The sequence below is a fragment of the Stegostoma tigrinum genome, chromosome 20 (assembly GCF_030684315.1).
Source record: "Stegostoma tigrinum isolate sSteTig4 chromosome 20, sSteTig4.hap1, whole genome shotgun sequence".
Classification (NCBI taxonomy): domain Eukaryota; kingdom Metazoa; phylum Chordata; class Chondrichthyes; order Orectolobiformes; family Stegostomatidae; genus Stegostoma; species Stegostoma tigrinum.
In genome coordinates, this window is record NC_081373.1 from 13,953,019 (window position 1) to 14,097,197 (window position 144,179).

The following is a 144,179-nucleotide window of genomic DNA, read 5'->3' on the forward strand; positions in this document are numbered from 1 at the left end:
TTGATGAGGGTTGTTTTTAGATGGCAATGAGATTGGGCTAAGTTTGTGTTTTGCCTGTTCTGATGGGGATGTGAGGTGGCTGTTGGAGGTGGAGGAATGAGAGGACCGGCATGCACAGTGTATTGGTCTGAGGAGTGCTGTGCAGGAAGGTGTTGTGGGAGGTCAGAGTCTGGGGCTTGGCAGCTGACGGTAACTTTCCCTTCCTTATGCATTAATTGAACTTCTCTGACAGTGAATCCAGTTGTGAAGGGCCACATTCCTGCTGCTGACTGCACCTGCTACTTCCAGCTAGGCATGTTTGGGCTGAGAGTCTGGCTTCTTGCTCTTTTCACTGGGAAACAATACTTGTTTGGAGCCTCACAGAAGCCAAAGCATGGGAGGTGTCAAAGTGACAGGTGGGATAGGTATCCCGCATCATGCTTTTGTTTTGGTGCTTTCTGAAGCCTCTGGTGTAGTATAATTAGATAATACCGACCATGGTAATCAGTTTATTTGATTTGTTTGATTTATTGTTGTTACATATACTGAGATACAGTAAAAAGTATTGTTTCACATGCTGTACAGCAGATCGTACCATACTGAAATAACTGTGCAGAGGCTGGTACCCATCATCAAGTCACCTTTTATTTACATGTGCACAGGCATGACCAGCCAGCTCAAAGTCAGCCCCTAATGATTGAAAAAGCTGCAGGCCCTCAAGCAGTCAGAAGGATTACTCGTTGTTTTTCATCTGCCTCAATGTCATTTGCCTGGAAAAAAATATTGTATTCTTTCCACATACCAAGCCCAGTCTTCGACGGCAGGATCAAACAAGTCAAGCTTCCCAAATAAAGGCATGATGCCAAGAATGCTTACCCTAACTCAAAGACAACTGTTGTGAACTAATGTAATAAAATGTGAGGCTGGATGAACACAGCAGGCCAAGCAGCATCTCAGGAGCACAAAAGCTGACGTTTCGGGCCTAGACCCTTCATCAGAGAGCTCTCTGATGAAGGGTCTAGGCCCGAAACGTCAGCTTTTGTGCTCCTGAGATGCTGCTTGGCCTGCTGTGTTCATCCAGCCTCACATTTTATTATCTTGGAATCTCCAGCATCTGCAGTTCCCATTATCTCTGTTGTGAACTAATGTTCTTCACATACAAAATGCATCAGGGTAGCACAACAGAGTACAGAATGCAGCGTTACAACAACAGAGGTGTTAAGGTGCAGAAAGAGAGATCAGAATTAACATCTGAAAGGTCCATTCAAAAGTTTGATAGCAACAGGAAAGAAGCTGTTCTGGAATCTGTTTGTACGTGTATTCAAATTTTTACATCTTCTGCCCAATGGACGAGGAGTGGAAAAATGTAAACTGGGGTGGGAGGGTCTTTGATTATGCTGGTTGCTTTCCCAAGGCAGCAGAAAGTATAGATGGAGTCAATGGATGGAAGACTCGGTTGCATGATGGATTGGACTGTGTTCACGACTCTCTGTTATTTCTTGTGGTCTTGGGAAGAGCATGTGTCATACTGCACTGTGATCTATAAAAACAGTGGACTGCCACTAGGCATGATGATGTGAGACCAGATGGAAACAGAACTAAACTAATGGGGTTTCAGATATGTCCTTTCCTATCTTCTGTTGTGTCTTGTGTTATATTCAATAAACATTGTCGATGGTCACTTACCTGACCGTGGACTATCATCTTGTCAATAACCCTGACCCAATCTTACGTCATCAGGATCCAATCCAGAATGTGTTTATTCTGACTCCAGCCAGGATTCCTCCAGATAGGAATCCTTCTATCTTCAGGTTTGGGCTTTTAAGACACCACACACCATTACTGATCAGGCAAAACACGTAATTCTGCCCCTTGTGCCTCCCTCTTTGGCACTGATACTTACTAGGGGTGCGCTTTGATGGGCTCTGTCCAATCTGTCATTTCAGTGGCCATTCTTGATGATCAAGGCAGTGCCAGCAAGCTATTTGACTAAGCAAGGCATCACCGTCAAAGTATTCTCACTGGCATCCTGTTTCCAGGCATCTCTCAGCTAGAGCAATGCCACATTGTTGTGGAGAGGAAAATATGAGATGAATTTTCTCTGTCCTCACCCACAGTTTCTGCGGCCAATTACAAGTCAACCTCACTATTACTATACCACTTGTGATTGGTGAATTCAGTGACATCCCAAGGCGGGATTGACGTTATGAAGACAGAGAGAACGAGGGGCCTTTCCTGGAGACATTTGCGTCAGGAAATTTGTTTGCTCACTGAAACTGATTAATTCTAGACAGGTCATACAACATGACTGGTACTACCTCAGAAAATAACCCTATTATATAAATACTGGGAAAGAATTTGTAAAACACATTACCATGGCAATACCAATGCTTCGGTAAAAATAAAAGAAACAATCATGTTTTCAACTTAAATAAAATAGATATTTAGAAAAATTTAGATACATTTTTATTTTGTGTCATTGGTTTCAGATATTTTATTACATGAACTAAAATAACAAACAGTTTGTACTTACGTCACATATTTAGCAGAACAAAACATCCCAAACAGCTTCACAGAACCCCATTATCAAAAAAATTGGCAGCAACATTAGGACAGAAGGCCAAAAGCTTGATTAATTTTCAAAAGATCTTAAAGAGAGGGAGGAGAGGAGAGAGTGGTGAGAGAGATTTAAGAAGGGAATTGTCGCACTTGGCGGCTGAAATCACAGCCTCTGGATCAGAATAATTAAAATGAAGAGAAAACAGAGTCAACATTTGCAGCCCAGTGACGCTTCTTCAGAACAGATTGTAGGAAAGAAATGTTGATATTTATGCTGATGAAAGAGGGTTTGGGTGGGGCAGTGGGTGTTGGCGGTGGCAGGGATAAGGAGTGAGCGGATATGTGGAGACAGAGCTCAGAGAATGAAAGAGAAAAAAGGGTAGACAGACAAAGAGATTATTGATAGTAAACCAGGGAAAAAGAGAAACTAGATAGATATCAATGGGAGCTATGAGTAGTTGAAAATGGGTTGGCTGTACTGAAAGTGACGCATTTCATACAGGTCCTGGGATTATAGAGGTAGACACTAGACAAAGAAGAGATGTTCCTGCTCTAAAATTTTTAAATTTAAAGTTGAATCCTGAAGGTTGTAAGGTCCCCAAGCAGAAGATGATATGTTGTTCTTCCAGCTTGTGTTGAGTCTCGCTGGAGCACTGCAGCAGACCTGAGACTGAAATGTTGGCATGGCACACAGTAGTGTGTTGAAGTGGCATGTAACTGGAAGCAGAGAAACTGGGAGAATGATCTGGAATTCTTACACGAAGCAGGAGATGAGGACGTGTAGTCAAGGGGATGCAGAGGCATTTTTTCAGTTTCTCTGTCTCGGTCGCATATGTTCTGGTGATGTCACCTACTATGGGGGAGTGGGAAGGGGCCTCAGAAACTTCTTACCTCGACCAAGGATTCCTCACTACCGTGGTTGACAAGGCCCTAAGCCATGTCTGACCCAACTCCCACATTTCTGCCCTCATTCTTTCTCTCCCCTCCGCTAGCCACAATAGGGATTCCTGCTCCTCACATTCCACTCGATGATAAGCTGCCATTTCTGCCACCAGACACATATTCCCTCCCTTCCCTTGTCAGCATTCCACAGGAATATTTCTCTCTGTGACACCCTGGTCCACTCCTCCCGGAATCCAAAACTTCCCAATTCGCCGTGCCACTTTCCCAATCATAGAAGGTGCATCACATACCCATCTACCTCCTCCCGGCTCACTATCCAAAGTACCAGGCACTCCTTTTAGTTGAAGTATCGATTTACCTGTACTTCACTCGATACAGTTGATTACATTCACTGCTCACACTGTGGTCTCCTTTACATTGGGGAGACGAAACACAGACTGGATAACTGCTTTGCAGAACACCTATGTTCTGACAGCAAGAGTGAACCCAAGTTTCCAGTTGCCTGCCACTGAGGTAGTGCTAAGTGTTATCAGCATGCATGTGGGAGCTAATATTGTATTTTTGGATTATGTTGCTGGGGGCAACATAAAAGGAGGATAGATCCTTCACGGAGTGAAGTGCTACTGTTGTAGTAGATTATTTTAAGAAGTAATCTCTGGTGCCTCAAGATCAATGATCATTTCTTGAGTCAAAATTTGGGGGAGCTCAGGAACTTTGTTTTTGTTCCTGATTCACTGCATCAGCAATTCTTTCCGTTTTTATTGGGAGAGTCCAGCCCAGAAAAGATCAACCAGGGTTCATCAGATATCTGTGCATTGAATCACATAGACAATACATCACTCGAATTTCAAAGTGGTATGTTTTAGACCAACACCTTGTTTTTCACACATTTCAAAAATTGGCAGGTATCACCATACAATGGCACCTGGGAAGATAGGGGATCTTCTTTTCTGAAGCCTGCTCTTTGTTCCTTGACTAAACTCAATTCCTTCATCTATCTCGATGTGGTACGGTCTCACCCTCACATTCCATTCCAAATAAGGTGCTGGTTCAGCCACATTGCATGTTCAAAGAAACTTTGTCTGCTGTTTATGTAGTTTAACTAATTTTATTGACTCAAATAAATGAAAATCAATCTTAGATGCTTTGTATTATTATTGCTTATGAAGTTAACTAAAACATTATCTCATTCTAATTCTAGCTGCGACTTTATGTCAATTTACAGATTAATTCATGTCACACCCAAATTTCCCCTTAACATTGTTCTAGCAGGAAGAGATTGCAACTGCTTAGATCAGAACGGGGCCAAATGAGTGCAGTGCCATTCACTTGAGATGTTATAGCAGGATGACATGGTCAACTACATCAAGACCCGCAGAAGGATAAGGAGTGAAAAGTTATCTTTGTTGAATCACATAGGAACATTGTAATGTTGATAAGAGCTGCTTACGTACTACAGTGCAAGGGAACTCCAACTGGAAAAATTCAGACTTGTAGTTTCAGAAAGTGATATTTAGGGAACAAAGCACGGTCAAAACCTGTATTGTACATTTCTATAAAACTGCATTCAAACCACTTATGTTGGAATTTCAATTAAGTAGACATTGGCAATATTGAATTTCGTAGGGGCTCCACTAGTATCGTTCGTTGATCCATATTTTCCCACACATTGGATGGTCAGCAACAGCCGTAATCTTTAGTGTCTCAATAAAATCTCAAAGTCTGATTTCAGAAAGGCTGAATTATTTATGCAGTGGCCCCCTAAATCAGAAACAGAGATAATGTTACTTATTTATCTTCCTCTTTTTTTCAACCTTCCTGCCCAGAGGTTGTAACTTTTTTTCATTTAACGGATATCAGTATCCGTCCCAGGTAAAACACTTAGCAAGAAGCATATTCAAATCACTTCATGGTATGAGTAAAGTGATTATGAAGCTGTTAGATGGCGAGAAAACACATTCCATTGGTACATCTAGGGGTGGAGAGTGAAGAGATCAATTCTAATGGACAGCTGCTGGACCAACTAGAACCTGATTCCAGCTAAGAGAAAGAACTATCAGTATGGGAGTCTGCAAGCTAAGGTGGAACCGACAGAATTCCTCCCAATGGTGACCTCCTGAGAGCTTTGTCTCTTTCTCTTCCTTCAGAAGCAAACAGAAGTAGGCAGAGGATCTAGTTAAACGAACCAGCCTCCTATCTCCCGCCCCTTCCACCCCGACTCACCATAAAAGGGTTAAACTGATCAAAAATAGGGACTGAGCATAATCCTAAAATTAGAACTAGAACATCAGGAGTGAAATCAGATACAATCTTTCACAAAAATTGGGGTAGAAATCCGGGAACAGGGTGGGAATGGTCTTTTTTTATTCATTCACAATATGAGGACATCACTGGCTAGGCCAGCATTTATTGCTTATCCCTAATTGCCCAGAGGGCAGTTGAGAGCCAATTACATTGCTGTATGTCTGGAGTCACATGAAGGCCAAATGAGGTAAGGATGGCAGATCTCCTTCCCTAAAAGGACATTAGTAAACCAGATGGGTTTTTCTGATATTTGGCAATGGATTTATGGTCATCATTAGACTCTTAATTCAGAGTTTTATTCAAATTCCACCATCTGCCCTGGTGGGATTTAGTCCCCTATCCCAGGAACATTACCTGGGTCTTTGGATTAATGATACAGTGATAATACCACTAGGCCATTACCTCACCCTATGCTAAGAGTTTTGAAGACTAAGATTAATTGAAAAAAAACCAAAAGAACTGCGGAAGCTGCAAATCAGGAACAAAAACAAAGTTGCTGGAAAAGCCCAACAGGTCTGGCAGCATCGGTGGAGGAGATGTTCCACAGATGCTGCCAGACCTGCTATGATTAATTGATGTTCTTTCAGGGAAAAGGTATCACTGGGGCATGAAGCAAACCTGAGCAAATAGAATTCAATAAACCAGTTGAATGGCAGAACAGGATCAAAAGGGCTGAATAACCTTATCCATTCCTCCGTTCTGTCAAATTTTAGCCCCACCAGGTACAATAAAGTTGATAATGCTCAAGAATGTTCAAGGGCAGTCACAGCCTAGTATTCAATCAATGATCTGTTTTACTTACATTTCCATGTGACAGTCACCATTCCTGAAAGAACAGGGAAAATAAAAAAGTGAGTAGAGTACATGGCACACAGAACAATCAGATTCAATTCCCAGCCTGCCTGAGGTAAACTTGCATCCTGCCTCCTCACCTGGGGTTCTTTGATCTGACAGTACTGAGGGAATGTGGCCCTGTCAGCGGTGTCACCTGATAGCCACCCATATGACCACTGAAAGGCTACCTCCAGGACCCATTGGGCTATCTGATGTCAGGTATATCCTGGTGGAGTAGTACATGTTCCTCACAACTAATCAATATGGTGTTAGGGGATCTCCACCAGTAGGTGATGAGACGGTGAGGGAGAGCAACTGGAACAGCTGAATATACATTACCCAGGGGGAAATAAAAGGTCTCTTTGTTGGATGGAGGACTTATGGGAAAGGGGAGCAAATTAGCCAAGCAATTCTTAGCGCATTGTAATCCAGTGGCATTGTTCCATGTGCATACTGTAAATAGTTTCTTGTACAAACTTAACTTCTCTTCCTGTTTGTAATGATCTAATATGAGAACAGAGACACCCTGCTTCATGATCTTTGGACCTTCCATGTGTTCAAATCACATTTGCATTTCTGGCATAGTCGGCAGAAGTAAACAGCACAGGCATCAAGTCAGGGTGAATGAAACTGGAAAGCATCTGGCTGAAATGATTCAGATGGTGGAAGAATTCAAACTGAGTGGGTGACCATCTCCATTATTTAACCTCATCTGACCAGACACGCTGATATGGACCCACATTGACCTACCAGCCTAAAACACAAAGTTTGCTAGTGGTCTTGCTTTCACACCCAGGTCTTCAGAATTGAGAATTCTGTGACTGCAATAACAAGAAACTTTTTCACTCAGAGGTTGGAATTCTCCCAGAGAGTTGTGAATGATCAGGTATTAAATATATTTAAGACATGCTCAATAGATCGCTCTGACAGAATGAAGGAGTTTGAGACTAGAGATGGAAGGTAGAGTTGAGGTAGAAGATAAGCCATGTGCTTTCTGTATTGTGATGTAGGCTTGAGATGGTGAATGGCCTACTCCTGCTCTTACATTCTTATTATATCAGTGAGCATACTATGGAGAATCTTACTGAACCACCTCCTGCAAGAATACGTAATGGGCTATAGAGAGATTTAGGACACAGGGAAAGGTTTTGTATTAATGCAAGTTCTTTCTTTCTACCTACTGGAACATTTTTACTTACTCGAACACATCTGAAGTTGTCATGCGACGATAGAATTTGGCCAGCTTGACTGCAAAAATGATGCTTGGAACCAGGAATATGGTGCTCCAGCCCACACAAAACCAGAAAGCGTTCTATGAAAGACAGTTAGATATCGTTAGTCCTCAACTCCATATCAATTCTATTATTTACAGAAAATCTGTGAATTTTCTTTTGTTCCTCCTGAACTCAGCTGCAGAGCCGCTACTCGCATGTCAAATTCTCAACTGAACTCCCCGGCTTCAAAATCTGCACCACCATTTTCCACACCCAACACTCCCAGAATGAGTACAGTACAAGATTACATACAGAGTAAAGCTCCCTATACACTCCCCATCAAACACTCCCAAGGTGGGTACAGCATGGGTTAGGTATAGAGTAAAGCTCCCCATATATTGTCTCCATCAAACACTCTCAGGGCAAGGTCAACATAGGGCTACATAAGAGTAAAGTTCCATATACACAGCCCCATCAACAATTCCAAGATGTGTACAGCCTGGAGCTAGATAGAGCGAAGGTCCCTCTACACTCTCCCCATCAATCACTCCCAGGATAGGTACAGCACAGGGTTAGATACAAGATAAAATTCACTACACACTGTCCCCATCAAACATTCCCAGTACAAGTGGAGCACAATGATAGATACAGGGAAAGTGAGCATGGTATAATATGTCAAGACTGGTTCCAAATAAAGGCTTTTTGAATCTGTAACAAAAATAGAAATAGCTGGTCTGTACAGCATCTGTGGAGAGAAATCAGAGTTAACATTTTGGATGCAGTGACACTCACTGGGCCAGAAATTGTTGATTCTGCTTTCTCTCCTCAGATGCTGCCAGACCCGCTGAATTTCTACAGCAATTTTTGTTTTTCTTTTAGATTTCCAACATCCACAGTTCTTTGTTATATGTTTGGGTTTCTGTCTCTGTGCCTGAGATTTAAGATCATGTTGCTTCCAGGGAAACTGAGATCAATTCAGGCCTCAACTTTATCTTGCCCAATCCCCTTATCATGCCCCTTCCTTCTTTTTTCACTATTATATTACCAATGAATCCAAAAGGTATGAACATGCAATTATTGCTGCAGAATCCAGGACATCTGCTAGAGGTCTGCACTGAGCCATATTCTGTGTAATCTGTTAAAAAGAAATCCTCTGTGAAAGCAAGAATTTTTCAGAGTCTGTATCATTCTCAGTAACCAATCCTCTACAAGTAAAATTAACAGTGTAATGAATTTCACATAATTTCTAGGCAATTCTCTCCCAAACATCAATCACGCCATGTAACGTACTTCCAGACATTTATCTCACAGTGTCACCCACTCCCAGGCACACGTCATTTGGTATAGTTCACTCCCACACACCCATCACACTGTGTAACCCACCTTCAGGCATACATCACTAGGTGTAACTTACTCCCAGACACGCATTACTTGGTGTAATTCACTCCCAGACACCATCATTTAACATAACTCACACCCAAACACCCATCAAAACTGAAAGAATTGTGGATGCTGTAAATCAGAAACAAAAACAGAATTTGCTGAAAAATCTCAACAGATCTTCCAGCATCTGTGAAGAGAAATCAGAGTTAAAGTTCCGGGTCTGAGGAAGAGTCACTGGAGCCGAAATGTTAACTCTGTTTTCTCTTCAAAGATGCTGCCTTTCCAGCAACTTCTGTTTTTGTCCCAAACACCCAACACTAGGTGAAATTCATCTCAGTTTAATTCACAAGCATCCACATTCTTTCTTTCTCCCAGATTTCTACTGCCTCTTATCAGAGTACAGTTAGCTACGCAGTTCCAGTATGGTGTGCATTTCTGACATCAAAGATTTGTTTGATGATAGCTCGGGCCTTACCATTATCTTGGTCCAATTCACATAGTAGCTGAAATATTCAAGCTGACAATCCAGAAACATCTTGGATTCCTGTCATGATGAAAAGTATGGCAGCTGTGTATTGATTTTTGTTGATAAAAAAGAATATTTTAGCTTCTACTTGAAAAGAGATTAATTCATCAACCACTTCAGCCCAGGAGATGGTTAGTTGGAGACAGGAACTTGATTTGTCTTAAAATGTCCTGTTGTACTAAGGAAGTCACAATCTCGAGGTCATAGGATTAATAACTGCAGTAGTGCAGGTTTTAGAAGTCAGTGTATGGCTTGGGGGATCACTCCATCGCAATGCGTGACCATAAGATATGGGAGCAAAAGTACACTATTTGGCCCATCAAGTCTGCTCTGCCATTCAGTGAAGTCATAACTGATATGATAATCTCAACTCTGCTTTCTTGCCTTTACCTCATAATACTTGATTATTTTATTTATCTCAGCCTTAAACATATTTAACAATTCAACTTCAACAACCATCTACGCACAAGAAAAATCCATAGATCCACAATGCAGTTGTTTGCAGTTTTTCTCTATCTAGATAATGTTCAGCTCCTCTAAGTTTCCTGCCAAAGTGCATAATTTCACATTTTCCCACATCATATTCTATCTGACAGGTTTTGCTCAAATGTTTAACTTGTCTATATCCCTCTGCTGATAACTGTGTCTTCCTTGCCACTTAGCTTCCCATCTATTTAAGGTCATGCACAAACTTGGACTGTAGTACATTCGCTTTTCTCGTAAAAAGTTATTAAAATACATTTTAAACAATTGTGGCCGCAATACTGCTCTTTGTGGCACTCGGCCAGTTATAAGTTGCTATCCTGAAAATGCCCTCTTATCTGAATTCTGTCTTCTTTTACTCAGCCAATCATCTATCTATCTCTGCTAATATTATATCTGACACCATGGACCCTTGTTTTATTACACAGTCAAATGTATGCTACCTTTTCAAATATGTTCTAGAATTCCCAATATGTTACATTTACTATTTCTTGGTCATTTGTTGTTGATTTTTACAATTTTCCCAATTCCCTGGCTTACCACTAATCTTTGCCACATTGTATGTTTTAATTTCAATTTGGTGCTGTCATTAACATTCCTGGTTAATGATGGTCAGTTTATCCCCTTACAGAATGTTTCTTTCTCATTAGGATAGATCTTTGTTGTGCTGAGCATGTCAGGTAGAGCTGCAAATTCTCTACTTCAATGATTAAACATCCTTGAGCCAGGCTGTCCAGAAATCCTCCTGCTTTCCATGCTAAATTAACTCTACCAAGGCAGAACCCTAGTTCGCCTCACAATCTCCTGCCCAGGGAAGGCCAGAGTGGCCAAATCAGAATCTCAGGCTTGTACTAAAAGGTAGATTTTGGCCTTTATCACTCTACTCCCCGATGCCAGAGCTACATTTCGGGATATGTGTGCATAGGTGTTCAGTGAGTGTGATGTACTTCATTGAGACAATGACCTTAATGGGCTCACTTCCTAACTATCCAAAGCCATTCCACCAGCTACAAGTTGTGATAAATATCAATGTATCTAACCATGTCCCCCTTGACATTTAGCAACATTACCATCCCTAAATCTCCTATTATCAACATCCTGGCAGGTCACCATTGACCAACACCCCAATATTGTAATTAAACAGCAGGTCTGAAACTGGGAATTCTGCACTGAGTAACTCATCTCCTGACTCCCCAAAGCCTGTCCATCATCTTCAAGACATTTGAAAATATGTAGCAGTAAAGAAACAAGTCTTAATTAACATAGGGATGAAAATGTGCAGCAGGACGTTCTTCTGCTCTGGAGGCCAAAAGCTTCTATTTTGCTGCGCACGTATAATGCATTAGAACCAATCTGAATATCCCTTAAACAACAGGTCAGATTATCATTCCTGTAATCTGTCATTCGTTTACTGCCTTGTGCAGATGCACTGTTGTGAAATCTGGACTCGGGAAACTTAGGTATCTAGCATGTGTTAAAGATCCAGACAATTTTAAAAAAACTCCCAATGTGACGGTTGCTTCCCATTATTCAGACTCTTCTCTATGGAGCAGCAGGTTTGACAATGTTCAGTGTCCTCTGATAAACACGCTCAAACATTGAGATTAATGGTGCTCTGTCTCAACACTACCTCTTCACCTCTTGGCTCGAAGTGCAAACCAAAGAAACAAAGAACCTTCTCTCTGTAATGGAGGGATGCTGGATGGTGCAGTGAATCACAATATTTTCACACGTAAGTGTCAATCCAGCCACAAAGACAAACTCAAGAATTCCTGTTTACTTAAGAGCTTGTGTGGGAAGATCTTGTGTGAAGCCACTCTGTTTGACTATGCAATGGCCACATCATCCATTCACAAATATTTCAAATTAATTCAAACCTAATTTGCAGCATTTCATTGACACATATAATTGAACACATTTGTTCTGGAATCCTATACAAATCATTTTGTGATACTCACATTTTTAACAATGTCTGAGGCTTTTGTGCGAATCATAGTCTGTGCAGAATCTATCTTCAATAAGGTGATATTTACAATTACCTGAATTAACATGTCAAATTATAGTCAGTAAATGGAAAATAGTCACAGCATATAACACAATCAGTGCACAGGTATCTAACAAGAAATGCACACAAATCAATGCAGTTACATACAATAATTACTGTATAGGATAGTCATAATGCAGTCTACAAACAATATAGTAGATATTGTAGACCTTAAGTATGAATAAATAATGAAGTTTGTATACAAAACATTATGTACTTCCGCACACATGGACAATATATTATCAGAAAGTCAATGTATATACAATATACAATAACTTACATTTGTCACCTGTTTCAATTTGATAAAACTTTCAAGACACTTCACAGAGCATAATCAGATAATAATGGGCATAGGAACAATTAAGAGTTTAGTCCTGATCGCCTTCAATTCAAAATGCACAGTCCCAGTGTCCCTCTCAGGCTCTATGAATCTCTCCGGACAGAACACAATGGAAAATCAAAGTGATGTGAAGGAAGGACTATCCTAGCGCTAGTGAAAGTGTACTATGAAAGCCCGCTGTTAAAGCTTCAAGACCCTGCAGTATTTGTTATAATTATCTGAAAATAGGGTTTTGGTTGTTAAAAAGGAATGGAAAATTTACATTTATATATAACCTTTCATGACCAGTGGCCAACTCAAACAGTTTTAAAGCCAATGAAGTAATTATGAAATATAGTCACTACTGTAATATCCCAACAGTAATCGAGTAATCTCAAATGACTCAGAATTCTGCCATTTCTGACAATAAGGAAATGAATTTAATTATTCAATGCTCTAGTCAGATGATTACTTGCATGCTGTGTCCAGTTCAGATGGTTTGCCAGGGATTCCAACATTGGAGGCAGCGCAGAGAAGTGCTATGAGAAGTGATCCCTTGTCAAGCTCTGTGTTATGAGGACATACTGCAGAAAATTGAATTTTTCAGTCTTGAGTAATGTAGCCTGTCAGAGTATATATGTATATCATGCAAAAGATAAATTTGGGAAATTACTGCACACTGTCATATGGGAATGAGGAAAAAGAGGAAAACTTTGAAATTTTAATGAGGACATTTCTCATGATGTAAATATTGATCAATGCACAGAAGGATTTAGGATGCAAAAACCCTGGAGTCATTTAACAAGCCTATTAAAATGCCAGGAAATGTGGACTGTCTGGATTGGTGAATTAAGATGGGTTGAGATTTCCTTAAACGTTTTGTGATCAATGAACTTAACAATTTTGTCAGATTTAATGTATTCAGAAATGAAGCCTTGATTACCCATTTGATGATGCAGCTTCATGACTCAGCTGGCCATTTCTCTTTAATAGTTCAGGGGATGTAGATGTTGCTTGCCAAGTGAGCATGAATTGCCCATCCCTAATTACCTTTAAAAAAGGTCTTCAGATAATAGCTGAGCATCACAAAGAAACTTCAAGCAATACATTAACCCAACTTAGACAATTTGGCTAGTGGAGGGTGGGAAAGGCAGCAGCACTAAAGATAAAGAGTAAGGGAGAGTAGGAGCTCGATCAAAAACAAAACAGCTACAAAATATGGTTTACCTCAACATGTGAAGTGTTTCTCTGAAGATGTTCAATGTTTTCTTTCAACGTTTCCTATTAAACCAGACACCAAACACAGTCAACAAAACCCATCACATCATCATTCATTTTCTAACATACCAGACCAAATTTTTACCCTTTTTTTTAAACTGAGTTTTCCATCATCCAAAGCACTGACTCAATATTGGAGTTGTTTCATATTCTCTTCAATATCTCCTCCTTATGTCTGCTCTTCAGGTGTAAATCTAGACAGTGAAAGGGTATGAGGTTGCGGAAAGTCCAATATCCATAAACATGTTCAATTTAGCAGGGGTTACTTGATAATGATCCACAGGAATTTGATCTTTGACTGACCTCCCACTCCCTAAACCATAGGAACACAGGAATTACTGCATGAAAGAAAGTCTAAGGCTTATCTGGTTCACAGTCCATCATTCCAACAGACAGTAATGGAATTATTCAAAACAAGCGAGCAACCTATAACAAACCCAGACTGAGGTGAGGAAAAACCCCAAGTCGCTAAGAGATTTGGGAGCTAGAGATCCAATATTAAGTATTCCTCCAAATTTTGTTACACCCACCACACATCATATCTCAAAGTCTTTGGATTCTGAAAATCTAACATGCAATTTTATGAAAGCAATCTAATTTACATCTGAATCAATTAATTTTATCTGCTTACATTGCCTCAGTCAAGAGCCAGATCTGTAGACTTTTTAAAATTCATTCATGGAAAGGTGGGCATTGTTGGCACAGGAACATAAGATAGGAACAGGATTAGGCCATTCAGTCCATCAATCTCCCATGCCACTGAATACGATCATGCTTGATGAAACATTCAATACCTTTAGTTATCAAAAATCTATCAATTTCTACCTTAAAACATATTCAGAGATTGAGCTTCCAAAGTCCTCTGTGCAGAGAATTCCGATGGCTCACAACCCTCTGAGTAAAAGTATTTCTCCTCATTTCAGACCTAAGTGCCATCTCCCTTATCTTTAAATTGTGCCACCTGGTTCTAGACTCCGCCGCGAGGGAAGCGTCTTACCCCTGTCTATCCCTATAAGTACTTTCTAAGTTTCAACGAGATCAGCTCTCAGTCTTAAAAATTCTGGAGAATATAAGGACCAGTATGCCCAACCTCTCCTCATAAGACAGTCCTGCCATACCAGGAACAAATCTGCTCAACCTTTGTTACACTCCCAGTTTGGCAATACTATTTTTCCCCGAGATGAGTAGACCAAAGTTCTACACAGTACTCCAGGTGCAATCTAACCAAGCTTCTAAACAATTGAAGCAAGACTTCACTATTCCTGTTCTCAAACCCTTTGCAATAAAGTATTACATTCAATTAGCATTCCTAATAGCTCGCTACAAGTACGTGCTAGCTTTCAGTGGAGGGCCAGTAAGGTTCCACCCAATCTTTAGATTAGTTCTGAGTTCACCCCTGTTTGACATGCAGACTGTCACTCTGGATCTAATATTCTGGACAAGCCAAAACAATTGGTCTTGCTTTACACAATCTTGTCCATTTGGAATTCGACAAAACCTTCAATTTGATGCCAAGAACATGCTCCAGGGACTCTGCAATTTCCATCTAATTTGAGGTAATAGGTTCAAATGGCAAATGTAGCCCTTTTATAAATAGAATCTGACATAATGCAAGCACTAAAAATCAGAAACAAAAACAAAATGTGTTGAAATACTCAGCAGGGAATTAATCACCTGTAAGGAGACTAGAGGAGTTAATGGTTTGGGTGTACTGAAAGATTGATGGTGATGTGTTACAGTTCACTCAGGGAGCCTGACTTAGTTTGGTAACATACATGTTTATCAGTATGCTGTAGTCTGGTGCTATGGATAGTGATGGCAGAGGTTCCAACATCTTTCCCCTCACATGACTGATCAGGAATCTCTCCCACTACTACCATTTGCAATTAATGTGAGTTGGATGGATTGTCTCCTCGGTTTTCCGCAAATCCTAATTGACTTGCTGAACATTTCCAGTAACCTCTGTTTCTGTTTAAAGTGCAACGATTTGCTCACATGAGAGGCTTTCCTCTTTTCACTTTGGCTACTGTTGTTCGAGGCTCAGTTGAGATGAGATATCGGAAGCTATCTTCTTGCGATCCTTGGTGACCCAATGGCACTTCACAGGGTCAAAGGGGTACTTAATTAGGTCTTTTACAATACAGTGAAATAAAGTGAAAACAGCGACTTTAGCCCTTTTATGACAACAATCTGCTTTTACATAGCACCTTTAGCAAAGAAAGTTACCCCAAGGTGCTTTACAGGAATAACACCAGTTAAAAGCTGACACTGAATCAAACAAGAAGACATAAATCAAATGGCCAAAATCTCAGTCCAAGCAGTGGATTTTAAGAAATGAGTTAAAAGTAAAGCGAGAAGTAAACAAACTGTGAGGTTTATGGATTTACAGAACTTAGTCCTCAACAATTGAAGACACGGCTTCCTGTAATGGAGACAATAAAACAAGGGGCCAGAATTGGCATTTTGTGGAGCAGGAGTAGGTGACACAGATAGAGAGTAGTGAGGTTATGGAAGATTTGTAGGTAAGGATGAGAATTTTAAAGGCTAGACATTGTATGTTGGTAGCCAACATTAAGTCAATGAGCACAAGGATAAAGGGTAAACATAGCCAGCAGAGTTTTGGATGAACTCAAGTTCAGGTAGTACAGAAAATGGGAGTCTGGCCAGGTCAGCATTGGAATAGTCAGGCCTACACTGTGAAACTGGCTTCACAGTTTCCAGAAAGAGAGGCTAAAAATACGGTGAGGAAGTCAGTACAGTGGGTTCAGCGTCAATGGATTAGTTTCTTGAACTTAATTGGGTTTGTATTCCTTCTCCTAGACATTTCAGGCCTTTACAAGTTCCACACCTTTATTGCTCAACTGTTGAACTATCATTATGATGCTGTGATTATAATGAACTATGTGAACATATCCAAGTTAAAACTTACAATGTTTGGCACCATGTTGGTCTGGATCCAGCTGTTCAAGTCATTCAGGCTTGCTGCCTCTTTGTTCAGTTTGGTCTTGACTGGGTCCACCTATAATATAATAAATTGCCATGTGTTAATATGCAGATCTTTGGGATGACAGCAGTCTCCCAGTCAGAGGTAGAGGTCCACTCAGGTTGGTGTGTTTCTGCCCTTGTGTATTCATGTCATGTGCACTGAGTAGCTGTTGACAGTTGTATCATTAAGTAACGATGCTTGAGCTCATTAAGGTGTGCACACATTAGCATTGAGCAATGATGAGTCTTCCTATTTCAGAGACCCAGATTCGATTGGATAAAGCATATCTTCTTGGTCAAACACTGCAAGGTCTGGTAGAGCACAGGCTTGATACCAAGTAAATATCCCTTATGCTGTCCAGTCTAAGGCTGCTGATTTTTGGTGACACATTCTCAGGGGTGGACTTTGCTGACTAACCCTGTGAAGGTGGTGATGGCCCTTCTTCTAAAAGCATTGGTAATTATTTGGTACAATTGAGTGTCTCTCTAGGTCATTTGACAGGGCAATTAAGAGGCACAATATGTAAGCCTAGAATTGATAAGATGACAACATTTTCTTTTAGCAAGGACAGTAATGTATATTTGAGCTATTAGAACAGTATGACTTCACTTTTGCTAATACCAGTTTCTTTATTTAAATATAATTCAATTCTCAAAATACAATGATCAAATTTGAACTCGTGTTCTCTAGAGTCCAAGATTTTGAAGTCCTAGCCCACTAACACAATCACTGCACTACCGTACTCAAGCATTTTCTGTTTGAATGTATTCCAAGTAGCTTCATTACATGACCCCCACCAACTCTAATTGTTCCACCACCCTCCAACATTCCCACTTTGGCTACACAATATCTGAGGCAGGAATGGGCAAATGAATGGATGACCTACCTTATCGTTGTTGGTTCTTGAAGGAAGAGCCTCAAAGATTCTAACAGCTTGAATTGGATCCTGCAATGCCCTCATCCTGCCCTTTAATTTGTCACTGGTAGAATCCTGGGATAATGACTAACTTTACAGCTTCTTTTATGCACTTTACTGACATCTCCCACTGCGAGTTGCCTTTTTCAATGTCTATAATGACAGAAATATTGCAGTCTGCATTATTCCTTCTGTTAAAGAAGGAGGACTATGGTATGACTGCAATTTAAATTGAACTGACTAGTTTTGGGGAAAACAATTATTTGGGACATTTTTTGTGAATTTAAATATTGAGTAAAGAGAAGAAAGGATTCCTTCATACAGCACCTTTCACAGTCACATGATATCACAAACTGTTTCAGACAATTACATAATTTTTAAAGTGTAGCAGCTGGATGTAGTAAACTTATCAGTCAGTTTGTGCACAGCAGGATCCCACAACAGAATACCATGATGACTAGACAATCTGTTTGTGATTTTGTTAGAAGGATTAATATTGGCCAAAATATTATGGATCATCCTTTGCCTTCTTCATAGTGTCACTGGGTGTTTTACATAAAACTGAAGAAGGCAGACAGAGTTAACAAGGTGTAGAGCTTGATGAACACAGCAGGCCAGACAGCATCATAGGCGCAGGAAAGCTGATGTTTCAGACCTAGACCCTTCTTCTGAAGAAGGGTCTAGGCCCGAAACATCAGCTTTCCTGCTCCTATGTTGTTGCTTGGCCTGCCATGTTTATCCAGTTCTATACCTTGTTATCTCAGATTCTCCAGCGCTCGCAGTTCCTACTATCTCTAAGGCAGACAGAGTGTTGAATTAACACGGTATTTCCTACAGATCAACACTCCTTGAATAATGCACTGCGAAAGTTAGCCTGGACTTTGTACTCCATTCTCTGGCATGTGACTCAGGCTAATATAGACGTATTCTGTAGAGATATTCCATGGATTTCTATACCATGGTGATAGTCAGTATCAAACCAGCCCTATCAGTTTCACCTCAATTAAAATGAAACTTGACAAAACACAATACAGTTAAAAAGAGATCTGAAACGTGTGCCACTTCTGCTTTCTGGCACAAGTCGATTACAACTGAACTTACCGTGCTCTTTGAGAAATTTTGTAATTTCCCGACAGTGATGTGCAGTTCCTGCTGAAATAATGGCATCTCCAGCTGAAAAACAACAAATGAAAAAATATATATATACCATCTAGAATCTAACACAATATTATTACATAACTCTAATTGTTCTACCCCAACCACGTTCCCACTTTTGCTACTTGGTATTTCTCCAGCGTGTCTTCCACAAAGCTAACTCTAGCAGAAGTTGTTGGATGGTTGTTGGGCTGCTGGGGTCCAGCGCCAGTGGCCAGTGCCTTGCAAGGCCAGCCAGGCCATGTTTGGAAGCCCCTGCGCTGAGCTACTGCAATAAACTGTTTATCTATAATCGGTTTTTCTGAGTGTAATGTGTGTCCTTTCAACTGTGTCTTATTTCTAACTAATATGATGAATCAGTGTCAGGTAATGTGACTACTTGTTTATTTGTGTTTTTGTGTATAAGATTTGTACCTAGGTAATTTGTATCTAAGATGGCGCCATGAGAGATGACATTGTAAACTTTTCACTGTATTCCTGTACTTCTGTATGCGTGATAACAAAACCTAATTCTAATTATAACTGTAAAAGCATATTTGCCAGGTGAATATATACCCAGGTTAAAGTGACGAGTGAGACAGACAACTCTAAAGGCGCTCTTGGTAGTAGTTGTCCCCTGATAATAATTCTACTCAAATAAGGTGGAATCAGTGGATACAAATTCAGTAGATTGTAGGTGGGCACTTCACTATAGAAGTGACCAGTATAACTTTGAGAAAACACGCAAATGTTCGTGGCTAAATATTGGGGAAAAAAATAAAAACTTGCATTTCCATAGCACCTTTCATAATCTCGGAGTGTGTCAAATGTTTTATAACTGGTGAGGTCTTTTTTGAGGTGTAGTCTCTGTTGTAATGGAAGAAACAGCTTTTGCACAGCAAGATCCCACAAACAGAAATAAGCCGCATGATCAGGGAATGTAGGCCTCACTGGGGCTGGGGCAGCATTTACTAACAATTCCTTGTTGCCCTTAGAATGAGTTAAACCAGTGTTGTCCTTCATGGTTTGATTCAACTACCCACAAGACCACTTCTGAGGACAGTTAAAAGTCAACCACGTTCACTTATACACAGGCCGAGATAAAGTAAGGATGGAGGTTTCCTCTCCTAAGAGAGAAATTCGTCAGTTGGGATTTCTCTGACAATCTAACAGCTTCATTATCACTTTTTTATTATTTTCTATTTCAATAGCTTGTTTAATTCAATACAAAATTTCAAACTGCCCGTGTTGATGGAGTTTGAATTAATAAACTATGTACTGTTATCCAGTTCTTTGAATGACTAACTCAGTAACAGTACCACTTCACATGTCAGTGCATGCAGAAACAGGTTTACCTGCTCAGAGATGCTAGTAAAATTTAGATCATCAATTCCGGTGTTGAAGAAATCTTTCAGAGTCGTCCTGCCGTTCTGATCCAGCAGTGTAATTCCTGATAAATTGACATTCAGTTTATCAAATGTACTTGATATGTCCCCTGTATACTGAGAAAAATAAGATATTGATAATTTATACAGGATAAAAGGAGTATGATTTGGGTGACTTTTTTTATAGAATCCCTACAGTGTGGAAACAGGCCCTTCAGCCCAACAAGCCCACGTCGACCCTCAGAACACCCCACCCACATACATTCCCCTAATCTACACATCTCTGAACACTATGGACAATTCAGCATGGCCAATCCACCTACCCTGCACATCTTTGGACTGTGGAGGAAACCGGAGTACCCAGAGGAAACCCACGCAGGCATGGGGAGAATGTCCATACAGACAGTCAACCAAGGGTGGAAGTGAACCCAGGTCCCCGTTACTGTGAGGCAGCAGTGCTGACTTCTTGGGCTACAATAAAATTTAAACCATCATGGAACAAAATAATCTGGTCTCTTGGGTCAACTACTCCCAAAGCCCATGTATACTCTCTCCATCGGGGAATCTCTGACCCAGTTACCTTCTCCCCACCAGTCCAAGTGCAGTACCATTTTGTTTTTGGTCGATAAACAGGAGAGAATAGCAGAGAGAACCCTGCACCATGTGAAGATGTGAAAAACAGTCTGACCTTCTGGAAATCAGGCATCTATTGATTTTGGATATTGGATCCCAGTGGAAGAAGTCCCAGCTGTCAAGAGCTGCGAGCTGATCAGGACTCGCTGTTGGTTGTGCACTTCCAGGACTCCCAGTGAAAGGGTGACCACAGGATAGGAGAGAGTTAATGGGTATGGGTATGGGTAAATTTGTGGGGTGGAGGCTGCAGGGAGACATGGGCCTTGGGGTTTGAAAGCACAGGCAGGAGGGAGGCTCTTGGCAGCCACCTCACTGACCTATGCCAGACCCTCTCTTGTTCATGAACTAGGGTTTCTCATCTCACCTGGGGCTGAAGTAATTGCAGTCCAGGCAGGAATAGGCTTTTGGGTGATAACAACTTAACCAGTTAAGGACCTCAATTAGCGATGGGGCAGGAAGGCCAAGCTTGGAGCTCAGGCCCGGCTAGGAAGTAAGCAGGTCTCTGGGATGCCACTATCCAGACTAATTAAGTTCCCTCTGAAATATAGACTCACTACCTCTGGGACCAGAACATTGTGCACAAGGCTATGTCTATGTCCTCTTGAACCTGCCTCCACCACAGTTCCAGGCAATGCATTCCAGGCCCAAACTATTCACTGTGTGAGAAAGTTGTTTTCTCATCTCACATTTGCTTCTTTTGCAAATCATTTTAAATCTGTCCCCTCAGGTTTTCTTGTCCTCTTACAAGTGGGAACCATTTGTCCCTATCCAATCTGGACCTTTCCAATTTTGTAAAGATCACCTCTTAGCCTATTCCTTGTCAAAGAAAACAGTCCAAACTTCTCCAATCTATATTCCTAAATGAGGCTTCTCATTCTTGGAACCATTCTCCTAAACTTCCTCTGCGTTTTGTCCAATGCATTCACATCCTTCCTAAAGTGTGACATCCAGAACTGCACACAATGTTGATGATCCTGTCTACTCAATGTGTCCCTTGTATTATCACTACTTCTTCTGCTTCCCTATCATCTATAACACCTCAGTGAAGTGAAACATGGACATTCACTGGAACCAACTATTGTAAAGAGATTAACTTGATCCTTGGTGCCTCACTGGTGTGTTATGAAACCAATGTATTAAATGAAGAATTTGCAATTCCATTGAGTCTTTCATGACCTTGGGGTGATCCAAAGTACCTTAAATCCAACTAAATACTTCTGAATTGTATTTATTATCACATGTAGGAACAGCAGCAGCAGATTTACACATGGCAATGCTCCAACAGTGAGAATGACCTGATATCTGCACTTCTGTGTCTTCAAAGGCAAGACAGTGGCCCAGTAAACTGGAGAAAACTACGGTGTTTTTCTTCAGATTATTGCCATGAGAGGCTTAACTCCCCTATGGCATGACCTCAGTTTAAAATTTCAGGCAAAAGACAGCATCAGTTCTAAAATGCAGTTCTTCCTCAGCCTAATTTGCATTGTCAAGTGCCCAGTATGAGGCTGAAACCTTCAAATCTTTGGGATAGAGGCAGGCATACTGCCAACTAAGTAATAGTTCACAGTTGATAATGGGAACTGCAGATGCTGGAGAATCCAAAATAACAAAGTGTGAAGCTGGATGAACACAGCAGCCCAGGCAGCATCTCAGGAGCACAAAAGCTGACGTTTCCGGCCTAGACCCTTCATCAGATAGTTCACAGTTCACTGGTCTTTGGACGCAGCACCACGCAACCCACGTACAGCCTTCGTACTGCAAATATTTCTGCTTCATGTATGTCAGGACTTTACAGTATTGCTTGGATAAAAGAAGCAGGGAACCAAAAGAAATATAAAAATAGTCCATGCACCCCTGCTTCCAATGCTGTCACAACTCCTTTAGAATTCTATGGCGACAGCTCCTCTCCCTCAGTTTTTAAACAGGTTTACCATTGGCATATGAGATGGATTTGAGTTCCTGATCTCCCTCACGGTGAGTTCCCTATCTCAATTGTACTTTCTGGCCTTGAAAATTGTGAAACAGGAGGCAGAGAATCCCAAAGGAAAATAGTTTGTCAGGTTGCCACTGAGACATGTGGACCTTCTGGCACACAAGGAGAAAGCAGATTCAGTATCTCCCAGTGTATTAGTCTCTGACTGTGAGAACACTACTTCAGCAGCAAAAAAAAATACATTCTGCTTCTCCCTCCTGAACAAGTAATTTCTCAATGCTCTTTACCTTGTTGCATGCCAGGCCTTTATATCTAACAGAACTTTTTCGGTGTTTTATAAATCCATTCACAAGATATGGTGTCACTGTCCAGGCCAGTATTTGCCCAGAGGGCAATTAAGAGTCAGCCACGTTGCTCTGGATCCACAGTCACAAATAGGTCAGACCAGGTAAGGACAGTAGTTGCCTTCCCCAAAGGGTATTAGTGAATCAGATGGCTTTTTAACAACAATGGTTTCATGGTCACAATTAGACTATTAACTCCATACTTTTAAAAAATGTATTAATTCAATTTCACGACGTGGTAGGGTTTGAACCGAGGTACCCAGAACATGACCTTGCTCTTTAGATTAATCGTCTAACCACTAGGGTATCACTTCCAGTCCACAGTTGCCCTGTGATTTCTGGGATGGGTCTGTTCCCATAGTGTTTCCTTTATTTGAGAGTAAGAAATAAGTGGGACGACGGGGAACACTATTTTAAAAAATGAGAGTTCAACCAGTTGCGCTGGAGATGAGGAAGTAATCTATATAAACACAAAAACAATAAGAGGAAATGTCCAATGTTTTCTCTAGGTGATGCACTATTGAAAGGACCAGTTACTGCTACAAACAGGCACTACATGGACAGTCAAGAAAAACCAGAGGGTACTGAAATCCAGAGTTTTTGATCCAGGCTTTTCTGATGAAGGGTCTAGGCCCGAAACATCAGCTTTTGTGCTCCTAAAATGCTGCTTGGCCTGCTGTGTTCATCCAGCTCCACACTTTGTTACCACATAGTATCCCCTGGTTTATTCCATATCCCAGATAGTCACACTGATCTACTGGTGACAGGTTGGAATAGTGTAAATTTGTGAGCTTTTGCTGCCTCAGACAATTGTGGATGCTCCATCATTAAATATAGTTAAGGCTATGATGCACAGATTTTTGTTCTCTCAGGGAATTCAGGGCTATGGGAAATAAGCAGGAAAACAGAGTTGAAGCAGTCGATTGTTATTGATTGCCTTGACAGGTGGAGGTGCCCCAAGGGCCTGTATGAGCTTCCTGTCCTATTTCTCACATTTTTATGTGCAAAGCCTATCAGAAAACTGACCGTCCGAAGACAAATTCCAAACTCATACAGTCATACAGTTTGCAATAATTGAGCCAAGTTTATATTTAGCATTAGCCCAAAATTATCAAAACAACTGAACTTGGCTAACATCCAACTGGTTGCTGACTTACCTTACTCAGGTTCAAATATTCATCCAGGTTGAAGTTCTTCCCTAGTTGCAAGGCCTTCCATGCAGATTTGTTGTTTTGGCAGTCACTGTATACAAAAAAAAAGGAGCTCAGTGTGCAAGTGGTCACCAAGATAGCATACAGAGTCCTGAGTTTTATACACAGAGGCATTGCATACAAAAACCAGGAGGTTATGTTCAATTATTTGAGAAAAAACAGTAATTTGGCAGAGTGAGTATGCTGTTTTCTTTTCTGGATATGACACTTTATGAAAAACACGAAGGACAAGAGTTTTCCCCACGGAAGGGAAGCATGTCTATGCCTTCTTTACCACCTTGTCAACCTCTGAAGCAACTTTCTTCAAGGAATTATGTACCTGAACCTATTTGTCATTTATTACTGTTAATAATTAACCAATTATAGCCTAGCTCTCTCTGTTCTACCACACTCCCCAAGACCCTACCATTAGCTGTACAAGTTCTGCCCTTGTTTGTCTGATGTGTGATAACAACTCTGAACAAGTCTATAAACAAAAACAAGCCTATGATGCTGTGATTGGTTGGATGGTCTCCAATTCTTATTAACCCCAGAAACTCTGGTAAAACACCAAGTTTGCGGTAAATAGGGGGATAATTCAGATGCAACTCCAGTTCTAATTTTAAAGGAATGCTCTCACTCACTTGTAGGTTTTGTGGATGCTCAGGGAGGTATTCTTCAATCCAAGTATCTCTGCCAGGTTAAATTCAGCCATCAGCCCTGAGCTTTCAATTACCTGCACCAGAAGAGAGGAATATTCAGGTATCAGTTTCAGAACATTTTTTTCCCCAGTCTGTGCTTGTCTCAGAATAATCTCCTGAACACAGCACTGTACACAACAAGGTGAAAGAATTGATTGGCTTCTTTCTGCAGACGCTGTCCTATCATTCTGATGATCAACAGTCCATTACACTCTCCTCCACCAAACACCCTCCCCCTCCATAAACCTCTTTCATCCAACTCTTTCAAATTTATTCGGCTGCTCTTTATTCTGCTCTGTGTACAACGTCACTTTTTGTGAGAATAAATACCATAACTGAGTCAAAAGAGAGAAGACAATATCACACTTAGTGACTGTGTGAAATACATAATCTCAGAGAATCCTGAAATGAAATTCAGGTAAAGTGTAGCCCCCAGCAAAATGTTGAGTTCAGTTGATGTTTCTTCAGAAATGGTCTGGTCTGTTTACTTGACTCCCAATAAATCTCACCAGTTTTATATCATTATCAAGTTAATGTTACTCAATGAGGTGTTCAAAATTAAAAAGGCTGCATTTGATCAATTCCCAACTGCAGAGGGTTCACTTCCTCATGTGGCCGTTAAGAAATCTGTATTTGCTATTTAATGGCATCTTCTACAAAGATTATTTGTCATTTATTCCTGTTAATAATTAGCCAAATATAGCATCAGATTACCACTTGAAGTCTTTAAATTTACTTTCAAACATGCTGATTAAAGACAATGATATTTATGCAAAGGCGAGAATGGGAGGGGAACCGAGTTAAACAGACAGCTCAGCCACAAGTATTAGAATACTTTGGGTCCTAACAGACTGACACCCTCTCAATAATACCTCAGCGTATTCACAGTACAGTGCTTGGCACAGACATCACATAGAACCCTATGGGAGAACTGCACAGACAGGAAGAAGAAAAAGGCATCTTCATGTTGGCACAGGAATTATAGTGGAATGAAAAAGTTTCACACCATGGTCAAGATCTACTTAATAGGAGAGAAGCCTGAAGGGAGATTTGAAAGAGATGTTTGGGTTTTAATTGAGTTTTAATAGAATGAATAGGAGAACCTGCTTCCACTAGCAGGAAGGTGGTAACCATTGAACACAGATTGCAGGAGAGTGGCAATAGGAGAAATGTGAAAACTTTTTCTGCACAGAATTGTTGTGATCTGGAACATGCTGCCTGAAAGGGTGATGGTAAAGTTTCAATGAAAACTCTAAAAACGAAATTGGATAAATACTTAACAGAGAGAAATTTACAAGACCATGGACAAAAAACAGAGAAATGATACTATTTGGATAACACTTTCAAAAAGATGATACAAGAACAATGAATCGTTTCGTTCCATTATTCTTTGGTACCCCTCCACAAAATAGAATAGAATAGAATCCCTACAGTGTGGAAACAGGCCCTTCGGTCCAACAAGTCCACACTGACCTTCAGACCGTCCTACCAGACCCATCCCCCTATAACCCATCTAATCTGCACAGCATCCCCCTATAACCCACCTAGCCTACACAATTTCTTACCATATCTCTGAGAAACATCACATTGCACTTGATCAAAGTGGGAGTCTTGTACTCAATAGGTAATGCACTGTTATTGAGCCAGAAGCTCAGGTTTATGGTTCATTGCAGTGAAAAGACCTGGTTGAAAATTAGCCTCCTAACACTTTGTTACTATTCCCGAAAGGGAGAAAAAGATTGCGTAAAACTATGAAATAAGCATGAACTTTTCTAAGAATTCATTCTTAGTGTCATTGGCTAGGCCAGCATATATTGTTCCTCACTAATTGCCCTTGAGAAGGTGTGGTAAGCTGCCTTCTTGAACGATTGAGGTCTGTGTCCTATTGGCACATCCACAGTGCTGTGAGGGAGGGAATTCCAGGATTTTGGCCCAGTGAGAACGAAAGCATGGTGATACATTTGCAAATCAGGAACATTTATGATTAACGGGGGGGGGCAGTTGGAGGTGGTGGAGGCTGCAGAATCTGAAACTTTGGCAATAAAGGGATGAAAACACAGACAACAGCTGGAGATGAGGAACAGAGACAATGAAAGATTGAACCTGAGTCTTCAAGAAGACAGCAGTCAGAACCAGCAGAGAAAGGTCAATTATTTCATGTTGCCTTCTGCTGTTAGCTGCGGATGTTTAGTAAGAACCTAATCAACACAGAAAGGCACACATTTATTACCTGAAAAATTTCATTGTCATACCAGGGTTTGCAAACCAGCGAATAGACATTTCCACCCACAATAAACATGATAAGGACAAGCAGCATCAAGAGCCACGAGAAGATGAAACTGAAGCCGACTCCCCTGTTGGAGCAGAGCAAAGTGTTCGATGAGTAAAACTCTGTACTGTTTATATTCAAAAAACAGCCTTCACAGGTTGGGGGTGGTGCTATGTTAACATAGGGATGCCTGAGGCTTGAGGAAACACGGGAACACATGATGCATGCAATAATTAAAGGCTAATTGTCGATGGCTGTACAAATATGAGGAGCTGGTAATCAATAGAATGAGAGTTTCATGGAGTGTGATAAACTGGTACAGAGTTCTCACTAAAAGTGTGGACATAGTCTCTGTTCAAATGTATATAGTTTTAAATATATAATGGGGGTGTCTCCCTTCTTTTCCAACTACCAAACTTAACTAATGAAAAGTGTCCATTTTACTGTCCCAACATGACAATTTCATTTGCCACAGCAAAATCCGTATGGTCCCCTAGACCCAAACCAATATGTCACACTGAAAGCAAAAAACTCCAGATGTTGGAGGAACAAAAATGAAAACAGAAATGCTACAGAAACCCATCAGGTCAGGCAGCAACTGGGGACAGAAAAATAAAATAAATGTTTCCAGTTTAATAACTCTTCTATTTTGTGCTCAGCATTGTCCAGTTTTATAATGGCTGAGATAAAATGGATCAAACTTATTTCAATTAGGTGGCCCATACGCAGTATATTGGCCCAGATTCTGTGGTGGGAATGATAATGAAAGTGTCAGTGTTCACCAATGTCCCAGCCTGGAAGTGTTGGGATAAATTCTGAAGAGGAATTGTAGAATCCCAATGATGTGGAAAAAGGCCATTTGACCAATCAGGTCTGCACCAACCCTCCGAAGAGCATCCCACTTCAACCAAGCACGCTACCTTATCCCTGTAATCTGGCATTTACCATAGCTAGCCCACATAGTCTATATATCCCTGGACGCTATGGGCAATTTAGTATGGCCAATCCACCTAACCTGCACATCTTTGGATTGTGGGAGGAAACTGGAGCACCCGGAGGAAACCCATGCTGATCTGAGGAGAACGTGCAAACTCCGCACAGATAGTTGCCCGAAGCTGGAATCGAACATTGGTCCCTGATGCTGTGAAGCAGCAGTGCTAGCCACTGAGCCACCGTGCCTTCTTTCAAGGACTTGAAGCAGACCAAGTTTTTTTTTAAACTTGGGTGTATAATAGCTCCAGAAATAAGCTATCAGAAGTTGCAGCCGAGGTGTTAAAGTCACAATTACCTTAAACTTATCAAGGTATTAAAGAAAACCTGTTGTATTAAGAGCAGGAATAAGATTACTGCTTTAGAAGTCCTGCTTTTCGGTCTCTTACTCCCTAAATTTTAATTTCAGCAACTTCTCCTTCTTTCTACTGATGCTATTGATGCCAATATGGATCACAGCCTCAGCTTCTCCCTGCAGCGGGTCTATGAAACCCTTAGTCCTGGCACCAGGGAGGCAACATACCATCCTGGAGTCACAGAAATGTCTTGCCTATTCTCCCAGCAAGTCTATTAAATCATCTACCACTACTGCTGTTACACTCTTCTTCCCCACCACCTGAGCGGCTGGCCCACCTGTGGCTCTCTCTACATTGTCCTGATGAATCATCGTGTACACCAGCTTCCAGAGTGAGAAACTAGTTAGTGAGTGAGATAGACTCAGGCAACTCATGCACTAACTGCCTGGTCTTTCCAGATTGCCTAATGGTCTCTTGTGCCCACTGTGCTTGCCTGCTCCTAATCTAGCATAACCACTTTGCTAAAGAGGCTTTTCAGGTAATTCCCACTTTCACAGACGCACAACTGTGATGTCAGCTGTCACTTGAGTTCCAAAATTCTGAAGTGAAGCTGAAGACATTTCCCACACATGTGATCATCTATGCTACACGAGATGTCCACAATACCCCATTTGGCACAGGATAGGCTAGCTACTTTCCATGCTCTCAAAACTATTTACTTTAAAATGGGGTGAAAACACACATTCCTCTCAGTGCTACCTCGCTGTCTGTCTCAGGTTTCTTCTCTCACTGCTCCTCTTTCAAACTTTATTTCGTTTTTCCGCACATGGTTTCTGAGAGCTGTCCATAAAGATTATAAGCAAGTTAGCATGGGGGGGCTAATGGCAAAGGGTGATTTGGGCATTGTTGGCATCAAATAGCACCATTGGCATCAGGGCTATTGGGGGCCATGGAAATGGGTAAAAGGGCATTGTTAGCAAGATAGGTAGAACGATTATACTTTAGAAGAGGGGCTAAAAGAGGCCATTTTGGTGGCTAGAGGTTGACACTAATTGGCATGTATGGGGCAAAGGGAATTAGTGGAAATGTGAGGGGCTATGATGGGTATGGGGCTTAATTTATTTTATTACTACAGAGATGAATACCGACAAAACCAAAGTGAAACTTTAAAACAGCCCATCACAGCACCCAGCTGCCTTTTTGGCTACTTCCACACTTTTAGAGGGTCCATTGGTCCAACTATAGCCTGCAATCCCACGATGAAAACTACACTCAGAGTCATACAGCATGGGAACAGACCCTTTGGTCTAATCAGTCCATGCCGACCATAAACACAAACTAGGCTAGTTCCACCTGCCTGCATTTGGCTCATATACCTCAAAACCTTTTCTATTCATGCACTTATCCAGATGCATTTTTAATGCTGTAACTGCAACCACATCCACCATTTCCTTTGGATGTTCATTCCACACACAACCACTCTCTGTGTAAAACAAATTGCCCCTCATGTTTTTTTATTAAATCTTTCCCCTCATAGCTTAAAAGTACGCCCTCTCGCCTTGAAATCCCCCATGCTAAGGAAAAAACCCTTGTCATTCACCTTATCTATACCCTCCATTATCTTATAAACCTTTACAAGGTCACCTCTCAATCTCCTCTGCTCCAGTGAAGGAAGTCCCAGCTTATCCAGCCTCTCCTTCCAACTCAATCCCTCCCCTCCTGGAGTGATGTTTTCCTGAAAGGAGCACCGGCATTTTCTTAAGACCCGTTACCCACCCAAGGATGAAAACACAGCCCAACGTTTCAGATCAAAATGACCGTGCTTCTGACGCAGGGTTGTCTCAATATTAAACATTAACTGTTTCGCCGTACCGATGGTGTTGATTTTTTAAATGTATTTTTGTTTCAAAATGAATTTTATAAAGTTTGTTTAACAATATTTTATCTTCTTTCTTAAGTTATAGTCAGTTACTTCACTGAGATTTTAAATTTTAAAAGTGAAGGAACATCGGTAATTTTTTGTTTTGCTGTCAATGTGAAGACTTCAATTTGATTGGCTGCTTGCGGACACCACTGCTGCCAAACACCTGGAGATATCCTTTTACAAGCAGGAATAAGAGTAAGAATGACAGGGAATGGATCGGAAGTGATTTACAAAAGGAGCAAGTGTGATGTGAGAAAGTAATCTTTTCATACAGGAGTAACTAGGGTATGGATTGCACTGCCCACAAGTGTCATGGAGATAGGTTCAACTGAGACACTGAAGAGACCATTACTCGGTTCATTACATTTAAATTATGTTCAAGGATATGGGAGACAAGCTGGAGATTGGCACTACATAATGATATTCATTTGAAGAGCTGGTCGAGATACGATGGACCAAATGGCCTCCTTCTCAGCTGTAACATTTCTTTGGTTACGTGACGTAGAGTAAGATTCAAACTGACAACAGAGAAGGGGATATTCAAACCATAAACGTTGCAAGATCTTTGTTGGCTGCATGTTTATGGTCAGTGACAGTTGCTATTGCTTCAGCACTTGGCCGATATGTATATCTCAACCAAACGTCTGTTTAAAAAGTACGTTACATAGCAATATATCACAGAGCTGCCTGTTGAACTTTACTGTGCGCAGCTTGGTTTCTGGATTTGTATACATTGCTTAGACATGGCAGTGAAGCACTTTGGAGGTGCCCGAGTATGAAAAATGCTGCAAATTCAAGAACAACTTTACAATCTCAAATTAAAACATAAATAGAAAAAATGCCTTTTTCTTACGCCATGAGGAAATTCCCCCCACAGTTGGACAATACGCTCCGTTCGGTGGGATTCACATTAGGTTTGAGGTATGCTGTTCCCAGTAGAAGCCCCAGATAATTACACACAACAACCAGGAGAATGATACAGGATAGCGCAATCCCGACAATCCACCTGAAATACAGGAATACCAGAGTCATCCAACAAACTCAGGAAACCTATGTATTTTAATATGATCAGCTATATAAATCTCGGATATGGAATTCAGAGAATGTTACACTGCATGGCAGGGGTGTGGGGGTGTATCGCAGCGTGACAGTGAGGGGTGTGGGGGTGTATCGCAGCATGACAGTGAGGGATGTGGGGGTGTATCGCAGCGTGACAGTGAGGGGTGTGGGGGTGTATCGAAGCGTGACAGTGAGGGGTGTGGGGGTGTATCGCAGCATGACAGTGAGGGGTGTGGGGGGTATCGCAGCGTGGCAGGGGTGTGGGGGGGTATCGCAGCGTGACAATGAGGGATGTGGGGGTGTATAGCAGCGTGACAGTGATGGGTGAGGGTGTATCGCAGCGTGACAGTGAGGGATGTGGGGGTGTATTGCAGCGTGACAGTGAGGGGTGTGGCATATATCAGTGTGTGATCGTGACGGGTGTGGAATATATGAGTGCATTAGGGAGAGGGGCATAGAGGATAGTACAGTGTGATGGCAAGAGGTATTGCGTATATCAAAGTGTTATAGCGAGGAATGTCGGGTATATCAGAGTGTAACAGTGAGGTGTGAGGGGTATAACTGTGTTATTGAGAGAGATGTGGGATACAGAGTGTTACAGTGAGAGATGTGGGATATGTCAGAGTGTAATAGCAAGGGGTGTGGGATATATCAGAGTATTACAGTGAGTGCATGGGATATATCAGAGTGTTACAGTGAGTGCATGGGATATATCAGTGTTACAGTGAGAGATGTGGGATATGTCAGAGTGTAATAGCAAGGGGTGTGGGATATATCAGAGTATTACAGTGAGTGCATGGGATTTATCAGAGTATTACAGTGAGTGCATGGGATATATCAGCGTGTTAGTGAGAGATGTGGGTATACCATGGCCTAGTTCAGGAATGTGAGCTAAGCTAGAACATTACATTGATAGTTTTGAGTTTCATCAAGTAATACAGTGCTGCCCCCATTCCCCATCTTGCCTGTATTCATTGCCTTGTTGGATCTTCGGGCGGTATTCACTTATCTTGCTATCAACGAGATCTAGCGTGCTGTTTATTGATTTTAGTGAGGTTAATAATGGAAATGTCTGTGTGATATTTTGTATCAGGTGTTCAATATTCTTCAAGTATTTCTTTATTTCTGTGTAAATGGAAAAATATGATAAATTTTTTTATGAAAGCTGTTTTTAAAATTATTTAATGTAAGCATACAAAATCAGTCAGAACAACAATTGGAATGTTGGCCATTCATATAGCAGGTTACATTTTGTTTGGGTGATGATAGCCCTAGCAGCGAGCAGAAAAGCCGGGGCAATTCCATCCCAATAGTTTCAAAAAGCCTTCGTCAGATTCTGTGGCTTTCACACAGCTAACAAACTCCGGTGGGACCCTTGGTGAGAGATGACATAACAACTACAGGACAATTAGAGTAACAGCAATTCTTTGGTCCCATCAGCACAGTAGGGAGCAGTGGTCACAGCTGGGACTGCAATCATCCCGAAGAAATGGCTCTGATGCTACTCTCAAGACACATGGGATTTGGGTTCTTTTATGCCAATGCAATGTTCCTGCAGTGGCAGCATTGCCACTGGGGGCCTCGGCCTGAAGCCCATTCATTTTGAGCCCACAGGAAGGTCGCCAAGCAAAGAGGTAAGAAAGAGGCATCAAAATGTTGCTTCTCTGACCAATCAATTGACCTCTGAATTGAAATGCCGTCCTCTACTATTCCCAACCCCACACTGGATAAACTCCATGGTGGTGGGAAAACAACACTATTCCATACCCCTTTATTCCACTTACCACTTTATGGTGGCCCCCAAATCTCCACCTCACAACCCACTCCTGAGGGCCCATTAAACTCTGCCCAGTGTATGGGCAGAGTTTAATGGGCCTTTATAGCCTTTAACGTAGCCCCCAAGCAATTTAAAACAAACCATGTAAGGTGATGTAAGGTGGCCAAACAGTATGCATTAAGGGTGTTTTAATTGAGTGATGTAGAGGGGTTTAGAAATATAATTCTGGTGCTTAGCATCTCAGTTGATCACAGTGGCACAGTAAATAATTCTCCAAAGTTTAAGACCAATGTTAAGAAGCCTTTATCATCAGCATTTTTGTACTGTCTGGTTTTGCAGCTTTTGAAAAAATATTAAAACAGTAGACTATATTCCTTTTTGTCATTTCAAAATCATGAGCTCCCATCAGGATGATTTCAGATCAACATCACTCTACTGATGCAGCCATTTCCTGGCCTAAAATTAATGTTACTGGTAATTTATGGTTTAACTTGCAAAATAATTTGGACAGTGCTCAACAGCATCACTGTTGTAATCAAGTAATAACCTATGATCAGCTAAGGCAGTGGCCACAAAAGATACTGCAACTCATAACTAACTAAAATCTAAGAGTTGGAATAAACTTGTATAGCTATAAAAAAAATCCGAGATAACAATAAAACTCCAGCAAAACAAAAAATTACCAGAATAATTAACAATATTCAAATGTAAGGCAACAGCTGATAGTAATACTGTTTCAACGGTGATTAATTTCTGAACACATTCATGCAATAACAACACTCCTGGTTTTATGTCCAGTGTCTACAAGTACTTGTTTCTTTACAGAGATATAAATCCTTCTTAAATTCAATGAAGTCCTATCCTCATAGGGGCCCATTTGTTATGATGCCAGTTGATGATAATACTGCACAGTTCAGGTCACAAAATGAAACATAGTTTTGTGTTAATAAGATCAATGTTTGCGGTTGACTACAATGGTATTGGTCACTGAACATATTCACACAAGTCTAGCATTGTTTTTAACACAGGAACAAAAGTAAATATGTGAAAGAAAAAGACAAATAAAGCTAAAAACCAAAACATTTCAAAATATCTTAAAACAAATAGCAAAGAAATTTCAACCCTTTCCCTAGTAATGTCCATTACAGATACTCAATCCCAGAGAATTTCACTCCTATCTCAACTCTTGAATAGTTCAGTTAACTAATTCTTTCCAGTTCTCCTTCTTAGACTGCCAAGTAAGTTTTATGACTCCTTTCCAGTTTTGCTGGCTTGAATCTCTTTATAGTCTAAACCTCTTTTCAATACTGATGTGTTGAAAAATTCTGTACAAACTATCACAGCTTGGAGATTTCAAAATGTAAAGCCTTTTTGCTGGAAAGAGACTGATCACCTGAATTGAAGGCCTGATTCCTTTGAACTGAAGGCAAAACCAAAACTATTGGCACGTGATCTGTTTTTTGCAAACTTCACAGTGTTTAAAAAAATGTAGAAGCATAGAAAATATGAACAAGACCAGGCCATTCAACCCTTTGAGTCTGTTTCACCATTCAATGTGATCATTCTACTCAGTCCACTGTTCCTGCTTTTGCCCCATATCCTTTGATCCCTTTAGCACTGAGAACTGTCAATGTCTTTCTTGAAAACATTCAATGTTTTAGCCTCAATTGCACAGTATTTCACAGGCTCAACACTCCCTTGATGAAGAGGTTTCTCTTCATCTCAGTGCTAAGTAGCTTACCCTATATCCTTAGGCTGTGGCCCCTGATTCTGAACTCCCTGGGCATCAGCTTCCTGCATTTCATCCTCTAGCAGCCCAGAAGTACCTAGAAGGCTATAACTGAATCACATGCTTTCAAGGAAATTATGTATTTAGGCTATTGTAACAAATGGCATTCCGACTTCTTAAAAATGTTATAGTGGCAGAACTGAAACCAAAATCCATCTACCTGTATTTCAACAATCCAAATTCCCCAATTATAATAATATATTACCCTTGAATAGTAAAGCGTAGGAAATTAGAGGAAGTAGAACTTGAATGTTACTGACACAATATCACTCTATTTTGTACACAACAACACTAATCTGCAATACCAAGACTTTTAGGATGAACAGATTTGATCCAAGGACTGCACTCACCTGACACTGAGCTAATTGACTGGTTGACGAGCAAGGCTGGTGTATCATTGAACTCCTTATAACCCTTTGCACAAAGGAACAAACACATATTAGGGAAGAGATAAAGTGTAACATTTATACAGCAGATTACAAGAGTTTGAGTAATTATAGATATTGACTGAATACTGCTTCATTATGTCCTGGGAAACTAGGAGTGAATCATAGAGATTTGGTAAGTACCTGAAAGCTGTCGAGTTTTATAGCCCAAATGTTCAGGTGTAGAGAATAATGGATTCTTAACATTATGAGAGAGAATAATACACGAGTCAATGTTACTCAAAGTAATTGTCACCTGAACAATTATAATAGCGTGCAACAGAGAAATGCATTCCTTGTACATTGGATCAAGGTATAATTTATATTCTAATGAATACCATAAAAGGACACATTGAAAGAAATGCAACAAAGAACAGGTTCTAATATTCCTTTGTCAGCTATAATTATTCTTTGTTCCCATTTATATTGCCAATGTGTTTCCCTAGGATTCATATTTTGGGTTATCATTGTCAAGGTGAACTAATTTACAGAGTTGGATTTTAAATTCTTTTCTTTTTTACTTTCTCTCTTTGAACTCGGTGGTGCAGCAATATAGAATTCTTTCCTGAAATCAGACTTTACGAATGCTTGAACTTATAGAAAAGCTTTTAGCTGAATGTGAAACAGCTTTTGCCTTTTTTTCTGCCCCATCACAAACAACAGACTAAGGAAAGCAATCAACATCTGTACAATTAAAGATGATTCAAACAAACCAACAGTGTCAGTCACATAAACAGGGCTTCAGGATGGGCCAGAGATAATGGGAACTGCAGATGCTGGAGATTCCAAGATAATAAAATGTGAGGCTGGATGAACACAGCAGGCCAAGCAGCATCTCAGGAGCACAAAAGCTGACGTTTCGGGCCTAGACCCTTCATCAGAGAGGGGGATGGGGGGAGGGAACTGGAATAAATAGGGAGAGAGGGGGAGGCGGACTGAAGATGGAGAGTAAAGAAGATAGGTGGAGAGAGTGTAGGTGGGGAGGTAGGGAGGGGATAGGTCAGTCCAGGGAAGACGGACAGGTCAAGGAGGTGGGATGAGGTTAGTAGGTAGCTGGGGGTGCGGCTTGGGGTGGGAGGAAGGGATGGGTGAGAGGAAGAACCGGTTAGGGAGGCAGAGACAGGTTGGACTGGTTTTGGGATGCAGTGGGTGGGGGGGAAGAGCTGGGCTGGTTGTGTGGTGCAGTGGGGGGAGGGGATGAACTGGGCTGGTTTAGGGATGCAGTAGGGGAAGGGGAGATTTTGAAACTGGTGAAGTCCACATTGATACCATATGGCTGCAGGGTTCCCAGGCGGAATATGAGTTGCTGTTCCTGCAACCTTCGGGTGGCATCATTGTGGCAGTGCAGGAGGCCCATGATGGACATGTCATCAAGAGAATGGGAGGGGGAGTGGAAATGGTTTGCGACTGGGAGGTGCAGTTGTTTGTTGCGAACTGAGCGGAGGTGTTCTGCAAAGCGGTCCCCAAGCCTCCGCTTGGTTTCCCCAATGTAGAGGAAGCCGCACCGGGTACAGTGGATGCAATATACCACATTGGCAGATGTGCAGGTGAACCTCTGCTTAATGTGGAATGTCATCTTGGGGCCTGGGATGGGGGTGAGGGAGGAGGTGTGGGGACAAGTGTAGCATTTCCTGCGGTTGCAGGGGAAGGTGCCGGGTGTGGTGGGGTTGGAGGGCAGTGTGGAGCGAACAAGGGAGTCACGGAGAGAGTGGTCTCTCCATCTCCAGCACATCCCTCACCTTCCTGGACCTCTCAGTCTCCATCTCAGGCAACCAGCTTGTAACTGATGTCCATTTCAAGCCCACCGACTCCCACAGCTACATAGAACTATTCCAGTTCCCTCCCTCCTGCAAAAATTCCATCCCCTATTCCCAATTCCTCCGCCTCCGCCGCATCTGCTCCCACGATAAGACATTCCACTCCCGCACATCCCAGATGTCCAAGTTCTTTAAGGACCGCAACTTTCCCCCCACGATGATCGAGAACGCCCTTGACCGCGTCTCCCGCATTTCCCGCGACACATCCCTCACACCTCGCCCCCGCCACAACCGCCCCAAGAAGATCCCCCTCGTTCTCACACACCACCCTACCAACCTCCGGATACAACGCATTATCCTCCGACACTTCCGCCATTTACAATCCGACCCCACCACCCAAGACATTTTTCCATCCCCTCCCCTGTCTGCTTTCCGGAGACACCACTCTCTCCGTGACTCCCTTGTTCGCTCCACACTGCCCTCCAACCCCACCACACCCGGCACCTTCCCCTGCAACCGCAGGAAATGCTACACTTGTCCCCACACCTCCTCCCTCACCCCCATCCCAGGCCCCAAGATGACATTCCACATTAAGCAGAGGTTCACCTGCACATCTGCCAATGTGGTATATTGCATCCACTGTACCCGGTGCGGCTTCCTCTACATTGGGGAAACCAAGCGGAGGCTTGGGGACCGCTTTGCAGAACACCTCCGCTCAGTTCGCAACAAACAACTGCACCTCCCAGTCGCAAACCATTTCCACTCCTCCTCCCATTCTCTTGATGACATGTCCATCATGGGCCTCCTGCACTGCCACAATGATGCCACCCGAAGGTTGCAGGAACAGCAACTCATATTCCGCCTGGGAACCCTGCAGCCATATGGTATCAATGTGGACTTCACCAGTTCCAAAATCTCCCCTTCCCCTACTGCATCCCTAAACCAGCCCAGTTCATCCCCTCCCCCCACTGCACCACACAACCAGCCCAGCTCTTCCCCCCCACCCACTGCATCCCAAAACCAGTCCAACCTGTCTCTGCCTCCCTAACCGGTTCTTCCTCTCACCCATCCCTTCCTCCCACCCCAAGCCGCACCCCCAGCTACCTACTAACCTCATCCCACCTCCTTGACCTGTCCGTCTTCCCTGGACTGACCTATCCCCTCCCTACCTCCCCACCTACACTCTCTCCACCTATCTTCTTTACTCTCCATCTTCGGTCCGCCTCCCCCTCTCTCCCTATTTATTCCAGTTCCCTCCCCCCATCCCCCTCTCTGATGGAGGGTCTAGGCCCGAAACGTCAGCTTTTGTGCTCCTGAGATGCTGCTTGGCCTGCTGTGTTCATCCAGCCTCACATTTTATTATCTTCAGGATGGGCCACTCTGGTTAGTGAGATGATCTTGAAGCATCTAGTCAAAAATCATCATGTGTTTTAGAAGAAAATTTGAGGCCATTAGTGCCATCTCATGCATAATTTGTTTCAATTATTTCCATTTTTCTGAACTAGCTGGCTCAGGCATCTGTTACCTTGACTGGAATGTCTACACAATGCAAGGAGTGTGACATTCCAGGAAGATGTTGCAATCCTTTATCCCCTGGAAACTGCTGATCAATACAATCCACAAATTGTGGTCAACTGGCATTATCTAATTGAGACAGTGATGTCATTGGTCCCACAAAATGTCCATTTTTTGAAAATTTAAGTAAGGGAATATAACTTTAAAGAAAAAAATGATTTCAGACCTCTCTGTGATGGTACTATGTCAGGTAGCTCCTTCAGGAGCATTTCTGCTTCACAGGAATGACTTCGTTTTCCATTTAAATAACAAAGAGCTGGTCACTACATCAATTCCTGTTGCATTCCCTTCATTTCTTTTAACACCTACCAGCGATTTCTTGACTATTTTTATTTTTATTGCCTTGTTCTCAGTGCTCAGGAACTTACCAAGCAGTTCCTTGTAATGTTCGTAATTCTTACCTCCTTCTACATATTTTTAATTCCAGGTCCCACATTTTTTGCCCAAAATGTGTATTTTGTTCCTCTCTCTCTCTCCCTTTAAGGAATTCTCTGTCTCACCTTCTCTCTCTTCTCTCTTTCTGCCAAAAGTACCTCTCTTTCCCTTTCATCTTCTCCTACTCTCCCTACCAAACCTCTTTCTAGTTTCCAACTTTTCAGCACCACCAGCATTTTGCAGCTATGGATAAGTATTCTGGGTACGGGATTCCAATCAGTTTTTGGTTCTGGTTCTTCTGATACTTCTTCCCAAATAAGGGCTAAGGTCAAAATGCTTAAAAGTATCTGGAATAGCTTGGATCATTTTACCTCAAGTAAATTTCTTTTTTTTGTGTCCGGCTACAAATCTCAATGGTCCTAGGCTTAGAGAGGCTACTATTTTTCCAGTCAATTCTTCCTTTTCAACGCTCATGTTTGTATTACAATTTACAATGTTGCTCTGGTATTGCTGCAGTGCATTCATTTATCTTAAAGCTAATTCCAGCCACTAAATTAGACCTTGCAGATTATAATTGGTTTTGTTCTATATCCAAGTGAATTTGCTTCATAAATTCCGAGTCTGGTCAGATTTTCTTTACTTTGGTCGAAACCTGCTCTTTTGCAATGGGCTCTATCACAGACGTGACACCCCAATTTCTGTCACAGAACAATGAAGGTGTTAATTAAATCATTTTTATTGTTATCTCCTGTCCATAACAGAGGTGGATCACAACTTGTTCCTTATTTACTTACCCCATCTGTAACAGGCAGTGGCCCTTTTTCCCCCCAAACCCTACTTGTGAATTTGAAAATAACCCACTGCAAGTTATTTAGGTTAAAAACAGAGGAATGTTTACTGATGCATTCAAAACCCAGAGAGAGAATGATTTGCAGCACACATTCATGCACACAAGCATACTTGAAAAAAGAAAAATGGATGGGAAAGAAAACACATAATGAATAACTTAATAATTGAAGATGTTGATATTAATTTTCTTGATTTAGAGTCCAGTGAGTCAATGGCTTAATGATGTTTTGCAGTTGGCTGGTCTGAGAGAGTTCTTTTTCCTGTAAGTTTGAATGAAGGTGACTGCATTGAAAGGCCGTATAACTTTTGAATACTAGGAACTGGCTCACTTTTCAGGTGAAATGTCACCTTATTTCCCAAAATCAGACTTCAAGGAAGGTTGGGACTAGAGTTAGGCTTTTAGCTTTGCCAGGAGCTGATATTGTCTTCAGTCTCGATGGTAAAAACCAGAATTAAGGAGAGAAATCTAAAATCAAATATAATTAAATGCAATTAAAACAATCCAACAGTTTTTGTCATTTTAGTTAGTGACATTACTTTGTCACATCTAGTCAAAAACCATTGAGAATTTTAGGAGACAGCTGCAGAGGACATCAGTGCCATCTCATTTTGTCCCTTTTTGTTTTATTCATTCCCAGGATGAAGGCGTCACTGGCCGGGCAGCATGTATTGCCATCTCTAATTGCCCAGAAGGCAGTTACAAGTCAACCACATAGCTGTGGGTGTGGAGTCACATGTAGGCCAGACTAGGTAAGAATGGCAGTTTCCTTCCCTAAAGGACATTAGTGAACCAGATGGGTTTTTCCCAACAATCAGCAATGGGTTTACGGTCATCATTAGACTCCTTTCTTTTCCAGATATTTATTGAATTCAAATTCCACCATCTGCAATGGCAGGATTCAAACCAAAACATTATGTAGGTCTCTGCATTAACAGTCCAGTGATAATACCACTAGGCTATCGCCTCCCCCTGATTACTGCTGATTGCTCCTTTCTAGAAATTGTGATCAAATGTGTCATGTGATCAGGAAACATATTGACAATCCAGTCTGCCCCATTGATAATAAAATTTAATGAAGGGGAAAGATAAATAATTAGATAAAGATAAATAATTAGCATTCTGAGCTTGACAGTGTGAAAAAAGGTCCTTTAACTTTTTTCCATTCCTAACTTCCTCATCTTTAGCTTGTACTCCTGGGATTTCAGTACTTCCCAGTCAGGAATAGCCTGCCAAGGGGCCACTTTGGCTGACTTGGTTCATAACCTTCAAAATCTGGGAAATAAGTCAATATTCTGAGGCTGGATGGATTGATGATTTTTCAGGTTATAACTATCTTACCTTCTGTACAATGGAATAAAAGTTGGCATCTACAATTTGCCTCATGGCATTTATCTCCTTGTCCATATTAGGAACCTGTTAATAAAACAGAAATGATTTGAACATCAGAATTTACAAGCTGTATAGTACTTCAATGGCAAGATGAGATCACAATATCACCCAGGCAGTGAAGCCTGACTAGGAATCCAATCTTGCTTGTTGCAGAGTGACTCTGGGCTTCGGTACTGGGAACTTGACATTCACCCATACTCCACATGCACCAATCCCCATTTCATATTAACATTGACTCTCGTGTATTCCTCGAGGGGTTGCAGCCGATGTAGTGGAAGTTGCAGTTGGCTGACATGGACCAGTTGGGGAAATGGGGCCTTAAACTTTGGATAAAGTGGCAAACAATGTGGATGCAGTTGAGGGAGTTACCTGAAAATGGCCCAAACCCATTCTGACTCCTCCTCAGTTCTTTGAAGTGACTTTACAGAATAGAGTCATCTTCAGACTGAATTGCATTGCTGTGTTGTTCTCTTTCCATTCTCAGTGTTTCTGATCTGCGTCTTCAGGAACCGATAATCCACAGATCAAGGAGGTGATTCTCCTTGTCATTGAAGCAAGTGGATATTTATATGTGTTTCAATGTCAGCCCATGTACTTGAAGTTCCCACCTTCTCAATCTTGCCTCTCAGGGTAAACCATATCCGTTGCCTCTCTCTAATGAGAGAGCAGCCCCATGGTCCTCTGGAAGTATGATAACTTTCTAAGTTAATTTACCTTTTATATGTACAATGCATATAGCAGATAAAAGGGAGAGATTCATCCTGGTGCAGTATGGTTTGTATGTATTTCATTACCTGCTCCTAAAGAACACAGTGGGTAAAAGGGAATGATTCTCTCCAATATGGTACCATTTTGCCTTTGATTTTATAAACTGAGAAAGGTGAACTCCAAACTAAAATTTTAAGAAGAATCTTAAAGGAGAAAACAGAGGCTTCAGAAGAGAAATTTCAGAGATTAGAATTCAGGGAGCTATAGGCACATTGGACCATGATGCAACAATGAGTATTTGGGATTCATTAAAGGCCAGAATTGGAGGAAGGCAGATATTTGAAGAGGAGGGTTGTGAAGAAGGGCCAGGACATGATTTACTCCTCAGAAGGGCCAGTACATCATGATAAATCGAATGTCCTTTTTCAGAGCAGTAGTGATTCTATCGTGTCCTGAGCAATTCTAAGGCTGGAAGAGGTAACAAAAAATAAAGACTGGTGACCAGCAATTTTTGTACCATTGTAAAGTTGGCAACAAACTCAAGATCCTTCACAATGTCCTGGATGCTGACACATTGTAAACCACACGTATGGAATGTTCTGTTGATGTTTTGTCGGATGACAGTCAAATTCTTCTGGAGAACCTCCTGTTGATGTAGCAGTGTTGCTGCTGTCGAATTTATAAGCACCAGTTTTTCATTCATCTCAGTGATAACTGTGAATAAAAGTAATCAGAACATAGCCAACATGATTCAGTCAGAATTCTAATAAACTTTAAAATTTGAAACCATCCCTTCTGTATCATAAACAAGCTTCCTTGCTCATTTTCATCCTTTTTATGTTGTCTTACAAAGCATCGAAACAGATTTTTGGCTCAACTGGCTGATGCTAGTGTTATGCTCCATACAACTTTATTCCCTACTTCATGTTCATACACCAGAACTGTGGGGAGACGGAAAGAGAACTTTGAAAAATCTAAGATAACAAAGTGTGGAGCTGGATGAACACAGCAGGCCAAACAGCATCTCAGGAGCACAAAAGCTGACGTTTCGGGCCTAGACCCTTCATCAGAGAGGGGGCTGGGGAGAGGAAACTGGAATAAATAGGGACAGAGGGGGAGGCGGACCGAAGATGGAGAGAAAAGAAGATAGGTAGAGAGGAGAGTATAGGTGAGGAGGTAGGGAGGGGATAGGTCAGTCGAGGGAAGATGGACAGGTCAAGGAGCCGGGATGAGGTGGTAGGTAGGAAATGGGGGTGCGGCTTGAAGTGGGAGGAAGGGATGGGTGAGAGGAAGAACAGGTTAGGGAAGCAGAGACAGGCTGGGCTGGTTTTGGGATGCAGTGGGGGGAGGGGACGAGCTGGGCTGGTTTTGTGATGCAGTGGGGGGAGGGGAAGAGCTGGGCTGGTTTTGGGATGCCGTGGGGGAAGAGGAGATTTTGAAGCTGGTGAAGTATACATTGATACTATTGGGCTGCAGGGTTCCCAAGCGGAATATGACTTGCTGTTCTTGCAACCTTCGGGTGGCATCCTCGTGGCACTGCAGGAGGACCATGATAGACATGTCATCTAAAGAATGGAAGAGGGAGTGGAAATGGTTTATGACTGGGAGGTGCAGTTGTTTATTGCGAACCGAGCGGAGGTGTTCTGCAAAGCGGTCCCCAAGCCTCCACTTGGTTTCCTCAATGTAGTGGAAGCCACACCGGGTACAATGGATACAATATACCACATTGGCAAATGTGCAAGTGAACATCTGCTTGATATGGAAAATCATCTTGGGGCCTGGGATAGGGGTGAGGGAGGAGGTGTGGGGGCAAGTATAGCACTTCCTGCGATTGCAGGGGAAGGTGCCGGGTGTGGTGGGGTTGGAGGGGAGTGTGGAGTGGACAAGGGAGTCGTGGATAGAGTGGTCTCTCCAGAAGGCAAACAAGGGTGGGGATGGAAAAATGTCTTGGGTGATGGGGTCTGACTGTAGATGGTGGAAGTGTTGGAGGATGATGCGTTGTATCCGGAGGTTGGTAGGGTCGCATGTGAGAATGAGGGGGATCCTCTGGGGCCAGTTGTGGCGGGGGTGGGGTGTGAGGTATGTGTTGCAGCAGATGCGGCCAAGGGCGTTCTCGACCACTGCGGGGGGGAAAGTTCCGGTCCTGGAAGAACATAGACATCTAGGATGTGCGGGAGTGGAACGCCTCATCCTGGGAGCAGATGCGGTGGAGGCGGAGGAATTGGGAATAGGGGATGGAATTTTTGCAAGAGGGTGAGTGGGAGGAGGTGTAGTCTAGGTAGCTGTGGGAGTTGGTGGGCTTGAAATGGATATCAGTTTCTAGCTGGTTACCTGAGATGGAGACTGAGAGGTCCAGGAAGGTGAGGGATGTGTTGGAGATGGCCCAGATGAGCTTGAGGTTGGGGTAGAAGGTGTTGGTGAAGAGGATGAACTGATCAAGCTCCTCTGGGGAGCAAGAGGCGGCGCCGATACAGTCATCAACGTAACAGAGGAAGAGGTGGGGTTTGGGGCCTGTGTAGGTGCGGAAGAGGGACTGTTCCACGTAACCTACAAAGAGGCAGTCATAGCTTGGGCCCATGTGGGTACCCATGGCCACCACCTTGGTCCGTAGGAAGTGGGAGGAATCGAAAGAGAAGTTGTTGAGGTGAGGACGAGTTCAGCTAGGCGGATGAGGGTGTCGGTGGAGGGGGATTGGTCGGGCCTGCAGGACAGGGGGAAGCGGAGGGCCTCGAGGCCATCTGCATGAGGAATACAGATGTATAGGGACTGGGTGTCCATGTGAAAATGAGGTGTTGGGGGCCAGGGAATTGGAAGTCCTGGAGGAGGTGGAGGGCATGGGTGGTGTCATGGAAGTAGGTAGGGAGTTCCTGGACCAAAGGGGAGAAAATGGAGTCCAGATAGGTGGAGATGAGTTCGGTGGGGCAGGAGCAGGCTGAGACTATGGGTCGACCAGGGCAGGCAGGTTTGTGGATTTTGGGAAGGAGATAGAAACGGGCCGTGCGGGTTTGGGGAACCATGAGGTTGGAGGCTGTCGGTGGGAGGTCCCCTGAGGTGATGAGGTCATGAATGGTGTTGGAGATGATGGTTTGGTGCTCGGGGGTGGGGTCATGATCAAGGGGGGGGGCGGTAGGAGGAGGTGTCGGAGAGTTGGCGTTTGGCCTCGGCGATGTAGAGGTCAGTGCGCAATACTACCACTGCGCCACCCTTGTCTGCGGGTTTGATGGTGAGGTTGGGGTTGGAGCGGAGGGAGCGGAGGGCTGCCCGTTCTGCGGGGGAGAGGTTGGAGTGGGTGAGAGGGGTGGAGAGGTTGAGGCAGTTGATGTCTCGATGGCAGTTGGAGATGAAGAGGTCAAGGGAGGGTAGGAGGCCTGGGGGTGGTGTCCAGGAGGAGGATTTGTGTTGGAGGAGGGTGAAGGGGTCAGTGGAGGGACGGTTAGGCTCCCGGTTAAAGAAGTAAGCGTGGAGGCAAAGGCGGCGGAAAAACTGCTCGATGTCCAAACGTGGCTGGTATTCGTTGATGTGAGGGTGGAGGGCGACAAATGAATACGCACACTTGATAGTGGGGGGAAAACACCATCATTCATGAAAGCATCAAACTTTTAAATTGTCTTAGATAGTTAGTCTCTAATAAAAATAAACACACTTCTGTTCAGAAGACAGTTAATCCTTTAATCGCCTTTGCAGTCTGCTCGTGAAACCATGAACAGTTAAGACAACTGTAGCTTTTGAAACTCAGCCAAGCAATCAGAATGACATAATAATAGACCTTTGAGAAATGTCAACAAAGACCTCGATTGAAACAGCTTGTACAGATACTCCACCAACCGGCCTACCAAATAAATTAGTTCAGCCAAGCTTTTTTGAACAATCACTTTTAGAGCAGGTTATTTTTCAAGCATAAAGAGTAGAGGATTTCTTTAAAATATTGTTCAGACTATGATAGTTAGATAAACCTTATTCCATCTATTCCATCAATAATGCTTCAGTAAATGAGATAGTTACCATGTTTCCTTCATCAACGTGCTCAGATTTGCAGTCATTACCTTGTGCTAGCTGAGATGCTGAACTCAATGAAGGGTATATGATTTCACCCAGCTTCTTCACGACTGCTTCACCAAGACTTGAACCTATATCTGAAAATGATGAGAAGAACTGGAAATAACGATTATATGAAGGTAATAACCTGCACCCTGCATTCCCACAGGAAGTTGCATTCTGGGAAGAGAAGGTGGTATGGCAATAATGTCCCTAGACTAGTAACCCAGAGGCCTAGACTAGTGCTCTGGTGGAATTTATGTTCAATTAATAAGTGTAGAATGTAAATGGTGACCATGAAGATGTCATCAATTATCAGTAAAACACATTTGGTTGACTAACGTCCTTTTCATTCTTATCTTATGTGGCCTGCATTTAACTGCCGAGCCACAGTTATTTGAATTTTATATATCCTTAACATTAGGACTGTATGACTCATCAGCATTGCATATATTAATAGATTTAACTAATTGGGTATAAACCATGTAGATATTTGATGCTGTACAAAATAAAAGAAATTCTGCCACGTCACCTTTGAAGCAGACATGCAAATTGTCTATTGTCACTTCACAATTAACTGTTAACTTACTGATACAGCAATGGGTGTTTGTTACTGTTACCAGAATGGACTGAAAGTTTTGGTATCGGTTTTGTCACAAGATCATGTATCCTTCTTGCGACTAACTCCATCTTGATCTCTAATTTTTTTTTGATGGGCAACAAGGGTGGTCCTCTGGTACCCTTCCATTTATCGGTGATTGGAAGAGGGAAATTTTTACGTTGACATATCTGTTTAAGTGTTCTTCTAGTTACCACCTGGTTAACAGCAGGTCTGGAGTAAGCAACTCCCTCTGATAGGGTTAATCCAGAGGACTTGAGTTCGGCATCATTCCTCAACCAAAAAGTCAACAGGAGAACAATTGCAGGTTCATTAGGTTCATCCTGGATATGGGGGAGTTTTCTTATGAAGAGAGGGTTGGGCCTCATTGAAGCTTTGAAGAATATGAGGGAACACCTTATTGAAGCATATAAGATTCCTAGGGGGCTTGACAAGGTAGACACAAGAAGATTTTTCCCCATGTGGCATCATCTCAGAATAAATGGTTTCACATTTAAGGTAGAGATGGGGAGGAACTGTTTCTGAGGGTGTTGATTTATGAAATTCTTTCCACAAAGAGCTGTCAAGCTGGGTCAGTAAGAATATTCAATGCTAAGATTGGCAGATTTCTAATCAGTACGGGAATCAAAGATTATGGGGAGAAGGCAGGAAAGTAGAGTCGGGGATTATCACTTCAGCCATGATCAGCTGGAATGGTGCAGCAGACTCAATACGCCTACCTCTGCCTCTATATCTTATGATCTTATGGTCTTATGGTTACGGCAATTGAATCTTCACTGACCCTGAAATGGCCCAGCAAACCATTCAGTTCAAGGTTAGGCATGGGCCATTAACGGAGATTTCCTACTTTCCATGAAAAATGGAGAAAAAACAAAACCTATTTACAATCGTGTTTCTTTACCACTGGAGGTGGGGTTACTTCATGATAGAAGGATGTTAATGGGGGTCAGGAGACAGGTGCACGTATAAATAAACACAAAAGAACATTCTGAAAAGTTGATATTGGAATGTTGAGTTATTTATTGCTCAGAGAATCGGATAGGATATCTGCTTCCATTCTTTCTCAATCCCACTATCATGATGGATGCAGGACATTCAGTGCGGAGGTATCACCAATATATGTAAATATCAGAAAAGTTTTCTTGTTCCCAACACTATTCTAGACATTCATGACAATTCATGTCCTTCCCTCTGCTCCAGAAAATTGCCATTCTACCCAATCACCATCAAACAGCCAAAGGAAGAGTGTGTTACAAAGTAAAATCTTCCCGAGGTGTTAACATCAAATTGTAAAGCAAGGAATCAGCCTTACTTGCTTATGAACATAAGAACTAGGAGGAGTAGGCCATCTGGCCCCTCGAGTCTGCCCCGCCATTTAATAAGATCATAGCTGCTCTTTTTGAGACTCAGCTCCACTTACCCACCCACTCATCATAACCCTTAATTTCTCTCCTGTTCAAAAATTTATCGAGCCTTGCCTTAAAAACATTCAGCGAGGTATCTTTAAACGCTTCAATGGGCAGGGAATTCCACAGATTCATAACCCTTTGGGTGAAGAAGTTCCTCCTGACCTCAGTCCTACATCTGCTTCCCTTCATTTTGAGGCAATGCCCTCTAGTCCTAGTTTCACCTGCTAGTGGAAACAACTTCCCTGCCTCCACCTTATCTATTCCCTTCATAATCTAATATGTTTCTATAAAATCTCCCTTCATTCTTCTAAATTCCAATGAGTATAATCCCAATCTATTCAGTCTGGCCTCATAATCCAACCGTCTCAACTCTGGAATCAGGCGATGAATCTCCTCTGCATCCCCTCCAGTGCTACTATATCTCTTCTCGAGTAAGGAAACCAAAACTGCACACAGGACTCCAGGAGTGGCCTCAACAGGACCCTATACAGCTGCAGCATAGCCTCCCTGTTTTTAAACTCCATCCCTCTAGCAATGACAGACAAAATTCCATTCCTTTTTAATTACCTGCTGCACTTGCAATCCTACTTTCAGTGATTCATGCACAAAGACACCCAAGTCCCTCTGCACAGCAACGTGCTGCAATTTTTTACCATTTAAAACATAGTCCATTTTGCTGTTATTCCCACAAAAATGCATGACCTCACACTTATCAACATTGTAGTCCATCTGCCAGACCTTTGTCCGCTCACTTAGACTATCTATATCCCTCTGTAGACTTTCATTGTCTTCTGCACACTTTGCTCTACCACTCATCTTAGTGTCATCTGCAAATTTTGACATGCCACACTTAGTCCCCAACTCCAAATCATCTGGCATCAGTTCTGGGATGGAAGGGATCTATACCGCTGGGATGGACTCCACCTGAACAGGGCCGGGTCCAGTGGTCCAAATCATCTACGTAAATTGTAAATAATTGCAGTCCCAACACTGATCCCTGATGCACACCAGAAAAACACTCATTTACTCCTACTCTTTGCTCTCTGCTGGTCAACCAATCATCTGTCCATGCCAATACATTACCTGTAATACCGTGCAACTTTATCTTATGTAGCAGCCTTTGGTGTGGCACCTTGTCAAATGCTTTCTGGAAATCCAGATACACCACATCCACAGGTTCCCCATTGTCCACCATGCAAGTAATGTCCTCAAAGAATTCCACCAAATTAGTTAAACATGACCTACCCTTCATGAACCCATGCTGGGTATTCCCAATAGGGCAATTTATATCCTGATGTCTTGCTATTTCTTCCTTAATGATAGCATTTTCCTCAAGCATTTTCCCCACTACCAAAGTTAAGCTAACTGGCCTATAGTTACCTGCTTGTTGTCTCCTTCCTTTTTTAAACAGTGGCGTCACACTGGTTTTCCAATCTACGGGAACTATCCAGAGTCCAGTGAATTTTGGTCAATAATTACTAGTGCATTTGCTATTTCCCCCAACACCTCTTTTAGTACCCTGGGATGCATTTCATCAGGGCCAGGAGACTTGCTTACCTTTAGCCCCCATTAGCTTGCCCAGCACTGCCTCCTTAGTGACGATGATAGTTTCTAGGTCCTCATCTGCTATAACCTTCTTGCCATCAGTTTTTGGTATGTTATTTGTGTCTTCCACAGTGAAGACCAACACGAAATAACCGTTTAATGCCTTGGCTACTTCCTGATTCCCAGTTATTAAATTGGCCTTCTCATCGTCTAAAGGACCAATGTTTACCGTCACCACTTTTTTATAATTTGCATATTTATAGAAACCTTTGCTGCCTGTTTTTATATTCTGAGCTAGTTTGTTCTCATAATCTATCTTACTTTTCTTTATAACTTTTTATGTGGCTTTCTGTTGGCCTTTAAAGATTTCCCAGTCTACTAGTTTCCCACTACTCTTTGATTTTTTTCTGTATGTGTTTTTTTTCAGTCTGATACTTTCCTTTATTTCCTTAGACATCCATGCTGGCTCTCTCTTTTCCTACAGTTCTTCCTTATCACCAGAATATGCTTCTGCTGAGCACTGTGAAAAATTGTTTTGAAAGTCCTCCACTGTTCCTCAATTGACCCACCATAAAATTTTTGCTCCCATTCTACCTTATTTAACTCCTCCCTCATTCCTTCATAGTCTCCTTTGTTTAAGCACAGGACATAAGTACTGGATTTAACCTTCTCACACTCCGTCTGTATTTTAAATTCAACCATACTGTGATCACTCCTTCTGAGAGGATCCCTAACTGTGAGATTATTAATTATTCCTGTCTCATTACACAGGACTAGATCTAGGATAGCTTTCTCCCTCGTAGGTTCCATTACATATTGTTCAAGGAAATTATTGCGGAAGCATTCTATGAATCCCTCTTCAAGGCTGCTATGACCGACCCCTGGTTTGACCAATCGATATGTAGATTAAAATCCTCCATGATAATTGCTGTACCATTTTTACATGCTTTAGCTATTTCTATGTTTATTGCCCGCCCCACCACAATGTCGTTATTTGGTTGTCTATAGACCACACCTATCAGTGACTTCTTCACCCTGCTATTCCTAATTTCCACCCAAATGGATTCAATGTTTTGTTCAGTAGAACCTATATCATCTCTCATTACTGCCCTGATATCATCCTTAAAAATCAGAGCAACACCATCTCCCTTACCTTCCTGTCTATCCTTCCGAACAGTGTGATATCCCTGGATATTTAACTCCCAATCACGACCACCCTGCAACCATGCCTCTGTAATGGCCACTAAATCGTACCTATTTGCCACGATTTGTACCGTTAACTCATCCACCTTGTTTCGAACGCTCCAAGCGTTCAGATAAAGTGCTCTTTTGCCAGTTTTTGCACCTTCTTTTTGGTCCTATTACCTCCATTACTAACAGCTCTTGAGTTCTCCTCCCCTTCAACTTTTTTCCTAATTTTCAATGGAGTTGAAGCTTCCTCGTCACCTGCTAACTTGCTGCTTTGTCTTATATTAATTCTGATTCTCCCTCTACGCTCACTCCTCCCTTCCCTCCTACTTACTAGTTTAAAGTCCTATTAACCACCCTATTTATCCTTTTCGCCAGAACACTGGACCCGGCCCTGTTCAGGTGGAGTCCATCCCAGCGGTATAGATCCCTTCCATCCCAGAACTGATGCCAGTGCCCCATAAAAAGGAAACCCTCTTTCCCACACCACTCTTTTAGCCACGTGTTTATTTCCTTGATCCTCGCCTCCCCATACCAATTTGCACGTGGCTCGGGCAGCAATCCAAAGATTATGACCCTTGAAGACCTGTTTTTTAAATTTTGTTCCTAGCTTTCCATAATCCCAAAACAGGTCTTTTCCCCTAGTCCTGCCCATGTTGTAGGTGCCGACGTGGACCACAACAACTGGATTCTCCCCCTCCCTCTGTCGTATCCTCTCAAGCCGATCAGAGATGTCTCGCACCCTGGCATCGGGCAGGCAACACACCATGCGGGGTTCTCTATCCTGCTCACAAAGGATACTGTCTATCCACTGATGATGGAATCCCCTACAACCACAATCCGTCCTTTTGCTCCCCCCTCTTAATGGCCCCCTGCGCCATGGTGCCTGGGTCAGTTGATTCATCCTTCCTGCAGCCCTGTTCCTCATCCACACAGGGAGCAAGTGCCTCATACCTGTGGGACAATGTCAAGTGCTGTGGCTCCCATGTTCCTGTCTGTAGGGTCCCTCTGCCTGCTCCACTCACAGTCACACACTGCTGTCCCTGCCCACCGATCGAATTAACATTAGTTAATCTACCAGGATGCTTAGAATCTGCATTTCTCTCATCACCACCTCAATCTCACTGACACGCCATGGCTTCCAAATCAGTGATTCCAGCATTTTGAAATTCTCATCCTTGTTTCCAAATCCCTCTGACCCTCATTTCTCCTTATCCATGAAATCTTCCTGCAACTTGCTGAGGTCTCTATGTTCAGCTAACTCTGGTCTCTTCCACACCCTCAGTTTTCATTGCTCCACCAACGGCAGCCATGCTTCAACTGCCTGAGTTCTGTAATTTCCTCCCTTCAACAAGTTATGGAAGTGCACAAATATGCGGCAGATGTAAAAATGGCTACAAAATCAAACAGCAGGGAGTAATCAGGCTGGAAGGAAGTATACATCAAACAAAATTTGTCACTAAGCCACATAAGGTGATGTTAGGACAGGCAACCAAGCTCTTAGTCTAAGGTAACAAAGTGTGGGGCTGGATGAACACAGCAGGCCAAGCAGCATCTCAGGAGCACAAAAGCTGACATTTCAGGCCTAGACCCTTCATCAGAAAAGGGGAATGGGGAGAGGGTTCTGGAATAAATAGGGAGAGGGGGGAGGCGGACTGAAGATGGACAGAGGAGAAGGTAGGTGGAGAGGAGAGTATAGGTGGGGAGGGTAGGGAGGGGATAGGTCAGTCCGGGGAAGACGGACAGGTCAAGGGGACGGGGTGAGGTTAGTAGGTAGGAAATGGAGGTGCGGCTTGGGAGGGGGAGTTGAAATGGTTCGCGACTGGGAGGTGCAGTTGTTTACACCATTCTTCTGTGGCGTCTAACAGATCTGAACATTTTCTCATCCAGGCAATTCTTTATACCTCAGCACCAAACAGTTAAACCTGTTCTCATTGTGTCTCACTCCAGAAACTCCTGTATCATAACTTAGCTTTGCGGTGTTTACTGGTCAGGTTGAAGGTTTTCAGACTGGACAGGATCAGTGTATCTGAAATCTTCACCTTTGGATGACAAAGGTCTTACATTCAAATACAAACCCTTTCATTGAATCATGGCTTGTAACAGAAACAAAGAATGAGAGGGCATAGCTTTAAAGCGATGTGCGAAAGGGTGATGTGAGAGAGAACTTTTCACAGAGTGGGTAGTTAGTGCATGGAATGCACTGCCTGGAAATGTGGTGGAGACAGGCTCCATCAAGCCTTTCAAGAGGGTCTTGGGTGATTAGTTGGATGGAAATGGTATGCAGGGAGATGGGTAAAAGGCAGGCTTTTGGCACTAGGCAATAGAACTCGTGCAGGCACGATGGGACAAATGGCCTTCTGCGCCAATAACAATACTACAATTCTATGACGGCTATTGGCCTGACTACCTAGAAGGTGACACCCATTGTGTGCTGCAGTTAACGATGCTCTAAATTGGCTGGAAGTATGCACTCAACATGTCCATGTTAAATCAGTTAATAATAAATGGTCACTTACTGTCCAGGTTAGCTGAGACACTAGCTATTGGTATTGCACTGGCATCAGTAATGGTTGTAATTTGCTGAAGAAAAAATATGTTAAAGAAAAGTTAAAATTTTAATACATAAGTTACCCGTGAAAGTCTCATCATAGACATTATCAACCAAGTGTCCAGGCTTATGGATATGATCTTAAAATCACCCAAGTCTCCAACATGTATATACAACATGAACCAACTCCTGAGACATTTTTGGTAACAATATTTATACAGCACCATAAAAATCACAAAATCTCCCAAAGTATTTCACAACAGCAACATCAATAAAAATATTTTTGACATTTAGTTTTACAGTGAGCCACATAAGGAAGACACCAGAACAAGTGCCCAAAAGCTTGGTCAAAAAGACAGGTTTTAAGAAGAGTTTTAAGAGGAGGAAGAGGCAGGAGGTTTAAAGAGGGAATTCTGGAGTTCAGGGTCCAGGTACTTGAAGGAATAGCCACCAATGATGGAGCAATAAAGATTGGGGTATATACGATGTTGGAATCAGAGGATCTCCGAGATCCCAATGGATTGCAAGGTTGGAGCAAATTAGGGAGAGATGGCATGGAGTGATGAAGTGGAGGATTGGAACACAAGGATGAACATTTCAAAATTAGGGCACAATTAGATGGGGAACAATTCAGAAAGCACAGAACTTGATTGGAGAAGGTGATTTGGAGTTGGTTAAGCCATTTGCAGCATAATCTTGCATGAACGTAAGTTTATGTAGTTTATGCAGCAAATTACTTTTTCAAATTAAGCAAAAACATCAAAAGCAAAACAGAACATTTGACTCCACAACACTATATTAGTATTTACCCGCTAAGAGTTGTATCTTAAACACGAGTTCCCCGATTCTATTTCCCTTCATTGCCCCATTCCACCCACGTGCTCCTAAATGTTGACAATCTCAATCACTAATACCAAGGTAAAATCAGTAGAAGTTCTCATCTCAACGAACTCATCCGATGCATTTCTCGCAAAGTTGCATAAATACAGTTTGCTTTCAAATATATTAATTAAATAAAAACCCCTTATTTGTCTCTCATGGAAACCATGGTAGATAAAATCCAATCGTGCTCACATTATTCAGCCTCCTATGTATTCCCCAACTGGCTATTCTTAGAGAGCAAGTTTTGGAAAGCTATTCAACTGTGGATACCATGAAAGCCAATCCATTCTTTCACTTACATTTCCAGCTCATGTTTTTGAGCCACATGCTGGAATGAAAACCTATTCATTTTCCTCCTTCCAAATCTGAAGCTGAACGTCACCTTCCCTACATCACTCTATGTATGATCAACTCATCCAGCACAGACTGGGCTTGACTCCAGGAAATATTTACAAAATCTGAGTGATCTCTTGGCTTATCCACCTCAGCTAATGACAAGGCCTTACCAGAGAAACATATCTGCAAACGTTCATTCAAGGAACGAGAGACTTCACTTACTTGGAGAAACTGGGGAATAGAGGCTAGAATTGTTCTCGTTAGATGAGAGGTGGTTCAACAGAATTTTACCAATGTTCAAAATTATGTAGGGATTTGGAAAAGTAAATAAGGAGAAATTATTTCTGCTAGTAGGAGGGTTTGTAACCAGAGAATTTAGAGGATCTCATAGAAACCTATAAAATTCTAACAGGATTAGACAGGATAAATGCAGGAAGGATGTCCAGGATGCCCAGTACCAGCGGTCATAGTCTAAGGATAATTTAGTCTTAGGACAATTCTGAGGAAGAATTTCTTCACCCAGAGAATGCAAGACTGTGGCAGTCTCTGCCACAGGAAACTGTTGACACCAAAACATTGAAGACTTTTGAGAAAGATTTAGTTATAGCTCTCAGGAATTAAGGAATCAAAGGATACGGGGAGAAAGCTGGAATAAGGTGGTATTTTGGAAGATCAGCCGCAATCATACTGAATTGTGGAGCAGCTTTAAAGGAGCCAAATGGCCTATACTGCTCCTGTATTCTATGTAACTATGTTTAAGAGAATTCACAAGAAGATCAAAGGGGAGGTGAAAATTCTTTTCATGCAGCAAGTTATAACTCCAATGTAAGCGAAGGGGAAAAAAATGAAAGAACTGTAGCTGCTGGAAATCTGAAACAAAAACAGAAATTGCTGGCAGTATCTGTAGAGAGACAGCTGAGTTAATGTTTTGAGTCCAGTGACCCTTCTTTAGAGCTAATGTGCTGCCTGAAGGGTGATTTATAGCAGATTCAATAGAAACTGTCAAAGCGGAATTGGTTAAATAGTTGAAAAGGGGAAAAAAAACAATAGAACAAGGGGAAAGAGGGAGGAGAGTGGAAACAATCTGGCAGATCTTTCAAAGAATTGGCCAAGTAATGAATAGCCCTGCTGTGTGATTAGTTTCTGTAATTCTTTGATAGTGTGGAAATGAGAAACTGAAGTCAAAAAAAGCAACACTTTTGTGTCAAGGTGCCCAATCTTTAGGAAGGAACACTCTCAAAGTACCTTGCAAATTGAGGCTACAGTCATCAATTTGTTCAAAATCTTAACTTAGTATGAAGGATTGCAACAGAAAAAAAAACTTACTTTTGGGATGGAATTAATGTAAATCTTCAGGTTGCCTAGGGTGTTTTCCAGTAAGTTCTCACTATGTTGTAAGGATTCTGAAATGTTTTCATTGCTGACAAACATGCAGACATTTCCTCCTCTGTTTGTGGTATGTTAGAAAGAGCAAAAGCAATTGGCATTATTTCAACATTTTGAAGAAAAGAAAGCCCTTGCTTTTACTTAATCACGCTTCATGTCATTAGGATATCCAAGGGTGCTTTATGGGAAATTTTAATTCCTAGTTTGATTGATAATGATTCCAGATTTTGCAGCCACAACAATGGTGATGCGAGTAATTTACAATGTTATTGATCTGTAAATGGTGTGACAATTTCAGGTGAGGAGATGTACGGTTAAATTAAAATATCCAAAAGCGGTGTCCACGTTTTGTTGCTTCACTGTTAGCTTTGCAAAAATAACAAATCACTGTCTGACTATCCAAGATAACAAAGTGTGGAGCTGGATGAACACAGCAGGCCAAGGAAAGATGCTGCTTGGCCTGCTGTGTTCATCCAGCTCCAAAACTTTGTTATCTCAGATTCTCCAGTATCTGCAGTTCTCATTATCACTGTCTGACTATCTATTGAAATGCATTGAATGGCATGAGGATCTTGTAGTTCTGCTACAAATAGACAATATTCTAAATCTTGTCAATTCTTGCTACCAGTCAACCTCTCAGGCAGTGACAATTACCTGTTTGCAAAGACTGCATCTTCATAATTCTCCATATTTTTGAAAGTGTACTGAAACGGGGAAATGATTTTTTAAAACTCAAGGATTGTGCAAGGTATTGCTGTATTTTTTTAAAAAACAAGTTACCAAAAATTGTTGTAAGCAGTATTTACATTGTTGTTTCTTCAATCTATGGGAGCTATTTAGTGGCACTAGGAACTGTGTTCAAGGTGAGATTCACCTGGCAAAAAGTAGCTGATTGGTCTGGGGAGTGATGACCAGTTGTCAACGACAAACGCCTGCTGCCTACCAACAACTACATGATTGGCTCCCAGGCAGGTGAACAATTTGTGGGTGGGAGCAAAATAGCCAGAAGCCTTTAGGCCTCCAGAAAGGGGCAATGTCTGTCTTTCTGCAGTTTAAAAAAATCTCAAGCCTGAAAAAATGCAGTTATTTTTCTCATCAGTAGCTGAGGACTGTGCCATTTAACCCATAAGTCAAAACAATTATACGCTTTGAGCCAGTAGCTCTGTGCATCTTGCAAGCAAGTGGAAGTATCTGGGTAAGAGAAATTGAGGAGCATCAAGTCCTGGTAAGCAAAAAGGATAATCTCAGTGAGCCCTGTAGGCAAGGACCACTGAACCATCTACCCAGTTTTTCTCTCCACCCAAAACACCAATTGTTTTTTTGGTGTCTGTCTGTCGTTCTGTAAATGTTTGTAGGGAGAGTTTATAGGCAGGCTAGAGTTTTAACCTGTAGAATTATAAATCAACATGTCATAGTTGTTTACCTATATCAATTTGTAATAAATAGTAAGCCTTGTTAAGAACCAGATATTTGGTCCATGCTTTCTGTCCACCCATGTCTACAAGAAAGATATAATCTTTAACATTTGTGATGACTCTGGGAATAGCAGAACTTAATTTCCAGCGTATTATCCCAGTGAGGATTGATATATTACAATTGTGGAGTCTCAAACTTCCAGGTTTTAATTAAAGATTTTTAAATGTTGGATTTGCCTTTTGATTTTTTTTTTAACTTTACCACTGTCGTTTTTATCTCTTAATCCAGTTCTCTTTCGCTCTTTTCTCGTTGCATTGTTTGACATTGAATTTATCGCTATTGTTTATTTCTTTTCAATCTTTGCATTTTTTTCAATTCTTCTCAGATTGTCTAAGAACACAGCGATTTATTTCCCTGTTCACTCAGATTTCAGATGCTCTACTTCCTTCACTGAAGGCTATCAGTTTGCATTTTCAATAACATACCATGAAAGGAATCTAATGCAGAAAAGTTTAAAAAAATACATACAAGCATGAAAATGTGTGTAACTTCTGAAATGACAAACATTACTCACAGAATCACAGTTGTAACCATAAGCAAGATGGCTGCTAGTGTCCTCCTTCTACAGTTCATTGATGTTTTCTGCTCCTGGTACATCTTTCCTCCACAGTTCCCACAACACCGACAGCAGCAGAAACAAAGTCCAACCAAGGGCATGAGGAGGAAGAAGAGAATTCCAATGGCTGCACAAACAATGAAGCCAACCTCGTACTTCAGAACCTAGATGAGATGAAGATGTAAACTAATGTTTATTAACTTTAGGTCGAGACCCGAAGGATTCAATGGGTGTCAAATTGATGTTTGTCAGAGGCACACATGAAACAATTGAGAATTAGTAGCTTGTTTCATGCTGAACCTGATTTTCATTGCAATTTGATTCAATAGTATAGCAAGCTGATATGAGAGAAAAACACTTTACTTGTGATCACTTATACCCAAGACTGATTTCACCTGCAATCCATCCTCTACCCTAAATTATTTTTATAAGAACCTCCAAACTTCGGAAATCCTCACGCCATTCAATACCTCACATGGTCTACATGTATTTAAAAGCGGCACTTCTCTGCATTATTCTGAAGCATTTTTAAATAGTCATTTAGTGGCACAGAACTTGAGATGCCAAAAAAGAAACATTTTGTCAAAGATTTTCATCCTGTACACCTGGGCAATTCACAAGGACACCAATTCACAGGAAAACCAACATTCACACTTCATGAAAGGAAGGTACTAATAGGTTGGCGAGAGGACACTAATTGGTAGAAGAGTTGCCATAGAGAGTGTACCCATTACTGTTGCTATCCACTACTGTTGCTATAGCACAGTCATGCAGTGAAACAGCTGGTTGCTGTTGCTGTTGCTGAAGCGAAGCTTGGCTGTAAATTGTAAATCCTCATTAATTGGTGCATTCTCCATGGCAACACCTTTACCAATTAGAGTTGACTTCACCAACTAACCAGAAATCTCATGAAGTACAAATGTTGGCTTTTCTTCTGGAGTTGATATTCTTCTGAATTGACCTGACGAGTGCAAGACAAAAAGCGTTGAAAACATGTCTCCTTTCTCAACAATGTTCAATAATACTTTCACTTATTTAATACATTATCACCTCTGACGTAAGCGGATATTTAATCTGCTTTGTAATCAAGCATGTACGTGTCATGCATGTAAATATATAGACCAGTTGACTGCTAGTGGGGTATCTCAAATGAAGTAGGATGGTAGGTCTGTGATCTTGTTTCTCATGGTATTCCAAGGATGACATTGACCATAAAATCTGTTTTCCAAATCAGTGTAGGTGATGGCCTAGTGGTATTATTGCTACACTATGAATCCAGAAACCCAGCTAATGTCCTGGGGCCCCAAGTTCAAAACCCACCACGACAGATGGTAGAATTAGAATTCAAAAGTATTTTTTTAAAAAGAAAGGTCTGGAATTAAGAATCTTCTGATCACCATGAAATCATTGCTGAATGTTGGAAAAATCCATCTGGTTCACTAATGTCCTTCAGGGAAGGAAATTGTGCGACCCTCACCTGGTCTGGCCTACATGTGACTCCAGACCCACAGCAATGTGGTTGAGTCTCAGTTGCCCCCTGAAGTGGCCTGGCAAGCCACTCAGTTGTAGCAATCGCTACGAACTCTCAAAGAAATGAAACCAGATGGATCACCTGGTATTGACCTGGGCACTGGAAAAGACAACAGCAGAAATAGCCCTGTCAACCCTGCAAAGTCCTCTTCATTAACATCTGGGGGTTAGTGCCAACATTGGGAGAGCTGTCTCACAGAATAGTTAAGCAACAGCCTGACATAGTCATACTTACATAATCATACCTTACAGGCAATGTCTCAGACACCACCATCACCATCCCTGGATACATCCTGCCCAACTGGCAGGACAGGCCCAGCACAGGGGGTGGCACAGTGGGATACAGTTGGGAAGGTGTTGCTCTAGGAGTCCTCAACATTGACTCTGCACCACATGAGGTCTCATGGCTTCAGGTTAAACATGGATGAGGAAACCTCTTGTTGATTACCAGATACCATCTTCTCTCAACTGATGAATCAGTACTCCTCAATATTGAACAATACTTAGAGGAAGCTTTGATGATGACAAGGGCATAAAATGTACTCTGGGTAGGAGATTTAAATGTCCACCACTAAGAGTGGCTCAGCAGCGGTACTACTGATCAAGCTGGTCGGGTCCTAAAGGACATTGCTGCTAGACTGGGTCTGCAGCAGGTGGTGAGGGAACCAACAAGAGGGAAAAACATACTCCACCTCATCCTTACTAATCTGCCAGCTGCAGTTACATCTGTCCATGACAGTATCAGTGAGAGTGACCATTGCACAGTCCTTGTGGAGACAAAGTCCCACCTTCACATTGAGAATAAACTCCATTGTGTTGTGTGACACTATCGCCGTGCTAAATGGGACAGACTTTGCACTGAACTAGCAACTCGCGACTGGGCATTCATGAGGCGCTGTGGGCCATCAACAGCAGCAGAATTGTACTCCAGCACAACCTGTAACCTCATGGCCTGGCATACCCCCACTCAACCATTACCATCAAGCCAGGGGATCAACCCTGGTTCAACGGAGAGTGCAGGAGGACATGCCAGGAGCAGCACCAGGCATACTAGAAGATGAGGTATCAACCTGGTGAAGCCACCAAACAGGACTACTTGCACATCAAACAGCAAAAGCAGCAAGTGATAGACAGAGCTAAGCAATCCCATAACCAATGGATCAGATCTAAGGTCTGCAGTCCTGCCACATCCAGTCGTGTATGATGGCGGACAATTAAATAACTTACTGGAGGAGGAGGCTCCACAAATATCTCCATCCTCAATGAGGAAGAGCTCAGCACATCAGTGCAAAAGATAAAGCTGAAGCTTTCGCAGCAATCTTCAGCCAGAAGTACTAAGTGGATATCCATCTCGGCCTCCACCAGTAGTCCCCAGCATTACAGATACCAGTCCTCAGCCAATTCAATTCATTCCACATGATATCAAGAAGTAATTGCAGACAATGTATACTATAACAGCTACAGGCCCTGACAAAATTCCGGCAATAGTCCTGAAGGCATGTGCTCCAGAAATTGCCACTCCCCTAGCCAAGCTGTTCCAGTACAGTTACAACACCGGTATCTACCCGACAATATGGAAAATTGCCCAGGTATGTCCTGTACATGAAAAGCAGGACAAATCTAATCTGGCCAATTACCGCCCCATCAGTCTCCTCTCGAGCATCAGTAAAGTGATGAAGGTAGCATCAACAGTGCTATCGAACAGCATCTGCTCAGCAATAACCTGCTCAGTGACGCGCAGTTTGGGTTCTGCCAGGGCCACCCAGCTCCTGACCTCATTACAGCCTTTTCTCAATTCCTCCACCTCCGTCTCCACCGCATCTGCCCCCAAGATGGGGCATCCCACTCCTGAACATCCCAAATGTCCTCTTGTTTTGAGAACCGCTACCTCCCTGCTTCAGTGGTCAAAAATGCTCTCGACCGCACCTCTTGCATTTTCCGCACCTCTGTCCTCACACTCCCTCCCCGCAACAAAAACAAAGGCAGAATCCCCCGGTCCTCACGTATCACCCCATTAACCTCCAGATTCAACGTATCATTCTCCACTACTTCTGCCACCTGCAACATGACCCCAAGACTAAGGATATATTTCCCTCCCCATCACTATCTGCCTTCCATCGGGACTGCTCTCTCTGCAACTCCCTCGTCAGCTCTACAGTCCCCACTAACTCCATCACCCCCAGCACCTTTCCCTGCAACCACAGGAAGTGCTACACCTGCCCCTACACCTCCCCCCTAACCTCCATCCCAGGCCCCAAAAAAACCTTCCACATTAGACAATGTTCACGTGCACATCCACTAATGTGGTCTATTGCATCCACTGCTCCCAATGTGGCCTCCTCTACATCGATGAGACCAAGAGGAGGCTCAGAGAATGTTTTGTAGAGCACCTGTGCTCTGTTCATGACAAAAGACAACACCTCCCAGTCACTAACCACTTCAACTCCCCCTCCAACTTCCTGGGCAACATGTCCATCCTGGGTCTCCTCCATTGTCACAATGGTGCCACCCAGAAACTGGAAGAGCAACACCTCATCTTCTGCCTTGAGAGCCTTCAGCCCAATGGTCTCAATGTGGACTTTATTAGTTTTAAAGTCTCCCCATCCCCAATCTCATCCCATGACCAACTCTCCCTCTCATCCCCACCTCCTTGACTTGACACAACCTGTCCGTCTTCTCTTCCACCTATCGGCTCCTCCTAGCCCAATGACCAATCCCCACCACTGCCTACCTGTAATCACCTAACACCATCCCACCTACCTTCCCCAGTCCCACCCTTCCTCTCTCTGTTTATTTCAGAGCTCCCTTCCCCCTGCCCCATTTCTGAAGAAGGGTCCCAACCTGAAATGTCAGCGTTCCTGCTCCTCTGCTGCCTGGCCTGCTGTGTTTCTCCAGCTCCACACTGTGTTATCTCAAATAATGAAATACCATTTCTCCAAAGCTGTTCACCTATTCAACTGCCTGTGGATCAACTGCATTACCATTGGAGCAATACAATTGTACAGCATGGAAACAGGCCCTCTGGTCCAACTCGTCCATGCCAATCAGGTTTCCGGAAGCAAAATTATCCCATTTCCCTTTGTTTGGCCCATATCCCTGTAAACATTTCCTACTTCATGTACCTGTCCAAATATCTTTTTAATACCGTAACTTACTTGCAACCGCTACTTTCTCTTTCACATAAGAACCACTCTCTATGTAAAATCATTGCCCTCAGGTCCCTTCTAAATTTTTCTCCTCTCACCTTAAAAATATGCCCTCTAGTTTCGATCTCCCCTGCCTATACGAAAAGATTTTTGTTATTCACCTTATCTACGCCCCTCACAATTTTACAAGCCTCTATAAGGTCACCGCTCAACCTCGTAGGCTTCAGTGAAAGAAGCACCAGACTCTCCTTATAACTCAAACCCTCCAGTTCCAGCAACAACTGTGCATATCTTTTGTGAAACCTCTCCAATTTAACAATAGCCTTCCTATAGCAGGGCAACCAGAACTGTACACAGTACTCCAAAAGTACTATTAGTAACATCCTGTACAACCGCAACATGATGTTGCAGCTCCTATATTCAACAGTCTGTGCAATGAAGGCAAGCATGCCAAACATATTTTTTACTATCCTATCTACCTGTGATGCAACTTTTCAAAGAACTATGTACCTGAACCCTTAGATCGCTCTGTTTCACAACATTTCCCAAGGCCCTACCAAGGCCCAAGTCCTGCCCTTGTTTGTCTTACCAAAATGCAGCGCCTTGTATTTATCCAAATTGAACTCCGTTTGCCACTCCTTGGCCCTTTAGCCCAAATGATCAAGAGCCCTTTGTAATCTTAGATAATCCTCTTTACTGTCCACTATGTTCCCAATTTTGTTGTCGAGTGCAAACTTACTAACCATGCCTCCTAAATTCTCATCCAAATCATTTACATAAGTAGTTTTACTCACCAAAGCTCAGAAGATTTATGAGAATAAATGATACCTTGCAGTATTACCAAAATAGAGATTTACCTGTGATTGGTGCGATCATGCATTTACCATTATACAGTAATGCTTGGATATTAGCAAGCTAAATCTATGGTAGATTAACAAAAACAGTAACTGTTTTGCTGATTGTATCAGTTGGACTCATTGATCAGATTTAAATGCAGTCATGTACAAATGTCCTTACTGGTCTGCCATAGTCATGTCACTACTTCCATGAGGCACTCACAATCAATTGTTATCTTACAAAACACAGAAGTTTGCTATCTGGTGAGCACAGAACTTGGAGAAAGATTGCAACATTTCCTTTCCAGGCACCAGTCAAAATGAAGGGTGATATGAAGCAAAACTGTCAGTTTTTCCACGTGCAGTGTCAAAATTATGTAAGTGCCATGCAAAGATCTTCTGCAACAAAAGCCTCCAACAAGACATTGCCCCATGACATTCAATTATATTACCATCACTGAGACCCCACTGTCAATATCTTTGGGATTATCATTGACCACAAACTGTTTGGACTCACCACAGTTGTGACAAGGGTAGGTCAGAGACTAAGAACTTACTTTCGGGCTCCCCAAAGCCTGTCCACTAAAGGAACAAGTCAGGAGACTGATGTTGTGGTTGGTTCACTCACCGAGCTGGTTCATTAGTTTGCAGATGTTTCATTACCCTGCTGGGTAACATCATCAGTGCAGCCTCTGATGTAGCGTCATTGTGTTTTCCCGCCTGGTATTTAAACTCTGGGGTCCATTGGAGTTGACTACCTCATTTCCAGTTTTTCTTTGCAGTGGTCTATAATATAGGGTCTAATTCTACGTGTGTAATAGATGCGTAAATATGTATTTAGACCCTATATATACACCACTGCGAACAAAAAGCAGAATGAGATAATCAACTCCAAAGAACCCCAGAGTTTGAATAACAGGCTGGAAAACACAACAATGCTTCATCAGAGGCTGCACTGATGATGTTACCCAGCAGGGTAATGAAACGTCTGCAAACTAATGAACCAGCTCGGTGAGTGAACCATCCACAACACAAGCTAAAAATCTACTCAAGAACATTGGATGCTCTCCACTTGCCTGGAGCAGATCAACTCCAACAACACTCAAGAAGCTTGACATCATCAGAGACAAAGCAGCCCACATCATATAAACAAACATTCCCTCCCTTCACCACCAATGCACAGTGGCAACAGTGTGCACCAGCTAATAGTGGTATTGCAGAAATTCAAGAAGGTTCATTGGACAGCACTTTCCAAATACACATATACTACCGTGGAAAGGACAAGGGTAGCAGATGCTTTGGAACAGTGCCATCTGAAAATTCCCCTCCAACCCACTCATCATCCTGATTTGGAACTATATTGCCATTCCTTCAGTGTTGCTGCAACAAAATTATGGAAATCCTTCCCTAAGAGAATGTGTGTGTACCAAATGGACTGCGGTGGTTCAAAAAGGAAGCTCACCACCACCTTCCGAAATGGGATAAACAATAAATTCTCGTCTAGCCAGTGACATCTACATCCAAAAGCAAGAAAGATTCTGAAACCAGAAGTAGTAAATGGCATGGGTGACAAAATCAAAGTGAAATGGCAGAAAGTCAAATTTCATTTTAACAAAATTAAAAACTAAAAGAACTGTTGTTGGAAAGTTGTTGGCAAAGCTCAGCAGGTCTGGTAGCATCTGTGAAGGGAAAAACAGAGTTAATGTTTCGGGTTCTGAGGAAGTGTCACCAGACCCAAAACATTAGCTCTATTTTTCCCTTCACAGATGCTGCCAGATCTGCTGAGCTTTTCCAGCAATTTAGGTTTTGTTTCATTTTGACAAGACTGCCATACTATCGCCAAAGTTGAGCATTGGAAAGTTAATCAAGGTACAAACTTTCTGAGCAAGTGTCAGCCCAAGTTGCAGCCTGGGAGCTGGATGGAGCACAGGTAACCTCAGATCAAATGTGATGGAAGTGGATGATCAGACACACCATTACAACCACAGGCACATACATTCAGCTGGAGAAGCTGTTCCTGAACTGTGTGAGGCTGATGAGGGAGATGTAAACCAACAACCTGCATAATCCACAAATTTAACAGCAGACCTAGAGGCGCACAGCAACCAAATGATGGAAATGGAACAACAGCAGGTGTCAAAGGAATAACACTGCCCATATAGGGATATCACTCAACTGAATATCAACCACACATGCATACCATATTAGGAGACCAATGCAATTTAAAGACAACGTGTGCAAGACGTACTCAAGAGATTTACAAGAGTAGTCCAGTCACAAACAATGCATGCAAATCTGTGCATTTGTTACCATTGAGCCCATATCAATTCCCTCAACTCCCACTTGTGGGGAGGAAAGACCTCAGTGATATTCTAGGCCCATTTTGGCCACTCTATCACTCTAATCTACCACTGTACGCTCATAAAGACCTGCTTCAAACATTGGGGCCATTTGTTTGCCCTGTTCCAAGGATTTTCTTGTTCCTGTATCTTCAGACTCTACTTTGAACAGCAATGTGAAAGAGTGGAAGGTTTTGGTTTTAAGCTGCATGCCAAGACATCTCCACGTAATTCAAGCTGGTTCTCCCATTGACTGATTGGGACCAACTGTCCTTTATTTTAAAAGATCATCCCTTTTTTTAACAGAAGAAAGAACTACAGATGCTGAAGATCTGAAACAAAAACAGAAATTGCTGGAGAAATTCAGCAGGCCTGGCAGCATCCGTGGTAAGAAAGCAGAGTTAACTTTGATGAAGAGTCACTGCACTCGAAATGTTGATTCTGTTTACTTCCTACAGATGCTGCCAGACCTGCAATTCCTTCAGCAATTTCTACTTTTGTTTCATACCTTATTTTGATTTTTTGTTCCACATCTCTGAAGGAACACCTGTCACCTTTCTTTCTCCAGCAACTTGTGGCACTTGAACATAGCGATCTTCTCTTCCCTTTGCGTCACTTATTTATTATGAGCAACTTATCGTGTGGCAATGGCCTCTCCCTCATACAAAATGCTGCATTGGTCTCTTCCCCCAACCCTGCTGTGTTCTTATAGAATACCAGCATTTCACACCTCTTCCATTCCAATTTTCACCAGAATCAACCCTCCCTCTTTTTATGGTGACCCTCCAAATGACATGGTCCCAAATCACAATATTGCCTATATTATCTCTTAAGAGTTGGTTACCCTGATTAAAATGTCCTAGGTGGAAACAGGAAAATTCCTTATGGAGCAGGGAATAGGTGGAATCACCTTTGGCCTCAAGCTGAAAGTGGTCAAGGCAGCTGTTGACCGATATTGGCTTTAATTGTACACAGGGATTAATGGAGTATTAAAGGTGACATTTCTTGAATAACACAGTGTGGACCTGGAGGAACACAGCAAGCCAGGCAGCATCGGAGGAAGAGGAAAGCTGATGTTTCTGGTCGAGACCCTTCTTCAGAAATTTCTAAACTTTATCATCTCTGACTCCAGTATCTGCAGTTCTTGCTATCTCTGATATTTCTGGGAGATGCTTTCCAATTTCAATACCTTATTCATTCAACCTAAAAACACTGAAACTCATTGCTGTTTCACTGTTCTTACCTTTACGTAGTTGTGTTGTAGACTTGCAGCATTTTGAATGAGTGTGTTGACTAAATCTGTGAAATAGAAACAAACAGCTCTATTAGAGAACATTGATAATAAAATGTGAGGCTGGATGAACACAGCAGGCCCAGCAGCATCTCAGGAGCACAAAAGCAGATGTTTCAGGCCTAGACCCTCTGATGAAGGGTCTAGGCCCGAAACGTCAGCTTTTGTGCTCCTGAGATGCTGCTGGGCCTGCTGTGTTCATCCAGCCTCACATTTTATTATCTTGGATTCTCCAGCATCTGCAGTTCCCATTATCACTATTAGAGAACATTATTCATTTTGGACTCAAATCAACAGAGATATTGATTGTAATTAACCATGTGAGAAGCTAAAACATTTTTTTATCTGTGTATCTAACAGTGTCTTGGGACTTTGTCTTTGTAAATACTACATTTCTTTATCATTCTTAATTTTGGATTATGGACCAAAATGAGAAAAGGATATAGCTTTAAAGCAAGGACTGTGCAAAGAGATGTTGAACCTTTAAAAACAAGTTACTGGAACTCACATGAGTTGTATTCATACTGTTTCTTTGTTCAAGCATTAAGTGGTGTCTGGGGTGGGGGGAGTTGGCACTATGGGTTAGTGTTTCAGGAAGTTTTGCTAGGAGGCAGGCTGTTCATTGGTTTTTCAATCAGGATCAGTTATGTGGATCAGGAATGTTCAGGAAACAACAAGTCACTGACAAGCTATCTGCCTGCCCAGCGCCTGGAATGCAAGTCAGGCAGAGACAGAAGGCCCTCAGACTATAAAAATACAATGGTTTCCAGAGAAGCAACAAAGAATTGGAAAATAGTTAGATATTCTGTATCCCCATTTGCCTCGAAGTTGCTGCTCCTAATCAATAAGACTGAATAGTTAGCGTGCAAATTGCCTTATAATTTTCAGAGAGAAGGAAATTAGAGCATCTTCCAAACCCAGAGCCACTATAATCTAGAACAGGGGCAGCAGATACAAGGGAACACCACCATCTGCAAGTTTCCCTCCAAGACACATACCATTCTGTCTTGGAAATAGATCACTATTCCTTCACTGTGCCTGGGCCAAGATCCTGGAATTTCCATTCCTCTTAGTACTGTGGGCAACCCTACACCCCAAGGACTACAGCAGCTCAAGAAAGCAGCACAGCGCCACCTTCACAAGGGCAATTAGGAATGGGCAATAAATGCTAGCCCAGCCAGCATCACCCACATCCCATGAATGACTTTAAAACATATTGGTTTATGACTTTATTATAAAAGGATATGAGTATAGGAATAAAGATGTATTTTACTAAAATTAAGTAATACCTTGGTGAGATCATACTTGAAATATTACATGCACTTTTAATCCCCTTACCTGAGGAAAAATATATTTGTCACAGAGGGAATATGACAAACATGTGCCAAACTAATTGCTAGATGGAGGGATAGCTCTTTGATGACAGATTAAGTTGACTGGGATTGGATCTCTCTGTTTAAGAAGAATGAGGGTGGTTTCATTCAAAAATACAAAATTCTTACAAGAGATCAATAGGATGATTGCAGGATGGTTGCTTCCCATGACCAAGAAGTCTAGATACATAGGTCTCAGAGCAAGGAGCAGATTATTTAGGGCTGTAAAAAGAAGGAATTTCTTCACACAGTGAGTTGGAAATCATAGTAATGCTCTGTCCTGGCAGGACTGTGAAAGCTCAGTCACTGAAGATGTTCAAGATGATAGTGATAAATTTCTACATATTAAAATCATGACGGGATATGGGAAAGTGCAAAAAAATGGTTTTGAAGTTAAAGATCAACCATTGATCCCATAAAGTAACACAGTGGACTTGAAGAGCTAAATGATCTAATCATGTCCTTTTCTTTTAAGGAACAAAAACAGAACTTGCTGGAAAAGCTCTGCAGGTCTGGGAGGATCTGTGGAGAGAAAATAGAGTTACCATTTTGGGTCCGGTGACGACTCCTCAGAATCCTGAACCCTCTGAGGAAGGGTCACTGGACCCAAAACGTTAAATCTGATTTTTCTTCACAGATGCTCCCAGACCTGCTGAGCTTTTCCAGCAATTTCTGTTTTTGTTCCTGATATACAGCACCTGCAGTTCTTCAGATTTTCACTATTTTTCAAGTTGTGCAGACCTGCTTGCCACAACATGTGTCTTAGCCAATTACTGAGTGGGTTGAATGATCTTTTTACTTCTTTAAAAAAATTGTTCTGTGATATGTGATGTCCCGGGCAGGTTCAGCATTTCTTACCCCTCCCTAATTACCCCCTTGAAGTGAATGACTTTCTTGACCATTTCATAATGCTGCTAAGAGCCAACTATATTGTGGTGGGTCTGGAGTCATAGATAAACCAGAGCAAGTAAGGATGGCAAATTCCCTTCCCTAAAAGACATTGATGAACCAGAGACAACACAGTATGGAGCTGGAGGAACACAGCAGGCCAGGCAGCATCAGAGGAAAGTTGAAATTTTAGGTAGAGGCCCATCTTCAGAAAAGGGAAGGGGGAAGGGAGCTCAGAAATAGAGAGCTGGGGTGGGGCTGGGGAAGGTAGGTGGAATGTGCGTTCCCTAAGAAAGGCAAATAGGGGTGGCGAGGTAAACATATCCTTGGCTGTGGGGTCAGATTGCAGATGGCAGTAGTGGCAGAGAATGATACTCTGGATGTGGAGGTCAATGGGGTGGTATGTGAACACAAGGGGGATTCTATCTTTAATTTTGTTAGCGGGAGGGATGTGAGAGTAGAAATGTGGGAAATGCAAGAGATGTGGTTGAGGGCATTTTCGATCATTGGAGAGGGGAAGTTACGTCCCTTGAAATGGGAGGACATTCATGAACCAGATGGGTTTTTACAACAATTGATGAATATTACATGGCACCATATGAGTTTTCAATCCCACACATATTAATAAAATTTAAGTAGCACTGCTGGTGAGCTTTGAACCTGTGCCAACAAAGAATAAGCCTCAGGCTGTTTACTGGTCCAATGGCCTTACTATTATGCCACCATCTCTGTATTATTTATTACTTGGAAAGGAAATTGTTAACGCCGGGGGGAGTGGTGGAGAGATAGAGAGAGCTGTTTACCCAGCTGCACCATTAGCAACATATGTTGAATTAAAACTGAGGCATTACAAAGTACGAGAAAAAGAACTGCTGAGATCAGCATATACCTAGTTTCTAGGTGACTGGACAATCAGACAGCAATTTTCAACACAGGGAACTATAATTTGAATCTGTCCTAATAACGGGCCATGTATACTCAAGATCATATCTTGTTCAATAGATTATCGTTGTTTGCTCTTGTATGGCTTTTCAGGAAGAATAAAAGAGCAAAGAACAAAGAAAATAACAGCGCAAGAACAGGCTCTCCAAGCCTGCGCCGATCCAGATTCTCTATCTAAACCTGTCGCCTTTTTTCCAAGGATCTGTATCCCTCTGCTGCCTGCCCATTCATGTGTCTGTCCAGATAAATCTTAAGTGACGCTATCATGCCCACTTCTATCACTGCTGCTGGCAATGTGTTCCAGGCACCCATAGCCCTCTGCGTGAAGAACTTTCCATGCATATCTCCCTTAAACTTTTCCCCTCTCACCTTGAAATCATGACCCCCCCCAGTAATTGAGTCCCCCAGTCTGGGAAAAAGCTTCTTGCTATGCACCCTGTCTATACCTCTCATGATTTTGTAGACCTCAATCAGTTCCCCCCTCAATCTCCATCTTTCTAATGTAAGTAATCCTAATCTACTCAACCTCTCTTCATAGCTAGCGCCTTCCATACCAGGCAACATCCTGGAGAACCTCCTCTGCACCCTCGCCAAAGCATCCACATCCTTTTGGTAATATGGTGACTAGAACCGTTTGCAGTACTCCAAATGTGGTCAAGCACAAGTCCTATACAACTGCAATATGACCTGCCAACTCTTGTACTCAATACCCTGTCCGAAGAAGGAAAGCATGCCGTATGACTTCTTGATCACTCTATCGACCTGCGTTGCCACCTTCAGGGTACAATGGACCTGAACACCCAGATCTCTCTGTGCATCAATTTTCCCCAGGGCTTTTCCATTTACCATATAGTTCGCTGTTGAATTGGATCTTCCAAAATGCATCACCTTGCATTTGCCTGGATTGAACTCCATCTGCCATTTCTCCACCCAGCTCTCCAATCTATATATATTCTGCTGCATTCTCCAACAGTCCCCTTCACTACCTGCTACTCCACCAACCTTAGTGACATCTGCAAACTTGCTAATCAGACCATCTGTGCCTTCCTCCAGATCATTTATCTGTGATCTGTGATTATTGTGTATCACAAACAACAGTGGCCCCAACACCGGATCCCTGTGGAACACCACTGGTCACAGTTCTCCATTTTGAGAAACTCCCTTCCACTACAACTCTATGCCTCCTGTTGTCCAGCCAGTTGTCTATTCATCTAACTAGAACACCCTGGACTCCATGCGGCTTCATTTTCTCCATCAGCCTACCATTGCGGGGTGGGTGCGAAATGCAGTGAAACAATGAAGGAAATCAAAGGTTTCAAGTTTCACAACAAGCCTAATAATCATGTAAATAAGATGCAGCCTAGTTACAAGCATTCTCTTCTACTAACATAATAGCTGAACTTATCCAAGGGATTATTTGATTATTGGAATGCTTATTGTACAGAGTCCGCTGTAGATAAATTTCAATGGTTACATAGCCACACCATCCCTATTTAGGGATTGCCCATCCCTAATTGCCCAGAGGGCAGTTATGAGTCAATCACATTGCTGTGGGTCTGGAATCACAAGTCGGCCAGACCAGGTGAGGATGGCAGCTTCCTTCCCTAGAGGGCATTAGTGAACCAGATGGGTTATTCCAACAATCGACAATGTATGCATGGGCAACATTGGACTCATAGTTCCAGTTATTTATTGAATTCAAATTCCATTATCTACCGTGGTGGGACTCTCTGCTTCCTGCCTCTCAACCAATTTTGGGTCCATTGCGTCATTTTGTCTTGGGCCCCATAGTCTGTTACTTTCCTCACCAGTTTGCCATGGGGACCCTTATCAAAAACCTTGCTAAAGTCCATGTAGAATACATCACATGCACTACCCACATCAACACTCCTGGTTACCCCCTCAGAACATTTGATCAAATTTGGCGCCACTGTCCATTTTTAAAATGGGAACAAAATAAGAAAACACAAATAAAAACTCCTGTCATGGAGAGGCAAGGGGGACACTGAAACTGTCCAATTCACCTTTCCCACCTAATATAACACAGCCAATCCCATGCCTTTTTCTTTCTTCGATAAAGTATAAATCATGTCCTTATATCTACTTCCTTTCTCCATTAGTCATTAGTCCGCACAGAACATTAGTGAGAATTCAAAAACCTTACACTTTGTGCCATTCTTCTAAAAGTAACTCACTATGCAACCTTCTGTCTGTGAGAAACTCTTAATTTCTAACGTTAATCTTTAGGCACACAATGTTAATTCAAATTTAAGCCTATTAATGAATTGGACTTTAAGAACTGTTTTCCTCGGAATGCAAGTTATGAACCAAACAGCCACACAGATCAGTCCCTAATCTTCAGTATCACCTATCCCCTCCCCATTTATTACTTTTTAATCAATATATTTGGACCTATCATGACACAGTTCGTTGGCTATCAAATGCTGAGGTGGGGCTTGAATCTGAACCTTCTGGCCCAGAGATAAAAACACTACCACTAATCCACAAGACTCTCCTTTTAAATTTCTCCAGATGCCATTGGTGAGCCTGGTCAGTTGCTATACTGGCAGTGGTGAATATAATGTACTTAGATTTCTAGAAGGCATTTGAAAAAGTTCCACATTAAAGATTACTACACAAAATGTGACAAACAGTATGCCACAGGGATCAATGTTGAACCCTCAACTACTTATAACTTATTTGAGTGATTTGGACAAAGGGACCAAATATATGCTTGCTAACCTCACTGAGGTAGGGAGGAAAGTAAGTTGTGAAGAGGTCGTAAGGCGTGTTCAAAAGCATATAGATGGGTTAAGTAAGTGGACATAAATTTGGCAGATGAAGTATGGTGCAGCAAAATGTGAGCTGGTTATGTGGAAATGTGAAAAACGGCATATTTTTAAATAGAGAGGGATTGCAGAACTCTGAATGATAGAGGGATCTGGGTGTCCTTGGACATGAATCACAAAAAGTTAACATGCAGCTACATTAATGTGATTAAAAAGGCAAATGGCATGTTTATGTTTATTGCAAGGTTAATGGAAAACAAAAATAGTTAAGTTCTGTTGAAGCCGTAAAAGAGTCCACATGGTTTGCTGAAAGCTATAAATGCGCTAGAAGCATTTGAGAAAATCTTCACACAATCCACTCCTGGAATGAAAGGTTTACGTACGAAGAAATGTTGAACAGGTTGGACCTATACCCATTCACAGAATAAGATGTGATCTAATTGAAATAGATAAGATCCTCAGACACTTGACAGGATGGGTGCTGAAAGGTTTTTTCATTTTGTCAAACAGAACTATGGAACACCGTTTAACAATTAGTAAATTTTCCATTGAAGACAGTGATGAGGAGAAATTCTTCTCTCTCAGAAATTTGAGACTTTGAAACTGTCTTCCGCAGAGAGAGTGGAGGCAAGATCATTGAAGACATTTAAGGCTGAGGTAGATAAATTCGTGATGAGAAAGGGAATCAATCGTTTTTGGGGTTAGGCTGGAACATGAAGTTGAGGCCATGATCAAATCAGTGATGAATCCCATTGAAAGGCAGCGCAGGATCAAGTGGCCAAATCACCTAAATCATATATTTGTATGTAGTACTCCCATTAGTAAGTATAAAGGCTTCTCACCTGATGGAAAAGGGTTTGGTTGAATCATATCAAGGAAGTTGTGCACAATTTGATAAAGAGCCAATGTTGTTCCAGAAACCAGATGGAGTTTATTGCTGTATTGAGTTTCAGAGACATTATTGAAATTGTTCTGCTTCCTGGAACAGTTTTGTATAGCTGAAGACCATTGAAAGCAGGAAAGAGTTACAAACGTAAATAATCCCAGCCTGGAGTTAGTGATATGCCAATGGAAAGCCATAGCAAACACAGACAGAAAAAAAAATTGGCAGTGGTCCAATTCAATCCCTCCTGTTCCCTTTCCAATGAAATTCACTTTACAAGAGAACTCTTGCTTTTAGACATTCAAGTATTTCTTTGCAATTTGAGCAGCCTTGGTTCTTAGGTCAGATCCATGTTTCATTGATATGCTGTTGTGCTAAGGAAAAAACATAGAAAGGTATTATTAATTTAGCATTTTGCTTCCTGTTTCTTTACTTAGATATGATGCTTCATTTTCTAAAGATTTTTAAATTAATAATTTGCCATTCATGAAGTATCATTATGCGTAAATAATGAATCTTGCATCTAGGGGACTTTACAAACCATTTCATGTACAATATGGATACAATGCACAAGCCTGGGCCAATTCCTAATCTTTATTTCTAGTCTCCTAAGCATATTTACAGCCATGTCTTATTGCCCATGCACACTTTCTAACCCACTGTTCGCCTCCCATTCATGTGTCAATGTATGATATATGTATTCATAAAGTGCTAAAACTATAATAAGGAGAGGTATTGCCTTCCTCTACACTGTAACAATTGTATAATTCTGTGGATGCCATTGGCTGCTACCAGCAACAGTGGTGTAATGCTGCTATTACTGGACTCACAGTTCATGAGACTTAGACAGAGAATGTGAGTTCAAATCTTACTAAAGTAGTTTGTGAAATTAAATTCATTTTGAACAAAAAAAGTTGTAGAAAAAGTTATACTTAACCAGTCAGATAAGTAGTTTCCCGATATTCTTTAGACAAGGAAAAATGCCATCCTTACCTCGTCTCTTACATAAAAGTGAGAATTTCGCTGTGTTCATGTGACCTAAGAAATCACACCGTTATATCAGAACAAAAATAAGGCTTTCTTAAGACTGTTATGAATAGTCAAAGAATGCTGGCCTTGCCAGTTCTTTGAATTATTGAATCATACAGTAGAAAAGAGACCCTTTTGGCCCATCAAGTCTATACCACCAAAGCTACACTAAACCTACACTAGTCCCACTTTCCAGCAGTAGACCTTGATGTTACAACACTTCAAGTGCTCATCCAATCTGCTGAAATATCTCTTGCAATTACTCTCTGATCTTGGATTTTGATCATTCAGGCCACGCACCATCACAAATTACTGAATAGTGGCCTTAAATAGACATAGTTCTATCACAGCAAATCACTGGCACAATTATGTTGCAGAGGACCTAAACGAATGGGAGGGTGAGCAGGAAAGAACAGAGCGGTAGGATGCCAGTTAAGTAGGGTGCCAAGTGTATGTTGGGTGATGGAGATTTGAGTCCAGTGTTGGTATAAAAGGAAGTAATGTTCCAGAAGTAACAGGGTATTTGGATCCAAAGCAGGGGTCACATAGAGATAAGACCAAGGAATAGCAGAATTAGGCCATTAAGGCCATTGGATCTGCTCTGCCATTCAATGACATCGTGGCTGATCTGATTATTGCCTCATGACTAGAAATCTGCCTGTCTCAACCTTGAGTACACTTAACAACTCAACCTTCAGTGATAGTCGGGTCTAACAGCAGCGAGAGAGACATGAGGGTGTAAATTGCCAGCAATGGGAAATATATTGGAAATGCAGGACAGAGAAATATTCTCTGATTTTAGATGCAGCCAAGGGAGGGTAGTGTTGGGGGGAGAACAGAACAGAGAAACAAACCCAGAAAAATCATATCTAAGAAACAGGCAGAAGTATGGAAAGTCCTCGTTCACACAAAGGGGGTTCGAAGTTTGGAAGTTAGTCCCGTCGACATGAAGCAGCGGATAGCAGTTCAGTTAATAATTTTAAACTGAAATTTGACGGGCTTTTGTAAGGCCACATTATTAAGGGATATGGAATTAAGAACTGCAATCGATCTAACAAACGGATTAGCCACAATCTCATTGAATGGTGGGACAGGATTGAAGGGCTGAATGTCCTGATTCTGTTCCAGTGAGACGCCATCCTCATCCTCTCATCACTCCCGTTATTACGAATACCTGTCTCTATCACCTCAACACCCCTGATCCTGCTCACACCACACACGACGTCTGGAAGGGATAAGGTTAAAATAGCCACTTGAATCCTTCTTTCTGAGCGACAGCGATAATATACACAAATAAGCAACTGTGACTTTCTACTGATTAGAAAGAAATAATTCCATTTAGAAGGCTGGGATTACCTGTTCTCTTGCCTTCCGACTTCATTGCATTATCTGTTAACTCATTGTCTGGTAACTCATTGTTTCTTCTTCGTCTTCAATTCCAATCTTTGATATTTTCCTTGGATTTTCTTTACCCTCCGTTTCCACTCTACCGCCTTTGGTTTGCACGAATCCGCAGCTTTTCAAATGAATGGGACAGTTTACTCGGGTAAAAGGAAAGTTCTTTGTCAACAGTCCGAGTGTGTGAAACAACTTTCACGAGTTGGAGATGGATTAATTTTTACTCAGGGTAGTCTCTTTACAAGCTGGATTCCTTGATGAATCATTAAACTTTGGGAGGAAATTGAAAGATCCTTCCTCGCAACGTGAATTTTTAGAAAGTAGCTTTTGGTTCAGAGTTTCGCTGTGGTCTCCAGACACGGCCTTACCCTCTCGCACAATCTGGAAATGCGTTTCTGTGATCTTTTCGTTATGCAAAACCTAAGAACTGTTCTCCGTTCCGGACATGAGTCATATCAAATTGAGCTACCTTTCTCGTGGCTTAAGCTTTGAATGCTTTATGTTGTCAGGATTGCTCAACTGTATATCCGCCCAGGGCTAAGAATATTCTTCCTATGGTCAGGTCACCACACCCACATTCACTACAACAGTCTCCTACAGTAGGTGAACAATCTTTCACATTGTTTCTTCCTAAACTATCACTTGTAACTGAGTTGCTTTGGATTTTTTTTCTTGGGACATTAGTGTCACCAGCAAGGCCTGCATCTGTTACCTACCCCCTAATTTCCCTTAAAATTGTGTCTCACTAGGTCAAGAGACCATAAAGAATAGGAACAGGAGTCTGCCATTTGGCCCATCAAATCTGTTCTGCCATTCAATATAACCATGGCTGACCTGACCCTCCTCATGTCCACTTTCCTGTGTTTTCCCTATAACCCTTCATTCACCAACTGACCAAGAACCAATCTACCTCAGACTTAAGGGTACACAAGGACTTGTGCCCGCACCCCACCCCCCCACCCCCACAGCTCTCCATGGCAATAAGTTCCAAAGCCTCATAATCCTCTGAGAGAAGAAATTCCTCTTCATCTCGGTCTTAGATCAGCACTCCGTTATTCCGAGACTATGCCCTTTGGTTCCAGGCTCTCCCAGTTTTGCTCTCTGGTTTTGGAACACCCCGCCCCAACTCTGGGGAAAGGACCTTGACTATTCACCCTATCCTTACCCCTCATGATTTTATAAACCTCTAAAAGTTCACTCCTCAGTTGTGAATGCTCCAGGGAAAATAGCCCCAGCTTATTCAGCGTCTCACTATAGCTCAAACCCTCCAACCCTGGCAATATCTTTGTAAATATTTTCTGAACCCTTTGGAAGCTTCACTACATCCTTCCAGTAGCGGAGAGACCAGAAATTAATGTAATGTTCCAAAAGTGGCCTAATCAATGCCCCGTATCGCCGTAACATGATTTCCCAGCTCTTATACTCAATGCACTGACCAATAAAAGCCAAAGTACTAAACGCATTCTTCACCACCCTGTTTCCTACAGCTCCATTTTTACAGAAGTATGAACCTGCAATCCAAGGTCCCCTTGTTCTGCAACACTCCCAAGGACCTTGCCGTTAATTGTATAAGTCCTGTCTTGATTTGCCTTTCCAAAATGCAGCACCGCACATTTATCTAAATTAAACTCCATTTGCCACTCCTCGGCCCACTGGGCCATCTAATCAATGTCCCGTTGTACTCTGAGATAACCTTCTTGGCTGTCCACTACACCTCCAATTTTGGTTTCTTCTGCAACCTTATTAACCATAGCTCCTACGTTCACATCCAAATCATTCATATAAATGACAAAAAGCAGTGGACCCCATACCGGTCCTTGTGGCATACCGCTGGTTACAGATCTCCAGTTTGAAAAGCACCCTTCCATCGTCATTCTCTGTCTCCTAACTTCAAGCCAATTTTGCTCTCCATTCCAACATTAACAGCTTCACATTTTTCTACATAATACCTCATTTACCAACTTTTTACCCAAATAACTAGTCTACTAATACCTCTCTGTGAATTGTGTATATCCCTCTCCAAATCTGCCTTTTCATCTTTTTCAGTTTTTTTGACAAACTTGGCTTTAGTATGTTTGCTTCCTTCCTCCAAGACATTAATGTATTTGTTAATAGTTGTGGTCCCAGTACAGATGCCTGTATAGCTCCACTGGTCACAAGTCACCAAGCTGAAAAAGAACCACTTGCTGTTTCCTCTGCATGATCCAATTCTCTATCCGTGCCAATACACTACCTCCAGCTCCATGGGCTCTTATCATGCAATTTAACCTTTTGTGAGGTACCTTGTTGAATGCCTTTGGAAGTCCAAATATAATACATTCCCCTCTATCCACTCTGGCTGAAATTTCCAAGAAAAACTAACAGATTGGTCAGGCAGGATTTGCCTTTCATGAAGCCATGCTGACTCTGCTTGATTGGGTTATGATTTTTTTCAAATGTTCTGCTCTTACTTCCCTGATAATAGGTTCCAATACTTGTCCAACAATAGATGTCAGGTTAATCAGCCTATTTTTTCATACTTTTTGCCTCCTGCTTTTTTTGAAGAGAGGTGTTATGGGCAGCACGGTGGCTCAGTGATTAGCACTGCTGCCTCATAGCACCAGGGACCTGGGTTTGATTCCACCCTCAGGTGACGGTCTGTGTGGAGTTTGTACATTCTCGATGTGTCTGTGTAGGTTTCCTTTGTGCGCTCTGGTTTCCGCCCACTGTGCAAAAATGTGCAGGTTGGGTAGTTTGGTCATGGGAAATGCAGGGTCACAGGGTAGGGGCCTGGGTCTGGGTGGGATGCTTTTTGGTGTGGACCTGATGGGCTGAATGGCCTGCTGCTGCAATTTTCCAATCATCTGGTACTTCCCCAGAATCCAAGGATTTTCCCTTGGGCCAATGCATTCACTATCCTTGAAATGTTCCTTCCAATAAGCACTGACTGCCTCTTTGCCCTTGATGAGGACCACACTGTTCTAATACTTATAACCCAAGCACTTGTATGACATTCTGGTGTTTGCGAGACACCCTTTCACAATCTTAAAGATCTCAGGCAAGTTTCAAATTCTGGAGAAAAGAACTATATTTTGTCAATTATTTCTCATAGGTATATAGCCTCAGTTGTGCTTTCTTTCCACTAAATATTTTGCAGTTTCTCAATGCTTTATATCTTTTTTTGTTCTGTGGAGACCTGTACTGTTTTGTGATTATCCCAGCTGATGTTATTAATGGACATGCCAGAGCCCAAATTGAAGTCCGGGTTGGTAGATCATATCTTTGGTTTTTCTTTAGGTTTAACGAAGCAGTCTTTCACTGAAACACAAGTACGTAATACAGCAGGTTTGGATTTGACAATAAAACAAACGTTTATTGCACAAAGGAAATGAGGATAGAATAAACCAAACTATTTTCATATAACCCAAAATTTAGATTTTAAAACACACGGTAAAGTATAACTCTATTAATCCCAACAACATTCCTTTATAGTACTCATACCAGAGAGAATATATATATAGGAATTAATTTAACTATGGCTTCAATTTCATATCTTGAGAGACTGACAGCCTCTTCCTGCAGCCTTCCTACAACTGAACTTAGACTTTCTCCACTTCAAATAATCCTGTGAAGGTTTTAACAAAAAAACTTGTAGAACTCTAAAGCTAAATTCTTTACACTGAGATAACCTAATTCTTAATTGCCCTAAATTACTTCCCTTTCTCAAGAACAACTGTTTCATGCATCTGGCTTCAGCCAGGAATTCTGAAGATTGCCCCAAACTGAAACTAAAAAGGCTTTTAATGGTGGATAATAAAATGTGAGGCTGGATGAACACAGCAGGCCAAGCAGCATCTCAGGAGCACAAAAGCTGACGTTTCGGGTCAGGACCCTTCATCAGAAATGGGGCGGGGGAAGGGAGCTCAGAAATAAATAGAGAGAAGAGGGGTGGGGCTGGGGAAGGTACGTGGGATGGTGATAGGTGAGTGGTGGGGTTTGGTTAATGAGGTGGGAGGAGTAGATAGGTGGGAGAGAAGATGGACAGGTTGTGTCAGGTCAATGAGGTGCGCATGATGGGGAGGCTTGTATGTGGGATGAGGCCAGGGGTGGGGAGATTTTAAAACTGGTGAATTCCATGGTTAGGCCATTGGGCTGTAGGCTCCTGAGATGGAATATGAGGTGCTGATCCTCCAGTGGAATTTGGATACAACAAATATTTGGAATTAGGGGGCTAATGATGACCATGAAACTGTTGACAATTGTTGGGAAGAACCCATCTGGATCTCTAATGTCCTTTAGGGAAGGAAACTGCCATCCTTATGGTCTGCATGTGAGTCCATGCCCACAGCAATGTGGTCGATACTTAACTGTGGGATTGGCCATAAATATTAACCTAATCATTGAAACTCTCATCCTGTGAGCAAATAAAAAAAAAGTTTTGTTTGCACTTGCAAATGGCTGTAACCTGATTAACGCAATAAGTAAATAGAGAAGTGGAGTGCATCTTTTGTATTTTACATTAATTAGGGATAATTTCCCAGTCTGATGCCTCATGAGCAAATATGAACTGTGTTGTGATACAAACTGTACAATGCAGGAAGGCCCAGTTTTGGCCTTTTTTGGAGAGATTCATAAAGAACAAGGGTTGAGGCAGAAGGGGTGGGGTTGTCATGGGGATCGGAGGGTCACAATTAGCCACTGCTCAGAAGAAGGAGAATAAGTCTTGCTCACGACACAGTACACTTGGTTACTTGGGTGGCTTGATCTTTGCAGGTTGTGGGCACACCGCATTTTTTGAGTCTTTCAGAGGAAAACGGCAAAAATAAACAAGAGAAAGAAATTTGCATTGTATTCTCCTGTGCTGTGTACATACCATGTGCAAGTTAATAATTAACTACAAGTTAACAAATAAGCTTTTAATGTCTTGGGAATATTCTTATCTGCACTTTTGCAAAAAACATCTAAAATGAAGAGCAAGTCCTGGAGCCTGGTATTGTACAAGCACATTTTTATAAGCTTTGTTGTTTAAAGGGAAATAGTTGGTTAAACTTTAACTAAAGCCCATTAGTTCCTGTCATCAAAGCAATGACGTTTGAGGATTTATTCCCTTCATTGAAATTTACATACTCTTGCTGAATTGTTATTCTCCTTTCAACAATGCTATGCAGTTAAATGTTCATTTCATTCAAAACCCCACAGCAGTTCGGTGACAGCCCTGAGCACATGCACAGGTATGAGCAGAATATGTATCAAAAACCCAGGACGCTTCTCAACATAATTCTTAAAGAGTGGGGTCTGGGGTTTGTATTTTGATTCTCAGTTTCCTAGCAGTCCCCATGCTCCCAAGATCAGTCAGGACAGTGGGATGTAAATTGAGAAAGGCTTACTGCTGTGGTTCAACCATACAAAAGGCAAAACCTATAAAACTGGCGAATGAGACACACTGCTCTGATTAGTTTATTATACTTCAGCACTGAGGTTCAGTAGGGCCAGTATATTCATTTCCAGGTATTACAGGTGTTTTCCCCTCTGGGCATGAAATGCATTTTCCACATCCTGCTGCAGTTTGCTGCCTCACTCTTGTCTATTGGTTGGCCAGCCACCAGATTTCCTTGATAATAAAGTGTGAAGCTGGATGAACACAGCAGGCAAAGCAGCATCTCGGGAGCACAAAAGCTAACGTTTTGGGCCTAGACCCTTCATCAGAGAGGGGGATGGGGAGAGGGAACTTCTTCGGTCCGCCTCCCCCTCTCTCCCTATTTATTCCAGAACCCTCACCCCCTCCCCCTCTCTGATGAAGGGTCTAGGCCCGAAACGTCAGCTTTTGTGCTCCTGAGATGCTGCTTGGCCTGCTGTGTTCATCCAGCTTCACACTTTATTATCTTGGATTCTCCAGCATCTGCAGTTCCCATTATCTCTGATACCTGATTTCCTTAACTGATCAGTCAATCTTTTTAAAGACTAGCATTCTATGAAAACCTCAAATAACAAATGACCTTGTTGCTTAATTCTCTGCCTTGCATTCTGACAGTGTATGAGGAGTGCATGCTACAAACCTCATGAATTCTGTCCTAGTAAAATAGCATGAGCTTATGGAGCATGGGTGGGGGTGTTAGTGAGGAACCAATTTCGTGCACACAAATCCTCCCCAAATGTTGCCAGTCCCAGGGCAACAGCTTCAGAAATTGAGGACCAGGAGAATCATCAAATTGGCAGTGAAAAGAAGGCAAAATAAAATAAGAGTTGAAACCCTTCCTGCTAAATGAGATACCTTCAGAGCCATAATGCCACATATATTTCCATACCTAAGGACACAATTACATCTTGGTGATTGACTATTTCATTGCAACAAATCAAAGATACCACTCATGTAATTATTGCTAAAATATGGGCCATTATATGTTTGGTGTACCTCCACAAATTGGGTCTGACAATGGTCTGCTGTATAATTGTACACCCTTCCAAGACATGTGCAGGAATGGGGTGTTCAACATATTACCTCTTCTCCCTGCTACACTCAGAGGAAAAATCTCACAGAAAGCACTGTCTGTACCATAAAATCCACGATACTTAAGGATAGCGACTTGCTGAGAGTCTCAGATCGTGATGTTAAATTTATATGCTACTCTTCAGGGCAACAGTATAACCTCACCAGCAACCCTGAAACTTGAAAGATGGATCCACACAGTTCTTTCTTCTTCATATAATCCTTACCATGTTGAAGCAGGCCATTCAGCCCATTGAGGCCACACTGACCTTCTGAAGAGCATCACACTCAGACTCAGACCATTAGCCTATCTCCATTACCCCACATTCTCCATGGCTAATCCACCTAGACTGCACATCCCAGGACAGTCTGGGCAATTTAGCATGGCCAATCCACCTAACCTGCACATCTTTGAACTATGGAAGGAAATCAGAGTGCCCAGAGGAAATCCATGCAGAAACAGGGATAATATGCAAACTCCACACAGTGAGTGACCTGAGGCTGGAATCAGACTCAGGTCCCTGATGCTGTGAGGCTGCAGTGCTAACCACTGAGCCACCGTGCCACCTGTGCTTTGTTGGAAAGAAGGTGAGAAAATGGTATAACCATCAAAAACAGTATGACCAATGAATGAGCAGACAGTTATCCCAATTTAAAGCAGGACAAAGCATTCATGATAGCCTCAGGATTACAAGTGCTCATGAAAAGATATTGGATTAGTGTAGCTGGCCAGATTATATGATGTTGTAATAAAGCACGACCAGTTCCAGCAAAGAAGTAGACAGCATATCCAAACTGTGTATTATCAGTCAGTGGTCAGACAGGGTAACAAATTAGATACTAAAAGTATTATGTTAATAATCAGATATTATCCATATATTTATATAATGTATATCCATACAATGTATAATCAATTACATCTATCTGCAACAACAGCTAAGTCAAGCTATGTGTATAAAAACACAATTGTGTTGCATGTTTGTTGAAGCATTATTTAATGTGTAGAGATGTACCTAACTAGGCATCCCTGCACATGTTTATGTTCCTACCTTTTAAAGAGTAAAGAAAGTGTGTTGGATTAAAACCAGTGAATTAAACAGAAAATGTCAGAAACTCAAGATCTGAAGAACAGTCTTTAGACTCAAAATGTTAACTGTTTCTCTCACCACAAATGCTGCCAGATATACTAATTTTCTGTTTCTATTTCAGATTTTCAGCGTCTGCAGTGTTTATTTGGCATGTTATGTTATTGTGTAGATTACAAAGCGACAGGTGGTATATTATTATGAAAGCTAGATGACATTGTTCTGGTATAAAGGTACTTGCCTCATCTTCAACAGAATGCCATGGTTAGTGCAATAGGATCAGCACAGTGATATAGTCATCACAGCCTGTTATATGTAATGTTACAGTCATGTGACACAACTGTAACATTATTGAGTGCATAATTCATACTATGCATAAGTCTGAAATATGATAACTGAATAAATCAGGTCTGTACAATTGCAGCAAAACTTTAATGTTCTTGTCCTTCACACATTCTCAGTAAAGGTTAACATACCATTTGTCCTTCCAATTGCTTGCTCTACCTGCATATTAGCTTTCTGTGTTTCACATACAAGAACACTAATTCTGGGGATTCCAACATTTATGTTTCTTACCATTAAAAGCCAATACTTATTGATCATCTCTAGTTGCCCTTGCGAAGGTGGTTGTGAACTGCCTAATACAATATATGCCCACCATTGTAGTCTGCCACCTTAATGCTGGTCACTGTCTATCTCATTTCAGCTTCTTTGGGTGTGACTTTAACCAATTCAAAATGGATCTATTTGCATAGGATTAATATTGAACTCTTGTGTCCTCTTTACAGCTTACATTTCCACCTAACTTTATTTCATGAGCAAAGATGGATGCATCAACTCTGCCCCTTCATCTGTTATTAATGTAGATTGTAAATAACTGAGGCACCAGCACTGGTAGTTAGAGCCTGTCAATCTGAAAGTGCCCTGTTTTTCCTTGATATCCCTGGTGTTCTGAGGAAGGATCACTGGATCCAGAAGGTTAACTCTGTTTTTCTTTCACAGATACTGCCAGACCTGCCGAGCTTTTCCAGCAACTTTGTTCACGTTCCTGATTTACAGCATGTACAGTTCTTTCTGTTTTTACTGCTTATCCCTCATTCTGTCCTATAACCTATCCAAACCTATCCTAATCTTACTCCCTAAACCACTATCTTGGGCAACAATTTTGTGGTGACTCTTATATCTGTTAAATATCAAACATCGTCCACTTGTTTGTTGTAAGCCTTCCAAACTAGTTGCATAAAGTCATACAGCATGGAAACAGGCCCTTTGGTCCATGCTGAACATAATCCCAAACTAAACTAGTCCCACCTGCCTGCTCCTGGGCCGTATTCCTCCAAACCTTCCCTATTCATGTACTTCTCCAAATGTCTTTTAAATGTTGTAACTATGCTCACCTCCACCATTATCTCTGGAAATTCATACCACATAAAAACCACTCTCTGTGTAATAAGGTTGCCCCCATGTCTTTTTTAAATCTTTCTCCTCCCACCTTAAGATTATGCCCCCTAGTCTTGAACTCCCCCACCCGAGGGAAAAGACCCTTATCATTCATACTATCTATACTCCTCATGATTTTACAAACCTATATAACATCACCCCTCAACCTCCTACACTTCAGTGATAAAAGTCCCAGCTTATCCATCCTCTCCATACCCAGCAACATCCTGGTAAATCTCTTCTGAACATTCTCCAACTCAATTCTGATAACTGGGCAACCAGAAACAGACATAGTATTCCAGAAGAAGCCTCACCAATATCCTGTAAAACTTGAACAAGACTTTCGTTAAATAAATCATAGATCATAGATCTGTCATACACACTTCACCCTTTCATAAAAAACAATTGACTTTGGAGTTCAGGACATGGTTTTCCAAGTGCCTTGTTACCACTTTCTTTTATAAAGGCTTGCAGTTTCCTGAATGCTGATGTAATGTTAATTGGGCTGTAATTTGTTATAATCACCAAAACAATGGGACCAAGGGGTGATACCAGTGTGAGGGTGATCACATATTCCCATTCTTCGCCTTGTTCTTGGATGTGCTATCATGTCCTCAGGACAAATAACTTCCCCAGTTTCTGTAACACGTCCCAGAATTGTCACACTACCAACTAATAGTTGGGCATGTTGAAATCGAGAACCACGAGAGCCTGGGTTGATAGGAAGCAGTCAATTAAGTTGAACAGTAGGGCAGATGAACCACCAAAAGGAGTGGGCTCATTGAGAGATTTTAACTTACTCACAGACGGTACTCTGTGGTCCACCCTGTACATACTTCAACCCTAATGACCCTCACCATTCCCTCACTTGTCCTAATAAGTCCTTATATAGTTCATCAAAGTTTTCTTCGATAATGCACCAGTGAAGTCCCCGCTATTCCTATCTCCCTCATCACTTTATCTAGACTCTCTTTCAGGGAATTCACATTGTTCGTTTGACCTGCAGACGTGGTCGTAAGTTCCACATTCTCACCACTGTCTGGTTAAAGAGGTTTTACCCAAACCTCTTATGACATTTATTACTGGCTATCTTATGTTCATGACCCCTACTTTTGGTCTTAGTCACAAATGATAACATCTTCGCTACAAATGGGCACTTCTGGGCTGTGATAGTTATGGATGCTGTCAGAAGTTTAAAGTCCTCCATCAGGTCACCTTTCAGTCTTTGCTGTAGGAGACAAAAGCCGCAATCTGTTCAGCCCTTCCTATTGTAATACGTCTTCAGCTCTGATATCATTATTGATCATTTTTTAAGCAGCAGCTTCAGTCTCCACATTGCATTACGATATGTGTATGAGATAATAGTTCTGAAAAAATTAATGCATTAAGCTCCATTCAATTTGATTATGTCATCAGTGTCAGGTGGAGATCGAGGGAGCCGAGCTTGAAATCCGAATGGGGTCAGATGTGTCATCTCTGGTTCCCGATAGCCTTGGTAATTATCCCCATCTAGCCAATATTCCTATCACTGTCACACAGTGAATTGCATCTACTCATGAAGACAAGTGCTTGTTCTTGTTACAACTCACTAGCATTTCACCCTCTACGACTGCCAACGAAACAAAGTCCAGTATAGAAGGAAGGATTGGTGCAGCATTTCACCCCAAACATTAGCTGGTAGCGGTTGGCTCGGCAAGACAAACTGTACGGTGATCAGTGGTGGGATTATTACTTAAATAGCTTGAGGAAACAAAAATGAATAAAATCCATTTAATCCAGGAGAAAGAGTTTAAAAATGCAAGTGAGCTGACCACTTTAAAAAATGCTACTGCTTTAAGAACATTCAGAAAGTTAGTCAACAGCTGCAAGTGTTTAAACAGACAGGAATAATTATCTGAGATAACAAACTGTGAGGCTGGATGAACACAGCAGGCCAAGCAGCATCTCAGGAGCACAAAAGCTGACGTTTCGGGCCTAGACCCTTCATCAGAGGGGTCTAGGCCCGAAACGTCAGCTTTTGTGCTCCTGAGATGCTGCTTGGCCTGCTGTGTTCATCCAGCCTCACAGTTTGTTATCTTGGAATTCTCCAGCATCTGCAGTTCCCATTATCTCTAGGAATAATTATCTATCTGTCTGTCTGTCTGTATCTGTCTGTCTGTCTGTCTGTCTATCTATCTATATATCTATCCATAATAATATAATGTATAAGTGAGCAATACTTGTATGTTGAGACTATTTAATTTAGGCTGAGCAGTAATGAGTTAAAATAATACATGACGAGGAGCACGAACTAGGGAAGCTTTAGCTTTATGAAGCACTGCATGTTGCTGAACTGCAACTTGCCTTTCCCTAGTCTGAGAAATCACGTAGGACAGATAGCAAAAAGCTAGAGCTCGCAGCATCTGTGCACTCTTATCTTCACCGCATTCTCCTTCAGTTAATGTATGTCTGGTTGCCTAAGTAATGACCTTGCCTTGCTAAAACAAATTACAGTTTGTTTTAACCTGTTTGTACCACTGTATAAATTCTGCTTCTTTTTTATGCTTGTTGGAGTGTTTGGACCTGACTGTTTATCAGCGTTGACTCTCTGTGATATCATTTGCCTCAAAGTCTGTGCCTTTGGTGTGTGATTTAATCTAGTCTCTTCTACAATATGGCATAGCCAGCAGAATCCCTATTTCTCTATGTTATATGTGTATATATACATGCGATCCAGCAAATTGATTAAAAAAAGGGAAGTGAGAGAGGGATTTGAGTTTCCCCGGCTAGTGACACATGTTTGAGCCACCCTGATCCAATCTCGGGGAGACCAGAGAGATAGGACGGGCAAGACCATGTGTGGAAGACAGAAACTCGTCACGAAATCCTCAAGTTATGATACATAAACTATTGATACAAAAGGAAGGGTTAAGGAGACTTTGAGGACTGAGATACAAAGAGGTCTCGCGGTTGAGATGGGATATCCTAAATTGTTCACAGGATTAGGCAAATTCAGTATTCAAAACAATAACAAAGGATGTTAAGCTGTAACATTTCTAAACATCCAGAAAGAATCAAACTCAGAAGCTATTAGAAGAAATTTCCAAATGAGCACTTCCAACATGACCAAACTATCTGAGTGGTATTTGGGAATTTACCCAAACCCAATGGGTCCAACAGAAGATATCTTAGCCTAGTAGCTCAATGTGGTGGTAGTGCTGAAATCTGCCCTTTGTATGCAGCCAACGAGAGTTTAGCCAAAATTTTTAAAGTCGAATTTTTAGTAAATTTAGTGACAATAGTGAGTTTTGGTAGGTGCCATTAGGGGAGCAAGCAAGAACAGCTCCTATATTTATGACTCTCTTTGGGAGATTTTAATTCAATAGACTGTCATTCGTCATTACCTCAGCCTGAAAGGTTTCTCAGCGCACTATAGGTAATATATTATAAGGTTTAGAACAAGTCATATACCATATGGATGACAAATTGATACATGGGGGGCACAATTGAGGAAGAAGCTCGAAGGTCCATGCTGTTTTCAAATGCCTTCAGATCAGGCAGATTCTTCATTTGTGAAGATCAGTTGGGAAGAGATTCATCAGTGATTTCGTTGGCACAACCGTTGGTGGCTGTAGAGTCCTATTCTGGACCTGCAGATCCTGGAACAGTGCGGGCAGGGGAATGCTCCAGACAGCGGGGCTTGAGATGAGGGCTCCTTCCTGCGTTTCCGTCTGTCCTCTGCAGCTGCTCTCCTCGAACATTCGAACTGCTCCATCACCGTCATAGTTTTCTTCCGCCATGCGTCCCTGTCAGAGGCCAGCTTTAGCCATTCTGTTGAGGCAATGCTGGCCTGAGACAGCTGTTGCTTCAGTTGGTCCTTGTAGCGCTTGCGTGGGGCACCGCAGTTTCTTTTGCCGTCGCAGAGTTCCCCGAAGAACATTGTCTTGAGTATTCTGGTGTTGTCCATCCACAATACGTGACCCGACCATCGAAGTTGCTTCAGGAGAAGGGTCGCTTCGATGCTGGGGAGCCGGGCCTTTTCCAGCACTTAGTTGTTAGAGTCGCGGTCCTGCCAGGTGATGCCCAATATAGAGCGCAGGCAACGTTGGTGGAATCGTTCCAGCAGCCGCATCAGTTTCCGAAACAGAGCCCAGGCCTCGGAGCCATAGAGCAGTGTGGTGATGACCGCGGCCTTGTAAACCTGGATTTTCGTCCACATGCTCATCGAGTGGTTTCCTCATACACGCTTCCGCAGTCGCCCGAAGGCACGACTTGCTTTTGCAAGGCGATTGTCAACGTCTCCTGTGACTGTAGCATCATTGGAGATTATGCTTCCCAGGTAAGTGAAGCGTTCAACTGTGTTGAGGGGGTGGCCGTCGATCGAGATTCGAGGTGGGTTGTATGCGTTGCATGGCGGCTTCTGGTACAGGATCTCCATCTTCTTCAGACTGATCGTTAGCCCGAAAGCCTTTGCAGCTTCGGAGAAGTGCGTCACTGCAGTCTGTAGCGCATTTTCCATGTGTGTGAGTAAGGCGCAGTCGTCCGCATACAGCAGCTCCATGATGGGCTCCCGTGTTGCCTTCGTGCAAGCGAGGAAGCGGCGCAGATTGAAGATATTGCTGTCTGGGCGGAAGCGAATGGAGATGCTGTTCGTGATGCCCTCCTTCGCTTTCTGCAGCATCATGTTGAAGAAGATGGCGAAGAGTGTTGGTGCCAAGACACAGCCCTGCTTCACGCCGTTGCTGATGGGGAACGGGTGTGATAGGTCACCGCTGTATTTCACCTTGCTGCTCTGACCTTCATGAAGTTGCTGTAGGATGGTTAAGAACTTAGGAGGGCATCCAAGCTTCCCCAGAATTTTCCATAGACCGTTGCGGCTGACAGTATCGAAGGCTTTGGTGAGGTCAATGAATGCTGTGTACAGTCCAACGTTCTGTTCACGGCATTTCTCCTGAGGTTGACATAGTGCGAAGATCATGTCGGATGTGCCTCTGTTCGCTCTAAAACCACATTGACTTTCTGTCAGGTTGTCCTCCGCAATGGTGGGAATCAGTCTGTCCAAGAGGATTCTGGAGAGAATCTTCCCAGCCGTAGACAGCAGAGCGACACCTCTGTAGTTCGAACAGTCCGATTTCTCACCCTTGTTCTTATACAGGGAGACTATCACAGAGCCACATAGATCAGCTGGCACCTCGCCTTGTTCCCAACAGAGTGCAAATAGATTGGTGAGTTTGTTCAGGAGCGAAGCTCCTCCTAATTTGTATACTTCTGCAGGGATTCCATCGATACCGGGGAATTTGTGGAGTTTTGGCTTAGAGATGGCAGATTGAACCTCATCCAGGATTTAAGCCACAATACCATATGGATTCACAATTTAAGGAGTTATTGAAAATATTCTGTCAAACAAGGACAGGTGACATTGCCATCCTGAAGAAGGGAAACCCCATCCTGTGAACAAAGTGGATTTTGTCCATCTGACTTCATTTTATAGAAAACTTAAGAACAACTTCTCATGTCCTGATGATAAGCAAACTATAGGATGTCTGGGGCTTATAATTTCCATCATAACACCTTTATCTTCCAGATTTGTTTTTGGCCTTGCACAAATGGAATAGTCTAACTCAGTATCTCTACCAAAGTTTGCCTCATACCTTTGATTCTTTTAGTCCTAAGTACTAACATCCAACTTCTTCTTGAAAACATTTAAGATTTTGGCCCTGACTGCTTTCTGTCACAGAGAATTCCACAGACTCACTACTTTCAACGGTGAGAAGAAGAAATTTCTCCTTATCTCAATCCTAAATGGCCTACCCCCTATCCAGAGACTGCTAACCATGGTTCTGGGCTCTCTGGTCAGGAGCATGTTTCCTGCATTTATCCTGTAAAGCCCTGTTAGAATTTCATAGGTTTCTATCAGGTCCCTCATTCTTCTAAACTCCAATGAATATAGTCTGACATGATCCAGTCTCCCTTGATATGCCAGTACCGTATCCATCAAATGTTTCAGCATTGTTCCTGTCGAAATAATCCTAGTGAAATCAATACTTGAACCTAACGGTTGGGACATAGGGACCCAGTATGGCTGATTTTATTCTATCCCACTCCAACCAACAACATCTTTTGATACAGCCACTTTCAAAGATCAGTGCACCCATGTGTACATACAGGACTTCCCACCCGGACTGCATTCTTAAGCCTGTTTCTCAGCAAATTAAAGGAAAAAAACTCATATCTCCTCTCTGACATATCAAGGTGTAGAGCTGGGTGAACACAGCAGGCCAAGCAGCAGCATCAGAGGAGCAGGAAAGCTGACATTTCAGGTCTGGGTCCTTCTTCAGAAGTTGGGGAGGGGAAGGGGATTCTGAAATAAATAGGGAGCAGGAGGCGGATGGAAGATGGATAAAGGAGCAAGTAGGTGGAGAGGAGACAGACAGGTCAAAGAGGCCGGGGTGGAGCCAGTACTGTTGGAGAGAGGTCTTTCCAGAGGGAGGAGGGTAACTTCTTCAAGGAAGGCAGCTTTAGAAGAGGCTTTGAAATGGGGTTAAAATTGCTAACCTTCAGGTTAAACACCCTGCCAGTCATCTCCCACAAACAAGTCAGTGGGGTCATTGTGTCTTACTCTTTATCTGACTAAAACTGCTGCCACCACACTTCCATAAGGAGCATTTCAGATGCTAGCCATAAATGGAAATGTTCAAAGAATTTTAGTTTTGTTTCATACTGTGGTGAATTATTCTCTCCTGACATTGTTCACAACAGTGACCTGAAGAGTCCAGGACAAAAAGGTTGGCACACTCCAGGAAATGAACCTGGCCCTGCCAAAAATACACAGGCCAGGAGCCTGCACTACAGACAGGAGAAGCTGGAATTGGTCCTTTTTCTAATTTAGTTGTTGATAAAACAGGTAGAGCTTGGAGCCAGGCACTCAGGAAGTAGAATCTAAAAGCCAGCAGCAGCAGCAAGATCATTTGGAAGAATCTGGCGATGGAAGGCAGGCGTTGCACAGCATCACCAACAGTGGGAGCCCTGGATACACTTGGTGGAAACTTGAAGCGTTTTCAATTATTACAAAATCAAAAATTACACAACACCAGGTTCTCGTCCAACAGGCTTATTTGAAACCATGAGCTTTTGGAGCGCTGTTCCTTCAGCAGGTGCAGTAAGAGAGTGCACACAGACACAGACTTTATAGACAGAGAGACCAAAGGATCATACAACTGGTGTGAGTGGAGTGAACAAACATAAAATGGCTGATGGTGAACTCCGTTAGAAAGGAGACACAAGTTTCGATCGATTAAGATTCAAATTCCAGAATCTGTTTCAAGTCACTGCCCTGAGATAATTACAGGTTTTAACAGTGTTTGCCTAATTTTCCAAACCTCAGTCGGGCAGCGATACAAAAGGTGACATCTCAGGTCAGACTCTGAATTGTAGGTGTGCGACCTCATTCAGAATCTATCTCCGAGTTTTAATCTGGAATCATGCTGGTTTTATTCAGAAAGCAGGAACTTATAAAATGTCACACTGACTGACTGTGACTATAAGTTGTGTGTTTTCTTGAAAGAAATAGAATGTATCTACAAGTAGACAAACATCTTGAATGAAATTATTCATCCCATGGATTTATGTCTGTCTGTGTGTGTGAGAGAGAGAGAGAGAGAGAAAAAATGTTTGTGTGTGAGAGAGAGAGAAAACGTTTGTGTGTGTGTGAGAGAGAGAGAGAGAGAGAGAGCGTGAGAGAGGTGATGTCGTCAAAACAGGACAGTAAGGAAGATTTTACAGATGCAGAATACTGTGGTGGGGTCAACTGCAGCGCAAAATGAACCCAAGATCACGGGTTCAGACCATCCTCATGGGTTCAGAAATTGGCTATCTGTCTCTGCTCGGCAATTCTCCAATGTCGTGTATCCCGAAGGCCGCCTTGGAGGACGCTTACCCAAAGATTGGTGTCTGAGTGCCCTTGACTGCTGAAGGGTTCCCCAACTGGGAGGGAGCAGTCCCGCTTGGCACTTGTTGTGCAGTGCCCATTCATCCGTTTTCTTAGCATCTGCATGGTCTTGCCCATATGCCACGCCCTGGGGGCATCCTTGCCTGCAGCGTATGAGATAGACAACATTGGCTGAGTCACATGCGTATCTGCATGCACTTGGGTGGGTGGGTTCCCACGTGTGATTGTAATATCCATGTCGATGACTGGCATGTCTTGCAGAGGTGGCCATGGCAGGGTTACATGGTGTTGTGGTAGATGTTCTCCTGAAGGTTGGGTAGTTGCTGTGAACAATGGCCTGCTTAAGATTTAGTGGTTGTTTGAAGACAAGAAGTGGAGGTTTAGGGAAAATCTTGGCAAGATATTCATCATTATCAATGATATGTTGAAGGCTGCAAAGAACATGGTGCAGTTTCTCTGCTCTGAGGAAGTACTGGATGATGAAGGGTACCCTATCAGTCTTATCCTGTATCCATCTTCTGAGGAGGTCATTGCGGTTTTTCACTGTGACATGTCGGAACTGATGATCGATGAGTTGAGCGTCATATCCCGTGTACTTCCCGCATTGGGGACATCTACTGCCTTCCAAAGGTACACAAAGGCAACACACCTGGATGTCCATCGTATCAGGCAATGGGACCCTGTGCGAGAACGTCTCTGGCTATGTTGAGGGCATCTTGAAACCCATTGTACAGGGAGCTCCCAGCTTCTGTTGTGACACTACAGATTTCTTTCAGAAACTCAGCACCCAAGGACCAGTCAGACCAATAACATCCCTCATCATAATGGACATTTTGGCACTCTACACCAGTATCGCCCATGATGACAGCATGATGACATCACTGCAACAGCCTCAGTACTCCATACCATGAGCTACCAGTTTCCAGACATCATCCTACAACACATCCACTTCATCCTCGAGCATAATGTTTTCATTTTCAACAACCAATTCTTTATGAAACAGCCGTGGGGACCGAATTTACAACCTAATGTGCCAACACTTTCATGCATTAGTTCAAGAAATCCTTCTTTGCTGCACAGGACCTCCTACTAACACTATACTCCAGATACATTGGTGACATTTTCTTCCTTTGGACTTATGGTGAGAAATCACTGAAACAACTACATTGCGATATCAGCAAGTTTCATCCCACCGTCAGACTTTCTATGGACTACTCTTTAGAATCAGTCTCATTCATGGACACACACATCTCCATCAGGGACAGACACTTCACTACCTCACTCTACCACAAGCCCACGGATAATCTCATGATGTCCCACTTCTCTAGTCTCCACTGTAAACCATCCCCTACGGATAAGCCCTGTACATACACAGGATCTGAGGAGGAATGTAATAGACACCTGAAGGTGTTGAAGGATGCCCTCGTAAGAAGTGGATAAGATGCTCAACTCATTGATCACCAATTCCGAAGTGCCACAGCGAAAAACCGCAATGAATTCCACAGAAGGCAGACACAGGATACAAGCGATAGGGTACCCTTCATCATCTAGTATTTCCCTGGAGTGGAGAAACTACTCCATGTTCTTCGTAGCCTTCAACATGTCAATGGTGACAAAGAGTATCTTGCCACAGTCATTCCTACATCTCCACTTCTTGCCTTCAAACAATGTCCTTAAATGGACCATTGTTTACTGCAAACTGTCCAGCCTTCAGGACAACAGCTACCACATACCACACAACCCTGCCATGGCAAACACTGGAAAACATTGTCGGATCATCCACACAGATATGACAAGCACATGTGGGCACATCACCCACCATGAACATGGCAGATACACATGTGACTTGGCCAATGTTGTCTACCTCATATGCTGCAGGCAAGGATGCCCTGAGGCATGGCATATCGGTCAAACCAAGCAGCTACTACGACAACGAATGAATGGGCACCACCCAACAATTGCCAGGCAGGGATGTTCCCTCCCAGACAGGGAATGCTTCAGTGGTCAAGAGTATTCAGCCTCCGATCTTCAGGTGAGTGTCCTCCAAAGTGGGCTTTGGAAAGCACAACAGCACAGAATCACCGAGCAGAGACTGACAGGTCCATACCCATGAAGATGGCCTGATCCTGTGATCTTGGGTTCATTTTGCACTACAGTTGACTCCACCACAGTGTTCTGTGTCTGTAAAATCTTTCTACTGTCCTGGCAGCATCACCTCTCTCACACCCTGCTTCTCTCTCTCTCTCTCTCTGTCTCTCTCTCACACACACACACACGTACACAGACACACGTACACACACACACACACACACACACACACACACACTTCATCCAAGATGTTTGTCTATTTGTAGATACATTCTATTTTTTTCAAAAAACACACAATTTATAGAGGCAGTCAATGTGACATTTTATAAGTTCCTGCTTTCTGAATAAAACCAGCATGATTCCAGATTAAAACTCGGAGATAGATTCTGAATGAGGTCGCACACCTACAATTCAGAGTCTGACCCTGAGATGTCACCTTTTGTATCGCTGCCTGACTGAGGTTTGGAAAATTAGGCAAACACTGTTAAAACCTTTAATTATCTCACGGCAGTGACTTGAATCAGATTCTGGAATTTGAATCTTAATCGATCGAAACTTGTGTCTCCTTTCTAACAGAGTTCACCATCAGCCATCAGCCACTCCACTCACACCAGCTTTGGTCTCTCTGTCTATAAAGTCTGTGTCTGTGTGCACTCTCTTACTGCACCTGCTGAAGGGTAATCATTCCGAAAACTTGTGATTTCAAATAAGCCTGTTGGACGAGAACCTGGTGTCCTGATTTTTGACCTTGTCCACCCCAGTCCAACACCGGTACCTCCACAATTATTACAGGACAGCCATCAGCTTGACATTGGGGAAATTACTGCAGTGCCACCTTATGGAAATAGCAAGATCTGCGGATACTGGAGTCAGCAAAAACACAGTTGGAGCTGGAGGAACACAGCAGGGCAGGCAGCATCAGAGTTTCGGTTTGGGACCCTTCTTCAGAAATCAGGGAGGGGGAAGGGAGCTCTGAAATAAATAGAGAGGAGGGGTGCGGTTGGGGGAGGCAGGTGGGATGGCAATAGGTGAGTACAGGTAGATAGTGATGGGGATTGGTCATTGATGTGGGAGGACCGGATAGATGGGAGAGAAGACAGACAGGTCAAGGAGGCGGGGATGAGAGGGAAGGTTGGTCATGGGATGAGGCTGGGGGTAGGTAGATTTTGAAGCTAGTAAAGTCCACATTGAGACCATTGGGTTGTAGGAATATGAGGTGCTGTTCCTGCAGCCTTCAGGTGGCGTCATCATGACACTGGAGGAGGCCCAGCGTGGACAGGTCGCCCAGAGAGTGGGCGAGGGAGTTGAAATCGTTTGCAACTGGAAGGTCATTTGTCGCAAATGGAGCACAGATGCTCTCCGAAATGGTCTCCGAGCCTCCGCTTGGAGATCCCATCTCCCACCTCCAATACACCCCCTCCTCCTGGACACCACCCCAAGGCCTCCTACCCTCCCTCGACCTCTTCATTTCCAACTGCCGTCATGACATCAACCTCTCCAGCCCTCTTACTCACTCCAACCTCTCCCCGACAGGACATGCAGCCCTCCGCTCCAACCCTAACCTCACTATCAAACCCACAGATAAGGGAGATGCTGTTGTAGTATGGCGCACTGACCTCTACGTCACTGAGGCCAGGCTCCAACTCTCTGACACCTCCTCCTACCACCCCCTTGACCATGACCTCACCCCCGAGCACCAAACTATCATCTCCCAGACCATCTATAGCCTCATCACTTCAGGGGACCTCCTACCCACAGCCTCCAAACTCATCATTCCCCAACCCTGCACCGCCCGCTTCTACGTCCTTCCCAAAATCCACAAACCTGGCTGCCCCAGCCGACCCATTGTCTCCGCCTGCTCCTGCCCCACCAAACTTATCTTCACTTATCTTGACTCTATTTTCTCCACCCAGGTCCAGGAACTCCCCACCTATGTCCGTGACACCACCCATGCCCTCCACGACTTCCAATTCCCTGGCCCCCAAGGCCTCATCTTCACCATGGATATCCAATCCCTATATACTTGCATTCCCTATGCAGATGGCCTAAAGGCCCTCTGCTTCATCCTGTCCCGCAGGCCCAACCAGACCCCCTGCACTGATACCCTCATCCGCTTAACTGAACTTGTCCTCACCCTTAACAACTTCTCCTTCAACTCGTCCCACTTCCTACAGACAAACGGGGTGGCCAAGGGCACCCGCATGGCCCCAAGCTATGCCTGTCTCTTTGTAGGTTACATGGAACAATCCCTCTTCTGTAGCTGCACTGGCCCTAAACCCCACATCTTCCTCCGTTACATTGATGACTGTATCGACACCGCCTCATGCTCCCACGAGGAGCTTGAACAGTTCATCCACTTCACCAACACCTTCCACTCCAACCTTAAGTTCACCTGGACCATCTCTGATACTTCTCTCCACTTCCTGGAACTCTCTGTCTCCACCTCTGGCAACCACCTTGAAACCGACATCTATTTCAAAACCACCGACTCCCACAACTACCTCGACTATACCTCCTCTCACCCTCCTGCAAGAATGCTATCCCTTACTCCCAATTCCTCTGCTTCTGCCGCATCTGCTCCCATGATGGGGCGTTCCACTCCCCAACATCCCAGATGTCATCGTTATTCAAGGATCACAACATCTCCCCCACAGTGGTTGAAAATGCCCTCAACCACATCTCTTGCGTTTCCCGCACCTCTGCTCTCACATCCCCTCCCCACAATAAAAACAAAGACAGAATCCCCCTTGTCCTCACATATCACCCCACTAACCTCCGTGTCCAACATATCATTCTGCACCACTTCAACCACCAACATTCCGACCCCACCACCAAAGATATACTTCCCTCCCCACCCCTATCTACCTTCTTTCGGGACTGCTCTTGCCCAGATTTCTCGTCCATTCCACACTCCCCACTGGCCCCACCACCATCAATACTTTTCCCTGCAACCGCAGGAAGTGCTGCCCCTACAACTCCCCCCAACCCCCAGTCAATGCACCAAACAAACCTTCCACATTGGACAGAGGTTCACCTGCACATCTGCTAATGTGGTCTATTGCATCCACTGCTCCTGATGTGGCCTCCTCTACGTCGGTGAGACCAAGCAGAGACTCAGAGACCGCTTTGTAGAGCACCTGCGCTCTGTTCACGACAAAAGACAATGCCTCCCAGTTGCAATCTATTTCACCTCCCCCTCCCACTCCCACTCCCACTCCCACTCACACTCCCTGGGCGACTTGTCCATCCTGGGCCTCCTCCAGTGTCACAATGATGCCACCCGGAAACTGGAGGAGCCGCACCTCATACTCCCCCTCAGGAGCCTGAGGGCCTGGATGTGGATTTTACCAGTTTAAAAATCTCCCTACCCCTGGCCTCATCCTATGACCAACCTTCCCTCTCCCCTCCTTGACCAGACACAACCTGTCCATCTTCTCTCCCATTTATCTGCTCCTCCCACCTTATTGACCAATCCCCACCACCGCCTACTTGCACTCACCTATCACCATCCCACCTACCTTCCCCAGCCCCAGCCCCAGCCCTGCTCTCCCTCTCTATTTTGGAGCTCCCTTCCCCCTCCCCCAAATTTCCGAAGAAGGGTCGGGACCCGAAACGTCAACTTTCCTGCTCCTCTGATGCTGTCTGGCCTGTTGTGTTCATCCAGCTCCACACCGTGTGATAGCAGTGCCACCTTGTGGCCATTACGATGAGTTGTCAACCAAAGGGTCATCGCTTCCTGCAGACATTGTAACAATAACAATTTACATTTATGTAGTGCCTTCAATGCAATAAAGCATCACAAGCGCTTAATAGGAACATTGTAAACAAAATCTGACGCTGAGTCACCATATTGTCAAACTGATAGTGCTGAATGAATTCAGTAATGGCTCATCAAAGTGAATACACGAAGTCATGTGCCACATGATATACCACAAATTTATTAGCTTAATCCAATTTAGATATATGCAAACTAATGAGTGGCCTAAACTACTTTAGACACATTTAACACCTGATTCTCACTGCCTTCTGCCCATCAGGGTTTACGGGTAAGACCGGCACTTGGAGGTCCAGTTCTGTTTCCGTGGGCCCGGTCTCACAAGCCCCATTCGATGGTGAGGGGCCTCCTGACCCAGTCCTGCAGACAGTGAAAACATCCCCAGTATTGATACTATTTTGAATCTGATGTTACGTGCTGTATTACAATTCTGAGCACATTCCTAAGCGTTCCTTTGCACTTGGTTGTCGCTAACTCTCGTGATCAGATTATTAACAGACTGACTTTCCATGAGGCACCAGCTTACTAAAACCTTTCGAGAGTTAATAGGTCTATTTGGATAATAATGGGATAGTGGAGGTTAGATGGGCTTCAGTTTGGTTTCACACGTCGGTGCAACATCGGGGGCCGAAGGGCCTGTACTGCGCTGTAGTGTTCTATGTTCTATATTTAAGGAATATTAGGACGCTTTTGGGTTCGCCCTGAATGAGATGTTGAGAGACTGTTTGGGATGGGGGATTAATGATATCATCATGCAACAATGGCTACTCACTGAGAGCCATCTGGCCTTCAAAGAGGCAATGGAAGTAGCTTTGTCACCAGAGAATGCTCCAGCATGTAAACTGCAGGGTATCCCAACAGAAGTGGACACTCTCTCCTGTCCAACTGAACTTAGGGAACATCACTTGTGTGTAGACAATCACAGAGTCTCGTACAGGGAATATCCTGAGCAGAGGGGCTCTAGGTCGGCCCACAGCATAAACAAAACTGAGCCTTGGATAAATGGCTAAAATGTTCCTCGGGATCTGGGCTGGCAAGCCATTGTAGTTGCTGCCAATATGTGGACTTGAGAGAGCACAGGAGTCCAAAGAGACCTGACTTGAGCGAGAAAACTCATAGTCGGGTATTCAGGAGAATGCACACATTGAAAAGTTCACCTACTTGTGGTTTGGAACTAGCAAATTGCTTAGCAACATCCAAATCAAAACCAATCAAAACAAATGTCTGGTTAAATTGTCGCCCAGTTCTAATGGAGGTCGATATTGGCGTAGCTGAATCAGTGACTACAGAGCCAGTATTTAACAAGACTCAGTCTGGACTCCACCTCTTATGTTTGCACAGGACCTCGGTCAGACTGAGAACGTATATCAGGAAACCATCACAGATTAAGGGTAAATCTTCTGCCCCGATCTCTGAAGATTGGTTCAGTTACCATTTGATTGTAATAAAAGGCTCAGGCCAAAGCTTGATGACGCAGAATTGGTGGAGGAACATTCACCTTGATTGGCTCCTCTAGTTTTTGACTAGAGGATGGCTAGCTGAGCGAAGTCCTAATTGTATACCTGGAGGTTTTTCAGGAAGGTCTACGAACTGTCAAAGAAGCCAAGGTCACCACACAAGTTGGCCAGGAAGCAATTCCATGACTCTGCAAGGCCCATGCAGTGCCATTTGCTTAAGTGCAAAAATAGAGGCAGGAATCAGGCTGGAAAGTGAAGGAATCATCAAAACAGTAGATTTTGTAGAATGGGCAGCACCGGCCGTAACGATTGTGAAGCCTGATGGGTCAGCACGCCATTATGTTGATTTTGAGACAACAGCAAACTACTTCTCACAGCTGGGTAAATGCCCAATCCCTCACATAGAGGGCTTGTATGCAAAGTGGTCAGGGTGGGGGGGATGATGTCTTTCATGAAGCTGGTCATAAGCCATGAACCCATGCAACTGTGACTCGATGAAGAGCCCCAGAAGTATTCCTCAATTAAGAAATTGTGAGGCTGGATGAACACAGCAGGCCAAGCAGCATCTTAGGAGCACAAAAGTTGACATTTCGGGCCTAGATCCTTCATCAGAAACTCTCTGTACCATTCACAACTCCTCAGATACTGAAGCAGTCCATGTTGAAATGCCACAAGATCTGGACAATATCCAGGTTTGGGCTGACAAGCAGCATGTAACATTCACGCCACAAAAAATACCAGGTAATAACCACCTCCAGTAAGAGACAATCTTAGCATTCAATGGTGTTACCATCACTGAATCCCCAACTATTAACATCCTGGAATTCTCTCGATACCTAAAGCACAGGGACTGCAATGGCTCAAGAGCAGTTCACCACCGCCTTCTGAAGAGGGCAACTGGGGATGGTCAGCCAGTGACACCCCTGCCTCACAAGCCTATAAATAAAAAACGGTGTCTGTGTCCTGATGTTGCTAAAGGTTAACAGGAGCATGTAGAGTTATATAGTCATAGAGTCATGGAACTGTACAGTATTGAAACAGACCCTTCAGTCCAACTCATCCATGCATCCATATGTTGTAAATTAATCCAGTCCCATTTGCCAGCATTTGGCCCATATCCCTCTCAACCCTTCCTATTCATGGATCCATCCAGATGTCATTGAAATGTTGTACCAACTTCCACCACTTCCTCTGGCAGTTCATTCCATACATGCACCAGCCCCTGTGTGAAAAAGGTGCCCCTTAGGTCCCTTTCAAACCTTCCCCCCTCTCACCTTAAATCTATGCCCTCTAGTTTAGGAGACCTCCCAACCTAGGGGAAAGACCTTGGCTATTCACCCTACACCTGCCCCTCATGATTTTATAATACCCTAGAAGGTCACCCCTCAGCCTCCAACGCTCCAGGGAATATAGCCCCAGCCTGCTCAGTCTCTCAGTTTCCCTAAACAAGATTGAAGAGTGGGCAGATAGACCTGCAAAAACAAGAAGTTATAAATCAGGCTGAAGCTTCGGTACTGGAGAGATAGTAGGAACTGCAGATGCTGGAGAATCTGAGATAACAAGGTGTAAAGCTGGATGAACACAGAGGGCCAAGCAGCATCAGAGGAGCAGGAAGGCTGATGTTTCAGGCCTAGACCCTTCTGTTTTGAGGAAGGGTCGAGGCCTGAAACGCCAGCTTTCCTGCTCCTCTGATGCTGCTTGGCCTGCTGCGTTCATCCAGCCCTGCACCTTGTTATCTCTGCAGTTTGGTACTGTTGCCTTTGCAAGGTGATCCATTAAAAGCAAAATTCAATGGTCGCTACAAAGCAATTAAAAGTGTTAGTCAATTACATATTTAAGTGATAGTCCTAAGCATAAGAAAAATAATCAGTTGTGACGTGTGAACATGTTAAAATAGTACTGTCATAGATAAGACAATAAAACCTACAGGTGTGTCAAGTAATGTCAAGTATTATTAAACTAGAAAGGGTTCAGTAATGATTTAACAGGATGTTACCAGAAATGGATGGTTTGAATTATCAGGAGAGGCTGGACAAGCTGGGATATTTTTCCCTGGAACTTAGGAGGTTAAGGGGTAACTTTACTGAGGTTTATAAAATCATGAGGGATATAGATAAGGTGAATAGCAGGGGTCTTATCCCAATGGGTTGAGGATTTCAAGACGGGGCATATTTTTAAGAGGAGAAATGTTTAAAAAAGATATGAGGGGAAACTTTTTTTACACAGAGAGTGTTTCATGTGTGGAATGAGCTTCCAGGAGAAGTAGTGGACGTGAGTGCAGTTGCAACATTTAAAAGACATTTAGATAAGTACTTGAACAACAAATCTTTAGAGGGATATGGACCAAGGAGGGGCAGATGGGACTAGTTTAGTTTAGCATTGTGTTTGGCACGGATTAGTTGGATCGAAGGATCTATTTCCATGCTGTATGACTTTCTGACTCTAATGAGCGTAGTTGAGGAGGATATGAGGAAGAAAGATGACAGCCAAAAAGAATTGGACAATCCTCAAGGTGAATCTTCCTCTCTTAGATTAACAAATTCGGAGATATTCGAAAATTTAGACTCTGCATTATTATATCTGGAGAAAGCTCAACAGAGAGATATGGTGAGATTGTTTGGAAAATACAAAAAGGTTTGCAAAAATACATTTGAATGCAACACGTTAAGTAAGCATGATGTGGATGTCGGCAATTCAGACACAATGAAATAAAATCCACATTGGCTAAATCCAGAGAAATAGGCCAAAGCAACAAAGGAAATTCAATACATGTTGGAGAATGAATTGATCGAATCAAGTCAGAGTGTTTGGAGTTCTCCTGCAGTAATAGTTCCTAATTTGATAATAATTTGTAGATATAATTTCATTATGTACAGACTACAGGAAAGTGAATTCAGTCACAAAGATGCATTCATACCCTATTCCCAGACTAAACGATCACATTGATAGTGTGCTCTTCTTATCTAAAATTGATTTGTTAAAAGGATATTAGCAAGCACAGCTAACAGGAGCTAAGAAAATTTCTGCATTTCACACCTAATGGATTACGCCAATGTCATGTTCTGCCATTTGGGTTTGAAAATGCCCCAGGCACATTTCAGTAATGCAAAAGGAAGCATTGGCTGGGTTTTCCGCTCCTCAATGTTTTGAAGTTTATTTCTGAAATAGAGACTTTGAAACATTACTCCATAATCCTTTGAAATTCATGAAACAGCTGAAGGTTGTACAGGTGGAGTTTAGATCTGCAGCATTTTAACATTATTAGAGTTTATATTAGAGTATTCAGTAGAGTTTAGAAGGTTGAGGGGAGATCTAATAGAAACTTACAAGATAATGTATGGCTTAGAAAGGGTGGACGCTGGGAAGTTGTTTCCATTAGGCGGGGAAACTAGGACCCGTGGGCACAGCCTTAGAATTAGAGGGAGTAAATTTAAAACAGAAATGAGGAGATATTTCTTCAGCCAGAAAGTGGTGGGCCTGTGGAATTCACAGCCACGGAGCGCAGCGGAGGCCGGGACATTAAATGTCTTCAAGGCAGAGATTGCTAAATTCTTGATCTCACAAGGAATTAAGGGCTACGGGGAGAGTGCAGGGAAGTGGAGTTGAAATGCCCAACAACTATGATTAAATGGTAGAGTGGAATCGATGGGACGAATGGCCTTACTTCCACTCCTATGTCTTATAGTCTTATAGTCTAACATACAAATTACATATTTTCCGGGAAAGAAAATGTAATTACTGATGCCTTATCATGAATATAATCTCTCATGAAATTAAGAACATGACCAAGAAAGTTGAATGTTGAATAAGAATCTGGTGAGAGGAAGAAGGAATGTTTTTTTGTCGTTTAAGCGTTACTACCTTTGTCATGAAATGCATTTTCTTTCAAAGTGGTGTTTCATGTCTTGGGGGTGGAGGCATGTTAGAACCCTGACTGACTTTTCATTATTTTTATTTTTTATTATTTTATCAATTTAAATTGCAGAGTTGAACATGACTTGTAGTCTTTGAGAAAGCGTGTGGTAAAAGAAAAGGAAGAAAGCAAACAAATTTGTCAGGCCAGGCCTGGAGGCTTAGTATAGGGTCATAGAACCACAGAGATATGCAGCACAGAAGCTGATCCTTCAATCCACTTATCCACGCCAACCAGATATCCTGCACAAATCTAGTCCCATTTACCAGCATTTGGCCCACATCCCCCCAAGCCCTTCCTAGTCATATATCCATCCAGATGCCTTTTAAATGCTGTAATTGTACTATCCTCCACCACTTCCTCTGGCCACTCATTCCATACTTGCATTGTCCTCTGTGTGACTATGTTGTCCCTTAGATCCCTTTTAATCTTTCTTTTCTCACCTTAATCCTATGCCTTCCCATTCTGATTACCCCTACCCCAGGGAAAAGACCTTGACCATTCACATTATCCGTGCCTGATTTTATAAACCTCTATAAAGTCACTCCTCAGCCTCTGATGCTCCAGGGAAAATAGCCCGAGCCTACTCAGCTGCTTCCTAGTTTGAAAGATCAATTTATTTAATCTGAATTGCATACTCTTTAGCCTCCATCACAGTGAATTTTACCCCTTCAATACATTATCTCACTGTCCCAATCATTAACAATTTCCTCAAATCCATGTCCTTTACTAATCATCAGATAAAGCTTCCACTTTGTGAAGCTATCACAGCTCTTATGATTTTTGATTGCCTTGCCTAAATCTGTTCTATTGGCATTGCTAAAAAAGGAACATTTTGTCAAAGCTTTTTATCTTTCACTCATCAGGACATTTTGCAAGAAGATCAGGTCATGGGCAAAACCAACATTTATAAAGCACGATTAGAAATTGTTTATTTGTTGGCACTTGGTCTCTGATTCATGGAGTAATTGCAACAGGCAATGCACAAATTAATGCTGATTGACAGTTTTGTAGACTGATTCCTGATTAGAGGAGTTCCAATGGACAAGGTGAACATAATACGAGAAAGAGTATTATGTTCAGACAGATAGTAGAAGTTGGCTGCTAACAAAGTCAGGATCAGGGAATTGGATCTGGCAAGTGATCAAAGAAGAAAATGTAAATAATCATCCGGAAATAAGGACTAATGAAACTGAGGAACTTAACAAAAAAGGTAGCAGTTATAAACAGTACGTACTTGAAAAGTTAACTGAATTGAAAGTTGATTTTGAGGTAAGTTGACCACTGGACCAGATGAGCTTAATTCTAGAGTGACGAGGGAAGTGGTTTGAGAGTGGGATTGCTGGTTACCTTTCAAACCTCCAGAGGTTCTGGAAAGGTTCCTGCAAACTGGAAATTAATAAACATAGCCCCACTAATTAAAAAGGGCAGAAGAGATAAAATAAAGATCCACAGACAGTCGGGAAAATGTTTTAACAGGAAATTTAGAAAAGAATGGCAAAATTGGGCAGAGTCAACATTGATTTATGAAAAGGAAGCTATCTTTAAAAAGCTTGCTGGAGTCTTTTGAGGGCCTTCCTAGTAGCATTGATAAAAGGGAACCAGCAGATGTGGTGTGTTTGGATTTTCAGAGGCTTTTGATATGGTCCCGTGCAAGAGATTAGTAAATAAGAAAGAACAGATGGAATTAGGGACAATAGATCAGTACGAACTGCGAGCTGATTATCAGAAAGCAGAGAGTTGGAATGAACAGATCACCCTCAGGATGACAAACTGTCACTACTGGGGCACTAAAAGGATCAATGGCAGATCCACAACTGTTCACAGCCTGTACCAATAACATGATGCGAGGACCAAATATTTCCAAATTGCTGATGACACCCACATAACTGGGTGTGAACATAAATTGTAAAGAAGATGAAGGGTGATTTCAAGACGATTTCGACAGGCTAAGCAAATGGGCTACAATCCAACTGTCAGTTGGAATATATTGTGAGTGAGTCTGAATTTATTCATTTTGGTAAAAGGATAAAAGGGAGTATACTTCTGAAACAGTGACAGGTTGGGAAATGTAGATGTCCAAAGTGCCCTCGTCCAAGTGCCACCAAAAGCTCACATGCAGATGCATCATGCAGTAGGGATGGCAAGAGGTCTGTTGGCCTTCATCATAAGGGGATTTGAGTGCAGGAGTAAAGACATCTTAGTGCAGTTGTATAAAACCTAGGTGAGACCTCACCTGGGGTTTTGTGTACAGTTTTGATTTCATTATCCAAGGCAGGATATACTTACGATAAAGAGAGAACAACAGAGGCCAATCAGCTTAATCCTAGGATCGCAAAGTTGTCTTTGACGAAAGATCAAGGAAACTGTGTCTGCATTTCCAATAGGTTTGAAGTATTGGTCTGAAGGTATTCTTAGGAATTGTCAGAATGGATACACACAAGATGTTTCTCCTGACCACTGACTCTAAAACCAAGGAACATAATCTTAGAATAAGCAGACTGAAATAAGGAGGAATCTCTTCACTTGGAGGGTGGCAAATATTTGGAATCTATGGAAGCTCAATCATTAAGTATGTTCAACACAGCCATCAATAGATTTCATGAGCTGAATCACATCAGTCATTATGGGGATAATGTTATCTAGTCCTGTTCATATGTTCCTAGGGACATTGGTTTAAACATTGCATGAGGTAATAATATTTTTCTTAGGTGTCTCATGCGAAGTATTTTATGTTGATTTTCAACCAAAAGATGTTATAATTAATTCCCCAGTTTAAATGCATGAAAAGTTCAGAATCTCATTTATAGAAATAGGCCAATGACGAGTCTTCATCTTATATATTCACCAGAGGATGCTTGACAGGAGGAATAATGGATAATCACAACTGGAATATATTTAAGAAGTTGTTTAAACGACTGCACAGACTTCAGAACAGGTAATTTGAACTTTATTGTTAATCCATATCAAACCAACTTTTGATTTTAATGCAAGCAGCTAACCCTCTGATGCTGGAAGCAACTGCTAATGTTTATATGCAGAAAGTGCTTCCCTTTAGTGTTGAGACACAAATAAACACGTTTCTGAGATGGGCTGAGGGGATTAGAAATTGAGACATGGCTTTGATTTGGTCATATTTTATGAGTTCAGAATTGTCTTATTGATGTAAACAGAGACAAAAACATCATGAATATGCTGAGATTTGAACAGAGTCTGCTGTATTTTAGAATTTTGTAAATTATGTAAGTGACAGCCTGTGTCTAAGGAAGTTTTGTAGCAAACCCAGCTTGCAGCCAAAGGAAAATAATGTTTATTGTGAACAATGTGGAGGGAACAATGGAGGAAGTTCAAAGAAACAATGAATGTTATTCAGAACTATTTTATATCAATGAGAAGGAAAACTCGACGTCGCTTAAAAAAAAGCAATGGACAAACAAGGAGGTAAGGGAAAATGTAAAATTAAAAGAAAAGGCTTATCAAAATGCAAAGAATTTATATATTCACAGAAAGGGACAAATACAAAGATCAACAAAGGGCCACAAAGTGAATTACAAGCGCGGCTAACAAACATTACAATAGGAAACTTGTAATGGACATAAAAGACAGTAAATAAAGTAAGAAAAGATTTTATAAATATATAAAGATAAAGCCACTGGCTAAGAGTACAACTGGCCCACTGAAGGCTGAGAGTTGGCATATTGTCAATGATCGTGGGAAAATAGTGGACCAGCTGAATGATTATTTTGCTTCAGCATTCACAGCAGAAAAGGAGAATGGCTAACCAGGAATCCCAAAGAAGCTAACAGAGGATCAGGAACAGGATCTGAAGAAAATTATCTGAACTAAATCACCAATAATGGGGAAGTTAATGGAGATGATGTAGTGATTAGAATGGGGTCAGCCAGATGGATTTATTGAAAATGAATTCCCTGATTGGGACTCTTAACCTGGTCCAATCAGGGAGTCCTGGCTGACAGACATAAACAGGAGAGTCAGAGATTTGGTTCACTCTAGGAGCTGGCTCTGCACTGTCTGGATCAGTGTCATATACTAGACAAGTGTAAAAAAGGGTGACTTGGTGACAGGATACCAGCCTCCGTGGAGTTATTTTGTGGAGAGGTGATGAGAGTGGGATTAATGATGTAACCATGGAAAAGCACCCACTAGCTGAGGCCCAGATGGACTTCAACCAGGCACTACAACTGGCTTTGTGGTTAGAAAATGTGGCGAGTGAAGAATGTGAGTTACAGGGTAGGCTGCTGGAAATGGACACCTTTGCCAGGCTGATTCAGCTTGGGGAGCCTCATTCAGGACATATCCTGAGTGGAGTGACGCTAGATCAGCCCACAGCACAACCCCCAAAAAATAGCCAATCCTTGGCCAAACAGTTAAAATTTTCTCATGAATCCAGGCCAACAAGCCACTGAAGTTGCTGCTGATATGCAGACCCAAGACAGCAAAAGAGACCCACGAGACCTTGATTGAGTTAGAAAGTGTACATCCTGGAAAGTCCACGTATAGCTGGCTGAAACAGTTAAATTGCTTAGCAACATCCAAATCAGAACCAATTAAAATAAACATCTGGTTAAATGGTCACTCAGTCCTAATGGAGGTCAGAATCAGCACTGCTGTATCAGTGACGGTGGAACTAGTCTTTAATGAAATTCACACTGCATTCCAACCTTTCAGGTTGCGTAAAACCTCGGCTAGACTAAAAACCTATACCGGGGAACCCCTACAGATTAAGGGTACAACTTCAGATCCAGTTTCATATGAGAAGCAGCTGGTTCAGATAGCACTGATTGTAGTAACAGGCAAAGGCCCAAACTTCTGGGGGTGAAACTGGTTCATAAAGATTCAACTTACAACATTTTTCAACTGGAAAATGGCTGCCTGGGTAAAGTCTGAATTAAATGCTCGGAAGGTTTTCAGGAAGGTCCAGGGACTATCAAAGGGATCAAGGCCACCTTACATCTTAACTAGGAAGCAATTCCATAGTGTCACAGGGATGCTACATGCAAACAGGAGGAGCAACACCTCATATTCCACCTCGGGAGCCTACCACCCTACGGCCTAAACATAGAATTCACCAGTTTTAAAATCTCCCCACCCCCTGCCTCATCCCATGTCCAAGCCTCCCTCTCATCCTGGCCTCTTTGACCTGACCCAACTGTCCATCTTCTCTTCCACCTATCTGCCCCACCCTTCTCACTGACCAATCCCCACCACCGCCTACTGCACTCACCTATCAACATCCCACCTACCTTCCCCAGCCCCACCCCTCTTCTCTCTATTTATTTCCCAGCTCCCTACCCCCTCCCCTTTTCTGAAGAAGGATCCTGACCTGAAACATCAGCTTTCCTGCTCCTCTGATGCTGCCGAGGCTGCTGTGTTCCTCCAACTCCATTCCCTCTCGGTGGTACTTATCAAGCTTTTGTTTCATCATCCTGTTATTTTGTTCCACTTGCCATGATGATCCACATTTTTCAACTTCCCTGATAACAGTTCTAGATATTTGACATATCTCCTGTGTAAATTTGCAAATTCAAAATTCTGTTTACTCCCTCAAAGTCACTAACAATTTTTTTTTGCATTGAAATTCCTGACACCCAAAATGTTTTAATGTTTTCACAGTACTTCTCCGATGCTAGAATGTGCTGTTAATGAATGGCTTGACGGGCTGAGGATGCCTCATCCATCACTGTGTTGCAACGTTGAAAGTCCGCAAACAGGTTCAGAGGTTCGCAGTCATTGGTGAAAGCCTTCAGTATCTGGGGGATTAAAAAGTATCCATCCATTCCACTTCAAAGAGAATGGGTTAATTAGTAAAAGGAGAATTACTGCTGGTTTAAAGTGTGGGATGAAAATTCCTGGATATAATTACGTCAATGGTCTCTCTTCCTCCTGTAAGGAAGTAAATGTGTTATAATTAACAAAGGAAATGCCCATCTCATTTATCAGATTCTCATTTTTTTAAAAAACTCATTGCTCAAGGAGGATTACATGTCCAAAATTCCGATTTTCCTATCACTTGGCAACTTTCACACTGAATTACATTTATAATGGGCAAATCTTATCATCTAGAATTAGAATTTCACTGGTATTAAAACAATATTTGGAATTTCCCTCTGGCTCGAGAATGAAATTCCAAATGTGATAATTTCTGAAATTAAAATTTACCCAAAATGCTTTCCTCAGTCTAAACACAACCCAGAGCAAATTCCAAGAGGTAAATTTTTACCAAGTTTTACCAACCAAATTTTTTAATTAACATTTCATCCCTGATTTTTGCTTTACACCTCCACAGCTGTTTAGTCCTTGCTTGTAAGGAGAATGAGATGTTCAAATTCCAGAATTATCAAAATTAGGGAGTTTAACTCCATAAATCTCGGCTGTGATACATAGCCGCTAACCAAAGACTTTGTCTCTCAAAGTGTACATCAAAATACCCCTCAGCCGTTCCAGTTGTTCCCAGGTTTTCATTCCCACTATTTTTAGTATTATTTTGCTGGGGCTGGGTTTTACATTGCTGTGCCCTTAGAGTTAAGAGAATTTGGTTGACAATGTGGATTCTTTCATCAGGGGATTTCCTCCAGTTCTTCCAGGCTCTTTTTGATCCATTTCAGTTTCTCACAGATGGCCTTTGATTCGCTTTTCAGATCTGTTTTTTTCTCTGTCATGACTTGACGTTTGTATTATCTCATTCCATTGTCATATCTGTCCCATTAGGACGAGTGAATACCTTACTCGTTCTTTCTCTTTTGTAATGGTCATTTATCCCTAGACTGTTTTAATATCATCTAGGGACCATTGTACCATGGAGGTACTGTACTCTTTCTTGATTTCCACGGAGGTTATAGGTAGGTTGAATTGTTGTTCTATAAATTCAGTCAAGTTCTATAAAATTTTATCTTCCGATGTATGGGGGAAGCAATGGCCTAGGGGTATGAAGAGTCCAATGATGACCATAAATCCATTGTTGGTTGTCAGGGAAAACCCATCTGGTTCACTAATGTCCTCTAAGGAAGGAAACTGCCATCCTTATCTGGCCTGGTCTACATGTGACTCCAGACCCACAGCAATGTGATTGGCTCTTAACTACCCTCTGGGCAATTAGGGACGGACAATCACACTGGCAAAGCCAACAATGTTCTCATCCTGTGAACTAACAAAATAAGGTCAGGTGGGACCTGCCAACCGTTTGTTGCTGTGGGGAGTTCTTGTTTCTTTATCGTGGCCATGATTAATTATGACTATCAGTTTCAATGGGTCCTGAGTCATGGCTAGTCATATAGCTGGGAAATGGGGTGGGGCTGAGATATTATTTTCTTTGCTGGGGTGGGGGGGAACCAGAGGTATTATTTTCCCTGCCAAGTTAATGTCTGTTAAGGGACCTTAAGTCAAATTGGTTGAAGCCCAGCCTCTTTGAAGCTGGAGACATCAGGAGAGGGTGGATGTTCCACTCAACATTTCAGGGTGAGGATGATGCTAATGCTTCACCCTTGGCTTTTGCACTAGTGAGCCTTGAACCTTCACCTTCTGGGCCAGAGGGAGGGACATGAGATCTAAACCACAAGACACCTCTCATCACTTTAACATTGACACGTTACTGTTCTATGAAACAAAAACAGGAATCCACAATTGGCCTGTTTTCTGGGTGTGCTCACTTTGCTAACTCTGGAATGTTGTTACAGTTTCTGTGTTATTTTAATTGTTGGTTGGAAATGAACAGGTTGATCATGGTTGGCTTCTGAACTCATGCAGCTTTCCTGAAATCAGTCCAGTTTCATCTTCTTTCGCGTCATTATTGTATTGAAAGCGATAATATTAAATAGATATTAACAGAGATAAATGAAAAAGAAAGCTAACGCATGACCAAATTTGATTTAATTTATTAAAGACATAACGTCACATGGCCATATCATTGTGTGCAATCAGCTGGCAATGTTCCAGCCTCAGTTTGCCCCTGAATCACATGGTAATGGGTTCAATTCCATTCCAGGGCTTCACCACAAAAAACCAAGGCTCTGCACAATCAGAAATGTCATTTTCAGATGTCTTTATACATTCTCCTTGGTGTCCTGACCAATGTTGATCCCTGAATCACTCTCAAAGTTACAGACCATCACAGTCAGGCTTACCATGGACATACCTCACTCTTGCATTAGTTAACTAAAGCCTCACACTTTGTTTAATCTTCCACAAACTTAGCATCTTCAATCTTACAACAAGCTCTCATCCCCATTTTATGTGGTGCTTGATACTTGCTATCTCTACCACGCTTTCTTTGGGATTCTTGCGCACTGACTGTGTATGTGAGAGTCAGTGATATTTTACAATCAATTCATGGCCTCAAATCCCCAGTCTCTGTACCCTTCAATATTCCTGCAACTGAGATGGCACGGCTGTTGTAATTATGGTCTAGTGAACATCGCACTTTCATTTTCTTCTGCACTGGTTGCCATTCTTTCAGCTACCAAGTAAAGTCTGAACATCCCTCTCCAAAACCCTCCACCTCTCAAACTATCTTTCCTCACTTACATCATTCCCTCAAACATACCCGTTTGACCACACCGATCTGGCATTGAGGTGAGAACTTTTGCCTCCACTGGGGCATGTCAACCTGATGGGCATTTAATAGGCATTTAATACTGCTCCTACTTTATACATATATTACAGTTACAGGCATTTCAGTCTCTGGGCTGATATTACGGCATTTGGTTATAAACAGCAGCACATTTCATCAGCGTGCCATGCTTCAAGTGACCCTACATAACATGGAGTTCACACCTTTATACCCACAACTCACAGCTCTAATACAGTGATAATATCATGAGCATCCACCTGCAAAATATACTGCATACCAGCTGTGAGTTAGACAGCATAACAGTCAACACCAGTTTCACACAATAAAGGCCTATCAGGCTTGCGTAAATAATCACATCACATTGCGCCAATGGACCATTGGGAGTTATCCTGTGTACTCCCCAACATCTATCACTCCTCTAAATGCACCAACAACAGATAATTTCGTGTAAAGTCTTTGGAAATTGTGGGATCGTGATGTGCACAAACTGCGGCACTTCATGTTTTCCAGGATTAGGAACCTGTAAGGAGACATTTCTCATTGCATGTTGACATTTCCTCTTTGGCCAGGGCTGAATCGCACCATTTTTTTCAACATAGTGTCATTTTCACCAAGTTTCACGGAGGCTTTCTCTAAGTGAGGGCTCACAGGTCTTCTCCTGTGATACCCCCAAACCTGCAGTAGTCAGTACATTCTGAACTTCTGAAGCGCCCCTCTTATCTGATATAAGCGCAAATTTCCCACTTGCTATATCCAGAAGAACTCACCATTCCTGGGATATGTTGGAAGAGACTGTCAACTCTGGAGCCAGCATCATATTTGAAAGGGAGCTCTGAACAGGTGAACACCTGAACAGGTGCTAGCAGACTGGAGTCACCATGCTCAACAACTGCCCCATATTTACAGATAAGGTGGAAAATTGCATTCTGCTTCACAGACATTGTTTTTGCTGCTATCTCACTGTCATTCTATTTCTGCTGCTACACCCATCTGTGCTGCCTACCTACTCACTCAGGGCACCTCATGGTCTTTTCCTCAGCACTAACATCTGCATCAGCCACTTTCATCTCAGTGTGGCAGCAAACAGTCCAGAAGAAAGGGCTGAAAAAGCCAAGACAGCTGGTGATCCACCTGACATTCAGCTCCTCAAGCCTAACAAGACCAGTTCCAACCCTGCCTGCCCCAAGTGACTGTGCCCAACTCCAAGGACAGATACTGGAGCCTGCCCTTGAAGAGCTCTGCCAAGACCCCGTAATTGAAGAATATTTTCCTTGACATGACTGAGCCACACTCCCCTCTGACTTTGAGACGTTGCAATTCATTTGCGTGCAACACATGAAGTTTTTTGTCCTCTCAGTTGATTGCTCGTGGTGTAGCTATAAGTCTCACGTTGTATGATAACATGGAGCAATGTATCCATCCCCTGGACTGCTGCCTGCTGACAACTGGTACAAGCTGCCTGATAATGTGTCTAAATGAAAATGGAGGTCAACACAGCAGCACTGTATACCTGTTAGCCCTGACTGAGGGGGCAGAGCGTTAGAAGGCAAAGACAGGCAGACATGTTGTGAATTGTCCAGGCAGATGAAAAGTGAATAAGTGCAAAAAGACCAGCCCTGAGATGTATCCAGGTCCAATCAGTCAGCTAGACAAAGTGTCCTTGCAGCAGCATTCTGATGATAGTTGCCAGTACTGCATTAAAGTGAAGAAACATGCTGTGAATGAATTGGAGTTTGGCCGTGAAGGTGCAGACAGGCTGGCATGTGTTGGTTGCCAAGGTCTATAAATGTGGGGTCTGCAGCCACAGCGCTTGAGCATGCCCTGAGATGTTGGCACTGGGAGTCTAGGGTGGAGGTCTGGACAAGCAAGCAGTGTGTTGCAGTTACCAAGGGCACACTCTGGCTTTCATATTGGGAATTCTCAGAGGCTAATTTTGATCAGACCCATGGTACAAAAGGAAGCTGCATATCAATGAGGAAAGAGTCCCTATTAATGAGGGTCATAACATACAATGATACCCATATATTGGCTGCTCATCACTCCCTCGTGAGAACATCATCTGTACACCCAGAACTCAGATGGAAATGCTATCTGTTTCTCCACAATTGGAGGGAGGCCTTGCAGGACATTTCAGACAATTCTCACCAGAGAACATCATCGTCCTACCATTTATCAGACTCAGCGCTGGTGTCCCTCTGACTCTCCAGTATTGGCCATTTGTCACTGCAGTGTACTTAGATTTGTTCAAAAAAGTAATGAAATTGTTTCTACATTTCCTACATTAAATGTTTATGAAACATCATGTTCTACAATGGCAACATGATGACAATTTACATATCTCAAGTGGAATTGAAAAATGTAATACAAGTGTCTCAGTCTGACATCACACTAAGGACAGAATGGCTGTGCTGAGAAGTAGGCACATTGGCAGAAATTTCGGACAAATGTCTGTCTTCTTATAAACATTATGAGAAGACTCATGCATGCAATGCATTCAATATTTATTATAGTTTTGATGAGGCAGTCTATGATTAGCAACTAATTTGATAAATGATCCTTCATCTAGAAACATTTAACATTGTTAGGTAAATATCTGTCCTGCTACTGGTCTGAATACTATCAATATTAGCATCAACCACCACAGCTCTCTTCGCCTTAAAACTAACTAGCCTGCTTGGGCATGTTTGACACACTTCTGTGTCAAGTGGGACTTCAGTCTGGACCTTCTGGACCCAAGGTAGGCAGATGAGAACTGCACCACATCACTTTATTGTTGACACACATCACTATTCTATGAAATACAAACGAGAGCCTCTGAGATTTCAGAGCTGCTGTAATTATGGTCTAGTGAGCATCCCAGTTTTAATTCCTTCAGTACAGGTTGCTATCCTAACAACTGCCAAGTTAGATCTGAACAGCCCTTTCCAAAATTCTCCAACTCTCAACCCATCGTTCCTCATTTACATCATTCCATCAAACCTCCCTGTTTGACCACACCTATCTGATGCAATGATATGAGCTTCTGCCTCCACTGGGCTATCTCTACCTGATGAGGCAATATTTATGTTCGTTTCCATAACATAACATTTGGATGTGTCTAATGTAGTCCTGAGAGATTCCACAGGCATTAATTGCCGCTCATGCTAAATGCATGTATTACAGTCACAACATTTCAGACTCTGGGTGAATATTAAAGCAGAGATGATGGGAATTGCAGATGCTGGAGAATTCCAAGATAATAAAATGTGAGGCTGGATGAACACAGCAGGACAAGCAGCATCTCAGGAGCACAAAAGCTGACGTTTCGGGACTAGACCCTTCATCAGACAGGGGGATGGGGAGAGGGAACTGGAATAAATAGGGAGAGAGGGGGAGGCGGACCGAAGATGGAGAGTAAAGAAGATAGGTGGAGAGAGTGTAGGTGGGGAGGTAGGGAGGGGATAGGTCAGTCCAGGGAAGACGGACAGCTCAAGGAGGTGGGATGAGGTTAGTAGGTAGCTGGGGGTGCGGCTTGGGGTGGGAGGAAGGGATGGGTGAGAGGAAGAACCGGTTAGGGAGGCAGAGACAGGTTTGACTGGTTTTGGGATACAGTGGGTGGGGGGGAAGAGCTGGGCTGGTTGTGTGGTGCAGTGGGGGGAGGGGATGAACTGGGCTGATTTAGGGATGCAGTAGGAGAAGGGGAGATTTTGAAACTGGTGAAGTCCACATTGATACCATATGGCTGCAGGGTCCCCAGGCGGAATATGAGTTGCTGTTCCTGCAACCTTCGGGTGGCATCATTGTGGCAGTGCAGGAGGCCCGTGATGGACATGTCATCTAGAGAATGGGAGGGGGAGTGGAAATGGTTTGCGACTGGGAGGTGCAGTTGTTTGTTGCGAACTGAGCGGAGGTGTTCTGCAAAGCGGAATATTAAAGCAATTGGTTTTAAACGGCAGCACTTTTCAATCAGCATGCCATGCTTCAAGAGACACTATGCAACATGGAGTCTCACACTTTTACACCCCCAAGTCATAGCTCTAATACAGTGATAATATCATGAGTATCTACCCTCAAAATATAGTGTCTATCAGCTGCCAGTTCACACCAAAAAGGCCCATTATGTTGATAATATATAAATGATCACAATGCATTGCAACAATGGAAGGATCATTAGACATTTTATCCTGTGTACGCCTCTAAATGCACCAACAACAGATTATTTCATGAGTAAACTCTTTGCAAATTGTGGAGTTGTGATGTGCACCAACTGCAGCACTTCGTGTGTTGCAGGTGTTAAGAACCTGAAAGGAGGCTTATCATCCTACACATTGACATTTCTTCTTTAGCCAGGGCTGAATCTCACCATTTTTTTCAGCATAGTGTCATTTTCGACAGGTTTCATGGAGGGTTTCTCTAAGAGAGGCCTCACAAGTCTTCTCCCATGATCACCCCAAACCTGCCTCAATCACAACATTCCCTTCTCTATGGGGCCCCTCTCATCTGACGCTAACCCGAATCTCGCACTTGTTGTATCCTGAAGAAATCACCATTCTTGGGACATGCTGGAAGAGACTGTCATCTCTGGCACTGGCCTCAAGTTTAAAATGGAGTGCTGCAGTCACCATGCACAGTTCATAACATCTGCCCCGCATTTAGCAGAACAGGGGAATACTGCGTCCTGCCTTGCAAACATGACCCAGAGGTCCTGGTGAATGGGCTGGTGCAGAAAGTGATGTCCAAGGATTGGCAGAGGAGGCCATGACTGCAGACCCTGCCAGGCTAGTCCCCAGGATGGAGCCCTGGTCAATGCGGACCCAGCAGCACAGAAATACGGTCAATAACGTTCACCGCTCTGCAAAAGCAAGTGCCACCATCTTTTTCTTTGCTACCTCACACTCGCTCTATTTCTGCTGCTGCACTTATCTGCGCTGTCTACTCATACACGCATTATACTTCATCATTTTTCCTCAAGCCTAACATTTGGGCCAGACACTTTCATCTCAGTGCAGGAACAAACAGCCCAGAGAAGGGCAGAGAGAGCCAAAACAGCTGGTGGCCTGCCTGATATTTGGCTCCTCATGTAATGAGACAGGGATCCGACTTGGTCCGCCCCAAGTAACTCCACGGTGCCTAAATCCCAGGACTGGTGTCGGAGCCTGCTCTTGACACATTCTGCTGACAGCCCATGATTGAAAAACATCTCCCTTAACATGGCAGTGCCCTACTCCCATCCAACTTTGAGACTTTGTCATTCACTTTTTTTGCAGAACATGAAGTTTCACTGGCTCATGGTGTAGCTGTGACACTCATGTCGTATGGTGACATGCGCAATATATCCATACCCTGGACTGGTGCGGAAAAGCAGTATGCCTGTTAGCCCTGACCGAGGGGACAGAGCATTAAAAGGCACGGCCAGGCAGAATATTATGAACATCCAGGTAGATGTGAAGTGAATGAGTACAAAAGAGCCAAAGAACAGCCCTGAGATTTAGACAGTCCCAGTCAGTCAGCTGGACAAAGTTACCTTGCAGCAGCATTCCGATGATAGGTGCCAGGATGGCATTGAGGTGAAGAAGCATTCTGTGAACGATTTGGAGATGCGTCCAGATGGTGCAGACAGGCTGGCATGCATTGGATGCCAAGGTCCGCGGACATGGGGTGCTGCAGCCTCAGCACTAGAACATGCCCCGAGGTGTTGGCATTGAGAATCGAAGATGGAGGTCTGGACAAGTCAAGTGGTGAACTGCCGTCACTAAGTACTTTTTCATTTCAGGAATTCTCGGTGACTAGTCCCATGGTACAAAAGGGAACTACACGTTAATGAGGTGAGAGTCACTATTAATGAGGGCCACAACACACAATGACACCCGTGGATAGGCATCTCCCTACTCCCTAGCAAGAACCTCATGTACACACCCAGATCATCAGATGGAAGATGTGACCTGTTGCTCCAGACATGGAGTGAGATCCTGTTGAACTTCTTAAACAACCTACCCACAATTCCCGTCTTTACAAGACTCTGCTCTGGTAGTTATTGGAATGAGGTCAGCCAAGTGGACCTCGTAGAAAATGAGTTCCCTGACTGGGGCTGTTAAATTTGTCCAATCATGACTTACAGCTGACAGATAGAAACAAGTGTGTCAAGAGTTCATGTCACTCTAGGATCCGGTGCTGCACTGCTGGATCAGTGTCATGTACCACGCACGTGTAAAATAAAGGGTGACTCGGCAACAGGATGCCAGCCTTTATGGAGTTATTTCACCTGTGACTCCTCATGTTTTGACTATCTATCAAGAAAGCATATGGTGTTTTGGCTTTCATTAACAGGGGGATTGAGTTTAAGAGTCGTGAGATCTTGTTGCAGCTCTATAAAACTTTGGTTAGACCGCACTTGGAATACTGCGTCCAGTTCTGGGCGCCCTATTATAGGAAAGATGTGGATGCTTTGGAGAGGGTTCAGAGGAGGTTTACCAGGATGCTGCCTGGACTGGAGGGCTTATCTTATGAAGAGAGGTTGACTGAGCTCGGTCTCTTTTCATTGGAGAAAAGGAGGAGGAGAGGGGACCTAATTGAGGTATACAAGATAATGAGAGGCATAGATAGAGTTGATAGCCAGAGACTATTTCCCAGGGCAGAAATGGCTAGCACGAGGGGTCATAGTTTTAAGCTGGTTGGAGGATAGTATAGAGGGGATGTCAGAGGCAGGTTCTTTACGCAGAGAGTTGTGAGAGCATGGAATGCGTTGCCAGCAGCAGTTATGGAAGCAAGGTCATTGGGGTCATTTAAGAGACTGCTGGACATGTATATGGTCACAGAAATTTGAGGGTGCATACATGAGGATCAATGGTCGGCACAACATTGGGCTGAAGGGCCTGTTCTGTGCTGTACTGTTCTATGTTCTATGTTCTATGTTCTATCCCTGTAGTGTATTAAGATTTGGTCAGAAAAGCAATGACAATGTTGATATTTCCTAAGATAAATGTTTGTGAAATATCATTTTCTACAAAGAAACACAATGGCAAATTGCATGTCTCGATCGGAAGCAAAGAACTTAATGCAAATGTCTTAGCTCAACATCACACCAAGGACAGAAAGACTGTTGTGAAAATAGGCACAGTGGCAACATCAGAGAAATGTTTGTGTTCTAGCCAACAGTCTGAAAACACTCTTTGCATGCAGTACTTTCATATATGTATTACAGCTTTAGATTCATAGAGTTGAGTCATAGAGCTGTACAGGATGGAAACAGACCCTTCAGTCCAATTTGTCCATGCTGACCAGCTATCCTGAATTAATCTAATCCCATTTGCCAGCATTTGATCCATATCCCTTCAAATCTTGCTATTCATATATCCATCCAGATACCTTTAAATGTTGTAATTGTACCAGCCTCCACTATATTATTCCAAAAGTGCTGGCAAATAGGACTAGATTTACTTAAGAAATCTGGTTGGCATGGATGAGTACATTTCTATGATTCTATGACTCTATATTTCTTCAATATATTTGCCAAATTTGCAATATAGTTTCTGTAATTTCCCCTTTTCCACAGCACCAATTTTTCTCATAGTCTGGCTTTTCTATTTCCCTGATGCTATCTGGCCCATCTCAAAGTCTCTGGGCTCCAACATACCTGTATCCTGACTCTGATCTCATGAGAAATCCTAAAGCTCTGCTGCTTTCATTGCAGTATCATTGTCACATGTAACCCTGAGATGAGCTTTCAAACATATATTCCCATTGCTATTAACAGCATCTACTTTCACCTCAGCCACAATATAGCTCTTGTCTTAATTCATCTGCACCTGAAATCCTCATCCATATATTTGTTACTTTTAGGCTTAACTATTCCAATACACCCTTGGCTGGTCACTCACCTCCACAAACTTCATATCTTCCAAAACTCTGCTGTCCAATGTCCTTATTTGCAGCAAGTCATATCATTCACCAATCACCACTCATCTCTCTAATCTACATTGCCACCCATTAATCAATGCTTCCATTTTAAAGCTCTCATCATAATTTACAAGTTCCTCAATGTCCTCACCCCATGGTATCTTCATTAGCTCCTCCAAACCCAAAAACCTCACAGATTTCTGCACTTCTCACTTTTACTTCTTATAAAGCATACATTACACAGAAATGAGTCTTTCTGTCAACCAGTCCACCGTAGTATTCATACTCCATCCAAACCCCGGTCTTTCCTCATCTTACTTTATTAATGTAACCCTTTTCTCTCAACCTTCCTTAAATGCAGAGATACCATTCACTTCAACCACTCCCCGTGTTAACAAGTTCCACATTCTCACCACACTTTGGGCAAAGATGATATTTCTGAATTTGCTATTGAATTTCTGGGTATCTATATTATTTAAAAGCTCATAAGTTTTGTTTTTCCCATAAGTGGAAACATTCTCTCTTTTGTTTGCTGGCAACACTTTTGATAATGCAAAAGAAAGAGAATGTGTGGAGCTATTTACCACTGAGGGCTGTTGATACTGCTTCATTAAGTTCATTCAAGGCTGAGTTAGACAGATTTTTAATCCTGAAAGGTATCAAATTTTATGAGAATAAGATAGGAAGGTGATGTTGAGAATTCTCAGATCAGCCATGATCTCATTGGAGGGCAGACCAGACTTAATGTGCTGAATGGCCTACTTCTGCTCTAACATCTTCTGGTGTTATAGTCTTTAAGAGATCCAGCCTACTCCTCATCTCCTTATAGTTCTGATATCACCTTTGTAAATTTTGATCCCCACTCCAGTGTCTTGATATCACTTTCCATGTTATGAAAACTTTAACTGAATGCAGTACCTGGATCTTGTCTAATCAATGTTCAGTACAGGTTTTGCGTGATTTCTCTATGTTTCAGTTCTATTCTATTCTTTGCTTCTCAGTTCTCCTAAGCATCTCTAACTTTAATGGCTCCACCACCAAACTTGCCTGGTCCTTAAGCTCTGAAATTTCATTTGGAAACCTCTCTAACTCTCTCTCCGCCTTTAAGCTAATTATAGAATCCCCACAGTGTGGAAACAGGATATTTGGCCCAACAAGTCCACACTGAGCTTCTGAAGAGCTGAGGTTTATCTATCCATCCCATCCCTGCGTTCCCCATAGGTAACGCACCCAAACAACGCATCCCTGAACACTATGGACAATTTAGCATGGCCAATCCTCCTAAATTGTACATGTTTGGACAGTGGGAGCACACAGTCGATATCCATGCAGGCACAGGTAGAATGTACAAACTACACACAGACAGTCACCCAAGGCTGGAATTGCACCTGGGTCCCTGGTGCTGTGAGGCAGCAGTGTTAACCACTTGTGCCACCCCTATTTGAACCACGACTTTCATGATGGTTTTGATTATGTGCCTATTGTCTCCTTAGATGTTTCTGCACCAAACTCAGTTTCATAAAGATCCTTAAGATGTAATATTTAGGTTGATATATAAATATAAGTCGTTGTTGGAGTTCATTGAACCATTCAAGAAGGAATAAACAACAAGTCCAGAGGCAGTCTAACCATTAACGAAGATAGCGAAACATACAACAATGGAAACAACTTGTAACCAATACTGAGTATGTTTATTAGTGCAGTATAAATCGGCACACACTTGAATTACATTAATAAAGTAAATTAAAAGTGCATCTGCCATCTGATGACATGACTGTTTGACATGGCTTGGCTGGTTTCAACTTTGATCTCCATTGGGCAGCTTTGAGGAGAATCCCAAATTCCATCTCCTTTCACAATTGGACATTACCGGAGCCTTGGCCCACCATTAAATTAGATCATACCTGAGCTGAACCTCAATTCAATGTATCCAACTTATTTCGATAAGGTTAATATCCTTCACCTCTGCAAGAAAAACCTAGAAAGGACTAAATTAATATCATATCCATGGAGATATTCCAGTACATCATGCATCATTAACCAAGTAATATCTCAAACTGACTCTACCTGTTTTGCACAATAATGCAATCAGTGCCATGATTATCAACAGTTCATAAGGAAAATGCATGACAGGTGAAAAATCTTTAATACTTCATGACTCAGTACCGTGATTATAGAAGAAATTATGAAACCACTCTCATTCCTTCTTCTTTATCTTTACTTGCTATGTTCTCTATCACCATGTCCTCTCTCCCTTCCCTCCAGCCCAGTGGGACTGTCTGGTAGTTAGACACAGTATTGTTCTGCCATTCTCACTTTCCAATTATTTAATTTGAACTATCAACATCGTTTCTTCCCACCTCCCTTTGCCACTCCCTGCCCAACAATTGCATAAATGCTGCCCACTCCACAATTCAGCTCTGATGAAGAGTCATCCAGACTCGAAACGTTAGCTTGCTCGCTCTCTCTCTCCATGGATGCTGCCTAGCCCACTGTGATCTCCAGCATTTGTTGTTTTCAATAGAAGAGCACTGTTGTGGCCCTCTAGACAAGATATCGGGAACAGGATTACTCTGGTGAATATGTGTAGCATGTTATAAATATTGGCAGACATCCTCCAGGGCATACTGGAAATGTTCTTCCCAATCTGGGCCCCGTTTCCCTGATATTTCTGCATAGCTTTCCCTTCACCCAGATGACACCAACACAGGCCCGTCCTTTGAATGACTGCTGTCAGAATCTGACAACGATAATAGCAAAGTAGGTGAAAGATTGCAAGTTCAAAGAAGTGCTTTGTTTGAATAAGTCTGGGAATTTAATGCTGAGACAATCAATGATTGGAATCTGGTGTCTCCATCCGAATTTGGTGATTACTTGGCACTTCCCTCTCACTATTCACATTTGAAAATTTCTGTTTTTATTGCCTTATTACATCCGCTGTTTGTTGTAGGTCCTCAGTAATTTCTTTCTGCACTCATTGAATTCATCCACGCTCAGATTAGCACCATTGAGATTTATTGCACCTATCCCACAATGTGTAAGAGATAGCCTGATTTCAGGCATCATGAACTGCCTGGTTCTGCCAGGGTCATTCCACAGGAGATAGGAAGCAAGGCTCACATGATCCCACATGCAGAAGCTCCTATCAGCAAATGTCCAACATGTGAATAAAATCTCCAAGTCCACATCTGGTCATCAACAGAAATAATTGCACCATTGGAAGGAGCATCTCTGACCACAAGAGGACATTCCTGGAATAAACTTACATCTGAAAGATTGATAACCACAGTGTACATGACCTCGTCATTGAGTATATTTAAGGTAGAGATAGATAGATTCTTGATTCGTAAGGGGATCAAGGGTCACAGGGAGAAGGCAGGAGAATGGGGTTGAGAACCACCAGGCATGATCAAATGGTGGAGCAGACTTGGTGGGCCAAATGGCCTAATTCTGCACTTATATTTTATGGTCCTTTCTAAGAATAGCTGAGCATGGAATATTTAACAATACCTATGATTAGAATATCCATCAATATGACCACATGAACTCGCAGGACAGCTTGAAGGGCTAAATGGTAAACTCCTGTTTCTAGTTTCAATGTTATTAAATAAAGTTTTAGCATAAAGCCCTGAGTTTTAATTCGTAGGTTTATATGACTATGACTTATAACTGTCTACCTGTGTAGCTGGATTCTGATTACTTGTAACAACTAGTAATTCTTGGAACACAGAGACCTGGTCCATGCTTTCTAGCAATCAGGCATCTTGAAAGAGGGGAATTTTGTATACTTAATTTAACATCTTCAAATTTTTTATTGCAAAAATATACTTTAGTCATATAAAAATTTTATGTACATGCAGAAGCAGTTCGCTCAGTTTTTACATAGCAAGAGAAAAGCAAGCATTGGAATTTGACATTTCCTGCAGTTTTAAATACCAAACACAGTTCATTCTCATGGAGGACACTACTTACATACATTTGAGGCAGAGAGAAAGTTTGATAACTGAATCGGCCCTCCCTGTACTTTGGCAGAGACCTTAGATGGTGGTCTTTCCCCAAAGTGCCTTGATGGCAGCTGCTCCAATCTTTAGTACATCGCTCAGTTCTACACTGTGAAGCTGCACGGCCTGCTGTGTTCCTCCAGCTCCACGCTGTGAAGCTGCCCGGCCTGCTGTGTTCCTCCAGCTCCACACTGTGAAGCTGCCCGGCCTGCTGTGTTCCTCCAGCTCCACACTGTAAAGCTGCCCGGCCTGCTGTGTTCTTCCAGCTCCACATTGTGAAGCTGCCCGGCCTGCTGTGTTCCTCCAGCTCCACACTGTGAGTTGCCCGGCCTGCTGTGTTCCTCCAGCTCTACACTGTGTTATCTCAGACTCCAGCATTGGCAGTTCTTGCTATCTTTTAATAATGAGTACAATATGTTTTATTAATGAGTCTTATAATTAACCAATTACAAAGGTGATGCAAATCTCATAATTAACATAAATTATTACCCAGTCCAGCCAAGTTGATCAGGATTGGACTAATCAATTCTGTCACAGGGACCCTGACTCAAGATTCCTGATTTGAAAGTTGGTCCCCGAGATTCTTGCTCATGATTGTCCTGACAATCTGACTTTTATACTCTTTCCTACATGATTTCTCTTGACTTGTCTCCTCTATCCAAAATGACCCCAACTCCCTTTTGCAATGCCTGAATTAACAGCTATAAATTACTTTAGGAGAAGCTAGTTGAGACACTGGATGGGCCAGCAGTTAAAAAGAGGAGATAGTAGAATTGTTTGTTGTATTCAACATTAATAAATCATCAGAACTGGACAGGTTCCTTAAGGAAAAAGAGTGAAAATTGTGGAGGCACAGGGCAATATGTTTCCAGCTTGGTTAGATATAGAGGTGTTGTGAGAGTACTGGAGAATTAAAAGTGATAAATCTTTGTACAATAAAGTGTGTGAAGGCAAACTCATACAGACCAGTCAGTTGAACCCAAGTGATAGAAAAACATTTGGAAACAATAATCCAAGAGAAAGTTAAAACCAGTTGGAGAAATGAGGATTGATTCAGGAAATGCAACACACATTTGTGAAGGACAAACCATGTCTAACTGACCTGATTGAGCTTTTTGATGAGGTAACAGAGAGAGTTGGTGGGATAATAATATTGATGTGAATGTGAGCTTCCAAAATTACTTGATAAAGTGCTACCTAATTGATTTATAAGGTTGATCATTGCATTACAGTACTCAAATGCCAGGGACAGTGTGTTTCACTTTCATATCTATAGGTTTAACATAACTGTTTCTTTCAATTCCCAATCTTGACAAATTGGCAGCTGCTTTTTTGAGTGGTTAAACAAATGACTTGGATTTTTCTCACCTTCAAATAATCCCTTTGGGGTTCTAGGCAAATACTTCTGTTTTGGAAGTTTCATACTAAAACAATTACACTGAGATAACCTATTTTCCATGAGTTCTAAATTAACATTTTTTGTTTCGGGAAATCTGCTTCATACATCTAACTTCAACCACGTCTTTTGTGAACCAAAAAAGATTTCAAGACAATGATTTTTTTCTTTAAGCAAACAAAAACTGATCCTTCTAAACTGAATACAAGTTAATGCTCCTCTGAGATAGTTAGAACAGCTGCTGCTGGAATCCGAGATAACAAGGTGTGGAGCTGGAGGACCACAGCAGGCCAGGCAGTATCAAAGGAGCAGGAAATCTGACGTTTCATTCCTGAACCAAACCATCACCTTTCCTGCTCCTCTGATGCTGCCTGGTCTGCTGTGTTCCTCCGGCCCCACACCTTGTTATGTTAAAGCTCCTCAGTGCTTACTTAGTCCTATTGTAGAACACATTCAATACAAATAAATTTCTGTTGTCAATCCAGGGACCTCCACTCTAATGTTGGATTTTTTAAAAATCATGGCTCCAGAAATACTGACGTGTTAATTATTAAACTCCCCCATACACAGAAAACAAAATCCAAATGCCTCTAGTTCCAAATCCATACTCTAAAATGAAATGCTAAAATATCTCTTACACATCACATTGCTGATGTTTCAGAGTAGACCATTTAGGCAGTTGTTGGAAAAATAGATTTATTCTGTGAGAGATAATGGGAACTGCAGATGCTGGAGAATCTGAGATAACAAAGTGTGGAGCTGGATGAACACAGCATCTTAGCAGCACAAAAGCTAACGTTTCGGGCCTAGATGCTTCATCAGAAAAGATTTATTCTGTGTTTTGTTGACAGGACAGGGCAATTTTTCTTACTCTCAAGTGGCTGCCAATGCTACTGTACTAAAACAGTTCAGTTAAAAGCAAGACATGCTCAGGAGCAGAAATCTCCAACCTCAAACCTAGGATTTTGAAACCCTTCTCTATCCTGTGCACTCAGACAATTTTGGTATTGAGTTAATGGAGTTGTTTACTCTTCAGGAATACTTCATGACAATATAGTTCTGCTTATGGTACTGTAGGAATGGAAACAAAAGTGTGCCCACTAAAGGTCTGAATCTAATCCACTTGTAAATATCCCTGTGAAAGCTATTTCAAAATAATATCCAGGTGTGAATTACACAGCAGTAATACATTCAGGCAAATTACTTCTAAATTATTTCAGTAAGTTAAGGACTGAGTGATGATGCCAGTAAAGACAAATTTCAAATGCGTAATACAAATACTTCATCAATAAAAAAAATCAATCACTTCCAAACATGGAATCTTAGAAAGTAATGAGACAAGATTGTCTGGAATTATTTGCAAATGAATTAGGATTTGCCCACATAAACAATAGGATACTGCTGAATGATTGAACTAAGATAAAATGAACTACTTCTTTCATCTAAAATTACTTTGTGATCTTCTGGTTATACTGTCTCCATGTAATATTGAGAGAATTGAAAATAGAAAACAAGTCATTGTATTAAATGCTACTTACAGCTTCTTAGGATTTCTTAACTGGCCCATCATGCAATGTTGAGTTCTTGCTTTTCCCTCTAGATCCCAGCAAACATTCTCAAATCTTCTCTAACAATATCTCCCTGGTCACAGTTGGTTCTGTTTCATTGGTTTGTTCCCATTAATCAATGATGTTAATTTAATTTTGGTTACCATAATCCTCTTTTAATTATACATTAGGGTCCAAGTTTAGAAACAAACTGAGCCCTGTCTTTATTGCTTTCCTTTCTGGAGGAAAGAAAAACATTCATTTTCACTTTGTCAAACATATAGCTCATTAATTTTCTGGTATAGATGAAGCCTATACTGGTCTCAAGTTCTGCATGGCCTGCCCTGAGTGCTTTTCAGTCTGTAGTCCTAAGTATTTTCTGACAATGTGTGGCATTCTCCAGTTTACAAGAGCTATTATTAGGATAGATTCCACGAATGGTGCAATTCCTCTCCACATTGTAATGATCATAAGGCCAATTTTCATGAGTGATCAGTGGGATTCAACCTAACAAAATACCTCAGGTAAAACCGCAAAGTCTGACAGAATAACTACCCTTTCAAATTGCACATTTTATTGTTCAGAAACAGGTTTTTCCATTTGTCAGGTGCTGTATAGTTTCTGGCAAGCTTTACCATCACAGTGTGCTGTGTTTTATGTGACATTGCAAATAGAAGGTTTCCAGAGCAAACATTAAAACATTGCACTTCTTTGTTTGCAACTGTAAGTTGTCACCAATTTTACCTATTCTAGTAACTTTAAGAGTGGAATGGTCACCTTAAGGCACAATTAAGTGTCTGTATAATGTTCTGTGAATCAGTGTAATTATATTATGGATTTGATCTGTACAGGCTCCTACCAATGGAGTTTCTCATTTCTCTTCTCTGTCAGTTATGACTTCTTTCTTGTTCACTCTAGGTTGAGTCAATGACTAACCTTCACTAACATAATCATTCGGTTATATCCAAGGCCATTGGTCTCATTGGTCACAGATTCAACATTTATCCATGGGCACCATGTTCACAGTTGAGTTATGACTTTTGGAACAGCGTAATTCTATTTGCAGATGCACCATGATTTAAATCCATGAGGTTGGGTGACCTCCTCTTGTTTCTAATGATCCCACAAACTGTAACAGTCAACAATTACATCAATACAACTGCAGAGTTAAATTCCTATTATATACATTGTCAACAAACCTATGCCTGGAAATGTAGTGGAGATAGGTTCAATTGATGCACTCAAGAAGACATTGGGTGATTATTTGGTTAGAAATGTTTTGCAGGAATATGGGGAAAAGGCAGGAGATTGGCAGTAGGTAATAGAACTAGTGCAGGATCAATTGGTTAATGGCTTCTTTCTGCACCATAATAATTCTGTGATTCTGCTACTGCATTTCTGCAGGGTCTTTGATCCTGACATTAAATGAGATACATTGTGTTGTCTGTGCAGAAAGCTGAAATTACTACACAAGTGCTGGAATCCTCGCTCTTTATTTACACGTGCATGGCACTGTGGCTATGGCCAGCCAGCTCAGAGTCAGTCCCTGAACTGAGGAGATTCTGAATCCCCTGTTTATGTTGGTCAGCCAGGGGTTCCTGATTGGCCCAAGTTAACAACTCCAGTCAAGGATCTCATAGTCAAGGATCTCATAGTCAAGGATCTCATAGTCAAGGGATCCACCTCGTTCTAATCACTACAGTAGCCTAAGTTGATTGGGGTCACACTCACTCTTGTGTGTTTTGGTCATTGATTTATTTTAATTTCTTGACTGTTTCACACAGTGTTCCAAAAGTCACCTACATCTGAACCAAACTAAAGTACATTCATCTCAGGCTTCAAAGTTGAAATCTTCAACTGTTCTAGAACCCACAGCCTATACATAGACAGTTCCACACTTACATTACCCTTTTTGTAGAACAGGTTTGTCCTCATTGTGGTTTTGAATGACCTATCTCTAATTTTAATAATGTGCAAGGTTGTTTACAATTTCTTCACAGGGAAATAACTTCTTCATATTCACTTTTTCAAATCACTTTGTCATTTTAAACCCTTCAGTCAGGTCACCTCTCAAATTTCTATACCAAAAAGTTACATGAAGAAGAGGGCAAAGCGCAGGTTCTAAATGAGTACTTTGCCAAGGAGGTAGATACTGCTAAATTCATAAGGAAGGACTGTAAAAAAAATTTTGTTATATATAGGTTGGTTGAGAGTGAACTACAATTAATAGGTAGGCTACAGATAGGTATTAAGAACATTTAAACATAAGGGTTAATCTAAGAGTCAGCCATGAGAGACACTTTGTAGCTAGCAGGCGAAGCCAGCAAGGCTGGCTTTCAAATTAGGATAGCCCCAGAAGGGGTCAGAGATGACACACATCTGAAATAAAATAAGTTCATAGACTTGCACTCAGCACAGAAAATAAAATTTATAAACAATATTTTAATCATTGAAAGAGGCAAGACGACATTGCACCTGGGTGAGAAAATAGGATGTCGGTTACAGGCTGAATACTGGAACTGTCAAATTAATCAGAGATGGCAAAAGTCCTCATCACCATTACATATAGGATCCATCAAAACTCGTAATGACAGTGTTGTAGTGTCATAGAGGCATACCACACAGAAACAGACCCTTTGGCCCACTCATCCATGCCAACCAGGTTTTCTAAACTGAACTAGTACCATTTGCCTGTATTTGGTCCATATCCCTCTTCACCTTTCCTATCCACATACCTGTCCAAATGTCCTTTCCGTGTTATAACTGTACCTGCCTCCACCACTTCCTCTGGCAGCTCATTCCGTATATGCACCACCATCTGTGTGAAAAAGTTGTCCCTTGTATCCTTTTCAGTCTTTGCCCTCTCACCTTAAACCAATGCCCTCCATTTCTGGACTCCCCTACGCTGGGGAAAATACCTTGGCTACTCACCTTGTCTATGCCTCTCATGATTTTATAAAGTTCTGTAAGACCACCCCTCAGCCTCCTAGTCTCCAGGGAAATAAGTCCCAGCCTATCCTTGAAACTCAAATACTCCAGTTTAGATAACATTCTTGTAAAACTTTATTGCACTCCTTCTAGTTTAATGATCTTTTTCCCATAGCAGGATGAACAGAACTGTACACAGTACTCCAAATGTGGCCTTACCAATGTCCTGAACAGCCCTAACATGACGTCCCAACTCCTGTACTCACTGCTGTAACCAATGAAGGCCAGTGTGCCAAACACCTTCTTTACCACCCTGTCTACCTGTGATACCACTGCCAAGGAACTATGTACTTGCACCCCTGTGTCTCTCTGGTCAACGACACTCCCAAAGTGTATATCCTACCCTTGTTTGTCTTATCAATATGCAACACCTCACATTAATCAAAATTAAACTCTATCTGCCATTTCTCGACCCACTGGCCCAGTTGATCAGGATAACTTTCTTCACTGTCCACAACACCACCAATTTTGGTGTCATCTGCAAACTTACTAATCTAACCTCCTATATTCACATCCAAATCATTTATGTAAATGACGAGAAGCAGTGGACCCAACCCCAATCCTCGTGATACACCGCTGGTCACAGGCGTCCAGTCTAAACAACAACTCTCTACCACCACCCTTTGTCCCCTACCATCAGGCCAATTTTGTATCCAATTGGTTAGCTCTTTCTGGATATGTGATCTAAACTTAGTAGCCTGTACACCATGAGGAGCCTGGTCAAAGGCCTTGCTAAATTCCAGATAGACAATGTCTTGCATTCTGCCTTCATCTATCTTCTTGGTCACCTCTTCAAAAAACTCAATCAAGTTTGTGAGATACAATTTCCCATGCACAAAGCCATTCTGACTATCCATAATCAGTCCTTCCTTTTCCAAATTCATATAAATGCTGTCTCTGAGAATCCCCACCAACAACTTACTCACCACTGATGCCAGGCTCACCAGCTTACAGATTCCTGGCTTTTCCTTGTAGTCTTTCCCTAAATAATGGCATGACATCAGCCACCTTCCAGACTCCTGGCATCTCACCCATGGCTGTCGATAATACAAATATCTCTGCTATGGACCCTGTAATTTCTTCCCTCGCTTCCTAAAATGTCCTGGGACATGATCATTCCTGAGAATTTATCTACCTTTATGTGCTTTAAGACCTCCAGCACCTCCTCTTCTATAATGTGGATTCTTTTCAAGACATTGCTGTTTATTTCCCCAAGTTACCTAGCTTCCATAATTTTCTTCACAGTAAATTCTGATATGAAATAATTGTTTTAAGATCTTTCCCAACTCTCTAGTTACTCTTTTGCCCTTAAAATACTTATAGAAACTTTTATCTGCCAAAGCTATCTCCTGTTCCCATTTTGCCCTCTTTATTTCCCTCTTGTGTACTCCCACATTCCATATACTCCACAAAAGATTCATGTGATCCCAAATGTCTATACCTGACATATACCACCTTCTTTTGTTTTGGACCAGAGCTTCAATATATCTAGTCATCCATTGTTCTTTACCCCTGCCAGCTCTGCACTTCACACTAACAGTAACATGCTGTCCCTGATTTCTTGTTACCCATGTTTCAAAGCCTCCCACTTGCCAGACATCCCTTTACCTGTGGACAGTCTAGCCCAACCAACTTTTAGATGTTCCTGTCAAAATTAGCCTTGCCCCAATTTTGAACTTTCACTTGTGGACCAGGCCAATCCTTTTCCATAACTATCGTAAAACTAATGAAATTATGGTCACTGGTCCCAAAGTGCTTCCCCACTAACACTTCAGTCACTTGCCCTGCCTTAATCCACAGGACGAGATCGGGTTTTGCTCCTTCTCTAGTAAAGCCTCTGCATATTGATGGAGAAAGTTTTCCTGAACACACTTGACAAATTCCTCCCCATCCAAGCCCTTAACTCTCCAGCAGGCCCAGTCTATTTTTGGGAAGTTAAAATCTCCAACTATTACAACCCTATTATTCTTACATCTATTTGCAAATTCCCTACATATTTGCTTCTCAATTTCCTGCTGATAATTGTGGGGTTTATAATAAAATCCCATCAAAGTTATCACCCACTTCTTATTTCCCAGTTCCACCATATGCTTCACTGGATGATCCACCGGGAATATCTTCTCTAAGTACTGCCATGACGTTCTAACTGATCAAAAACTTTACTTGTCTTCTTTTGCCACCCTTTCTATCCTTCCCGACAGCATCTATAGCCCAGAACTTTGAACTGCCAATCTTGTCCCTCCCTCAATCCTGTTTCTGTAATAGCTATGATATCCCTGTCCCAGCCATGGAGAAAAGAAGTGCAGACATGAGGAGAATGATAGAAACCATGTGATGTCTAACCAGTCTCTTCCTCATTTTGGAGGGATTGAGAGTGGAGATGATCTTTTGGATGGTTTAACAATCTGTGTGTGCAGGTTGAGCAGGGACTTGCCTTACAGATAGATTCAGTTTTATACCTTTAATGAAGTGTGGCTGACCGGATATGTTATATTCTCATGTCACTGAATTGTGCATGTTTTGTTCCTGAATATTCTCACATTTTCCTGTGAAATGAAGGGAGTTTTACTTTCTGATGAAAGGGTAGTAACAAGCTGTCAACCTCAGGAATAATAACAAAATCAAGTAGGTTGACATTTTATTCAACTATATTTCAATGAATTTAAACATTTGATGAATACATACATAGAAATCTGCTCCCTGTGCCCCAGTATTTTGTGTGCTGCCTCCTAATGACTAAATTGTCATGACAAAACACAGCAGGTCTGCAGGATATGAAAATGGTCGGTTAGTCAGTAAATACAAAAAAAATGAAACAGATACATTCTTTAATATTCTTTTGAAAGCCAATATTTTAAATTATTGCATGCTGTATAATAGTACTCCAGAAGGATCGATATAGATGATTCAATTCCAACTTGCTTATATCTCCATAGTTCCACTTCTGTCTGAGGGACAGAGTGTTCTGTAGGTTTCCTCAACTTTATCCTGGGGCAGAAACACTTTGCAAAATTCTTGGCTCTTCTCCATTTCACAATGACGTATTTGTGCCTAGAGGGACCAGGAACTCTGGCAGGTAGAAAGCAAAGCTCAGACATTCCCAGCAATCACTGCCTGGGCTATAGATGCTATAGGAAAGTTAGAAACAGAGGCAAGAGAAGAGGACAAGTAATGTTTTTTATTAGATGGAACATCACAGTAGTACCTACAGAAGATATTCCTGGGGGATCGTCCAGTGAAGCCATATGGTGGAACTGAGAAATAGGAAGGGGGTGATCACTATGATGGGATTGTATTATAGGACCCCCAATAGTCTTTGACCATCCAATTCCTTTCATCGTTCTCCGAGCACTCAGATTTCAGAACCTGTGGAATCTGATCTCCATTTCTATTTGGTACCTTCCTGGGAAATCATTCAGAATGGAGGGGAGGGCATTGCTTGAATATCTTGACACCAGCAGGGTAGACAGCCACAGGTGTGGCTAACACTGGGACAGTGGTTAACACAGCTTTCAACTTCTGATAGTCCTCTGTCCACTGAAATTTTCTGCAGTTCTTCAATAAATCAGTGCAGTGCAGTGCTATATTCAGTACAAACTTCTGATAAATACCACTCAATCCCAGGAACTGCAGTACTGCCTTTGTCATCAATGGTATGGGAAACTCCCCAATAACCTTTGTTTCAACATCCCGTGGTGCCACCTATCCATGCCCAATGACATTATCAAGGAATGTGACTTGGTCTTTTGAAAACTCACTCTTAGCTAGGTTTATCACCAAGCCCATCTCCCAGGCTGATTGAACAAATCCAAATGCTGATTCTGAACAAGTTCCTTCCATGCATGACTAAAAATCACCAGGTCATTGATATACACCTCACAATTGGGTAATCTCAAAATGACTTTATTAGTGAAAGCCGAAATTGTCTTCACTCTTTCATTTAAAGGTACCTGCCAGTATCCTCTGAGTAGGTCCAACTTAGAAATATAAGTAGGGGCAAATTACTGCAGGTACTGGAATCTGTACTGAAAACGATAAATGTTGGATATCACAGTGGGTCATACAGCAGCCTAAGGTTTTGGGTCTTGATGACTCGTCGTCAGAGAAATATAAGTTGCTTGTCCAACCTTCTCAATACAGTCTTTCAAATGTGGAAAAGGATACGAATCAGACTTAGTGACATATTGACGTTGTGAGAGCCCACACATAATCATTCGGTACCGTTTGGTTGTGGCACTATTACTATGACTGAGCTCCATTCGCTGCAACTCACTACTATTATATTGTCTTTGAGTGCGCATTCAATCTCTTTTTGAACCTATGCCAACTTTAGAGGGTTAAGTTCATAAGGATATTGCATAACTGAAACAGCATTTCCTCTTTCCACATCATGTGTAATTAGATTAGTACTTCATGGCTTGTTTCCACTCATCTCCCCCTGTGACTGCAATAACTCTTTTAGGTCATTTTGATTTTCCTCTGGAAGATAACTCAGTAATTTATCCTAATTGTTGAGAACCTCCTTATTGTTTAACTTAATTTGAGGAATGTCCAATTCAGAATCACTTGAATTTGGTTCTTCATTTTGTGTTGTAATAAACAACACGTTCCCCTTTTGCTTTCCTTCCCTATGAAAATACCTTTTGAGTATATTCACATGACACGCTCTGTAAGATTTCTTTCTATGTGGCATTCTTAGCAAATAATTCATGTCACTCAATTTCCTTTCAATTTGATAAGGCCTGCTGAACCTTGCCTTTAAAGGTTCACCTACCACGGAGTAACATTAGTGCTTATCTCCACTAGCAAAATTGCAAATTTTCGATTTCTTGTCTATTTCCTGTCCTATCACATGCTGTGCTACTTTTAAATGAGGTCTAGCCAACTCACCAGCCCAGTTCTTCCCCCCCCCCACTGCATCACACAACCAGCCCAGCTCGTCCCCTCCCCCCACTGCATCACAAAACCAGCCCAGCCTATCTCCGCCTCCCTAACCTGTTCTTCCTCTCACCCATCCCTTCCTCCCACCTCAAGCCGCACCTCCACTTCCTACCCACTAACCTCATCCCACCTCCCACCTCCTTGACCTGTCCGTCTTTCCTGGACTGACCTATCCCCTCCCTACCTCCTCACCTATACTCTCCTCTCCACCTATCTTCTTTTCTCTCCATCTTCAGTCCGCCTCCCCTTCTCTCGCTATTTATTCCAGAGCCCTCTCCCCATCCCCCTCTCTGATGAAGGCCTGAAACGTCAACTTTTGTGCTCCTGAGATGCTGCTTGGCCTGCTGTGTTCATCCAGCTGCACTCTTTATTATCACCTGCTCTGTTTAATCTTTCCCTAAAATGTGACACATACTCCAAATATGTGGTCTCGGAACTCTGACTCACCAATTTCTCTATATTTAATTTCAGTGATCCTCTTACTTCAGGCCCAAAAACTAATTCAGGTAGACTGAATTTTGTAGATTTATTTCATGCATCCCTACTTGCAGAGCATACAAATGGAATTCTTTTATCCCATTCCTATGGAAAGTCTTGACTATGAGCCCTCAATATAGTTTTTAAAAGTTCAATATCAATGTTCTAATGCTTCCTGCAATTCCAGATGGTATACAGCAGATTTGAATTGTTGTATTCTTAACATATCTATAACTCCCCTCAATAACTTTGGTGTAAATTTGATGTTTAATCTGATTGTATCTCGGTGGGCAGTCCACATTTGGTAAGAAAAAATTGAGGAACTCTTCTACTATCCTTTCAACCGCAATACTGCAAAATGGAATGGGCTCTGTAAATTTATCAGCAAGTACTGATTCTCACTTTTTGTTTTAGGCAGGGATCCTAAGCAATCAAGTAAGGCCTTTGTAAATGGTTCCTCAAATGTGGGAATGGAAATTAAGGATGTTAGTTTCATCACTGCCTGAGGTTTTCCAGTTACCATATGACATGTCCACCAAAATGTAACCACATCCTTACGCAGTCTAAGCCAATAAAAATGTTTATGGATTTTGGTTGATTTTTTCTTACTCCCAAATGACCTCCTACTGGTAATTCATGTGCTACCACAACACTTCCTTGGAATAACCCACCAGTAATACAACTTGATGAACTTCTGCCCATTTCTCATCTTCCTGAATACGTGATGGTCTCCATTTCCTCATCAAACTGTCATTTTGAAGCTAAGTAACATTGTGGGATACACTCAGACTCTTCTGTGTATGTGTTTTGACACAACTGCTTTAGTTTTTCATCTTTGATGTAATGCAGTTAATCTCTCTGCGCAAAAAATATTCACGCTGTCTTCCACCTGTTCTTTTTTTTCTCAACTATTTGATCAAATATGGTCTCTGATAATTGTATTTCAACTCCCGATCTTCATCTGCTTCAGCCCCTGGCTTTGTGACCTTGATACCACAGTCAAGAAAAATCCCAGTATATACTTCCTGTAATACCTAAGTTGCCTGATTCTCTATTGGCTTTTCAACAGCCGTAGGCATGACTACCACCTCAGTAACATTCAATACCGAGGATAAATTATACTCCTGGAATGACAAACTTCTCCATTATTCCTGCAACCACTTAGTCACTTTTCCTTAGGTTTTCCAACTTCATTTTATATAATGAACACTGCTCTTCTTATCATGAATTCCACGTTTTACCATCATTTCTGGCAATGCTCCTTCTGAATTACATAACTTCTCATCTCTCACCATCAAAGACTGACTTGCTTCCATATCTCTTAAACTTCTAATTTCTTTACCTGTTTTTCCTGAAATATATGAGTAAACCTTACCCTCGCAAGTAAATTCTTTAAAGAGATCTGGCACTTTCTTCTCAACCAACTCCTGACCAGGTTGTACATTCTGATGCAGTTTTTTTTAACTTCCACTGTGCTTTCCTTGACCACTTGAACTCACTAGTTTATCCTGTTTTCCCACATCCATCTTCCCAGCACTTTCTCTCAACCACCAACACTGCAACATCATTGCAGTAAAGATACCTGAGCTTTACTTCTTTTTCCCCCTCATGGGTTTCCTTTTCACCCTGTGGAAACCTATCTTTGCTTTCTCCAATGAGACCTCCTTTTCCCTTACCACCTGAGAATTTCTCTTTTCTTCAATTTCTATCCCACACAGATTGAAATTGATGTCAGAAGCCAAACTTTGATTGATGAACCAACTCAATCATCTACCATTTCCGCTGCTATTCTTGCAGTTTTAACTCCCTGCTCTTCCACCAGTTCTCACTTCTTCAGGAAGCGAATTTTTGAACTCCTTCAAAGAAACCATCTCTCTAAGAGTGTCATATGTTTGATCTATTTTCAACGCCCTTATCTACTTATGAAAATTAGTTCTTTTGATCCTTTCAAACTCAATATACATTTTCTGAAGAAGGGTCTAGACCCAAAATGTCAGCTCCTCTGATGCTGCTTGGCCTGCTGTGTTCATCCAGTTCTACACCTTGTTGTCTCATACATTTGGCGTTTCCTTCTTAGATTCCTGAAATGTTGTCTGTAGATTTCTGTATTAGTTCCTATGCACTTAAGATTGCATTTTTCATCTCCCCAGATACCTCCACTGATAGTGATGCAAATACCTTGCCGACCTTGTTTGGATCAACAATATCTACATGGCCACCAGCCGTTTCAAATGAAATGACAAAGGCGTCTACATCCTTCTTGTCAACACTTGGACAAATGTAAACCAATCCTCACCAGGCTTAAGGCTGTCCATCACTCCTCCTACTTTACATTTATACTTTTGCCATTTTAAGTCGACTTTGAGTTCTCATTTCCAACCTCTGAAGTTCAAAACCTCTCTCTTTTTCCCTTTCTTCTGTTAGGGCCTTCCTCTCCTTTTCTTTATCCTTTGCTTTCAATTGTAATTTGAACTGTTTCATTCTCCCTTTCTCCTTCTTTTTGTTCAAACAAGGCTATTCTCTCCTCTTCATTTTGTTCTGCCAGGGCTACTCTTTCCTTTACTTTCTCCCTTGCCATTGTCTCTAATTCAAGCTGCTTCATTTGCAATTGAAGCTTAGCTATTTCCAAAGATTCTTTTAGCATTCCTGGCAATTGTAAATGCAGCACGATTGCCACAAATATCTCCACTTTTCTCACAGACATAGGAAACCCCAACTCCAATTATTTTGCCAATTCCAAAAGCTTTGCCTTGCTCACTTTTTGTAAAACACCCAAAGTGAATCTTTCAACCTCCAGGAAACTCTTAGTGACTGAAAGAACCATTATTACACAAGGCACATGCTATTTAAACCAACCAAGTTCAACACCCAAAATAAAAGACACTAATATTTACCACTCTAATATAATAAAATGTGAGGCTGGATGAACACAGCAGGCCAAGCAGCATCTCAGGAGCACAAAAGCTGACGTTTTGGGCCTAGACCCTTCATCAGAGAGGGGGATGGAGTGAGGGTTCTGGAATAAATAGGGAGAGAGGGAGAGGCGGACCGAAGATGGAGAGAAAAGAAGATAGGTGGAGAGGAGAGTATAGATGGGGAGGTAGGGAGGGGAGAGGTCAGTCCAGGGAAGACAGACAGGTTAAGGAGGTGGGATGAGGTTAGTAGGTGGGAGATGGAGGTGCGGCTTCGGGTGGGAGGAAGGGATGGGTGAGAGGAAGAACAGGTTAGGGAAGCAGAGACAGGTTGGACTGGTTTTGGGATGCAGTGGGTGGAGGGGACGAGCTGGGTTGGTTGTGTGGTGCAGTGGGGGGAGGGGACGAACTGGGCTGGTTTTGGGATGCAGTGGGGGAAGGGGAGATTTTGAAGCTGGTGAAGTCCACATTGATACCATTGGGCTGCAGGGTTCCCAAGCGGAATATGAGTTGCTGTTCCTGCAACCTTCGGGTGGCATCATTGTGGCACTGCAGGAGGCTCATGATGGACATGTCATCTAAAGAATGGGAGGGGGAGTGGAAATGGTTTGTGACTGGGAGGTGCAGTTGTTTATTGCGAACCGAGCGGAGGTGTTCTGCAAAGCGGTCCCCAAGCCTCCACTTGGTTTCCCCAATGTAGAGGAAGCCATACCGGGTACAATGGATGCAATATACCACATTGGCAGATGTGCAGATGAACCTCTGCTTAATATGGAAAGTCATCTTGGGGCCTGGGATAGGGGTGAGGGAGGAGGTGTGAGGGCAAGTGTAGCATTTCCTGCGGTTGCAGGGGAAAGTGCTGGGTGTGATGGGGTTGGAGGGCAGTGTGGAGCCAACAAGGGAGTCATGAAGAGAGTGGTCTCTCCGGAAAGCAGACAGGGTGGGGATGGAAAAATGTCTTGGGTGGTGGGGTCGGATTGTAGATGGCGGAAGTGTCGGAGGATGATGCATTGTATCCGGAAGTGTCGGAGGATGATGCGTTGTATCTGGAGGTTGGTGGGGTGGTGTGTGAGAACAAGGGGGATCCTCTTTGGGCGGTTGTGGCGGGGGCGGGGTGTGAGGGATGTGTTGCGGGAAATGCGGGAGACGCGGTCAAGGGCGTACCAATATTTACCACTCGTTGCCTTTGAGTCCAATAATCTTCAACCTGATCTGACAATATAGAGGCAACTTTTGGAATAGTCCATTGAATTCTGCTTTCCCTGCTAAAGGAAGTATGTTGTGAAACTTGAAAGGGTTCAAAAAAGTTTTTCAAGGATGTTGTCAGTGTTGGAGGATTTGAGCCACTGGGAGAGGCTGAAAAGGCTGGGGCTATTTTCCCTGGAGTGGTAGAAGCTGAGGGGAGACCTTATAGTTCATAAAATCTTGAGGAGCATAGATAGGGTGAATACTCAAAGTCTTTTTCACCAGGGTAGGCATGTCCAAAACTGGTGAGTATCGGTGTAAGGGTGAGAGGGCAAACATTTAAAAAGGGACCAAAGGGGTTATTTTGTCACGCAGAGGGTAAGGCATGTACGGAATGTGCTGCCAGAAGAGGTGGTGGAGGCTGGTATAATTCCAACATTTAAAATGCATCTGGATGGGTAAACAGGAAGGTTTGGAGGTATTTGGGCCAAACACTGGCAAATCGGACAATGGACAAGTTAGACCGAAGGATCTGTTTCTGTGCTGTACATCTCAATTTTGATCCTGTCACAGCCCCCAGTTTGTTTTGGACCAGACCAGGCCCCTTCAAGATATGTTAAGAATGTAGCCCAGACTCTAATGTTTTCTTATTTTAAAGGTACATATAAGGTAGTGTGCTCTAGATGCAATTCGATTGGTCAAACTACTCTACATTAAACAAAGCACAATTTATTCAAACACGATAATTAAAATGCCACAAAAGAAAGAGGAACTGGAAATAACAATTAACAATAGACCATTTTACTACTAAACACTAACTGTCCCAATATAGTAACATCCCATGAATGTACCTTTGGTAAAAGGCAAATTCAGAAAACAGAACTGTCTCACATGCAACTCCAGCAACCCAGGAGGAAAAACGTCCAGAGAAAACTCAGAATGTGGCAGCCAGGAGAGATTCACTGTAGCTTCCAAGAACCGCTGTTGAAAAAACTAAAAATCCTGGTTCTCAGAGAGCTTGACCACACCTCTACAGCCTGCTTTGTTCCAACTTTCTAAAATAAAAACTAGCTGTTTACTCCAGTGGTTCTGGTAAATCACTTTGCACCTCTGTCTTAAAGCCTCTCTTCAAAAAGCCCAGGCCAAAATTACCTCTTAAAGCCATAATATTGTCACAATTGGTCAGACATTTGGAGAATTCTGTTCAGTATCAGTCACCTTACTTATGGAGTAATGTTAAAGCCCTGTAAAGAGCCAAGAGGAAATTACTAGAATGGGAAGAAGAATGATGGAGGTTAGATACAAGGGAAGATTACAGAAATTGGATTTATTCTCATGGAGTAGAGGAGATTGACATATTAACATGAGATTAACACCTCATATTGAGGTGCACAAAAATAATGAAAAATTTTGACAGGTTAAAGAAGAATATTCTGTTGCCACTAGATAGTAACTAGAGGTCACAATTTCAAGGTTGTCTGCAAGAGGGCTCGGAGTGAGATGAGAAGAAACATCTTTAATCAGAGAGTTGTTATGATTTGGATTGTGCCAGCTAGGGCAGTGGTGGAGGCAGATTCTATGAGATTTCAAAGAGATCTGGATATATGTTTGAAAATGGTGAATTTATAGGGCTATGCAGACAGTGCTGGAGAATAGGGAGCTCTCTCTGGAGCCGTTAAAACATGATAGATTAAATGGCCTCCTTCTCTACTGTAAAGTTCTATGATTCTATAAACGTTTACAGCTTCATAAAGGAACCTCCACAGAATAGTTTAGGAATAAGGGTAAATGATACACTATCACTTCAAAGTGGGATAAACCTATACTGAGCAACAAGACCCTGTCATGACTCAATGGAAATCAGTAAGGAGGGATCACATCTGAAGTGAAACACAGCCCAAATTAATGTGTATTTCTGGGATTTTGGACCACTGTGGCAATAGAACCGGTAAATGTTTTTTATTCTCTCTTCTTTAAAAAAAGTTTAGAGTTCAGTCATCAAATTAAAAGATTAATAAGGTAAATGACAACACTGGCTAAGGGACCGTTATCATTCAATCACCTGAAGCCTGAATAGGGCTTAAATAGTTGTTGATTATTATCGCATCAACTCAGCTTACCTCAGCTCTATTTAAAATAGTCTTTTGAAAGTACATGATCTATAAGCTTCACACAATCAGTAAACAGATTACGTACAGAGTGAGGCACAGCCTGAGTGAGTGTATATTTCTGGGGTTTTGCAACAATATGAGAATTGAATGGAGAGGGAGAAAGGTGCTTTTTGCTTTATTTTGGCTCATCATTTATAAGGTCTTTTAACAGAATATATTGAAGCCCAGGATTGGAAAACCGCAAAACAAAAAGTGTCATCACAGGGAAACCACAAGTTTTTGTTTGGTAAAAGCTGGTCACATAATTGTCTATTATAAGTTAATTCTTGATCAAACGTTTAAAAAGAAGAAACATTTTACAGATAAAAGACTAAAAGATCAGTAAGAACATTCTAAAAAGAATTAAGAACTATCAGATGCATGGCCAGGCAATGTGTTGTACCTGCATAATATGGGACCTGGCAGAACAAACTGTCGTTCATAGTGACCACATCTGTTGCAAGTATTGGTTCCTTGATGAACTCTGGTTCAGAGTTGATGAGCTGAAGGCTAAGCTTCAACAGATGTGACACATGAGCAATGAGGAGAGTTACCTGGATACTGTGATTCAAAATGCAGTCACATCCCTGAGATTAACTACCTCAAATTCAGTCAGTGGTTCGGGACAGGAGGACGTGACTATGAATGGGGTAGGCAGAAGAGTCTAGGAGGTAATACTGCAGGGGCCTAAGCCCTTGAACTTGTCGAACAGGTTTGAGATTCTTGTTCCTTGTATGAACAGCAATGAGAGCTGTGAGAAGGATGAGCAAACTGATCACAGAACCACAGTACAGGGAATCATGCAGGAGAATGGAGAAAAGAGCCTTATCGTCGTTTCCAGGGATGATAGTAATCCGGAAAATTGACTCTTGTTTTCTATGGCCAGGATCAAGAGTTTCTATGTTGTCTGCTTGGTTCCCAGGTCCAGGATATCTCATCTGGGCTGCAGAGGAACTTGGGGAGGGTGGGGAAACATCCAGTTGCTCATGGCCCACATAGGTAGCAATGACATAGGTACAAGGAAGGAAGGTCTGCTGAAGGAATATGAGCAACTAGCACTAAACTATAAAGCAGAACCAAATATATTTGGAATTAACTGAACTGTGCTTGTTGTCACATGTACTCAAACAAGTACAGTGAAAAGTTTATAAGTTGTCCTTTACAGCGCATCTTAGGTACAAAGGTACCTAGAGCACAGCTTCTTCAGCTACAAGATTAGTTACAATGTAACAATCTCACCTAAACACAGCACCATCTTAGGTACATAGTACAGAATAGCAAAATGAAGTAAAAAAGTTACATTACTGCGAT

The 144,179-nt window shown here is 42.3% G+C and overlaps 1 protein-coding gene across 3 annotated transcripts; it reads right to left on the minus strand.

The window, feature by feature from the left end:
- Positions 1-2,448: 2,448 nt before the first annotated feature.
- Positions 2,449-77,177, minus strand: prom2 (prominin 2). 3 transcript variants are annotated; one of them, XM_048551417.2, is made up of 26 exons: positions 76,617-77,177; positions 75,225-75,269; positions 74,191-74,605; positions 67,309-67,364; positions 58,173-58,378; positions 56,123-56,243; positions 53,547-53,610; positions 46,275-46,364; positions 42,749-42,945; positions 41,473-41,547; positions 35,503-35,566; positions 32,552-32,711; positions 31,381-31,533; positions 27,279-27,402; positions 24,992-25,083; positions 24,315-24,399; positions 20,218-20,364; positions 18,830-18,901; positions 16,756-16,845; positions 13,776-13,829; positions 12,144-12,224; positions 9,652-9,720; positions 8,839-8,928; positions 7,779-7,891; positions 6,548-6,571; positions 2,449-5,202 (listed from the first exon to the last, which is right to left on the minus strand). In XM_048551417.2, exons 3-26 carry the CDS (start codon positions 74,426-74,428, stop codon positions 5,184-5,186), a joined length of 2,484 nt encoding a protein of 827 aa, XP_048407374.1. In that variant the 5' UTR covers positions 74,429-74,605; positions 75,225-75,269; positions 76,617-77,177; the 3' UTR covers positions 2,449-5,183. The 3 variants fall into 3 exon arrangements, with proteins under 3 accessions (XP_048407374.1, XP_048407375.1, XP_048407377.1); XM_048551418.2 differs by having other exon boundaries at positions 75,169-75,269; XM_048551420.2 differs by lacking the exon at positions 75,225-75,269.
- Between the last annotated feature and the right edge of the window lie 67,002 nt (positions 77,178-144,179).

Coding starts and splice junctions, on each gene's coding strand:
- prom2 (XM_048551420.2), bottom strand. CDS start 74,428: ATGGCTTTCCATTGGCATATCACTAACTCCAGGCTGGGATTATTTACG. Junction 41,548..42,748: donor TTGTTGCCAACTTTACAATG/GTACAAAAATTG, acceptor TTTTATTAACAG/GTTCCTAATATGGACAAGGA. Junction 13,830..16,755: donor CCAACATGGTGCCAAACATT/GTAAGTTTTAAC, acceptor CTGGTTTAATAG/GAAACGTTGAAAGAAAACAT.